The sequence below is a fragment of the Lepidochelys kempii genome, chromosome 12 (genome assembly GCF_965140285.1).
Source record: "Lepidochelys kempii isolate rLepKem1 chromosome 12, rLepKem1.hap1, whole genome shotgun sequence".
In the NCBI taxonomy this organism is placed as follows: Eukaryota; Metazoa; Chordata; order Testudines; family Cheloniidae; genus Lepidochelys; species Lepidochelys kempii.
In genome coordinates, this window is record NC_136391.1 from 30573359 (window position 1) to 30717537 (window position 144179).

The 144179-nt window shown below is 40.5% G+C and overlaps 1 protein-coding gene across 1 annotated transcript; it reads right to left on the reverse strand.

Moving 5' to 3' along the window:
• Window positions 1–9619: 9619 nt before the first annotated feature.
• Window positions 9620–105683, reverse strand: ADAMTS18 (ADAM metallopeptidase with thrombospondin type 1 motif 18). The gene is made up of 23 exons (XM_073308471.2): window positions 105478–105683; window positions 105246–105339; window positions 103122–103438; window positions 72768–73050; window positions 67110–67309; window positions 66008–66091; window positions 64973–65132; window positions 63853–63958; window positions 58948–59085; window positions 57474–57627; window positions 56289–56384; window positions 55207–55355; window positions 48371–48543; window positions 45133–45263; window positions 44878–45001; window positions 42893–43137; window positions 29279–29420; window positions 27736–27862; window positions 23214–23418; window positions 20126–20317; window positions 19303–19515; window positions 17206–17353; window positions 9620–10554 (listed from the first exon to the last, which is right to left on the reverse strand). Exons 1-23 carry the CDS (start codon window positions 105598–105600, stop codon window positions 10439–10441), a joined length of 3720 nt encoding a protein of 1239 aa, XP_073164572.2. The 5' UTR covers window positions 105601–105683; the 3' UTR covers window positions 9620–10438.
• Between the last annotated feature and the right edge of the window lie 38496 nt (window positions 105684–144179).

A 144179-nucleotide genomic window follows, 5' to 3' on the forward strand; every position in this document is an offset into this window, starting at 1 on the left:
CAAAATTACTTTCAGGAACTAGTATAGATGTGTCTGTTTATCTTAGTTTTTTCTAATAAACCCTCAGTTAGGCTAAAAGTCTAGAAACGTTTTGCCTGTTAGTAATAAACTGCTGAAAAACAATCTGAGTTAGTCATAAAGAAATTCAAAATCCTGTCTCTAAACGTTAAAGAATTCAAGATAATTTGTGCTGTGTTTGTCCAGAAAATCACTGAAAATCATCGCTAGGTATATTGTTTTGTTTATAGAGCAGTTCCAGCTTTCTAACAAAAAAACATGCTATTTATTAGGTTTCAGAGTAACAGCCGTGTTAGTCTGTATTCGCAAAAAGAAAAGGAGGACTTGTGGCACCTTAGAGACTAACCAATTTATTTGAGCATCAGCTTTCGTGAGCTACAAAAGTGAGCTGTAGCTCACAAAAACTTATGCTCAAATAAATTGGTTAGTCTCTAAGGTGCCACAAGTCCTCCTTTTCTTTATTCTATTTATTAAATGTCCACACCAGGGTCATTTCTAAACATGTCCACTGGGTGGCCGTCGAGGAACACACATACTTTTCTGCTGGCAAAATATATTAGGGTTTAACTTTGTGTCCTATTCTGATCATACACTAGAGTGCAGTCTCCCAGCAAAAGCATCATATAGAGCAGGGGTCTGCAACCTTTCAGAAGTGGTGGGCCAAGTCTTCAATTATTCACTCTAATTTAAGGTTTCGCGTGCCAGTAATACATTTTAACATTTTTAGAAGGTCTCTCTCTATAAGTCTATAATATATAACTAAACTATTGTTGTATGTAAAGTAAATAAGGTTCTAAAAATGTTTAGGAAGGTTCATTTAAAATTTAAATTAAAATGCAGAGCCCCTGGACCGGTGGCCAGGACCCAGGCAGTGTGAGTGCCACTGAAAATCAGCTCCCGTGCCGCCTTTGGCATGCGTGCCATAGGTTGCCTACCCCTGATATAGAGGTACAGATATTGCCAGTCTCAAGGAGAGAGAGCAGGAGCCACAATCACTCATTGGTGCACAGTCTTGACTATTGTCCTATCTCCTCCTACCACTGGGAATGTAAGGAGGGAGAAGTCCCTGTGAGTCCCTAGGATCAGAGACTGTAATTGCCCATGGTTCTTTCACAGATCAGGAAATGGGGATTGGGAGAATCATCTCCCATCTCTTGAACCATCTTCCTCCCTCCATTCTTCCCAGCTGAAGGGACAGTCACTACAGGGATCGATATGTGTAAACAGAAGTGCCAAAGTACTGCAAGAAAGCTGTTCTGGTGGTTATTCCAGAATCAAGGAAGTCGCAAATACCCTGGAGGAAATCTAACTTGACAGTGTCCAGGACTTGATTCTGACATTAAACACATCGGTTTGACATGGGTATACTTCATTGGCTGCAGTGATGTCATCCTTGATTTACAGAGATGTAACTGTGAGGAGAATCAGACCCCAGAGGCTCAAGAGAGTTCAGATAAACTTTGGATAAACATCCATGCTTTTGAGAGCTTTTCTGAATGGAGGCCTTAGCTCATCAAGGAACTTCTCTGTAGGAACCTAAGTGAAAGACCATGAAGTGTCGCAATGACTTCAATCCAGTGACATGGGAGCATAAAGGGGAAACATGGTCACATGCAAATGCAACCCTGTGCAGCCTCCCTGCATCTTTTTTTCAGGCACAGGACAATTACAAGAGCTTCATGTCCTGCACTATCTCCACATGCGCTTGGGCCAGGGGTGTGCACTGTCTTGCCTCTTCCCCATGAAGTGCTGGCTGGCACAGCTGAATCAGCCTGGGGTTGGTAGTTGATAGGCAGTGGGAATCTGCTACTGGTGTGGAGCAAAAGAGAAGAAAGGAAAGGTTCATTCTAGAGCTGGTCACGAATTTTCTGCCAAAGTGTTTGAGGTTTTTTAAAGGAAAATGCAGCTTCTGCAGAATTGAATTTTCCCAGTGGAAATTACGAGTTAGCTGAAACGTTTTCCATATTCCCTCTAATATGCGACCCAGATCAAAGCCTTTCAGTTTGTCAAGCTGAATCTAAAGGTTTCATTTTGTGTCATTTTAACCTTCACCTGAACTGCGATGATGCCTCAGGAGTTGTAATTTCGGTGTCTCATGCATTTACTCTCCCCTGTGGACTGGGCTCCCTACCTGGACAGCCTCTTCCGTGAAGAACCATGGTCTCTGCTCTGTTTGAACCAATGCGATGTATCTGACTGTGGTGCAGCATGAAAGAAGTAGTTTAGGAAATTCTGATTTTCAACCAGCTCTGTTCATTTCCTGGCATGATGCAGCCACCTGTACCCCGCTCTTACACATACACATAAATGCATGATGTAGGCCTTTGGTTGCCATGAGTACTAATTTGCCTATTGCAAGTGTAAGTGGAGCAGTAGCAAGTTACAGGGTTTTGGGTTTTTTTTCGTCTTTCCACCATACATATATGAAAAGCCAGCATTCTTGGCTCAAAACCTGCAGGATTACTATGAAAAGTTAAAACATGATGCTGGAGCCAATCAGCCCTTACAAGCTACACCTGAGGGGAATTTTTTCTTAGGGAAGTCATTAAAATGTTCTTCTTTTCTCTTGATTAGATGTGACTGTTATGATTTAAACGGGGAGCAGCATCTTGTTCATGGATTCCAATATAAATGGCAGTGGGGGCCTTACTGTTCCAAAGCCATGACTTTAAATCAGCATAGTTCCTCTGTCAAAGTGGATTATTGCAAAACACTGCACTACAGAACCCACCCCCTCCAACAGTTTCAAGGGGGTCAGGGAGGGAGGGAATGCACAGAGAAAGGGATGGAACTAAGAGAGAGATATACAGAGTTCTGCGCCAAACAGTCACAAAGATTTAAGGATTGGACGTCACATGGATTATTAACAAATCTGTTTGCAGCCAAATACATTTAAACCACTAGATGCAAAAAGGAACTGCCTCCAATTTGTGTCTCTTCCATCTATTTAGAGCCTTACAATGACACAAAGAACAAAGATGTCCTGAAAACGGAAGTGCAGACTCGCCTTTCAGAGAAGCCTTTTGGTGTTTGAAGGGAGCTGGCTGGGCTCCAACAGGCAATGGGTGCAGAAAATTAATGAGAAAATTAGGAAAGGGGGTGTACAAAAGTCAGCCCCAAGAATAACAATCTTCCCTAACTGCTCTGATTTTAATCCTAGCAAAGTGCAGATGTGTCATCTAGAAAGCTGTTGATGCTACTTCACTTAATATACTTCTGCATATTTAATATTATTGGCCAGATCTTCAGCTAACGTCGGTATAGCATTTATACCAGCTGAGGATCTGTCAGTATCCCTACCAGTAATACATTAGACAGTATTTGAACATTTGACAATTAATTTTAAAAAGTATCTAAGCATATGCTCTTCTGCTTACAGGTGATGTCAGCTGCTCGAAAAGTTGCAACTGCTGATGCTGAGACAGTCCTATTAATTGGACATTGGTGCATCTATTCTCCCTGTGTGGCATATAATAGTTTTGTTTCCTGAAGGATGTAATACTTTGGTCTAATTCTGGTTGTTGGGTTTGGTGTGGAGTAGGCTGGCGGGTCTTAGTGGCCTGTGATATACGGGAGGTCAGACTACATGTTCTGCAGGTCCCATCCCCAGAGAATTATACTGTTAAAATTGTTGCTTTGAAAGTTCAGACTCTTTAATGAGTTCAGTTATTTGAGGAGGTGAGAATAATCTATGGTAAATGTCTTGTTGTGATTCCATTGTTTTAGAAAAAGAACAATAGGTCATTAACACTGTGACTAACCCAGGCAGGCTTGTTCCCTTGCATATAGCAGGATGAAATATATTGGTTTTTCAAATGAAAATTGGTCTATTTTTAATCAAAATTCATTTCTTTGGACATTTTTTATGGCTTTTCTGACAGAAATAAAGTGAACATTTTTCACTTGTGGAAAGCCAAAAACAACCAAAACAATTTTTTGTTTTTGAAAATTAAAAAAAAAGAAGAGAAAAGAAAAGATTTCAATCTGCCCTAGTAGATGTCCCATATGGATAAGCAAATTGTAGTTCTTAATGGGTGATGCTGCTGTAGTTTTTCTTAATGGACTGGGTCATGTCAGTAGATCTGCATCCAGAGAGGAAAGTATTTGAGTCGATTTCTCTCCCCCTTCCACCTAGGAGAACTTTGTGCTTCCATATCATTATCCCCCATCTCTGTGGCCCCTGCAGAGAACTCCTGACATGTCTCCTACAATGGCAGAGAGCAGGGAGTGGGCAAACCACTGCTGGAGACTGGCTGAATCACATTGTTGTCTATGAAAATTAGTCAAAAAATCCTGGGGCCCTTCTGCAATCCTGGGCTCCTATGTGACTTGCACAAGTCCCTGATAGCATGATAGCAACAGAGCTCCTGTGGTCCACAGCTAATATGGAGGCATCCCTGTGCATCCCTGATTTGGGGTGGGCCCCGAGGCCTTTCCTGTTAGACAGGATGTCATGGGGAGATCTCAGGGAGGGAATCTACACAGAATCTTCCTGCTACCACCCTCACTCCTGCTTGCTTTTCCATGGAAAGCAATGATCTGAGCTAGTATTTCTTTTATAAAAATCCCCATAAACCTTTTCCAAAAAGCTATTGTGTCAGCTCTCATATATCATTATGAGAGGATTAATGAACACCAAAACAAAATGAAATTCATCCTCAGCCACCTGAAGTCATTTAAATGATGCTAAGAGACTATTTTAAACTCTGACGAGCACAGAAATCCCATGTTAAGGCTGAAATATTGGGTGACAGTGGCTTGACTTAATTCTGGAGGATGAGTTCAAATGTTGAGGCTTATCCAAATGTCTTTGCCTCTGTGGGCAAAATTGAGGCATTAAAACCAAGTCGCTTTGTGGTTGAATACTTTATATATGTTCAGCTATAACAGGGGTTCTCAAACTGGGGGTTGGAAACCCTCCAGGGGTCATGAGGTTATTACATGGGGGGTCACAAGCTGTCAGCCTCCACCCCAAACCCCGCTTGCATCCAGCATTTATAATGGTGTTAAATATATTTTAAAAAGTGTTTTTAATTTATAAGAGGGGGTCACACTCATAGGCTTGCTATTTGAAAGGGGTCACCAGTACAAAAGTTTGAGAACCAGTGAGCTATAAAAATATGTAATGTATCATTTCATTGCATGAAATATTACATAGCTACTATAGGAAAGATAGGTCTTACTTTTCATGGCATATAATGGGAAGGATGGTCTTGACGTTAACGCTTTGGACAGGGGGTCAGGAGATCTGGGATTCAAACCCAGCCCTGCCATGTACTTCCTGTGTGACTTTGGGCAAGTCACTCATGCTCTCTGTGCCTCAGTTCCCTATCTGTAAAATGGAAATGTGATTACTTCCTTTGCATGTCTTGTCTATTTAGAATGTAAGCTGTTTGAGACAGACACTGTGTCTGACACAGTGGGAAAGTAGCCTTGGTGGGAGATTCCAGGAGCCACTGCAATATAAATTTAATAATGACAAGTATCAATACCAACTGAATTTTGTGTCATTCACAATCTGAAATATTCTTCCATGAAGGTCCAGGAGCCTGTTTCTTGTACAATTATTTCTTTATCTGTCTTTTGCAACCCATACAGTCTTTTTCATCTCTTTCCAATAGGGAGCAGATAGAGGTCCTGAGTGACACTTTTACAGATGTGTTCTTTTTCCCAAATGCATCATTTGCCCAAACCACTAGCCTCATTTGTGGTTGTTCAAATCACTTCAATGAGGTTGTCTAGTTCTTTTATGGGAGGTGGTTTTCTGAACCATGTCTCACCATTTTCCTTACATTACTTGGCATGAACCATTAGAAACTATTAAAGTATTTTTCCCTGGTGCTTGAATTTGAGACCCGTAGCTGACATCTGGTATAGAACCCTTCCTTCTGAAGGAAATACCTTTACTTTTCCAGATAATGCAAAGCCTTCTCATCCTGTCCACCATTTTTGCATGTAATGGCCACAAAACATTTTAGTTCCCTGTTCCTGCTCTCAGCATATACCAACAATGTATCACACCTTACAGATTACAATATCTCTACACAAAAGGAAAACTTAACAACTGAATTGCTATCTGAATTCTGAATGTTCTTGACACTGTTGTTTTAATTCAGATGCTAATTTAAATTACATGGAGTCTTGGTTTTTTGGTTTTTTTTAAAGAGATTTAAAATGAAAGTACACTATGGTCCAGAGGGACAAAAAAAGTATTTTCACTAGTTAGAGTTCACTGCATAACAATAAGTGGTGGAAGAAAGCAGCTGCGAGGGGTTCCGGATGGCCGTTACTAACGAGTGAAATTGTCTAAAACTGTTTAGTCTACCATCTCATGTTGCCACTTTTATTTATACCATGTTAGTCTTTCAGTTGCATTATTTAAATCAAATTTTTAGCTATTTAGTTAATTAATTTAGCCTTCTGCTTTAGTTTCACTTTTATGGGCTGATGAGCTAAAGTGGCTTGAGGTTAAACAAAAGCAAGTCCAAACATTAAAAGGGTCTGCTGGATCCGACTCTGCAGAAATTCAGCAGACAGATGAAGCAAGACAAAAGTACAGATCTGCCCTATATTCTGCCAGTCAATGGCTATGCTGATGGGAGTCAAGTAATGTTTGTGTCCCCAAGTTGTAAAATTTCTGAAAGAAGTGAAGGTACAGGCATGACATCTCAGCATTGACTAATATTCTTCAGCAGTTTTGAAGAACAGATTGAAAACCTCTGTGAAAAGTGGCATACATTGTTCAGAAAATGGAAAGGAAATCCAGACTGATTTGGCTCTTGTTCACATGAGATTGGCTAGTGAAGCATTCAGGGCATTCTTTCTGGAAGTTATAACTTCTTATTTTCAAATGTCTTTTGACGGAACTGAGGCATCCTGTCATGCCAAGAGCTCTTTGCAGTCCGTTTACTGACAGGATAACTCCCTGAATGCTCTAAGTTTATTAATTTCCACTACTGATAGTCATTATTATCTCTATTTATGACTCAGCACCTAACTTGCACTCATCTCTAACTCCTTTTTTGTTTTGACTCATTCCCTTGCTTATCCCACTTTGTTTCTCCATCTCTCCTCAGTTATCCTCTCAGACCTTGGCAGTGATGTGCATTGCTTTCTAAAGTTAAAGACAAAGCTATGTTACTCAATGGGTCATGCACTGTGCTCTTCAAATCCCCACTTAAAATTCACCTGTGTGGTGAGGCCCACAAAATGCTCAACGATGGCCAGGCAGCTGGTGTACTATGACCAAGGCTTTATTACACAATCATAATTATCTCACTTAGTTTGTGCTCCTCCTGTCTGCTTGCTGCATCCACTCCTTATTTCTCATCATGTAACTGACTGTAACGCTTTGGGTCAGGGACTGTGTTTTCATTGTATGTGTGTGCAGTGTACAGTGGGGCCCCAGTCACTGATTGTGCGGCACCTATGGGCTATTACAATAGAAATAATGAAGACGGTAATTTATTGTGTTGATACTTCTGAACGGGATTCACTTTAAAAAGGAAACCAGCAATTTGGCTCACGTTGCTATAAAACCACATACAGCAAAATGCTCATCTGCCTCCAGCAACAGTTCATGACTTCCAGGCACCTCAGGTAGTTGCGTTTGATTAAAACAATCAAACCATTGATTAACTATCTGTTCAGTTTCAGCAGTGTAATGAAATCTGAGTATGGGAAATGCAGGTGTTCTTTTTACAAAAGCCGCCATTCTGCTTTGTAAAGTGAGCCTTGGAGCAACTAACTCATTGAAAATTGCCAAACTTTGCAAACCAAATATCAGTATGAGGATTCAGCAGTTCTGTAATAGATATATATATAAATTTGGGGTTTATCCAGCAGCATAACCATACACATTTATGCAATGTTGTCTTTTTTCCAGTGTTTGGCTCCATATTTTATTTCTGTGCATGTAAACTGAGTGCACACAGGTGATACTTCTGTCCCAACAACTGGAAGATCCTACTGAAAAATGTTAAGATGCTCTACAGGCAAGTCAAGTGAGGTAATGGGAGATTTTTCTTGATAGCAAATGCAGTTTCTCACCCAGTGCAACTGCTAACTGGATAGGTCAAGGAGAACAAGTGAACCAAACATGACCTCCTGAACACAGGAGGTTTTTTTTGTGATTGTCCTGCCATCATGCTAATAAAACCATAAGCTATATCAGTTCAGGCTCTTTTAGTGTTTGAAATCTAAACTCCATTCACTGCACAGTAGTAATTCAAGTAGTCCTTGCTTCTACCACAGCAGGCTTTGGTAAATCCACAGCATGAGGAAGGTCAACAGCACAGGGGTGGGATTATGGTGTTAGGGAGGGGCCATGGGGCTTGTCAGACTAGTATACTGTATTTGTCTTAATCTAGAACAGTCTGGGATTATTTGCATTAATATAGATAAACACATACACCATTTACATGTCTCAGCATCTATTTATAGCTTCCATATTTTATTCAAGAATTTTACAATTCCAAATATAGTGAACCAGTTAGAGTACTTTATTATAAAACTTATAAAATAATTAAATATTACACTTATATTTTTGCCTTTTTTACACCATAATCCATACTTTCTGACACTATCATTTTCTCTTCTGAACTGTTGTCACTTACTTAAGGAAGTAAGTGATGAAATATAAAGGAAAAGCTATGCATTAATAAATTAATTATTTTACATCAAATAATAAAAGGACACAATTATAAAAACAAAACAAACAAAAAAAAACCCTTGCAGTTTTCCAAGAAAAAAAGTTATAATTATACAAAGTCGAATATCAAGACAGAGCCTAGTTGATTGAGATATGTTTCCAATCAACATTTCTTAAAGTATCAGAGAATACATGTTTTTCATTTAAATTGTTGCAAAAGGAACTGCTAATTTTAACTGACCACTGTCTGGCATTAGTGCTGAGATGGCTAATCCTAGTTTGAAATGATACTTTAAAAAGCAGGAAAATTGAGCTACATTCATCAAAAGAAGTTGTGGGATTGGGTGGAATTAGATAAATATGTCCCTTATAGCCACTCCCCAGAAAATTACAGTAGGACACAGCCCTGTTTCAGTTACAATGGTTTTGGCAAACAGATTGTGTGTTTTTTCCAATGCAGAAACATTTTAAATGGTACCTTTTGATATATGATATCTATTGACTGCTGGATACTGAATGACTACAAATATCATTGCAAGTGCTATAAAATGTTTAAGGAGCCTGATCTAAAAAAGTGTATTTTGAGGATTATGAAAATGTCTAAAAATATAATTGAATTTGATTTTTCTGATTATCTTATTTTTCCAGCTGATTATATTTCATGTATCAATAGTTAACCATTCTGAGAAGTGTATGTGAATTAACAGACTATCCTATTCCTGCTATTTCTCTTTTGCTGACTGATGAACCAAAATTTGCAGAGAAAGTTGAGATAAAAATAAGTTACTCTTCAGCAGATTGGCATTTAAACAATTTATCTTCTGAAAAACATATTTTGAAGTTTTATTATTTAAAAAAACCAAGTTTAAACCTTAAAATGATTTACCTAACGTGCTTAGAATGTTGAAAACGATATAACCATTGAGCTCAATAAATCTTTGAGTTCCTTGAGTTAGTCAAAATGTGAAATTCTATTTTACCTGTATTACACAGCAATACTAAAAGTCCCACATATTCTACTGGCTGAATATTTCTAGGAGTACATTTCAAGTTGCTAGTTAACCACCTCTGAGTTTCTACATTAAGCAGAAAGTGTAATTTTTCAAAACAATAAAAACATTAGCATGATGCCAAACTTGCTTTTCCAGCAGCAAGTCTAATACAGAAGCACCATTTATCTTCGTAGTGCACTATTTACTTAGTGTGGTCACAACACCTGTGATGTGTGACACTGCATGCTCCCAGCAACAGCCATATCGTCCTCTCTCTCATGAGAATGGTAGTAAACCTCCTCCTTACTGTGAATGGACATTATCATAACAAATATTGAAAAGAAGCAATGGGGATAGACTGAGATATAGTACACTGCCACACTGTAACCTCCAGCATGGAATTCTCAATCTCTTTTGCTCACATTCTGATAAATTATCCAGATGAGCATTGCTTACCTTATTTTCTTCCTTATCACGTATGACAGTGCACAATGACAGATTTAAAGAGTGACGGGAAGAAGTGCCCTTGCTTGGGAGTGTTCAAGTGATCCGTAGTACTCTGTACTTTAGGGAGGTCAGCAAAAAAACCCAGTCCTGGATCACCATTTATCTAATAATTACTGTACCTCATATAGTCCCCTAGAAAGGTACTCCACCATACGTTTCTCTTCCATCAGTGGCTTATGTGGCACCAGGTCCTGCCTTAAAGTCAATTGAATTTCAATGTAAACCAGAAGGGAGAATCCTGACATTGCAGGCTTGCAATAAAATATTGCAATCAGTTCTTCCTTGTGCATGATTTACAGCACTGCTTGCCATAAAATTTGTGGTTGCAGACACCATGCTGGGGGACCAGATGACACCAAGGGAAGAAATCCAGACAAGAGGGATCATCTGAAAGAGGGAAATCCAATCACTATGTTTAGCGTGTATTTCAGCAATTCTGCAAATGAGGCAGGACTTCTGCTTATTGATTTCTACACACTTGCCAATGATGCAAACATGAGGGATGACTCCAGTTAAAGAAGGAGGAAGCCTTGTACACTCTTTTTTTTCCAATATCACTTTCTTTTTAATTTATTAGCTCTACTTCTGATGTCATACACTGTGGCATTAGGAGAGGTAAATGAAACAGTTTATAACACAACATTTTAAAAATAACCTAGGGTGAAATCCTTGGCCCACTGAAGTCAATGAGAGTTTCAACTATTGGCTTTACTGAAGCCAAGATTTCATCCCTTATCACTATATTATTTTACAGATTATAACCACTGCAATAAAACCAACTATTTACACAAATGGGTCCACCACTGAGCCCTATGCTAATGAATCATAGATTCATAGACTCATAGAATATCAGGGTTGGAAGGGACCTCAGGAGGTCATCTAGTCCAACCCCCTGCTCAAAGCAGGACCAATCCCCAATTAAATCATCCCAGCCAGGGCTTTGTCAAGCCTGACCTTAAAAACTTCTAAGGAAGGAGATTCTAACACCTCCCTAGGTAACGCATTCCAGTGTTTCACCACCTTCCTAGTGAAAAAGCTTTTCCTAATATCCAACCTAAACCTCCCCCACTGCAACTTGAGACCATTACTCCTTGTCCTGTCCTCTTCTACCACTGAGAATAGTCTAGAACCATCCTCTCTGGAACCACCTCTCAGGTAGTTGAAAGCAGCTATCAAATCCCCCCTCATTCTTCTCTTCTGCAGACTAAACAATCCCAGTTCCCTCAGCCTCTCCTCATAAGTCATGTGTTCCAGACCCCTAATCATTTTTGTTGCCCTTCGCTGGACTCTCTCCAATTTATCCACATCCTTCTTGTAGTGTGGGGCCCAAAACTGGACACAGTATTCCAGATGAGGCCTCACCAATGTCGAATAGAGGGGAACGATCACGTCCCTCGATCTGCTCGCTATGCCCCTACTTATACATCCCAAAATGCCATTGGCCTTCTTGGCAACAAGGGCACACTGCTGACTCATATCCAGCTTCTCGTCCACTGTCACCCCTAGGTCCTTTTCCGCAGAACTGCTGCCTAGCCATTCGGTCCCTAGTCTGTAGCTGTGCATTGGGTTATTCCGTCCTAAGTGCAGGACCCTGCACTTATCCTTATTGAACCTCATCAGATTTCTTTTGGCCCAATCCTCCAATTTGTCTAGGGCCCTCTGTATCCTATCCCTGCCCTCCAGCGTATCTACCACTCCTCCCAGTTTAGTATCATCTGCAGATTTGCTGAGAGTGCAATCCATACCATCCTCCAGATCATTTATGAAAATATTGAACAAAACCAGCCCCAGGACCGACCCCTGGGGCACTCCACTTGACACCGGCTGCCAACTAGACATGGAGCCATTGATCACTACCCGTTGAGCCCGACAATCTAGCCTAGACTAGACAATCTAGTAATGAATATTACTCTACCCTTTCTTTGATCTGCAGAGAAAATAGCTCAGGCTCTGAGAGTGTGTGTGTGTGTGTTTGTATACACACTCTACAGAAATAAATCTATATGTTCAGACCACAAGCTCTGTATGTGTGTGCACAAAATTGCTTGTGTACATGCATGTACCCACATTTTACGGGTGTGGGGAGGAGGGTTCATTTTCAATGATCTAAGCCTAAGTGCACAGAAGGGTTAAAATTCGCACCCACAAAGCAAAATCTATTGTAAGGTCCCTACTTTTGAGACCCAAGTTTGCACCCTCAAATGGGGAGACATCTAAATTCTGCCATTTATATGAATGTTTCATTCATTAAAATCTGAACGGGGCCCCAATGTAATAATCAAGGTTTTTATCAGATTATATGACACAGTAATTTAGGGTGGAATTTTTCAAAAATGCTTAACATCGGCCTTGCTCTGCTCCCACTTCAAGTGGTGACATTCTCATTGACTTTAACGGGAGCAGAGTTAGGCCAACTCTGTGTGTTTGAAAATCCCACCTTTAATTTAAAAAAAAAAATCAGACACTAAAATGCAGATGAATTTTTGGCTTCATGTAGTTCTGTATATGATTCACACACACACAGCTCAGTTGGTTAAAAAATATTTCATGGCCATCCCATTCTACATGTTTGCAGTGGCTGCTTTATGCTTCTTTTAAAGTGCATAGTGATGATTCATATGGATGATTTATAAACAAATTGAAAAAGCATAAGAAGCATAAAGTGAGGTTTAGAAAAATTTATAGCTAAACTGAACTCTTAAATGAGCATGGGAAAACATTCCATTCTGCCTTCACAACTACTGTACACATGGTCACTAAAGGGAATTTACAAGGATTCTTATTAAAAAAAATCTAGCTACCGGTGGCTGTGTTCTCAGTTCAGCTACTAAAGGGGTGGCACAGAAAAAATGCTCTTACTCTCAGACCATACAGACTCCCTCATATCTGTAACACCAGAGTTATGCAGCAACACACCCCTCTTTTTTTATTCGCTGCCACTTCACTGTATTGGCTTCTTTTTAAAGAAGGATTAAGTGTTTTGTTTTGAAACCCCCTCAAAAGATGATGTGCATGAGGTACATCATCTGACATGAGACATCATTGTCTAATAACATGCTTTCCCCCACAATAACACATTGCAAGCAACATCACATAATAACAGACTGGCGCTGGACAAACTGCACTCTGGGAAGTAGGTGGCACATCCCATGCTGTAGCATTTCCGCCCTAGAGTCCGGTTTTAAATTCCAATTTGAATGTCCAGTAGGAAGGAGATGGTCCCAGCTTTGCACCGTTTGGCCCATTATCCACCATACCAAGACAAAACCACCACACAATTAACCAAGTCTGACAGTGAATGCTCAAGACAGGACTTGTGACTTCAGGGGGAAGGGCATTGCAAGTGATGACTGAGAGGTATATGCAGAATTATGAGGGGAAAGTTCTCACAACACATTTTCTAACCCAGTCAGGCTCCTTAGTCACTTAGGGTAAATTTTAAAAAGTGATTGAGTCTCATTTTCAAAAGTGACCTAGGCACTTGGGAGCGTTCACAGTCAATGGAACATAACAAAACCCATAGCACATAAGTCCCTTCTGAGGATGGGATTTAGGCACTTGAAAAGAATTACTTTTAGGACCTAACCCAGAGACCACTGAAGTCAATGGAACAACTCCCATTGATTCCAGTTAGTATGGTCCCTCATTTTCATAAATGTCAATGTCTTAAAAAAATGCAGTTTTCCTTTTAAGATGCTCCAAGTAGCTTGGATTTACTGGCTATACGTTACAGTACCTGTTGCTGTCTCTGGTGGAGTGATGAAAATGAGAAAAAATTGCTAGAGGGGAGACCCACATTGTCTAGGAGAGCATGACAACTATCCCTGAAACATTCATTTCTTCTTCACGATTTCTCCCTAATGGCTCTCAGAGCTGGAGCTGTGCGGCTGTTAATTGAGAGTGATTTGCTTCCATGTGATTGCAGCACAGCTGGCCCCTTCTCTATGCGCTGATTTGGATGTAGAGTTAAAGAGCAGTGGAGAGAGAATTGATCTCCAGAGTCTGAAGAACCAGTTACAAAACAAAGCTTCTACAGCTGTGGGGAGGGAGAGAAACTGGCCAAGACCAAAATGAATAACAGATACCAGCCCAGACATGAAATATGGTTGGGGGAAGACATGTTGGGGGCTGATGGGTTTGCTATACATGAGAGAAAGTGATTTAATAAATTCACAAAACAAATTCTGAAGCACAGCAGAACTTCCCAGAAGATTTGGAACTAACTCCTGAGTCTTTAGAACTGTTTAGTCACTTTTCAAACTTGTTCAGTTATTTACTTATCCCGTTTAGACCTGATTCATCCATTCCTCCTACCCAGGCTGGTTGCAGCTGATTGATGAATCCTGAGGATGGACTTTGCGCAGATAAAGCAGTATTGATATTATTTCTGTACCTGTCTTGCCTCTTGGGCTCATGCAATATTATGTTTCCCAAAGGCCTGGTGGCTGATGTATCAATGCATTTTATAGGTTTTCCACACACAGTGACGCTTCAGGAATCAATATGGATGAGAGAGAATACTGTCTGATGGTTAGAGCAGGAGACAGGGAGTACGGATGCCTGTGTTCTTGTCCAAGTGCTGCTATGACCTTGCTCTAGGACCTGAAGAAAGTCAACTATGACCTGGCACTGGCTTTTGTTTTTTCAACCAGGGCACCACCTCTATTTTCAGCTCCTATGTGTAAAATGGGTATACTAACGCTAAAATCCCTCACCAGGGGTCTTTTGAGAATTAATGTTTGTAAAGTACTTTGGGATGCGGGGATGAATAGCATGATACAGGCCAAATGCTGACTGCAGTGAGAATTTTATCCAGTTAAAGACTTGAAATTTTGCCTGGTCCTTACAATAATGCACAATGGGGGTGGGGAAGGAGAGGAGGGAGGAAGATGTAAGAAACCTCCCCCTCTTTGCATGCCACATGTATGGGCCAGGGAGAATTTCAGCCCCTGCACCCAGAGGAGCACAGAGACTGCTTCCGCCCCACTCCGCTAGAGCTTCAAAACACCCCAAAGATAGCATGGAGAGACCAGAGCATAGTTCCATGTCTAGGTCCCCACACACCATGTACCTGCCAGCAGAGCTAGCCAACAGCGTAGGGGAGAGCTAGCTGTGCCTTATAGAAGGCATGCAGCATGTGAATGCCTGAGAGCTCAAGGTGGCAGTCTCCCTGGGACAGGACATTCTGACTGGAGAGTAGGGTGACCATGTGTCTGATTTTTGACCGGAACACCCATCGAAAAGGGACCCTGGAGGCTCTAGTCAGCACCGTTAATGGGGCCATTAAGTCTGATCAGCGGTGCTGCAGGGCTAAGACAGGCTAGTCCCTACCTGTCCTGGCTCCGTGCTGTGCCCCGGAAGCGGCCAGCAGGTCCAGCTCCTAGGAGGGGGACCATAAGGCTCTGCATGCTGCCCCCATCCCGAGCACCAGCTTCGCACTTCCATTCACCGGTTCCAGGCCAGTGGGACCTAGGGGGTGGTGCCTGCGAGCAAGAGCAGCATGCAGAGCCTCATGGCTCTCCCTGCCTAGGAGCCGGACCTGCTGGCTGCTTCCGGGGCATAGCGCGGTTCCAGGACAGACACGAAGCCTACCTTAGCCCCCACACTGCACCACTGACTGGGAGCTGCTGGAGATAAGCCTGTGCCCCAACTCTGAGCTCCAACCCCCTGCCACAGCTGTGAGCCACCCCCAAACCTGGAGCCCCCCCTGCACCTCAAACCCCACATCCCTGACCCCATCCTAGGGCCTGCACCCCCAGAGGATCCCTCACCTCCCCTGCACCCCAATTCCCTGCCCCAGCCCCAAGCTCCCTCCCACACTCTGAATACCTCTGCTCTACCCCCCATCCTGTGGCTGCCTCCTGCACCCCAAACCCCTCATCCCTGTCCCCACCCAGAGCCTGCATCCCTAGACAGAGGCCTCACCCCCTCCTGCCCCCAAACCCCGTCCCAGCCCAGAGGCCCTTCCCACACTCTTAACCCCTCTGCCCCACCCCAGACAACCTGCAGCCCCCTCCCGCACCCTGAACCCCTCATTTCTAGCCCCACCCTGGAGCCTACATCCCCAGTTAGAGCCCTCACCCCCTGCCCCCCTTGCTCACTACATTCCCCTGCCCTCGGTGGCTCACTCTCCCCCACCCTCACTCACTTTCACTGGGTTGGCACAGGGGGTGGGGGTTGGGGTGGGGGAGAGTGAGCCACCGAGGGCAGGGGAATGTAGTGAGCAAGGGGGGCAAGGCCTCAGGGAAGGAGCGAAGCAGGGGTGTGTGGCCTCGGGGACGGGGCAAGGCTAAAGTGTTCGGTTTGGTGGGATTAGAAAATTGGCAACCCTACTGGAGAGGTGTGACTCCACACTGCCTGTTCACTGTAAGCTGGGCCTACAGGGCATAACTGGGCCATAAGTGACAGCTACAGGAAAAATTGCAGGGTGGTACATATTAAGACTTACTTCTGTTATTATTCATCATGACTTGGAAGCCAAAGAGAGACAAATGAAAGAAAACTGAAGCTATGAGGGGCCTCCGCTCTGCAGCAGCAAGAACAGTTTGCCCTTGCTCTATAAAAAAAGTCACTATTTTAACTTTATGCCAATGTCTCTATGGGATGTTCCCATCAATAGAAGGCACTGTAAGAGGGTGGAGGTTAAGGTAATGCACAGTGCAGCCCAATCTTTACTTAACCGGAGCTGGAGAAACAACTCAAACCCGAACTGCAAAAAAAAAAAGAAAGAAAAAAAAAAAAAAGACATATCCTTTATGATTCAACATGTTCCTGCATTTAAAAACATCTGTCCCCTCTTGAACATATCAGACCTAGCAGCTAGCCCCTTATGTCTGCTTGTGAAGAGAGGTGATGCACTTCCAAATTTAATATATTGCAGAGCGCAAAGGTGATACTGAATTTACACAGGAAGATACAACCCCCGCACACCTATTCTGAGAACATACCTAGCAAAGGTGATGTTTGTCAGGCTATACAATTCCAAGGAACTAAACCCACCATTGAATGTAATTCACAACGCAGAGTTTGATGTTTTACCTTTTTTCTCTGGAGCTGGGCAGAAGTTAGTATTGCAGGCTCTCGACACAGCTGGTTTCTGATGTGGCAGACACCCAGCTGCCGGTTGCCCCTGCCGGAGGCACTGCACGCTACGGATTTGCACTCCCCCACCACACGTTACTGTACACTGCAGAAAAGGAAAGATGAGAAGCCACATTCTAGAACACAGATGGTCTTCCAAGGCCCTTGAAGTGTCCAGGGCTTTGGATGAGGCCTACAAATTGTAAAGAGCCTAAGGGCCAAATTTTCAAAAGAGCACAGAGCCAGTTGTCCCGGTGCTCAGCACCCACAGTCAGAGCCAGATTTTCAAGTGAGCTCAGCTCCCATTGAGCCACTAAAGCAAGTGCCAGATTTTCAAAAGAGCCCCGTATCCAACTTGCACTGAACACCTCTGAAAATCTGGTTACTTATTTAGGTACCTAAATGGGAGATGAGATTTTTAGAAAATCTAGCCCCAATTTTGTGTGCTGATCTGTTTTGAAACTTGATTCTCTGGGCCCAGTTGTGCTGTCCCAATGCAGGTAAAATTCCCAGTGAAGCCATACTTGTGGAAATATCTTGAAAAAAAACAAGTATTTTCAAGAAGATCTCTGAAGTATTATGAAGTGAGTGAGTTTTTACTTGCATGTGCTTCATGACAAGTATGTCCTTAAGACCGATGTGATTGGTATAATCTGATTAAAATTGTCAGGCATACATTGTTGCAAGTCTACAATGTTAAACGAATACATGTCTCATAGATATGTGACTCATAAAGTAGATCAGTTCCAGAAATACAGAAGCTTGTTTGCAAGAATGTAGAAACAAATACAGGCTGATCCAGTAATTAATCATAGTATTTAAGGAATTTTAGACAATCTGTGCAGATGCTCTAATACATTGTAAATACAGATATGTAATGGTTCATCTACAGTGCACTTCCAAGAAGAATGGAAAGATGGAGTTTGGAAATGGCATAGAATGTAGTGCAACTGCAGCACATATAAGAACATAAGAACGGTCACACTGGGTCAGACCAAAGGACCATCTAGCTCAGTATCCTGTCTTCCAACAGTGACCAACGCCAGATGCTTTACAGGGAATGAACAGCACCGGTAATCATCAAGTGATCCATCCCCTGCTGCCCATTCCCAGCTTCTGGCAAACAGCGGCTAGGGACACCACGAGTAAGAGCTGAGATTCTTCAATTTTAGCATAAAGGAACTAGCTACACCAAAATGCAGGAATATGGAGCCAGCTACATTATACCAAACTATCTGCATGGTCCAAGATCTATGGAATATTGCCAGAAGCTGAGACTGGACAACAGGATGGATCACTTGATAATTGCCCTGTTCTTTTCATTCCCTCTGAAGCATCTGACGGCCGGCCACTGTCGGAAGAAAGGATGCTGGGCTAGATGGACCATTAGTCTGACCCAACATGGCTATTCTTATGTTCTTATGACTATATGCAGAAGACTCCTGTGGGCTATCAACATTAAAATACAACAGTCCCATTATGGCTGATTATACTCTATTCTAGCCCTCTCTTTGGAATGGCTGCACAACTATGCATGGTCTGCTTGTGCAGTTTCCCTGGGCATTACCCATGATTCAGAAGGTGTTTCACCAAACACCAATGCTGCCTGCGCACTGACTTCACCATGCCCCAGTCGACTTTTTGGACTGACTGCCCTACATACCAGCCATTCCCACTCACTGGTTACATCATGTCCTATTACCACATGTTAGGCCAGTGGGGCTGCCTGGATGTAATGGAGAACACAATTTGGCCTGATATTTCGAACTCTGACAGCTGACTACAATGTGTGGTTGTGTTCAAAGAGGACTGAACTGGGAGGGTTATTGTTCTGGTCATCAAGGTGACCCACGTGGTGAATGTGAGGTTCTCCATTCCACAGTGACCAATTGTGGGAGAACAGGGTTAGATCTACCACCCGGAGGGGACTGTACACTCCCTACTGACTCCATAAACGCCAAAAGACAAAGTGCCATTAGGAATGGAGAGCTCTGAGTCGGGAGAGAAAGGAGTAACCTACTTCAAATCCTCCAGGCTGACTTTTTTTTGTCATACCTGCTGCCAGGGTGAGGAATACCATCCAGACACCATGCGGTATAACCTCTGCAGTGGACAAGCCCCTTTGTTACATGCTTCTTCTAGTTCTATGTTTGGTTTCTTTATGTTCCGACATCTTCGCTGAGGGAAAGTGATCCATTTTCCATGGATGCTTTTCTCGCTGCACTTCATTTCCCGCTTTTTAATACCTGAGCCACAGGAGGCTGAGCACTAAAAAAACGAAGCACATGCTTTTAAAATAATACATTGCCATAAATTAATATCGGTTCCACTAAAGACTGGATAAACTTTTGTCGAAATATGAATGCCTCATGGAAAATAAAAACATAAAGATCATGGGAAGATATTTCCATACTAGTATGAATTCTGCCATCTTGGAAACCACTGTGAAGCCAGGGGGGATCTGGCATAAAAACTGACAGCAGGATACAGCCAAGTGTTTTGAGACAAGAAGATGTAAATTTTCAAAATTGACTTTGAGTACCTCAATCTTTTAGACGCCCAAATTGAAACATCTTAAAGGGAGGGAAGGTGCCCTAACACGTTCTGAAAATCAGGCCTCTCCAGGTATTTTAAGTAGGGCACCTAAAAAGTAAGGTGCCACAAATTACTAGTTATTTTTTAAAATTTGGACTATATTAGTTACAGGCAAAACCCTGATAAATGACTGATCCAGAGTTTGTATTTTCATCAGATCATGACCCTTACTGAATCCATAGCACTTTTCCCCCTCTCATATGCTCCATGCATGCTTGTGTTTCAGCACTCTTTTATGAGCTCTGCAGAGAGCAAGACCGTCATTCAGATTGTGGTACTGTACCTCACTCCAAGAAGAAACCACCCACTGGAGCCGATCGTTTTTGGGACATCGTCCCAGTACACAGGTCTGTTGGGATTCTGGCTTGTGATCTGTGCTGCACATACTTTCTGGTACGATCTTCAGCTTGGAAGGGCTGGTGCTTTTGCAATGGACTTCCCGTTTCTTCATGCCTCTCCCACAGGTCTTGGAACACTTTGGCAGAAAGAAATATTCATTTGAGTTTGGGACACTTAAAACTGAGATTGAGCAGAACACAGAAGCCGTAATGAATCTTATCTGTAGCCACTGCTGTTAACTTAAACCTGTAATTCTGTTATGGAAAATGTAATGTAATAAACATACTTCTGTGGTACTTTTTATTTTTCAAACCTGGAGTTAAACATTTTATTGTGTAGCCTTAACTAACCCTCACAGCCCTCCACTACGGAAGATAAGCATTCTCTGTTCTATCTGTGGGGAACTGAAGCAGAAAGAGAGATTCTCTCAGCCCTTGGCAACACAAAGGGGCTGAAATCTGGCCCTAACTGCCCAGCTGAGAATCTCCCTAGTGCAGGACGCTCTCAGCTAGTGTAAAGCTACACTAGCGGGTTCCTATGTTACCCAAACCCACCCTGGCATAGAGGATGGGAGGAGGTAGATGGCAGCTGTACTCTTCCAAATCTCAATTAGTGTTTGGTCCCTTGAAGGCCACAGCCAGCTGCTGTAAGTTACAGCGGCTCCAAGGCTGCTCCAATTTCTGCTAGGGCCAGGGCTAGAGCAGGTGAAGCTTGCAAATCAGGGAGACGTAACAAACTCACTGATAGCCCCCGCTTGCTCCTTCAGAGAATGGATCTCAGTTCAAAAGAAAACCTGGGACAGAGAATGCCATATGCTTGCCTTAGCCAAAGCCACAAAGCAAGTTATTTGGCAAAGCCATGACTAGAAGTCGGGATATTTTGGCTGTGGTTAGAAAACATTATAAATATTGAGTTATTCTTATTTTTTGTTTGTTATTATGTTGATTTAAAATCTAAAATATGCTTTTTGTGGCTGAAACAAAATGCACCAACTGAATATATTCTAGAGCAGAAATTGCAGAATTATGAAAGCCCTGAGATAACTCTGCACATTTCCTACCATCCTGTACTTGCTTTCCATTTGTTACTTTTTTACCAGAGTTCATTGGGTTAATCATACGCATGTAAAAGCCTGTGTACTGTGCTACCAAAGTGCATATTAGACTATGGACATTTTAAAAACATTCTATCCAAATTCAGTGCACAGTAACCTGTGCTCGCTGAAAAGCTTGGATTTGTTGTCTTCCCATAAACTGAGCTGAATTCTCCCTATCTGTCTCTGAAGAGATTTGACATTGTGAGGGGTACACTTTTATTTATGTATTTAGAGTCTGCAACATGATAGATGGAGACTGAGCTTTTCAGAGAGACCTAAAGAAGTTATGTGCCCAACTGCCATTATATTTTGATAGGAGTTTAGCCTAATTTTCTTAAGTCCCTTTGGAAATCCCAAACTGAAACAGCAAATTCACAGATGTATAGCAAAGGGGGAAAGATTGGGTTTCTCTTTTTGCTTCTGTATGATGTAAAAGAAAATCTGAAAGGTTCTCAAGCCCTGCCCACCCCTCCCTCTTGCCCCGAAGCAAAGCTATTTTTAAATTTGTTTTTAACATTAGAAATTCTGGTCCTGAAACACCTTAATGACTGCATGACTAGTGAAATGACAACACCAAAGTCAAAAGTAAAAGATGAATAACTGAGAAGGGAAAGGTATCTTTGGTCCCACAGTTAAACACTCTTCCATTTTTTATCTTTGTTGATAACTGTTTAGCTTCAATAGAAACCTCTATCATGTATCTTGCCAACTGGGGAATTTTATTTCCTTTATTTTTGTTTTTGTAACTGCAAACTTTGTCGGTGTTGAAAACATTGTCCATATCCTTTAAAAAATTAGCCATAATATCTGATTTCACAACCTTCTGCAACAGTGAATTCCAGAGATTTGCTTATACACTGAAAAACAAATAGTAATTCTTTTTGACCATTCTAAGACTGCAGCCCATTGAGCAGCTTTGTTCTTCTTGTGCAATGTGATAGGATAATGAGAAGTTCTGTTCTCCTCAAAAGGCATTATGTCCTCTGTGACTGTGACCACCTAGATCCAGTCCTCTCTAAACTCTCACAAAGAGTACTACAATTAAAAAACGTTCGTTTTTACAACAGATTTGTATCAATCTTGTAGCTCATTAAATGAAGACCGAAAAACTTAAAATGGACTTTGCTTCTTTTGACATAGGCCCACAGTGTCAGTTCTCACAGCAGTTCATTTACCCTTAAATTAACATTCACTATGTGCCAGCACAAGCATCATTGCAAAAATAGCAGAAATGAGTTTTTAACTTCAGAGTATTCATACTTTTCATACATTTCTGAAAAAGGGTGTGTATACACAGAAATCTGCCTGGGGGCCCGTTGCTACTGACTTATGCCACTAATAATAATTTACTGCACTACTAAATTACTTACTTGGAATGGGCTACACTAACCAAAGTAAATATGTGATTATTACACGTATCATTGAGTAAAACATAACTTCATCTGTCCGCATTTCAAAAATGCATGTGTGCACTGATGTGCCATTCTAACCCCATTCTTTTTCCATTAGTGGTACCTCTGCCGATATTCTTCTCTGAGAAATGTTAATATTGCTGTATGAACAAATGTCAGAAAGGGGTGGGGGGCGGGCTATGGCTTTAAGGAAACCACAGAGACTTGTCCTTCAGAAAACCAGAGAATCCTGTGGCTCTGTTTGTGTGTACTAGGAAGCTCCTCCTTTTCCCTCTGCTGACTGAGGGACAAATTCCAAATTAGGGTAGACAGATGCAAGTCCATGCATCCACTTATACCAGCCATGCTTTCTGATTAGTTTAGTACAATTGCTATCTAAAAACAAAGCAGATTATTTTTATTATTTTCCTACACAGACCTTCCAAGGTAGGCAGGATACAACTATGTCAGGAAAACTATTCTATACACATTCATTCCAGCTACCTCTGTCAAAAGAAAACATTCTGACTATTTCTCTAGATTACCTGAGTCCACGGTCCAGGGCTCCATTCAGGTGGGCAGTCTTGGGTATTACATTTCTGTACTTGGGCTGGAGTGCTGACTGGACAAAGAGAATGTGCTACCACCTCTTCCTTTTGAAAAGTCTTTTTCTGGGCGCATTGAATTGGGCGACTTTGTTGCCCTCCACCACAAGACTTGCTGCATACACTCCATTCACCTGTCGACCAGCTGATAGGAGAGAATGAATTATTTCTTACAAACACATGACTATAATGCACCATATACAATCAGTATAGTGAAGATTAAGTTCAAATGCACAATCCAATCTATTCAATCCATTTGACCGGTGTTGCCGTTAAATAATTTGCGCAAGACTCATGCAGTCCATCTGCAAGAACATTTTGAAATGCAAGAAGAATAAATCTTGCAGCCCTTGCTCAGGAACAACTCCCAGTAATTATTATTTTTATTTGCATTGTGGCAGTGCCCTAAGGTTCAATCAGGATTAGGGATCCTATTGTGGTAGATGCTGTACAACCACAAGGAGAAACACATTCCCTGCCCCAGAGAGTGTTTAATATGAAACAAGACACAACATGTGAGTGCAACAAACAGTAGGAGAGAGGGGAGGAACAAAGGGCACACTAAAATCTCATGCAGTCACACAGGTTGATGTTGGACAACTTGATGGGTTCAACTCATCAGAAAGATGGGTTTTTTAAAATAAATAAAACCAACTCTCCCTGAACGCTACATAACTGGGCCATCATTTGTTGATTGATTTTGTGCGGGCCTCACAGAGAACTCGATGGGGGTGTTAGCTGAGCTGGAATTAAGACTACGGGATTTGGCCGAATATTTAAATTCTACTGGTGCTTGTTCTGCTAGGGCACATGCATGTCAACACACCTATGGGCCTGCGCATAAAGAATGGAATTTTGAATTCTACAGAGAATCTATCACATTCTCTCTTTGGGCAGATAAAGAATATGATTCCCAGAAAATCAACTAACCTAGCTAACAAGTCCTCCCTACCGCAGTCATCTTTCTTTTTGAAGTCCGGTCTTCTTTTTTAATTTAAACCTGTTTGGCTAAAAACAGGCTTGGCTTTGGAGAAAAGATAAGGAGTTTGATTTTGGCCATGTTCAGTTTTAGTTGATGGTGAGATTTCCAGCAGGAGCAGCCAGAGGGAGGGACAGGTTATGGTAGAGAAAAAACAGGTCAGATGTGGCCAGATAGAAATATTGGTTGAAGGCTTGTGAGAAAATGAGAGACTGGAAAGAGAGGAGGAGGCCAAGGACAAAACCTTGTGAAACCCTAAAGGAGTGTTGGAAAAGAAAGAGAGGACCTATCAAAACAGACTCTGAAGGAGATGCCAGTATGGCAGAAGGAGAACACTAAGGACCAAATTTTTCAAAAGCACCATTTTCTAGATGCTCAGCCTCCATGCATGCAACCCACAATGTATAAGCATATGGATGCTAATGCAGATGGACCTACGTGTATTATTGGTGCTGCACAATTCTAGTCTTCCTCTCTTTGCTTTGGATAATAAATCTGTTTACAAAGTTCTCTTGCTCTTTAAAATAAAGCAACAAAGAAATGGTTTGCTAAATTCAGTAACCCTGTCGTTAGAGTTAAGAGGATTTAGATGATGTCCCAAGACAAATACTTTTGGCAGTTTAACCAGCCAGATTATATGAAATCTAAATAAAACATTATCAAATTAACCAGCTGACTACTACTACTCCAGTCACCCAACAAGGTTCCCTGATGCATATCATCACTAAAAATCACACAGGGTCCTCAGGTGTATTGTTGAACTGCACAGGCGGGGTTCACTTTTGAAAATGAGCAATATTATTTGTAGTACAGTGCAGAGCCCCATTGTGCTAGGCATACAACAGATAACAAAGAGACAGTCCCTGTCCCAAAGAGCTCACAATCTACGTGAAAGACTATAGATAGCAGGTGGATGCAATGAACAGATGGAGGGAGCACAAGGAAACATATAAACAAATCCTGCGTCTATGGGAGAACCTTGAACTGATCCAATCAAATTAATGAGTCTCCAAAACCTTCTCCCAATATCAAGCTCTGAATTTAAACTGAATCTTTTAAAATAGGAATTCTCACTCTTTTTTATTATATGGACCCATCAAGATTGTCCCTTTTAATTCACAACTGCATGGGCCACCAACTCTCCCACCCACGATCACAGCATAAGCCCTATGGCAACCAGAGCAGCTGCTTATATCAAACAGAAAGTATTTGAACTCTTGTAACTATGTGGAAGATGAGCACCCATTTCACCAGACTGTATTTCAGATCTGCGTGAAATAAAAATTAATTTGCATGTTTAAAAATGCATGATGGCTCCCTTGGGAGATTTCCTCTGGGAAAAGAAGAACTCCTGAATCACAATCCAGATCTCCAGGTACCAAAAGCTGTGGGAAGTTTTCAAAGCTACCAATTCTAAGGACAAAGGAATTTTAACACACACATCATGCACCAAATGCATTCCATACAATTTCAGGACTGCGGTGGTCTGCTGCTGTTGGACTAAATATGGAAACGGATATGGAAAGCTTGGAAGACTTTTCTAAGGAAACAATAAAGAAGCATGGAAGTTGCCTTTTAACACTCTAGTGGGAATCTGAAAAACCTAGACTTTCATCCTGATTAACAACCTGCTTTCACTCAGCCTGGATTTCTCTCTGCTTTTTGACAATAGCACTGTGAGGAAATAAATGTTTTTTCAAATTGGGAAAATAATATAACACTTATTTCAAGTAAATCTGGTCAATACTAGGATTCAAGAACTGTCTTCTCCTGTGTAGCCTACCTTGAAACATATGCTTCTGGAAAAGTCTTGGTTCTAATCAATTCTATAGGTTTTAATTAGTTATACTAATGGTACTGATCAGTTTGATAGGTAAACCAGCCAAAAAAAAATTGTTAGTTTTAAGAGCCTACATACAGTAGTTGCCTAGAAAATCTACCTTTTCATACGGAAGAGTTCAATAAACCTGCTTTATGCCTCTTGTAAACTGCCATTTTCCAAGAGTATCTTGGCTATGTTTCAAGAGTATCGTCCATTAGTTCAAATAAGCTCAATAATTATGACTAGATTTGGCAGCCCTTTCTCCAATCATAATAGTATGCAGTTCCGATGCCTTTGTGTATTCTTGCTGCATGAAGTGAGTAGTAATTTTATTCCTTCTCATATTGAGTCTTTGTTCTCATTGTGCAGTAAGGATTTTTCCCTTGAACCTTAAAGCTTTGTCTTCTTTTTTTATGATGTCATGTCAATATCATATTAACTTAAATGATAAGTAAGACACATTTGTCTTTATCTCTTGCCTATTATGCCTACCAAATTTATACATGTTTTATATTCTGCTTACCACTTGTTATTCTTTGATTTCTCAATATCATGTATTACCGTAAATATCTGGGCACTTACAGCATGAATTGAGTGGAAGCTATTGCACACTGTAACATAATGGTCTACATCCTCAAATGATACAATCTTCATTGAGTTCACAGGAGTTATTTTCACCAGCTGAAGATATGGTCCTATACATAGCTCAAATATGCATTTAGTGAATGCCAAATATTCTGAACTTTGTGTTCTGTGTTATGCTACAAAACAATCTGTTTTTCTGTTAAAATACATCAACTGCCCATCTTACACTACTGAATCTGAGAATATCTATTTAATGCAGCATGGACGAATGATGTTGTATGTCAAAAATGTTTTTATTCACTATTAATTCTTATTAGCAGTATGTCTGACATACTAGCTTCAAAGGGCATGGAAAGCTCCCATTAATAGTAAGGCAGTTGCATACGTGGCCTGTTGCATGATTAAAATAAATGTTATATTTTAGAAACATTATACGAAGACAATGCCAAGTCGATATGAAGGCATTTATAAATAACTAAAAAAGACTGCTGGAAACATCAGAGATTGTTTTTTCTGTCTACAAGAAATTGAGTCCATTGGATAAAAATACATTTGGCAGAAGATAAGTCACATACAAACAGATTTTGTTTGGTTAGGAAGATTACTTAAAATTAGTATTCAGACAATAGTGTGGCTAAAGTCAAACCAAGGAAACTGCTGAAGCAGGCATATGGGGCTCTCACGTGATATGCTACCACTATTTAAACCTTATCTCTATTTTTTGTGCCTCTACTGTATAATTTGCCATTTGAATTTAATGTCCTGTGTTATAATTTTAAAATTTTGCAAGAAATTTCAAACTATTACTGAACCACTTTTAAGGGTGTTAAATGTATTACAAACTATAGACTTTAACTAAACCAAGGCCATTCCACAGTGCAAATCTTTTTGACTTATCCCACCAACATATTCCTGGATGGGGAAACAAATCCCATTAAATTTCACTAAATGTGCTGAGTTGATATAATAATCAGGTCTATGGTGGGTTCAGCCAATTAGCGAGATATACAGTTCTATGTGCCTATCAGAAAGTACAGCAAACACAAGGTAACGCTACAGAAATAAATAACACTTACTATGCTGGGCAGGGATTAGCATTGCACAGTTTTGTTTCAGTTAAAGGCTTTGTCCTTGGGCCACAAAAGGAGGAATTAACTCGTGTACGATGATCTTGTAAACAAACAGCTTTTGCTGTAATGTGCCCTAAGGAGATATTAAAAAGAAATACAATAAAATAAATTGTTACATTTGCTCCTTATATTTAGGGTATTGGTGTAGAAGGTTAAGTAACATAGACCAGACTCATCCCTAGTACAATTCCATGGATGTCAATGGAGTAACATGGGTGGGGGCAAATTGGCCACTTGTATTAATGTTAATTCACTTTTCTGCAATATAGGTGCGACGGCTGCCACTGAACTCAGGTATTTCATTTTTATGACAAACAATCTATTGGCAGAAATTAAAACCACAGGTAGATCGTAAGATGTAAATGTAAGACTCAAACACCAAGCCACTCTTTGAGTTCTGTCTACCTGCAGAAACGAGCAGAGAAAATTTCTTAGAGCTTTTCTCGGGTGTTTAGAAACTGTCCATCAAACCCTTTTGTCAACTTTTTATTCTACCTTTATAGCTATCTTTACGATCTTTGAGGCTCCTGTTCCTGGTGCATATCTACTCTGAACCATATTTGCTGGGAAAAGTCAATTGGGAACTTTGCCTATGAGTTCAACATATTAAGATTTAATCATAGGAAAACTGTACTGATCTGAACCCAAACCATTTGGAACTTCCGGGCCTTCTGAATTGATGAAGCAATTCTGACTCAAACTCTGGTAAATGTGCAAAACAGCTGTATGCTCTTGATTGCAAGTGAACTTATTCTGAGCCAAACTCTTCTCACCCTACTTCACACAAATAATCCCATTGAAACTTTCTGTGGAACATATACGAGGCTCATTCCATAAAGAGATAGTCCATTGATTTCATTTGGGGCTGCGAATGATTTAAGAGCATTCCATAGATTTACTTTTCTACTTTGTAACTTACTTCACATACAGTCTGTGGGTACAACAAAGAGAAATCTGGGAAATACAAAGGCATTTCGGGCTACTGCTATCTATTTTTTAAATAGAGATTTTACCTGTATGCTACTCCCAGGGGGGCAGATTCTGATATCTTTACTCATGCTGAATAGCACCTTACTCCATGAGTAATTCCACTGATTTGCTGGTAAATATGTCAATGAAACTTACAAAATATTTTCATGAGCCTCGCTTAGATTTTCTATCTACATGTTCTCACATGCCTGTTGCCTGTCTCCACTCTTTGTCCCAGAATTAGGTTTAATGACAGAATTTCTAGGATTTAGAAAAAGTAAATAAATGTATAATAAAATCTTTCCTTGAAAAAGAAAGGAAAGGTTTATCATTCAGCTACATGGACTTTCAGAGATAGACTTTGATGAACTCAGCTATTTGGGATTAAATTTACACATGCTCTCTATTGCCTCCTGAACATGATGTTTTAGACCTTTACAAAGCTACAGGGATTTGGAGTGGAGTGTGTTTTAAAAAGGAATGAAAGAAAGAAAGGATGGGATGTAAGAGAACTACCTACCCCCGCCACAGGAAGCTGAGCAGTCTGACTGCACTGTCACCCAGGAGTAGCTATGTCTTTTGGCAGATGTCTTGTTCTCATTGATGATCTTGGGGAATGTGTATTCCCAAGCAATACCTGGATTTTTGCCTTGTAACAGGATCTAAATAGTATAGGGGGGGAAAAGAGGGGAATTAAAAAATACGCAAATTCTGGAATTCTTAAGGTAGCTGAGAATGTTTAAAGATGTCTATATGGAGTATTTTTATACATGTTACATTTCTGAAAGAGTATTCAGAACTAACTCCTGCAGCTACAATGCACCTTTGTAACACTGAATTGTCCTGGTTCCAATAGTGGTGTGATATGGCCAAACCTTGGCGGGGATGGCACTTCATGCAACAGGGAACACAGTGGAATATTGCGTGCAATGTGGGGCATGATTCAACACCCTTGGAAGTCAATGGAAAGAGCCCACTGAGTTCAGTGGGAGTTATATCAGGTTCAGGAAGTGGAAATAGCATCTGCTAGTATGAGGTGACACCAAAGGCACCATGATAAATATTTTTCTCAGTATGGTCTTGCCCCACATGTTCCTTGGCTACTCAGAATAAATGCCTCTTTAAAATGTGGATCCCTGAATCCACTGGGGTTCTGTACAGGTACTGGACTTTTCTTGTGGTGTTTCAGCTGCTTGCTTGAAGCCACAGTCTCTGATGCTGGGTGAAACTCAGTGTCCCATGCTATTCAGAATGTTAAGCTAACTGATCCTTTCCAGCACTGAACTCCAGTTCAGCAAGGCGTTTAAGTCCCATTGCTTCAGTGCTAAATACCTTGCTAACATAGAGTCTGAGTGAGTGAAGTAGGAATGTGGGTGAAGGTTGGCGCAGATGTGGTTGAAGATCTCTCTCTTGCTTTTGGATCCACGGGACACAAAATAGCTGTTTTGCCTCTAAACAGGTACTCCTGCATGCTTATAGTCACACAGTAAATCCACAGCAAATGCAGTTGCTGGTGAGAAGTTTGTGGGGCGGAGGGTGGCTGAAGTCAATGGAGCTATGACAATTACATCACCCAAGATCTGCCCAAGCATGTCTAATATGGAGAAGTCTGTATCGCTCCCTTGTGCATTGGCATATCGCCCATCCTATTTTTGGTCTGGGAAGACCTGGCCCACAGTAGAAATTTTATAGAAAACAGGTCTTTTGATTATAATAATGCTGTGACCACTTCATTCGGGTGGTCTGGCTGCTGGTGGTGCTCCTCAGTGTGTGTCTTCACTATATTTAATATATTACTGGTGAATTACATTGCACCTTTCATGGGAACAACTTCCTAAAATTTACTGCAGTCATTCCAACAAAAAAATAAAATAAATACAAGCTTCATAAAAGCCTGACACATATTTGAACTCAAATTTGAACTGAAGCAGAAATTTCCATTTTATAATATTTCTTTTAGTTAGGGGAGTTTTAGCAGCTAAAATACACTAGTATCCATGTTCAGTAGAAACTGTGCCTTGCATAGAATACTTCTAAAATTACAATGTTCTGTTAAGTTTTATTCCTTGAACAATATAGCCACTCCAAAGATAGAGAGCAGGTGCAGTTAACTTCACTTCCTAACCACAGGGTTTGATACACATTAGAGTTTAAAATAGGATTCCGGTCTATGTTAATAACTCACTTCAGGGACATTAATCAAATATGGTGGGCAGTCAGTATCACCAAATGTCTGCACGAGTAGATCTATGTAGGTAGCAGTCATTGCTAAACAGAGGGGTTTCAAAAACCAGCAGCAAACTTTCATTGTATCTTTTTATGATCAAGAGCAACATAATAAATATTTTAAAGGCAGTCAAGGGATTTAAACTATTCTGAAAATGTATATATTGGAAAAAAGAAATGACCCATGACAGTGAAAAATTTAGAAGAAATGTACATGAACTCCAGTGCAATAACGTTGAACATATGAAGGATCTGGACAGAGTGCTATTTACATCTGCAGGAAAAAAATGGATGATATATTTTCCATTGCTACTAGCCAGATATTTTATTTCAGTTTGTGAATCTTGATATTGATCCAAACTGGGAATATAGGAGTTCAGGTCTGTAACAGGCAAAATATATTAATCCAGCAGAATAATAGCATACTCTGGTTTATTGCAAGATTCAGATACAAAACACCTAATACTCAGATGAGTTTAAGTTTGGGTATTTTATGTGAAACCAGTGGTGGAAACAACATATGGCTACGAGCACAGAGTTTGATTCATGGCAATACTAGGATATGTTTTGTATGCATGTGTGTAATAGTATTTAAAGTAATTATCCATTCTCACATTTTAAAAAATAGTCAATATTAATGTTTATAGTACACATATGACGATAGAATCAAGTGTCACCTTCTAGTAATAATACTCAGAAAAACTACATGATTCAGGCTGCAAAGTCAAACACTCAAAAGTTAGGAAATACTGGAATTAAGGTTGTCTGTGTAACCTTAATTTGGCCTTTCTGTGCATATATATTATGATACAGTCTTTAACTACATGATCACATACTATTTGTCCACAGGAACCCTGTCTTTCTTGGTGCACACAATGGGTGATGTTTGCTTTATGAGCTGCTATTTTATATTTAGTTTTATCCTCACTGTTTAATGTGTGGCTCCATGCCCTATTTACTGCACAATGATCAAACCATGCTTAGAAGGTAGAACTATTAATTTTGTCATCGACTTTTCCATAGCTATAGCATGTGGGTTCTTCACAAACATTAATAATTTTCTCAACACCCCAGTAAAATAACAGTGGGGTATCATCCCCATTTTACTGATAGGAAGCTGAAGTACAGAGAGATTTAGGTCAAAAATGTCCATTACTTTTTGGTGCCCAATCTGAGACACCTAGGACCTGATTTTTTATTGTAGGTATCATAGAGCACTTTATATGTTCAAAGCACAATTCCAATTGACTTCAGTTGCAGTGGAGAGAGATCAGCCCCATGGTCTCAAGCTGGACTTTCATAAAATGAGAAACACACCATTAGTGGCCACCTGTGAAATGTTTGGCATAAGTGACTTGCCCAGCATCACACAGTAACTCTGTGGCAGAGGCAGGGATAGAATCCAATTTTGCAGGGCAGCATTCTACTGCCTTTAACATGAGACCACCCTTTTTCTTCCTACAATACCCTGCTTCATTCACTACACACCTTCCAGCTTCTGTAACAAATAAAGCAGGAGTCCTACAGACAACAGGTTCCTTCACTGTACAGCCCTATTCTGTCCCCAGAGCAGGTCCATTCTGTGCACTGAATGAGGCAGGGGTCCTGTCAGAAGATAGCATGTGATCATGTAATTAAAGACTGTATCATAATGCACATGCACGAGGTGGGGCGCAGGAGGGAAAAATTAGTGTTGCCCAGGCAACCTTATTTCTGGCATTTCCTAATTTTCAACTGCGTGACTTTGCAACCTTAATAATGCTCTTTTAATGTGTCTAGGTGTATAATTTGCGAGGTTTTTAAAAAAGCAAACTGAATAAACAGAAATTCTATCATGTACCATCATATTGACACCTGCACGAGCCACCAGCAGGGTTGGAACCTTTAGATCCACCAAAAAGATCCCTGTCACCTCAGCTAACAGAGTAACTGATAGCAATAGTAAGTTGCAAATTGTTATGTAGACCAGCTTTACAGAGGGATGAGAGACACAGCTGTTCCAGTGGTTTTCTTGCTGACGGCAGAAGAATTGAGATGCAGGGATCTTGGGTTCCATTCCAGCCTCTGCGAGGAGGCGTGCTCTAGTGGGCCCATTTAATCCAAGCTTGACCCCTTCAGCCATCTCCTCCAACCTGTCACTGTCCCAGTCCTGTATCTTTCCCACCCCTGGCTCCTCATCCCAGTCCCATTCTCCTCACTTGCCAGAGCCAGTCTCCACTCCTCAGGCTTCTCATTCCAGTCCCAGTTCCCCCTGCCCCACTGGCTTCTTGTCCCCAGTCTTTATGCTCAACCACTCCCAGTTCCCTCCTCCAGGCTCCTTATTCAATCTGTCTCTTTTGCCCCCAAGCCTCCAGTTGCCCTCACCCATGTTCTCCATCCCCACTGGCTCTCAGTCCCAGTCACCTTGCCCTGGAAGCCAACTCTCCACATCAACTCCTATGTCCAATTTCACACTCTTGTCAACCTCCAGTAGCAGTCTCCGTTCCCCTCACCCAGACTCCCTAACTCAATCTCCCCCCACCACTCCCAGGTCTGGCTCTTGTCCCCTGTGCATTTGAATCAGGCAATTTCCTCCTCCTCGCTGCCTGGTAGGCTGGCCAATTTTTAAACCAGACAGTCCTACTTTTGTAATGTTTGTCCTCCATCTGGTTCTGAGACAAAACCAGATGTGGTTTTGTCTGTTATCAGATGGGGGACACCATAATGTACGATGTGCCGCTCCCGCATCCCTGCCACCATGACCTCTCATGCACAGCATGTGTGCATGGCCATGCCAGTGGTACGCTCGGTCTTTAAAATGGCATCCCCTGGGCAGTGTGACCTCTCATGTACTGTGTGTGTTAGGTCACACCAATGGGGGTAGGGTCATGCCAGCAGGGGCAGACCAATGCCATATCCACTAGCACCCAATGTCTGGTGTTCTGGGAATATGCAACTGACCACGCTGCTGCCTGGGCATCAGCAGGGGGCACCGAGAATCCTGATCTCAGTTCTGGTGCTCATCTCCCGCACACAGCATCCTAGAGTTACAACTGCAGGGAAAGTCCTACTCAGGCCTGGGCTGAAGCATGCTCAGTTCAGACAGAATCTCTGGGGAATTTAGCTATGGTGCTCTGACAAGTCTCTTCTGAGCATCGCAAACTATGATTTTTTTCCAAAGGTTTATAACGTGGCCAAATTCGGGCAGATTTTCACAGGGAAAATCCCTGACCTGAAGGCCACCTCCCTGCCAAATTTCAAATCCCTGCCCCAAAGCCTGGGAGTGCTACAGCTTTCCAATTAAAGGTCACCAAAAAAATTTTAACATGGTCAAAACATCAATTTTCTCCCCCTCTGTCCTCGCTCTCAGAAAGGGCTGAGCTCTTTTGGCTGAAATTTTCCAAAAAAGAAAACAAACCTCCCCTCCCCCGAATCCTGAGGCAGAAACCTCAGCCCAAATTATTAAAGTTTGGCAACGATATAAGCAACTAAATTAGGGTCTCACAATGGGCCATGTCAGGCCATATGTCAGTGCTACCAGATTGGCCTATAAAAGAAACTGAAAGGCTACTGTGAAGGATTTGTTAGCATGCAAAAGAAATTCAATAATAATAATTTATTAACTCTATTGCAGTAGCACATGGGCGTTCTAATCATGAACTAGGACTCCTCTGTGCTACATGTTTTACAAATAAAGAAGACAGTCCCTGCCCCAAAGACCTTACACAAAGGGATGTTTTATATTTACTGCAGTCTCCAAAGATAGCTCTCATTAGCCCTGCTCAGGTGACCAAATGCTGCCATATGACATGCAAATTGATTCATAAAGGCTTTATGCCCCTTTTGTAACAATATCATACCTTGTCGGACCTTCCCGTAAGAGGACAGGTGCCAGTGACACAGTGATAATCTGATATATATATAGTCCGAGACCAGGTCCACCGGTGTAATTACATTGTGCCCAGCACAATAGGACTCTGATGCTAAGTGACACTACCAATACTAATTAGCTATTATTTATTTCTACAAATGTTTGCTTTTGCAAATGAGTCTATTTATTTTTTTTTACATGCAGCCTTGGACTGCTGATGGTTTTAAAAATAGGTGTTAGAAGCTGTTGGGGAAGGTGAATAAAGGAGAATAAATTACTGCAGACAGTGGAAGAGTAGATGTTAATTCCCTATTTATACCTGTTCAGCTACTCTGGCCAGTAAGCAGCCTAAGTTAGAACCCCTCCTTAACCACTCAATCCCAGGAGGAGATACTGGGAGAGCTGGGACTGCATTCTGCAGCAGATTTGGATGTAAGAGCTGGGTATGCTGAGCAAGGGGAGGGAGGGACCTAATGCCTCCTTACACCCCTGCTCAGCCTAGTAACGGGAGAATAATCTAGCTGTATTAAAATATTGCAGACCAGGTATTGTACAACTTAAAATTGCATAAATATAATTTATATTCCATGGCATTCATGTTAAACATATTGTGTAATGCTCATCTAAGTTATCATCAATGAAAGTTTCAATTTGCCAAAGAAACAAGCATATACATAGCTCTTCTATCATATTTTCAAACATTCTCTATAAAGCCCTTCCTTAATAACCCAATATTTAAAGTCTGCATATATAGCCAAGTTGTTAGACCTACAAATTTGGAAAGACCTCCAGTTTCAGTCTACTTAACTGGATTCATTCCAGAGACTTTTCAGCCAACTGGCATTTGCTCCCAAATTTACAGCTGGCAAACAACCTTCTTAAACATTTCCAGGTCCTCTGTAGAACTGTTTAATGTCTACCTTTAACACACCAACCACCTGACTTCAGACACAACACTCAGCAGCTCGGACCACAGTGCGCAGAGTTATAAAATTTACAGCTTCTTGAGTCTGAAAACCACAGGCTCTCTGGCTGGAATCTGCCAAATCTATTCTGAAGAAAGAAGACTGCAGCTTTTGCTTAGGGCATAAAATGTTAAAACAATGGATAAATTGAATTCTCTTGAGTAAATAAACCTTTTCTTTTGCTGCTAATTTTGATTTCAAAGCTAAAACAATAAATTTTCTAAACCAGCTGTGCATCTGCTTCTCTGTTTAAGGCCCTTTTTTCATTGCTATCCCAGGTTTCCCATGTAAGACCTAACTTTGTGAGTCAAACCTTTTAAATGTCTATCAATACATCCTTTCCATGACTGGCTTTTTTAGTTTTAAACTGGGTTTTCATATAAGAAGCATAAATTAAGCCACTGGTAATATATTTATTAATTTCACTGACTTAAGATAAAAGCCTGACAGCGCATGATGTACAAGACAACTTACAAATGGTGCTTGTAGCTAGTCGAGAAAATGAATTAATATTTCTGGGAAGGGCAGGTAGACAAAAGTTATCATTAGAAATAAATATATTTTAAAACAAGAACCACAAAAAGCTGTCATGATACTTATTGCCTACCTGCCCTTTACAGAAATAATCATTCATTTTGTCAACTCTTTAGAACCACCAACCATCACTAAATATTTTTTATATTTTCTCATACTGCATCTGTGTAATGTTCATAGATGGGCTTGAATCAAAACTCTGAATCCTACTACCACACCCAAGTTTTGAGAAGTTTTAGATATGGATCCAGATTTTGTGATCACTTCCATCTCTGGCACTGATTGGTCATTTCTATAGGTGAGGTATCACCAATGATGGCAGACCAGTGAGTCTGCAGGCTTCTGTGTGGGGGAGGTTAGTATCTTGTTGAACTGGTGGTGTTCTTGGAAAGATCACTGCACTTTTCACCTATTGTGAACCAATCTGACATTTAATGGACTGGCATTCCTAGTAGGTTACAAATCAAATACATTTCTTTGGCAGCTTAGTTACATAAAAAAAACTTTACTTCCTGTTCATTTTCAACATACTGAGCCAGATTCTTATTTCATTTACATCTTCATAAATCTTGAGTTATTCCACTGATTTCAACAGAATTTACTCTGTTTTCATTGGTGTAAATGAGACCAGAATCTCATGTACTGTATGCTGTGGGAGGCTGCCAAAAAAGCCTATTAGGAATACAGGAATGCCATATTAGAGTGGTCCATCTAGTTTCCTGTCTCTGAGAGTGGCTAATACCAGATGCTTCAGAGGAAAGCACAAAAACCCTGGAGTGGACAACTACAGAAGAGGAAGGGTCTTTCTTCCACCTGTCATTTGGTGGTTGGCTTAAGCTGTGAAACTCAAGGGTTTATTTATATCCTTTTAAAAATTTCTAGAAGGCATCATAATATCTTACAATTAGCTTCTGAGAAATCAGGACTCTTCAGCCAATTCCTCTAAGGTCATTTAAAAATAAACAAGAGGTATCCTTGGAAAGTCCTGTATGATTTCATTCCTACTTGCAGCTGTTTCAGATTTATCCTCTTTTGTTATTGTCTCCTTCTTTTTACTGTTCACATGCTAAATGCACTATTTTAAGGGATACTGTCCAGCTAATCTCTTTTCACTAAAGCAGGATCCTTTTATCCCTTCTGTAGGATCTACATCTGTATCTTATAAGCACATCTCTGCTCTCTTCAACTCACTTTCTCTTTAGGAGAAATCAATACATCTGGTAGCTAACAACAAATGTAACGCTTTATAACTGCAACCTGCCTGTCTCCTAGTGGCAGTTAGATAATCAGTAAAGTCGTTCCACCTGGCTTCCTTTCCCTTTTCCCCATTCAACAAAGAGGAAGTGATTTATTGATTTTAATTAGACATCTTTTCCTGCTTTGAAGCTACATTCACCTTCTCTTCCTGTGAATGTTCGCCTCTTTGTAAAACATCCCATCCATCTGTTAGTTATTGCTGTTGAGATAAACCCATCTTCTTTCACAGAGTTTTCATTTTTCCTTGATTCAATATTTCAGGTATGTTTGCTGAAGACTTTAATGTTCCCAATTATTTTATGTCATGTCATCCTGAGAAAGTCACTGTGCTTTCACATATGGATATAAAGCAGGTGATATGGTAGCACATTTCACTGATAAATAGGCAAATGTGTTATTACATTATCTTGAATTCCAATCAATTTATCAATCCATGATCAAACTACTTTATTCTCTCTCACATCTATGATAAATTTAAACTAAATAGTGGCATTTAGTTTAAACCCTTACCCACAATTCTAGCCAATGGTGTGGAGTGACTGAGTATTCTGAGCCCCTGGAAGTCAGTGACCATTGCAAGCTCCTTTGGAAATCTGCAAAATTTTTGATGACTAAGTTCTCCTTGCTATTCTGCTTACTGATGCTAACCTAATATGGAGAACATATTTTCACTGCTTACTTCCCACCATTGTCAGGCCTGATTTGTAAGGCTAGGCAAATGGAGTGTTGAACCCACAATAAATTCTTTCTTGAGCTAAATCTCTTGCTAAATTCTTTGAAAAATGCTGACAACTTCTTTAAATTGAAACCAGGTGACCTTAAATTACCTATGTCTGAATCTCAGACAATTGTAATAGCGTCAAGCACTGAACTTCATTTAAAAAAATTCTAGTATGTCTCTACTTAAGATGACACAATTGCCTTACCAAAACCATATGTTAAAAGCCTAGTATTCATTCCTGATCCCAGATTATCATTTAACTATCACATTTCTACCACCACAAAGCTTTGTCTATTTTTTCATCCAGCCAAAATCTGGCCATTTGTGGAGCTAGTTTGTGAATCCACAGTGAATCTCGGCTTTTGTTGTTTCAGTTTTCATTGGCTTCTCTAAACCCAAATCAGCAAACTATAAATATTACTAACTGTAAGCTGTAACTTCAGGACTTTCCACTGATTCCAAGAAGCACTGGCATACAGAGTAACTGCTGCACTTTATCACCTGAGATTCCACTCACTGCCCTATCTGGAAAAGCTCTGGTGGATTTTGAAATCTCATTGAGCTTTTGCACTTTTAACAAAGCGTGTAATGAAACACCACTGCCCTCACACATTTCATTCCTTGTTCTCATCACAATTTTATTCTCTTCCACCAAAAAATAGTTGGCCATGGAAGTTCATATTTTTCCCCCCGCAACCCAGCTAAATTATAGATTCACTCCTGTTTGCCTTCCTTGGTATAACTGGTTCCCGTAATTATATATATATTTGTAATATTCCAATGTAAATATGAAAAGTGCTGCATCATGCTTTTCCTGCCTTTCACCAATTTTTGAATAGTATTTTCATGAATACTGTCAAGTTTTAGATTAAATGAGGTGCTCAGCTGAACTCTGATGGGGTGGAAAACCAAAATCCCCTAGGTGAATTTTTCATGAAATATTTAGTGGAATCTTAGGGCAAGATTGTCACTTTTTAGCGTATCCAGGAAGGGAAGTAAGGAAGCATAAGGTCCCACTTGCTTCCTTGCACGTCATAAGGAAAGGGGAGAGCAGCATCCACATTTCTTCTACTCCTTAGAAGATAGATTGCCTGGGAGTGAGGAGGCAGGGGCAACGAGTGGATGGAACCTTTATCTGGCCCCACAGGGCTGCAGCCAGCACAGCCAAGCAGGCACTGGTTAAGGTAATGGGATAAAGGGCTGATCCCAGATACTTCCCGTTTGGAGGAAGAGGGAGAACTATGGGCCAAATGGTGCAAGTGTGTGATGCCCCTTACTGAGGGAATGTGGTAATTCATTAATGTGGCCTTCAGTGATTTTTAATACTTTATCTCCTGAAAGTAAAGGGGAAATAAGGTATGTATGTGACAGAGAAACAATCCAGGGACCTTAAAAATTGTCAGCAAACAAAAATGTAAAATGAATTCATCTTGCTTAAATCACCTTCCCACCTCTTAAAACATGCGTCATACTGTACAAACTGGATATCATAGAGACATTTTGGAGAGTGCTGGAATGCACAGATAAGTAAACTCAAGCAATGTGAATCTACCATGCAAAGGATCATACTGGATGATGCAACCGGTGCACTCACAAAACCTTGCATTGGCAGATGTAGGAACCTCACTCCTTTATATGTGCATGCATTTACTCAATTTACACATGCAAATGCCAGTAATGCATGCACTGTGGGTTTTTACAAGGACACCCATTGTATCCTCCTGTAGAAATCTTCTCCAGAAACTAGTAATTGAATTGCTCTTGGGTCTTGGAAGAATACTGACAATAATAAAGCATCATAGAGACAAGGTGGGGGAGGTAATACCTTTTATTGGACCAACTTCTGTTGGTGAGAGAGACCAGCTTTTGAGCTACACAGAACTCTTCTTCGGGTCTGGGAAAGGTCTGAGTACCTGTCCCAGATCTGAGGAAGAACTTTGTGTCTCTTGAAAGCTGGTCTCTCTCACCAACAGAAGTTGGTCCAATAAAAGAAATTACCTTACCCACCTTGTCTTGCTAATATTCTGGGGCCGACGTGGCTACAACAACACTGTATATAATCTGTATACATCTCATATACATTTTAAAAAGCAGACCCAATTTTTTAGACAAAAAGTTGTCACTATATAGGGGCCTGATCCTACAAATGCTTATTTCATGGAAATAAAAACTACCTTTGTGAGAAAAATGTTGGCAGGATTGGGCCCCCAAGCTGGCTGTGCATGCTTCTCTGAACAGGGGCATGTTCAAATACCCCTTGTGATATGCTGTCTGCCTATCTTAGGTCTGTATCGTTGAAGCAGGATCTGCTTCATCGTTTGTACTGAAATAGTAAATTGTCATGTTACGTTTTAGGTGCATGCCTGGTTTCTAAGAATGGATTTGTGTTTGTTTATATTTTGGATTGGCTTTTTCATAGCTTAGAGTAATTGATGGAGCCAAAATAGTGTACCTCTTCGAAAGCAACATGCTTCGCATTGCTTAAGAATAAAGTCCATTGAATGTCACTTAAATTATAGACGGTAAATATATATATATATTAACAACAGTCCATAGATTATATAGTTTTGGAATGCATAGTCCTACAAGCACTGTAACTTTCTTAGTCATTAAAATCCCTGGTTGCCAATGCTAGTAGTGTGGGTATTTCAATAAAAATACATGGGAAGTTTAAATAACCTCTCATCGGAGCAATAGCCTGAAGTTAAATGTGAAACCTAAGCAAAGCTCTTCAGCATAATTTGCTAGGATGAAAATAGACGAGTTATCTGGCATTACAACCAGATTTTTAAAAAATATTTTTGCAGAGTATTTGCATAATCTGCAACAAAACAAGTCACTTTCTATGTCAATTTACTATTCATACTTCAGTTGCAAGATTATAACAATATAGCTCAAATTACACTGCATTATGATAAATTAGATTCCCCAGATTTCAGTGTAATATTTCTTAGTATTTGTACGTATACTTGGAGCTTTGGTATAAAGCTATTTTGGACATGACTGCACAGACTGGGCTTCGCGTCTGAAATGTTTCACTCCTAAAGGCTAAAATGTTCATGTCAATAGACAAATATACAGAGAATGAAAGAAATTAGTAGCTTTTAAAAAGCACAAAATATCAAGATATACTGTAATACAAGAAAATTCTTTTGGCCCCTTTCAGCAATCCCTCCCAAAGCAAAGCACTCAAGCACGGGCTTAAATCCCATTGGTTTCGATGGGATTTAAGAACAAAATTAAGTACAGACTTAAATATTTCCCTGAATTAGAGCCTTAAAGACTAAGTAAGACTTAACTCAACTATTAAATATTCCAGATAAAAACTATACTAAATAAATGTAAAGGTCTGGCTAATACTGAAAGAAGCCAAGAAAGCAGAAATTTCACACTGTGGTGTAAAGAGACCTTATTGTGGCTTTGTTTTCCTGCACAAAGAAATGAAGGAGAGGTGGGATGTGAAGCTCTGGGCTTGTTAATCATCGCGGCTAAGTTTCAGCAGGATACCACTTTTTTCATATTACAAGTATTTTGAATGTAATGGGGTGTAGGACCAGACACGGCTGCCTCAGAGAAAGATGTACAACACTGAATGTCATCCTCCACATGTGCACTGAAGGCAAAATAATGTATTTGGTAGTGATCTAATCTGGGCACTAGTGCACGGGGTGGGAAAGAGTTGAATTCCCTAAGGGAAGAGCTGCTTCCCCACTCTGACAGTGAAGGATGAGTCAAAACATGCCAAATGGACAAGCTAGAGGTTCCAGAGACTTATCAGAGATTTCCAGGGAAAGAAGTAAAATAATGTAGCTAGGGCCTCTGTAATTATCATCAACTAGCAGTTGACCATCAATTGTTCTGGGACACATTAAAGGAAAGTCTGGTAAAGCAACTGGGTAGGGAAAGGATTTTCCTTACCCAGAGCAAAAGTGCTGCAATTCTAAAACAAAACCAAATCAAAAATGATCTGAGCACTAAGTTCACTTTCTGCTGTACTGATCTCTGACTCAGAACACGTGGCAGACAGACCAGGCGGTAGTGCCTTGATTGTGAAAAATCTTTCCCCCCCCTCCTCTCTCCCACTTGGCGTTAGCTACAAAACTGCACGAATGGAAATTGCCTAGGCATCCACGAATAGTGTTTAGACAATCAATGACCTAATCCTCATGCACAAAAGCCTGTATGTGCATATAGCTTCAGAGGAAATATTTGAAAATGTGGCTCTTACGCTTTACCATGCTGTTTGGTATTTAGTTTGCACGTCACTGAATTGTATTGTATAACATTTATTGAATGAGACTATAATCTCCATTACAATTGTGTGGCAACTGAGAAATAACGCGGTGTAGTTTGTTTTACACATTTTCCTTTTCACTAGCCTTGTGACAGTTTACTAAATCCCAGACCTCAACAAACTGGTGAAAGGCCTTTCAGTCTAGCATGACTATACAATTAAGTCTGAATAGTACCATGACTCAATGCTATTCTTTAATCTGTGTGAGAGCTACAGCACTGAGCTAAAGCTGTCGTTGCTAATTCTGTAATAGACATCAATGATAGAATAAACAGAAGAAAGCTTACTTCAAAGACCAGTGTCTCATTAGTTGGCCCTGCTGCATATAGACTCTCTGGATGATTAAAAGAGCGTTGATAATCAAAAATTGTCCCAGCAAAGGAGAACTTTCCTGGCCAGTCAATTGTCCAGTCCCCTGTTAGATAATACTTCTTATTCAGGTTGCGCGCTGCAAGATAGCTGGTGGAGATGTGCAATTCCTGGATTTCAATACTACGTGCTCCTGCTGGAATGGTGACCACTGGATAATAGTCTACAATGAAAGAATTAAGCAATATTTTTCCCAATTGTAATAAAATAAATAACTATTTTGAGTAAACCAGGGATTATATAGACAGCAGTCCTGATCCATCAAATTGTTACTTTAGATTTATGATAGTGTAACAACATTGATTTTAAAGGTTCTACACCAGCTTATAATTAGAGCAATTTAGTGGGTGAATCAGTCCCTGGAATTCTATTATTTTTTTCTTCCTGAAGACAAGAAAATCAAATTCTTTTTTAATACATATCAGAAACAATCAATCTGTTTCAGTTGTTTTACCACATTTTCTCTGTAATACCTATAATCTAACAGGACCAATACACTTTTGGGGTGAAATGCAACAAAATGCAGAGTGTGTGTGCAAGGTCCTAGACAGATCTAGATCTTCCAGTTATTGGGGATCTGCCTTATATACAGGCCATTTCCATTGGAATGAAATTGTGTTTTACCTATTCATACAGTAAGGATTTATGCTGGCCCTCACCCAAAATTTCACCCATTCTGCACCCTGGTCACACACTACAAATCACTTGGACTATAACTCCCAGTGGTGTATTGCTTCTGTAATTGCACAGGCCACTTGATTTTCCAATATAACATTGTAATGCTATATCTCGATATCTGGTCCCATTACCACAGAATCTGACCACCTCACAATTTTAATGTATTTAGCCTCAGAACATGCCTGTGAGCTAGGGAAGTGCTATTATCCCCATTTCACACATGGCAAAACTAAAGGAGACTAAGTGACTTGCCCAAAGTCACATAAGAAGTCTGTGGGGGAGCAAAGAATTCAACCTGGGTTTCCCAATCCCTCCACTAGGATCTTAACCACTGGTCCATCCTTCCTCTCTCAACTGAAGATGACTTTCCTGAGTCCCAGACTTGCACGCTAAATACTGGCCCATCCACAGAACCCAGTTGAAAGGTTCCAATCAAGGTACATCACAAAATATACATAAATTGTTTTTGGTTCTAAATAGAACAAGAAGCACCTGCATGTTTGTCATTAGTCTGTGAACAACTTTTTATATCTTCCACAATCTCATTCAAGACAAAATAGTTCAGATATTTTTCACTCACCTGCGACCTTGAACCCTCCACCCTTTAAACCAGTGGTGGGCAACCTGTGGCCCATGGGCCACACGTGGCCCGTCAGTGTAAACCACTGGTGTGCCACAAGACAGTTTGTTAACATTGATTGTCTGCAGACACGGCCACCCGCAGCTCCCAGTGGCCTCAGGTCCCCATTCCCTACCAATGGGAGCTGCGGGAAGCGGCGCGGGCCGCAGGGACATGCTGGCTGCTGCTTCCCGCAGCTTCCATTGGCCAGGAACAGTGAACCGTGGCCACTGGGAGCTGCGGGTGGCCATGCCTGCGGATAGTCAATGTAAACACTGTCTCGCGGCCCGCCAGCAGATTACTCTGACAGGCCGCAGGTTGCTCACCACTGCTTTAAACTCTTTTTTGTCATTAAAGAAAAACAAACAGGTGAGCGTGGAAAGTGGCTTAAGTAACAATAAAATAATTGCAGTTTAACTAAGGAAGACTTATGGTTTTCTTGTAGTCTAGGAACAATGGAGATATGAACTCTTACTCACTCTCCCCGTGAATTTCAGTTTACATCTGGACCTTGAGCCATTGCCCTAATGAGCAAAGAGCCATATATACTACATGGAGATCCAGCAGAGCAATGAGCTGATGATCATGTGGAACAGCTTTCCTTACCATTAGCTTTGTGCTGGATCAAGTACTGGCCTTTAAAGAACTTGCACGTTGAATTATCTCCTTTACAAACTCCACAGGCATCCAAAGCAGCTTTTGAACCAAGTCCACGGTCACACCCTACTTGCTGAAAGCAAAAGGCAGAAGTGAAGGACTCAGACACAAGGGAATTTCAGTAACAGCTGCATTTTCTATTATGGAGTAAATTGTTCACTTAAAAATGACATTGTTACTGTAAGAAACTTCAGTTTATCTTACTTCACAAATTCCATCAATGCAAACATCATGTTTGTTCTGGGAGCATAAGGTTCCATCTTTCACTTTGCTGGACATTGCAAAGAAAAAGTCAAAGTCTTCAGCTGTGCAGTACAATTTACATCTATCTTCCTCTGAAAACATGAAGAGACAAGTAGATTAGGAAAGGGATAGATAGTCATTAGGAAAGGGATAGATAATAAGACATTAAATATCATAATGTCACTATATAAAACCATGGTACACCCTGACTTTGAATACTGCATGCAGTTCTGGTCGCCCCATCTCAAAAAAGATTATATTAGAATTGGAAAAGGTGCAGAGAAGAGGAACAAAAATGATTAAGAGTATGGAACAGCTTCTCCATATAAGGAGAGATTAAAAAGACTGGGACTTTTCAGCTTGGAAAAGAGGTGACTAAGGGGGGATATGGCAGAATCATGAATGGTGCAGAGAAAGAGAATAAGGAAGTGTTATGTACTCCGTCACATAACACAAGAACCAGGGGTCACCCAATGAAATTAACAGGCAGAAGGTTTAAAACAAACAAAAGAAAGTAGTTCTTCACACAATGCACAGTCAACCTGTGGAACTCATTGCAAACTTATAACAGGGTTCAAAAAAGAACTAGATACGTTCCTGGAGGATAGGGCCATGGAGGGCTATTAGCCAAGATGGTCAGAGATGCAATCCCATGCTCTGGGTATGCCTAGCCTCTGTCTGCCAAAAGCTGGGAGTGGATGCCCAGGGATGGATCACTCAATGATTGCTTTTTCTTCTGTTCATTCCCTCTGAAGCACCTGGCATTGGCCACTGTTGGAAGACAGAATCCTGGGCTAGATGGACCATTGGTCTGACCCAGTGTGGCCGTTCTTATGTTCTTAGATACACAATGGGGTACAAAGTACTACTGTGACAGAGGTGGAGCTGCTCTGTAATAATCTAAGAATACTGCTATGTACTAATTTTATCAACTCTGCATGTGACGTGGTCAGTCAGGAAAAGTTATTGTATAACTGTGGTGGGTTATTAGAATTTCCTGTGTGACTGTATTGATCTAACTCATATTAGGGTTAATGGAATGTAATGCTTGAATTCCAGGAGAATGGTCACCACTAAGAAGACAATGGATGATGAGGATACCCCAGCACACCCTTGGAAAACAATGGGTAAAGCTATCATCTTCCAGGCTCTGACAGGGATAAATCATGCATGAAAGTTGTGCATCAAAGTTGTGAAATGGGCTACAAATGCAATAAAAAATAAGGTATTCCAAAATTTAATAAATGGGGGGGAGGGGCACCAAAGACACTCCTCACTTGGGGTGCCATTTGATCTCGGGTCATCCCTACGCACAGTTAGCTGCCAATCAAGTCCTTCTTATACACAGATCACGCATTATGCCTACAAGGGAATTGATTGGTTAAATATTGGAAAATTCAATAATTGTATTGTAATGATTGCTTTTCATAGACTGGACAATATTATTGAGTCACTCGCTATCAATATTAAGCACTATGGTCAAGATTTCAAAAAACAGGAGGCTAAACTTAGACAGCTAAATCTATATTTAGGCTTCTAACTAAGGGTATGTATACACTGCAAAAAAACACCCGCGTCAGTGAGTCTCAGATCCCTGGTCTCCAGACTCAAGCTCACAGGGCTCATGCTACGGTGTTAAAAATAGAGTGTTAGATATCCCTGCTTGGGCTAGAGCTTGGGCTCTGAAACCCAGAGGTGTGTGGTGGGGCTGTGTCTCAGAGCTCAAACTCCAGCCCGGGCAGGAACACCTGCACTGCTATTTTTAGCGCTGTAATGTGACCCCGAATCTGTAGACCCAGGCTCTGAGACTTACTGAGGTCGGTGGTTTTTTGCAGTGCAGATATACCCCAGGTATTCTAATTTTCAGGACCCAGAAGTTTCCATATAAAGTAAAAGCTGTTCAGCAGTTTTGAAAATCAGCCCACCTCCTTAAGTCTAAATACAGACTTCAGGGGAGATTTTGAAAAGCACAAATAGGGCTTTAGGTGTGTAAGTCCTATTTACTTTCAACAGTACTTGTGCTCCTAAATCCCTCTGGTGCTTTTGAATTTTTTTCTGTTAATGCCTAAAAGTAGGCTCCTATTTTTGAAAATCTTGTCCCATCTGTTTAAAATAAATGTGTCACAATGATCGTAAATATTAAACAAGATACATCATATGAAGGATTTAATGCAATAGACATTGCCACCTAGTTCTGAAACCCACTCCAACTAGATCACTCCTCTTTAGTTTTACACATTCCTCCCAGCCACAATGGTTATATCAGAATGCAGGCTTCTAAACAGTAATCAAACTACTTATAATATGTCTATATAAATAAAGATGGCTTAAATCACTGTATTCCCAGCTAATGTTGACTATCCTCAAAGAATATTTAAGCAGACCACAAATAAAAGCATATTTAAAAATATATATGTATATAAAAGTATGCCCTCTCAAGGTATTTGAAGGCAACTTCTGTGAATTGTAGACAAAGCAGCCACAATATGACCTATACCCACCACTTTCATTTAAGAAATAGCAATCACAAATATTCACTGTGCTTTGAAACTACAGGGAAGTATTTGTAGCTATTAACTATCCAATAAAATCCTAATAATGATACTGGATGTTTACAAAATTGAGGCGTATGCAGGAAAAATAAACTTAAACTTGAGCAACAGACAAGGAATATTTACTGAGTCATGAGTCTTATAAAGCCCCAGCAACAATTCTCAGGAGAATATAACAGTAGGAAACTCGAAAGGGTTGATTTACTGTTACATTTAGAAATCTGAGAACATTCCAAATGAATTAAGATTCTGGCATGTTATTGTAGGAGTTGGTGGTTCCCATATAGAGAAATTCGTGGGAAAAGGTGGTTTGTTGTTTGGGTTTCCTTTTGTTTTTTTATTTTTGTTTTGTTTTAACAACAAAAAAAAGCAATATAAAACAAAAGTGAGGGAGAGCATGGTCAGGGAACAGAGGATAGAGATCTAAATTCACAATCAAAGCCAACTTTTCTGCAGGCTCTTACACATGACGTTACACCAAAGACCAAATTCATCCTTGCTAGAAAGCATGTGCAGCTCCACAGAAGTCTCTCTGGATTTCCACACATTTGAGGCGCTGCATTTGGCCCAGAGTATATCAATGAATTATAACGAGGTAGCCTGCCTCATGCAAATCATTTTGTCAATCAGAACCATGGCCAAATTACCTTCAACTTTAGTATAGGGCTTCCAACTGTAGTACCACCCACGGAAAGGCTTGCTGTTAAATTCCGCACACTGCTGGGCACGGAAATCCAGACTACTGGGTGGACATGGCTGAATATTGCAAAGCTGATAAATACGACCGGAGCCCTGACAGAACTTGCCACCGTACTGTGGCCTGCAAAGAAAGAAAAAAAAATATTTTGCAAAACCAAAAGTGGATATGATTGACACCTGTTAAATACATTCAATGACAGTTCATTAAGAAGCATCATTCTATTGACTTCTGTTGAGCTAAATATCATGACTTATTGACCCAAAAGGTTCTTATTTCTCTCAAGAGACAATGAATTTTAATCATCACCAAAACCAAGCAAAGTAGTCAACAAACGCTATCTGCTTGGATCATTATATATCCATTTAACCATGTGCCCATCTAGAAGTGAATAATGTTTTCATTGAATTAAAGTCTTGCCAGTCAGGATATTTTTATTTGCATGTATGATCTGATTGGTCAACACAATTACAGATCTCAGAATTATTGACCTGTGGAAGTAAATAGTATCAATGTACTGACTTGCTATATGCCAGTTTTCAGTCTACCGTGATCCAGGAATTCTCATGTATGCAACAATAATTATTTACCATAATAGTGCTTAATAAAGGAAAATGTAACAGATAACGTAAAACGAATCAAACATACATTGAATGAACAATTGCATTCTGATATTGTTAATACTAGGATATGTAGAAATGTGCCTTTAAATAGTTACCCAGCAGCTCAATTCTTACAGGAGAACAAGGGATTGTGCACAGTTGTTTTGATGTAGGAAAGCATTTATGCACATGTTTAACTTTACACACATGTTTAAGGCACACTGACTTCAATGGACTTTAATTGTGCACTTGAATACCCTTCTGAATAGTGATGCTTTCCTAAATTTGGACTAGTACGAAGTTAAAGATATCATTAGTTTGCTATTATTCATATATTAATTATATCATTAGATTTTTAACTGCTATTGGGTGTGTATAATATAAACAAATTAAAAATGTTAGCCTTGCTCTTTTTTCAGAATGCCTGCGAGAGCTGAGCAGTTGATTACTGTATTTAGTCACCTCTCTATTCCATGCAGATCTACATAGAAATCTACTGATGTTATGGTTTCAATGTACAATTTTGCAGAGTTCCAATATACCACTGTGCCCAAAACTATGTGATTCTATTGTTGTTGTTAGTATTATTTATTTGTATTTTCATAGTACCTAGGAGCCCCAGGCATGGACCAGAACCCCATTGTGCTAGGTGCTGTACAAACACAGGACAAAAAAACAGTCCCTACCCTAAAAAGAAAAGGAGTACTTGTGGCACCTTAGAGACTAACCAATTTATTTGAGCATAAGCTTTCGTGAGCTACAGCTCACTTCATCGGATGCATACTGTGAATGCATGCATCGGATGCATGAAGTGAGCTGTAGCTCACGAAAGCTCATGCTCAAATAAATTGGTTAGTCTCTAAGGTGCCACTAGTACTCCTTTTCTTTTTGCGAATACAGACTAACACGGCTGTTACTCTGAAACCTACCCTAAAAAGCCTACAGTCTAAATATAATACAAGAGAAAATAGATGGATATAGACAGATGGACAGGGGAATACAAGGAAACAATCTGACTGGATTGGTCAGCATGATAGGCTATGTTCTCAGCAAACCAGCAGCCTAACCATTGTCAAGTATTTTGTATTATTCTACTTAGCTTTGCTTCTAGTGAAAAAGATGTAAGTAGAACTATTGTTCCAATTCTGCACCTGCATACATTTGTCTAATGATGGTTTAAAATGTTAGGGAAAATATACACTTGGAATGTATGTTATGGTCTTTTAGTGAATGGCTTGGCTATGTTACACATACATCAAGGGAAACACTTTCAGAATAATGTACCTGGTGCAGTATTTGTACAGTTCCTAACTAGGATAATGGGAGTAGTTTGTTTAAATCCCTACACACTGTATTATAAATGTACCCCATGTCCAGTATATCTTGTAACTTATGTTAACACACTTTTCTGTTGAATCCATTGTGGAGTGATGCTGAGGGGACAACTAGGTAAAATATGGATAAGAGATTCCAGGTGCATTTTGCAATTATATTTTTATACTATTTGCTTATTCCTATATTCTAATCCTCATACATTTGTAAAACAAGCTGGAGTCTGTTTTCATGTCTTGAATCAGCATTACTGCTTTGAAGGCAATACAATAGCTGGCTTTTTCAGAAGTCTTTAGTGAATACTGGACAACAGAAGAGTCTCTCAAAGGAAGTGGTGGAAATCCATCTGTTAGCCCATTTAAAACTGGGCAGAGCACTAGGGAAATGTGCTGTAGGGAACAATCTTGCACTGACCTCACCCGAGGGCTGGACTAGAATTGTTACTAGCCATCTTAACACTGGGCCTATAGTGAATTAGGGCACGCTTCCCATCCTGATTGGCAGCCGTTCAGTTCAGCCAAAACTATTCTTCAGTTCAGAGAGAATATATGTTGACTCAGTTTTGCCTGAGTAAAGTAGGAAAAGTTGTTGGGCCCATACTAATTTCTGTTCAGACACCTTTCCTTTACAGCATGTATGATTTCTTTTAGTTCCTCTGGCCTAGGGAACAAGCCTCTCTATATGTAAGCAGGGGAAAGGAAGCAAGTCCCTGCCCAAGTACAAGCCACCAAACAAGCAAAATAACAGAGTCATTTAGGGTTAAATTGTGGCTTTTAGCCCCAGCCCTGCATTTGAGGATGGTAAAAAGTTCCACCAACCTAGAGGAGCACTGAGAGAAGCATTCTAGTTTTCCATTTGTGCTACAGAACTTTAAATGGTGCAGTATACTCCACTCTCTGCCAAACTGCTAGTCAGTGAGTAAGCGGAAGGCAGGGTATGGGTTGGGTTCTGCTTTCTCCTCACCTGTCTCTGCCCCTTATCAACGAGTCACTCCCAGAGGGGAAAAACTAATTAGAAGACCCCCTCACCTGTGGGAAGCCCTTACATGGGCTGTCCAAGAGGACTGGAGTGCTAAGTAAGGGCTAACCACAATCTAACCCTGCGCTGTTACTATGTGGAAGGGGTAATCTTTACAAAAAGAAGGCTGGCTGTGTTGTCCTATGGATGTTCGGGACGGGGAGAGGCTAAGCACAGAGATTTACATGTAAATCTCAATGTACTAATCAATTCATATTATTGTTGTTGTTTTTATTTATTTAGCAGAACCAAATAGTTTGCTACACACCTCACAATACAAATAGGAGTGCACAGTCTCTGTCCAAAGTGCTTACAATTGAAGGCCCTGATCCACACAAACACATTCATAACTTTACACATAGGAGTAAAGTTACTCGCGTGTCTAGGTGTTTTCTGGATTCAGACAATGGAAGAACAAAGGGGATACCAAAACACGCAAGCAGTTTTGAAGTTGGGGCTGCAGAGAATAGACTCCAAAGACTAATTTATAAACCATCTCAAAGAGTCCAAGCACAAAGACTCCAATAAATGTACTAATAAATAACACAATTAATAAAAGACCTAAGGTATTAAAATACTATTAGTGTGGCTTAAATGAATTTGCCCATCTGCAATACCCATAGCAAAGCCAATGCCTCCACTCCAAAACTATTTTAAGCAGCCCTAGCGGTGTATATATATGTGTTACCATATGCACATTCCATCATTATAGTAGTAGCTAAATGATTGATTATGAAGTCACATCTTCTGCAAAAAACAAAAACAAATAGACATGTAGTCAATACCTTGTTGGAGCAGATGTGACAATAATTAAAAGATCTGGGATGACTACTCACTTGAAGCTGAAAGATGGAATACAAACAATACACTGCAATGATGTGTACACTGCTCTTTACAGAGATGCTGTTCAATGCAGGACAATTAATAACGGTGACTAGACCATGAAGTGCTGGCTCCCAAGTCCTTCAAATTTTGGAATAGTTTACATCTAGATGTGCACACTTCAGCATTGGCCTAAATGCTATTAATAGTATTACAATGCTAAAGTATCATTTTTTCCTACATGAAGTCAATGGTCTACAAAATTCTTTCATGGTCCTTATAAAATTTGATTAGTTACTGTTTCAAACTGCATTATTACTTTAAATTTTCAGTGCTTGTGATCATTCTTAAAATAATTGAATACAAAAGAATAAAAAGTTGTTTTAGTTAATAAATAATTCTTATTTTAGTCTTTTTATTACGCACATGCCTAAAACTGTATTCTAATATTTTTAGCAACCAGTGCACAATTATGAAGCAGGTAGGAAAGGACACAATCCCACCAATATGATTTAGGTATTAACTTAAATCTCTTGGGCACTATTTAGGCTCTTTACCAGCTGAACTATTAAATTATGTAATCTATTTCTTGGGAAACTATCTTAATTGTAAAATGTTGTGATGTATGAAAACCAGATCCCTGAAATTATGCTGTGGCAATTTATACAAGCGTAATGAGTTTAGCAAATCTGCATAGCTCTCAGTATACTATAGCTGACCTCAGTAGGTGTTTGGTACTGTAAATTCATGCTTACCTCAGACAGTCATTCAGACTATGTTTCAGCAGACTGTAGAGCAGGACCACAGTGACTGTCTTACAAGCATCAACAAAAAGGAAATTGAATTGGTTGGGTATTATTTACAGGAAGAGACTCATACTCACACACAGACGTGTGCGCGCACACAGGACGAGATTTTCAAAACCAGGAATCTAAATGTATTTCATATTTAAGCTCCAAATAAGTGATCTGATCTTTAAACTCACTGAACATCCAGTAGTTCCTACTGAAGTCATTGGAGACTCCATGCTTTTGAAAATCAGGCCATGTATTTAGAAGACCTATTTTGAAGGCTGAAATGAAGCTTCAGTGGGGCATACTCATGATGCTGAAGACTGAATTTCACCAACAGAGTTAAGGCTAAATTCGCTGAATGCCTTGGTGTCATCCAAAACCTTTGAAAAATCAAAGTGGGAGAAACAAATTTAGTTTTCCACACGCAGTTTGGATTTGGGAAACAGAAATGGATTTCGGGAATTTTGAAGATTTACATCAAAATCATTAGGATTTCATGCCTGTGCACATGCACAGAATACAGTGAATGTGTCGTCATTGTTTTTAACTGTGTTTCCACAGTGTAACTAGCTAAAGACTCTTTCCAATGAATTCACCTTTATTTTAAAATCACTATTGGTCAGGGATGTGAAATACATCTATATGTATATTTGTTCATCCTGGAACAGGATGTTCTGTAGACAGTGTTTTTTATAGTGTTGGGGTTTCATAAGTCTAATTCTGATAGAGATTTTACAGTTAGTCCTCTTGGCTCTAAGTGAAGTATCACTAACCTAATGTAATTAGAGTAGGCAGAGACAAGATCAAGTACTGGCACTGAACATAACGTGTTCATACCAGAGTCCATAACACACATTTCTTAATTATGGTTTAAATACAATATACTGCAGTCACACATGGTTCCAGTTGGAATGGTTTACTTATAACACTGGCTAAAATGTAAGTCAAAGTACTCAAGCTAGTTGAAACATTTCAATTAGTAGAGGTCCCCCTTCTATATTCTATGCTGTGCCGAGATAGCCATACAAGAACTTGAGAAAAGAGCACTAAGTAGATAGATAGATGGTATATACATAGATCCCATGGAAACTTCAGCATAAAAACTAACATCTATCTACCTGCATTAAAATTGTGATACAAATGGACCAATGTAAAAAAAAATCAAATGTTTATGTGACTCTCCATTGAGAATCCATTTGTGCACGTCTAGAGACTGCTGTGAATTCATATATACCATGAATCCTGTGTCTATCCAATAACATGGAGACACAACAGAAAAAGTTAAGCAAGTGCCCTGCCACAGATTTTTTAAGGATTAGTTCCATTAATTGAAGGGCAACAGAGACTGTTATCACTAAGCCACTTGTTCCCATACTATAAAATGTGAAGTGTGAATATTGCTACTTTCATATTATATAGGAGGTGTGTATGCTACTTTACAGTTTCATATAAAATCTGTCATTCTTTGTCTTTTTATTGGCCATGGTTTAAATAATCATTTCATGGGCTGCGATGGAGAGTATGTGTGTCTATGCCTGTCTAGAGATGTGTCCAGAATAAACCAGTGAACCATTTTTTTTTCCTGCAAGCTAAACTGAATTGAATACTTGAAAAAGATGTTGGATTGATCACCCTTTGTCACTCATCTGAACTGGCAATTCTAAGCCATGAGAGGGTTTTTGCAATCTACAGGCCAATGTAATCTTTGCCTTTTGGACAGAAATGCCAATTAAGGTACAGATTAGTGAAAGCTGGGAAGGCAGTGTGGGAGCATGTACACTATATAACAGTAAAATGTATATATTAAAACAGACATTAGAGCTACTTTAAAACTATAGCTGGTCAAAAAATGGTTGTTGTTTTTTGCCAAAATTTTGTCCCTTTTTTATTCTAAACATTTTGATACGTTTCAACCAGTTCTATTGAAAACTCAGTCATGCCTGATCAAAAATCTATTGATGTCAATGGGTGTCTATTCACTTATGTCAGTGGGCTTTGGACAGGCCCTTAGTTCCTGATATCGGAATATCCTCCATCTTTCACAGCTCTCCATCCTACTGATTTGTAACTGACTGCTCACAGTGTACTGTGGAGCTCTCTGAGAGTCTCAGAAGGAGACCCCATGTGAATTTGCAACAAAATCTACTCTTTCCCCTTTTTTGTTATAATATCAGAAATAATTATTATAAAAATAATACCTTTCCACAGCAATGTCTTACTTTGGGTTATTGCAGTGTCTCTCTTGATAGGTGACTCCACCTCCACAGGTCCGAGAACACTTGGACCACTCAGACCATGCAGCCCATTGGCCGTTAACAGGCTTGGGTCCATGATCGCCATATCTGACACATTGACCTCTTCGACACCACTGTCAAAAGAATGTCAACAAATGTTCCGTCACAGCTGGTGCTACCTAGTAAGCTGCTGAGAAGAAAAGACCCAGGTGCCAATCCTGCCATCACTTAAGTATTCATTTAATTCTATATAAATTAGAAGTCCCATTGAATTCAAGTGTTAGCAGGATTGGGGCCCTGAGTAGTACCAAGATAAATAAGATGACATACAAAGAAAAACTCTAGCACTTGTCTAGCTTTGAGACTCTGCCTACGTTGAGGACCACATTTTCAAAAGTGGTCTTTAATTTGGCGTGCTTCAATTTTGGATGGCCAACTCCAGACACCCTATGTCTGATTTTCAGAAGTGATGAGTACCAAAAATTCCAGCTGATGTTAACAGCTGCTGTGGGTGCATAGCACCCTAAATCAGCCCCAGACATTCAGAGTTGGGCATATAAAAATTAGAAGCCATTTTCCCCTCTAGCTACTAATTTACTGTTATTGCAATACGAGAAAGGGGGAAATGAAGAAAGATACTCAAATATAGCAAGGAAACAAATCAGGCTCTTGAAAATTACAATATCTAATACAAATTACCAATTACAGTAAAATAAACTATCAGTAATTATTGAATCACATGCACTAATAGCAACGATTATTATCTCTCATACTTGCAATTACAGTATCATGGTAAAGCAAATGAACGTAGACTCAGACTCCTTCCAATAGGCTGATCAATAAAGATAATACATCTACAGACTATGGGCCAAATGCATTCCCGGCATAAGCAGCTACAGTAAAATATATGCTGCTTCTGGCATGCCTGAATTTGCAGCCTTCATCTAACTCCTATTAAAAGCATTGGATGTTTTTCAGCATCTTAAATGAAAGTTGCAGTTGGCCCTTGGTCCACTGTATTCTAATACAAGTTAGAATACTGTAGCTCCACTAATTAAGTTACTTACCATACTTATGCCACAAGCTGTCCCTTCCGCGGCTGGCATGAACTTTGTCTCACATCTATGACCTACTTTATGACACCAGAGTGATTTGCATATATCCTAGAAAAAAATCAGAGAATTCCCCCATTGTATGCTGATGTCGAGAAGTTTTCATGAGTGACACTTCATCAAAGCATTCCTTTGCTATCACAAAAGCCCTATGAATTAGACCCATTTCTGAACAAAGAACTAGTTCTACATTGTATAGCATAATGATTACTTGCTGGTCTACTGACTTCATATTTCTAGAACATTTTCAAGTTTGGTTCTCTGATTATTTTCTTGTCTTTTCAAGGTGAGACTATAAAAGAACCAAATAGCTATTAAAACTCCAAGGGCACAACATGAACAACTCTACAGGCCTTCTAAAACTGCGGAGGGAATCAATTTTCTTGAAACACACATTAAATGTTTGGAAAGACTGTGTAGAAAAAAATTGTTGTCACCTGGCAAAATGCTGGTTAACATAAAATAATCCCAAATGTTGCAGCAGAGCCATAATAATAATAATAAATAAATAATAATGACAACACATCTTCAGAATGGCCATATTGTGATTTTAACAGAACACCTTCCTTAAAGAAATCGAAGAGACTGGAACAGCCACCTGCGTAAATATTGGATTAATATGACTACATCCTACATCAAAAAGCTAAGGATGGAAAGCTGCATTTTTATTACTCCGAAATAATCTTCTCATGAGGAGCTAGATTGTGCCAGGCCTTTTTGCAAATGCATAAGGACTGAAGGAGCATATAAAATCTTCCTTTCCTTGCACCCTCTGTACAAGTGACACAATTGCAGCACTTAGTTTCCCCTGAGTTGTAGCCACACCACCCTGGTCCCTGGAGAAAAGAGCATGCTGTAGCATCCTAATGGATGGTGAAGCTTGTGCATTCAACCTGCACTTCTTGTAGATCCTGGAAAGATTTTGCATCTCAGAGGCACAGTCCCTTCTGAAGCTCCCTCTGGGGTTGTGCAACTCCCTAACAGGCTAGAACCTTCAGAGCATATGACAAGCATGCCAAGCAATTTCAGGTTCAAAAATAATCCAGACCTTGTTGCTCATTGTACTACTTGCACTCATTTATAGAATATTACAGTTTTCTAATGTCAGTTCTAACTTTGTTAAAAAATATTAAGAGGTACCTTCACAAAACTGAGGTTGCATAGTTTTGCTTTCATTCCAAATTGCCATTTGCACTGGGTATCAGCATCATAGATCTGCCCTGGCAGTTTATCAGGGTATTTATATTGTCCTGTTTGTTTAGGTTCATCAATCAGGCAAGCAGCTTGAGCTGTACTACAATGAGAATGTATATTTATTAATCATGATGTTGACCTTTTTTATGAAAAATACTTTTATTTGCTAGAGAACCGCAAAAACACATGCTATTGCATACAGTACCTTTCTCTAGCTTTGTAGGCATGCACTGAATGAGAATATTTGCTGCAGGAGCCAAGAGATGTTGACTTCTCCTTGGTAGCCTGACCTGCAAAGTTTTAGGAAGCAGGAATTTCCAGGCTCTAGGATTATGGTAATTTTAGGTATAAATGGTGTCAATTTCCTATTCTCCCTTCCTTATGTGAGTGTAACCAAGAGCAAGGAGATCTCCCTAGACTACGCTTTCCAGAAGTGGAACCCATATGTGCAGTGTCTCATTTCTGCGTATTCTTCATGTGAAAGGCCACACAAAAAGGCCACAGTGTTTTAATTGAGAGACCAATCAGCATTGTTTTGGTTTTTTTTGATGGTTGGGCACACGTTAACACCAAAATTACATATTATTATCCATCATTCTTCCTCCTTAGTGCTTGTGGTTCCGTGAGTATGGAAGTTCAATCTACCTACAGTTTGTCGTCCAACTATGCGTCTGTTGGACCATACTAAATGCTTGAATACCCCAAAGTGGATTAATAATTTTCCTATAGCAATATTACTTATTGTGGCTGAGAAAATCACCCCAAACTCTGTCATCTTTCCTTTCCCCTGATCTGGTAAACCAGTTTGGTATCTAAGTGTCCACTCCTATATTCAATGGCAATGTATGCATATTATGCCATTGTGGGGTTCATGTAATAAAAGCAAGAACTTATATTGCAGAGATTGCAATTCTGGTGATTCTAAATGCTAGAACTAAAGGCTGCTCCTTTATCAGCATACATGGTTTGTAACATAAGGGAAATAATGGGATACCATTTTTTTTCAGCAGCTCTGTAAAATACGCTTATTGAAAGCATGGCAATCAGCTATGACTAGGTCAGGAAAAAATCCACAAATATTCATTCATTTCCACAGTCAACACCCCTCTTATATTCACTTTTCACTAATATTCTAATAAACCTGTTTGACAATAATGTTTGGGGAAAGAATGAAATGCAAGTGAATATTGCAGCATATTCACAGAGAGCCAGCACAAAGGCCTATAGTACCACTTATGTCCCATACAAACCAAAGTTTGTGGGCTCATCTGGTACACTGGTTTTGTATTGGCCTTTTTCACAGAGATGAAATCCATACCAAAGTTAAATTTTAATTTCTAATCATGAGTATTTGCACCAGAAAGCCAATTGTAAGAGTTGCCACCCTCCTATAGAAGATCCTGACTTATATCTGACCTACCTGAGGAATTTATTGAGATACTGCCTGCTGCATACAGACCAGGAAAACACCCCATTGTTTCCTGTAAGCGTGGGAGACATAATGTTACCTTCGGCTTTTCTACAGGGATTTCCTTCTCCATCGTGAATCATGCCAAAGCTAGAAAGAGAACCACAAATGAGAGGGGCACCAGAAACAAAATGCCAGAAACAAGAGACAGCTTTTAAGGAGAAAGAGACGCTGTTATTTTATGCAATAATTCTATCAACAAAGTCCACAAAGAGATGAAAAAATGTACAAGCCAGAAATAAATGAACACAACAATGGTCACTAGTCAAGCCCAGGTTGATAGAGATTGAAATTTATTTTTGCAGTACAGTACATGGAACCGGACAAAGAAGGTTGAGTTTCAGGGGAAATCTAGTTTGGTGAGGCATCAGGGGTTCAGGAACATAAATCAAACCCCCAGGCTGCCAGTACACAAACACCAGAACATCAGCATGTAACACCAGCATCTCAGCCTGCTTAATAAAGTTCTCTTTCCTGCACATCAGTTTGCTAATGAAACAATTGTCAGCTGTTTGGTGGCCCATGCAAAATAAGGTGCTGGGCTCATTCCTCTGCTCAGGGGAGATTATTTTTTTCCTCACACCACAGTACCTACTGCAATTGCTAACACATCTACTGTGGACTGAGTTATGCTAGTGGTGAACTGAACTCTCATTCACAAGTGGACATGTTAAATCTGCAACACAAATCCCTGGGTGCAGTACTGGCCCCACTGAATTCAATAGCAAAACTCCCACTAACTGGGGCCAGAATTTCACCCCATATGTCTCTTTTCAGCTTACAAGACACTGAATCTTCACAGTCTATTTATAGAGAACCTTCATCCTGCCACACTAATTTGAGGGGGTAACCAAACATATTCAACTACCGTCAAATATGAACCAAAATGCAACAGAGGCAGTGTGACTAGTGGATAGAGCACTGGACTGGGGGTCAGAAAACCTGTTCTATTTAGGTACATCTACACTACATTGTAAACTTGGGTCTGGGAACTTGCTTGTACGTGCACACTGCATGGTAAACTTGGGCTTACAATTGCTGGATTCAGGTCTCACGGCTGTGCTAATTCATCCATGCTGCAAAACGACAGGGCTTGGACCGGAGTCACAGCAGAACTTGGGCTCTGACTCACGCCCCCAGCAGGGTCCTAGGACCCAGGCCCTGAGTGCTTGCTAACCTGAGTCAGACTTATCTGTGTGTGGATGGAAGGGAGACTTATGCTCAAACCTGAGTCAGAGCCCAAGCTTAGAGTGCCTCTGCCACTGACCCAATCTGGGACCTTGGGAGATTCACTTCTCCTTTCATTATCCTGCTTTCCCATTCCTCCAATAGTACATCTTGTCTGTTTAGACTGTACCTCTTTGGAGGAGGGAATGTCTCTTACTAGATGTTTTGCCAGATGTCTAGGCAATAGTACCCTGATTTGAATATGGTAGGTACTACCATAATATAAATAATAATAAGCAATAATAAAACGTCCATTAAAATGCTAAATGTGGAATTTATGGCTACACAAAAGTTAATAGTTTCACATCTTTCTAATTCTCTACTTTATATTTATTTTATATATGGTACATCTGAGAATTTCAGTGTGTTTTGAAAAGAAATTTCACGGTCTCCTACTTCAGTTCGTGCATTGGCAGTTTTGAGCATGTAATGGGTGTGTGCGGGGGAGGGAGGGAAGACTAGATGCTCAGCTGCTGTAAATCAGTGTAGGCCCATCAAAGTCACCAGACCGCTTCCACCAGCTGAGCATCTGGCCCTGCTGAGAAAATTGTTCACTTAGCAAAAAATCCCAGTTGAGCAAATATTTTATTAATAGTTAGTGGAATAAAAATTTAGTTCACTTGCTTTGCAGCCAAAGAATCCACAGATTTAATGCTCAATGACACAATAGATCATCGACTCCCCAAAGAGCTATTAAACGCTCAGGTAAAAACATAAACTATTTAAAGAAGACCATAAAAATGTTTAACAATAATAGCCATTCTCAAGGATCTCAGTGTGATCTACCGAGTATATAATACACATAGTAAGAAATCCTTAGTTTAGTATTTTCACAATAAACCTCAGCAACTTCAGAACAATCACACCAGTTTATCAGATACACACTGTGTGCTTTAATGAATCCTGTATTTATAGTCAGGATCATTAGGGATTAGAAAAGCAGAAGGTTTTGGACAGAGGTCTGAAATTTCCCCAAGTCTGGAGGTTCACTGTAGAGAGAGGAGCAAAAACAAAGTTCAGACTTATATCTGGATCAGTACTTTCCCCTAATGTCAATGGGACCAAGATCGGGGGAGGAGGGGTCAGATACTGTGTGACTTGAAAAGACACTGAATGCACAAGGGACTGTGCCGACTCCTATGAATGAGTACTGCTTTGTCATGTGAGCAATACTTTGAAATGACCTGAACTTACAGACGTTCCCATGGGGTATTGTTTTCTTTTTTGCTCTCAGTAGTCTTGAATAATGGAAATTTTCATATAAACGTTAAAATGTTAAATAATATGTTAAAATAAATGAAGATTCTTGCTTAAAACCATTCTAAACTGCGGATTACAGGGCCAGATCCTCAGCTATATTTGTGCTTTGCACTTCTCTAGCAGTACAAACCTGCCCTAAAGTTGATAAATCCCGCTACAGGAGTACTCTCCCTGTACAGGGTAGGGAAATTCCATTGCATTGGTCAATCATATGTAAAGGATCACATTCTGTTCTTACATAATCTCATTCAGCCCCATTTCACACAGTGATATAGGCCACTTGTTTCTATAATGCACAGCTTTGCAACTTTTAAGCAATGCATGCCCATGAGCCCCATTAGTAAAACTAAACCAGGTACACTTGTTCATTGATAGATTTTTTTCATACCTGTGAATCACCATTTCACAAATGCAAATCTTAAGCGTGTACCTGGAGCTGTTAATTAAACTGAGATTACATTAGTAGTAACTTTGATTTTCAGAAGGAAGTATTATTAATATTTAATTTAATATTGCTAATATTAAAGTCCATTGCATTTATATGATGAAATCTTGTATTTGTTTCAAATGCACTTTCCCACCTAGTATTGCTACTTGATTGTCAATAAGATCATCAGGCAATATTTCTAAGGATAGTCTGCTTCCAGGCACCATTGCTACCAAATTCTGCTTTTCCCATACAAAGCTCTTTCAGGAACACAAGCTTGGATGAATGACAGCAGGGAAATTTTCTACCTGTTATTGCAGAGTAAAGATGGCAATCTTTCCAGGATGCTATATTTATTTAGTTTGGAAAGACATCCTTCCTGTCAGGATGCAGAAATACAGAAGTAATCAAAGAGAAGCCAAAGAATATAAAGATTAGAAAAGCAGTAGAGATGACAAGCAAAACTTAACAGCTACAAATATATTATTTAAAAGAGAATGAAGAAAACAAACAAGAAGGAAAGAGAATTAAGATACGAGAAGAATAATTCTAGAACAGCATGCCATATAAGGAGTAACTCTACTGAAATCAGTAGAGTTATGCTGATGTAAGTGAGGAGAATCAGGCCCTATATATTTTACTTATTTGGTCCCATTGAAATCACTGGCAAAACTCCCACTGACTTCATTAAGAGATGGATTATTCCCTAATTCCTTATTTCCCTTCAGATGTACAGAAACCTGTGAAAGGGACGCTCATGTAGACATTAGGTCATAGTGTATGCTGAAAAGTATATTTATACAATGAAAACTGAATAGCCCCAGTTCAGTCATGCAGTATCAGAGGGATTCATGTAACAACTGAACAGCAGAATCCAGTACCTCTGTCATTGACAAAGGAAAAGTTCTGAATAGATACTCTATGTCAACATCTAAGAGAATAGAAGATCAATGGCAGGCACCTAATGTTAGTGGCAGAAGATCAGCAGATGTTAGAAAATATGGGACGAATTCCTACTATAGAAATAAAAGTCCAGTGGAAATACCTGCAAGAAGGTGACAAGTGGCCTGAGAACCTCTAGAAAGACTACCTTCCACCAAATCTTACCCTAAATGGGGAGGAGTAAGAGGCAAAGGAGGATGGTAGGGAAATGGCTACTAAACCCTATGAATCCCAGGATCTGCTGAGACAGAGATCATTCAATCACGCACAAAGGGGCTGTTCCTCCACACTGCTATCTGCTGTGTCCCTTCCTTCTACGGCAAGACCTAAGCAGTCAATCCTCCACCGGGACAAGATCTCCCTCCCTGGGGGAGTATACTTGTGCTGTACAGTTACTTCAGGCACTTCAGGCAAGATTCACTTTGGCACAGCTATCAACTAGAATAGCCACAACAAGAAGGAAGAACAGCATCACGGGCATCAGTTCCTCCACTTACCACTCCAGGATACTCCCCTCACATCCCAGGGAGCCCTAATTCTTACTCAGCAGAGGAGATTCCATAGAATCCCACAGAGGTAAGAACAGCGACATGCAAGTGGCATTGGTCCCCCTTTTTGTGTTCCGCAGGCAAGATATGCCACAGTAGGGTCTCCTCAACTCACGGCAGCTGAGTGGATGATCATGACTTAGACTTATGGTGATTACAAAATATGACACATTGGTTGTATTCTAACAAGATGCATATATAAAATGGGAACAGAATCCAGGAGCTCTAACGGTCCCCTGTTCTAACCACATGACCCCTCTCTGTAAATGATCTATAGAATTTTTCAGTGGGGTATCAGCTTTTTCATAATCGCAGCAGACATTCAGTTTCCGTTCATTGATATGTTTATCCATAATATAGATACAGGAGGGAAAGATTTATCTATAATATAAATAAACTTATATATCTATAATATATATATAGGGGGAAGGACTCACGAGAAAAATAGCTTACTTGTGTCCGGATTCATGAGCAATAGTAAAAGCCAAGCCAAGCCCTGTATCTTCATTGATGGTACAGCTACGGTATTTACTGCACATGCCACTAATAGGGGCAAAGCCTGGGGAAGGAGGAAAGGCAGAAGAGATGTTATTTCAAGTACTGTAAGATACATACATCTCATTGTGATGGATACTACATGTTTTCATGAGTACATGCTTATTTTGATGTGTGAGGAAAGTTCAGTTCATTTTGGAGCACCAGGAATTGTAGGCAGAGCTACGTTTAACAAAAAAGGGAGTGTTGTATAGAGAAGTGCACACATGTGCCTATACACACATCGATATATGCACACACTGGGCCCAATCCAGAAGGAATTCATTCTGTAGATGCTGGCCTACACAAGTTTTAACACAGGCTCATTTTTAGTGCAGGTGACTCAACCTCAGTCAAGTCAGCTGACAAAGCCATTTAAAAGGGGACAGCTCCTTTCTGAAGGTCACTCAGGGATAACAAAGAAGGTCCATGTGGCCCAGATGTATTTTTGAAATGCAAAATGAGATCAGTGGTGGAGAAAATTTCCTGACTGCAGTAGAGATCCTAAAATATGTCTTTTGAAGGTCTCTCTGGCAGTGGCCAAAATACTGGCAATATGGGTTTTTTTAAGTTTTTTAAAGTTTTTAAAAGAAAAAACTAACACTCTTGTATAGAGCTTTTCAGTAGATCTCAAAGCACCTCACAGTCTTTAATGGGTTTATTCTCATAGCACCTCCGTGACGTAGGGAAGTGCATTTAGCCTCTCTGTGCCCAAGTTTCCTACCTGTAAAATGGGAATTCTCCCCATTTCGGAAGTGGGGAACTTGGACCCAGTGAGGCGAAAAGACACACATAAGGTCACACAAGAAGTCTGTGGCAGGGCAGGGAACTGAACGTGATTCTCCCAAGTCCTAGGCTAGTTCTCTAATGGCTGGACCATCCTTCCTCTCATTAACATGTTACTTTCCACCTTGACTGTTCCTTTACCACATCTTCAAACATTCTCATTAGCCACAAAATTGGGATTTCTTTATTTTATTAATCGAGATGCTGTCAGTTGACATTCATCAGTTTTGCAGAGCATATTTTCTTACCATACCTAAAGTGTCACAGGGTTCATTTTTCCAAGAGCAGATATCAAATCCTGTAAGCAAGATGGCATGGTCGTGACGCTTTCCATTCTTTCCAACCAGAGCAGATTGCCACTGACAAAAGCTATTTAATGACTGGTCCGCGTGATGGTTGATCATTAATCCACCCTACAGATATTTCATAGACACAGAAATAAGATGCTTCTACCGGCAGCTGAGGAAGGTGATTGAAGGAAGAAGAACTGGGGTCGGGGTTGGAGGAAGGGGAATTACTTTAGTTATATGACTAGATGTGAAGAAATGTCACCTCTCCATTTCCTATGTCACTATATATTTGACACACCTGCCTGAAATAACTATTTCAAGTCAATCAATCAATCATAATTATAAAATGAACCTGAAGAAACTCAGACCCAGGGATATTTTCTAAGGCACGGATGGAGTTTAGGTGTCCAATTCCCACTGACTTTCAGTAGGAGTTGGACACGTAACTGTGCCTTTGAAAATTCCCCAACAGTATTTCAATAGCAAGAGGCGATTCATAAACTCTTTTAAACTTTAATTGCAATCTGAATGATTTTGGGGCTTGGCTTCCCCTTTTAGAAATCATTTCACTTGTGAATTTGTGCCCTTTTGGTTTTCACTGGGTAATATGCATGAGGTACAAGTGTCTTTGGGTCTCTTGATTTGGTTTTCTTGATAAAAATATGTCCTAGATGAATAACTACTGAAGGCAACAGCCCTTATAAAATATTTGAGGATTCTAGAGTAAGAGTCAGAAACACTGAAGGGTAAAGGGGGAGTTAATTAAACTCCTGGTTCTATTATTAAAAAAAAAACTAGGAGCAGTAAAATATGGAAAATGTAACATCAAAGGTTCTGGTGATGTCATAAAATCTCACACTTGAGTCTTGTGGTTTATAATGTCATGACAAGCCCTCAGTGGAATTTCCTTTGCATAGTGTGGGCTTGTCCATATATTCCTTGTGAACAGTGTCTTTCAGATACACTCTGCTACAAAAGAATAATGACACACCACTTACAGGCTCTTGTTCCAAAAGAAGAAGGCTCACAACAATGATGTTTATGTCGCTGCCGATTGTCCCATCTTTAAAAAGACTAGAAACCTGCATGAATATGTAGGAGAGGGTAATAAATAAATCAATCTGTAATAAAAATAGACTAAAGATAATTAATGAGTTATCATGACCCAACTTTCAATGACAGTCAAGAGGAACTCGGCACATTGCAGGATTAGCCCCACCTCCATCTAACAGAAATGTGCACAAAGGGACCGACAAATAGCCCATTGAAATTAATTGAAAAATTCCCACTGACTTCAATGGGCTTTGGATCAGGCCCCAGTTCTGCAGGATCAAAGTCACAGCAGGTAATCCTCTTGTGTCTGCCCACACAAATAACTCCTCTTTCCAGCAGCAGGGAAGAGGGGAAATAAAGCAAAGCTTTTGTGATGGGGCAAAAGGAGCTGGCTGACTCACTTTGCTCACTAGGGCAGCTGTTCAGGGAAGTAAGTAGGAGTAGAGTCCCCTTTACTGCCCTGCTTAGATTGTGACTCAAGACATCTGCCTATTTACTCCCCACTGCAGACAAGTGGGGGGGAGTAGAGGGAGCTCTGGCTTCACCCCACCTTCTCATCAGCCAGAGTAGGGATGAAGTTACTTACTCCCACTTCTCCTTCCAGCGGAAGTGGAGAGTCAGGGAGAAACTGTGATGCTTTGAGATAGAAGTCTCCAATCTGCCCCCGTCCGCTATGCACCACCCTATATTCAGAGCAAGTTGTAAAGCTACAGGCCAGCCATTAAAGACACTATGAGCAATATATAACCCCACTAATTCTAAAAGAAATTACATTAGCAAAATTGACACAAACATTCAGAATAATTATAAATCCCAACTCCACCCACACCACAAAACAAGGGTGGGATTTCTAGGCTGGCACACGTGGACTTGCAGAAATCAATTTAACAAGCGGAGTTTTCAGTATTGCCAACTTTTGTGATTTTATCATGAGTCTCACCAAGTTGGGTGTTTTTCTTAAAGCCCCAGCTCCTGGTTGTCTTGTAGATTTTCCACAGCTGTAGATGAGTACAAAACCAATGGCACGTCAGTTACACCAGCTCTTACCATGTTCATAACTGTTAAGATATATGTGGTTACATTGTCCTTGCCATGCTTCTCCAACATTTTTTTATCCGCCACAACAAGCGTTTCAACATTCAGACTTCCACTTTTTGGGGTTTTAACAGCTGATCTTTTGAACCTTGCTGAACTTCCATATTCATCTGATAGGATGTATGTATCCTCTGTGGGTGGCTTAGGTGTGTCTAAAGACAAACAGAACACGGTTTTGGAAAGGGTTCAAAACGGGTCATTTTTATGAGCAGTTTGGTTAGATAGTAAAGCGCCTGGGGAATAGAGCCCTAAATGAATTTACAATATTGTGCAAGAGCCAGGTAATGATTAATATGGCCTGTAAGATGGTGAGTTCTTCTAATACATTATTAATTAAGATCTGATTCATTCTTCTTTAAGAAAAAAACCTGAATACAATAAGCAATTCAGAGGAAAGAAATAATCTAGTAAAATGAGTTTCATGTACTGCAGGGAGAAATAGTTAATATTTCTCCCTGAATAGCTATATACTATTTGACCATTTTGGCACCTTCCTGCATCAACTGCAAACATAGCGTACGGGCCAGATTCTGCCTCCCTTAATAAATTCCTCCAAATACATACAGAAACTAGATATGCTGCAAAAGCAGAGTTCCTGTGTGCCTGTATTTTGACTGGCAACAGCCCCCCATGGAGACTCTCCACACGGATTACTCCTGGTTGGAGCACAAAATTCAGAGAGTGGAAAATAATGACCATTGCTGGATCAGAAGCCATGTGCATAAACATGCGGTCCATACTTCCTGAGAAATAAAGCAAGACTTGCCTTCTGCTTGTGTAGGGAAGGACTGCAGAGTCAACCCTCTCTCTGGGTTTTGAAGAAGCCAGAATTAGGGCAGAAAACCTTTGTTCCATACTCTTCCTGCTTATGGCTTTTCTTGCATAAGCCTATGTGCCCCTGGCAACCAGAATTCAGCCCACTAGTCACTATTTGAAAATGCTAGTTAGATAACAACAGGAGTTGTCCTTGCAAATCTTTATGGCAAAAGGAATGAAACATGATACGAGTGATGGAGCCCCGGGTAATTAAAAAATGTAACAACCACCTTTGTCTAGAAGCCCTACCTGTGACTGTGTCTGACAGTTACTCCAACAACAGAGCTATGTTGGCATCTACCTCCTCCTTGGTCACACGGGGACACCAGGAATCCAAGGGAAACAGGATGGTAAGTAGGGAAGCTTATTTGCATCAGTTGTCTACCCAAAGTTAGTTTCATTTAAGAGTCTTCTAAGGCAGGCCATCTCAAAGCTGAATAAGTTATGCTCAGATGGAGCTTTGATCTACGGCCTTGCAGAGCTTGTGGTGTTTAGAATGTTATACTTGTTTAGTTGCTACTTAGACTGTAAATTCTTGAGGGCAGGGCATGTCTTTGTGGTCTGTTTTTGTACAGCAAGTAGCACAATGGGGTCCAGGTCAATGACTGGAGCTCCTAGGCACTGTAGATATTACAAAGAGTAAATCATAGTAATGAATGCTGGACTGGTCCTTAATATTCTAAGTGAACATGCTGTAGGCATCAATATGCTGGTATTTAGCAGATACAAGTTGTAGCAATGCAATATCCCTAGTGATTTACTTCTGAGAATTCATTTAATCAGAACTATATTTCAGAACACGAATGAATGAATGAATGAAAGATATTTTAGTTATAATATCAATCAAGAATTATTATCCTGTTAAGAATGTAGAGAGGTCTCCTCTTCTGAAAGCATGTACAGACAAGCATCACCTATCAGCAAAACGCATAGTTTATTTCCCAAGTACAGCAATTCCTTGTTTAGGAGGCAGCACAAGTAAGTGGCTTGCACTTGATTCACAAAAAGTCTCTTTTATATTGGCCTGTACTGTGGGTGGCTCTCATCACCGCCGAGACTCACCTCTCTTTTGCACCTGCTTTACTACTACTAAAAGTTATTCAGAAGAAGCAGCTATTCTCAAATATGACTTACAGAGGGCGATCTGTTCAGATCTTGTGCTCCAAACTTTTTAGCCTGTGATGAGATAGCTGAAAGATGGCTTACCTGCTGTGCTCATGCTTACAAACTGCACGTTCAACATGGCTACTAAAGAAAGTTAGAAGGGTTAAGCTTTAAGTCTTCAAGCATATCCCTTTGCAAGCAGCACCGTACTAATAATCTCTTTTCCTGTACTGCAAAAATGGATAGATTCTGGATTAGGGATTAATTAACCCTGTTGTATAGGCCATCTCCAGTTAAGTCTCCCTGGTGCATCCCATTAGAGGACCTTGTTTTGGGGCTGAAATTATCCATGCCAGGTGTCTACGTGAGACTGAAATGTTTTGGAGATTTTCAACTAAAATGGTTCACCTGTTTCCAAGAATGTGGTTAAGGAAAAATACATTGTTTTGCCTATGATAAAAAAAATGTGTATAACCATTTCATTGAGAAACTCTAGAGCCACCACCGCCATTGGTTGGAGCAGGGACATGGCCCTTCTGCCCGTGACATGACTTTTGCCTGTGCTACCTTAATTCAGCCCCCTTGTGCAAATGTTTTATGATACGGGCTTTAATGGTACGATCACATTCCATTTTTTTTTTCACAGGACCCCTGCCTCATTCAGTGCCCTGGATGGACCTGTTCTGGGGTTGCATAATGAAGATGGCTATTGTATGTAGAACCCCTTGCTTCATTTGTTGTAGGAGTTGGAAGATCTCTAGTGAATGAGGCAGGGGATGGCAGGAGGAGAAAGGAAGGTCTCGTGTTTAAGGCTGTTGAATGCTGCCCTGGAGAACTGTATTCTGTCCCTGCTCTGCCACAGACTTCCTGTGTGATACTGGGCAAGCTACTTACATCAGACTTTTCACAGGTGGCCACTAATTGTGTGTTGCTCATTTTACATAATCCTATCTTGAGGCCATGGAGCTGAGCACCTACTGAAGTCAATGGAAGCTACGCTTTGAATATAAAAAGCTTGATACAGTGCCAAGTACTCTGAAAAATCAGGCCGTGGGTGCATCAGCTTAGGTAACCAAAATTAGTGGACATTTTTTAACCTCAGCTCCCCATCTGCAAAATGGGGACAGTCATACCACCTAGTTTCACAAGGATTAATTGTGAGGCTGTTGTGAGGATTAATATATATTTGTGAAGCACTCTGATACTATAGCAATGAACACCATAGAAAACCCATGAGAAAATTAGTAATTCTGTCTTCAGAGCAGGGTTTGAATAGTGTACAGTGAACAAGGCATGGGGCCCTGGATTGAACAATGAGGAGAAAACAAAATATCGAATAGCTTCTCATTAAATGGGCACTGTCCATCATGTGCACGAATGAGGTAGGGGTCTGGTGGAAAAAAACAGCAAGTGATCATATAATTACAGACTGCATCATAATGCATATATACAATGGGCTGGATTATAACTGTTTGAGCAACTATCATTCTAGCATTTCCTAACTTCTGAGTGCTTGACTTTGCAGCCTTAATGTTCTTTTAACATAGTTTTCAGGTGTTATTTATATAGAGGTCTTGTTCCTGATTCCTGTAACCCGCCTTATTCCTGCACACAGCATCATTAAAGTCATTGTGCTTGTAAAGTCTTAAATTTAATTCAATCACTAGTAAAAACGTCAACATAACTGAAAGTTTAATTTTGTGCACTTAACATAGGGGGTCTCAACCCAGAATCGCAAATAGATGTCAAGTAGCGATGGCCGTCCTACTCTTCCTATATTGCTAAACAGGAGGGAGTCGTAGCTATATCCAAGCTACATGAAAAAGTAGAGAAACCACTGCTTTAACAATTAGGAGAAAGGCCAGTGAACTGTATTCAGCAATATAAGCAACTATATACCTTCAAAGTGTAAACAACCCCCCTACAGCACCACCTGTCCTCTTTCAGCACCATGTTTGGATACAGATTCAGTAAAGTACCATTTTTACTTTCAAAATCCAGTTAACTTTAATTGCAAGAGCATTAGCCACAAGTCCAAATTACTCCTGCTGTGTTGTCCCCTTGAACGTACAGGGAGTTGTGTGTCCTTTCTATCCCTTACATGAAGGAATAAAGGCCCACTGATTAGGACTTTAGCATAGGGGCTGGGAGACTTGGGTTCAGTTCCCTACTCTGCTACAGATGCCTTCTGAGACTTTAGACAAATCACCTACCCTCTGTACCTCTGGTAAAATGAGGATAACAGCACTTTCCTACCTCAAATGGGTGCTGTGAGGATAAATGTATTGACTATTGTGAGGTGCTAGTGTACTACAGTAATAGGAACCATATAAGATAAACTGGCCAACATGGAAGAGCCTGGAACCCTCTCTATCAAAGCCATCAATATCATACGGGTTTTGTAATCAGTGAACAACCTTTTGAAAAAACGCCCTGGTGGTCATGGAAAATGAGAAGACCATGAGCTAATGCAATATTCCTCACTTCACTTTCTAAAGTAGACCCTGCTGTCTTCCATTCTCATTAGTCATTGTATAGCAGTAAAAGAAAAAAAAAGGACTGAAACAGGATGACCATCGGTTTGTACAAGAATTATGTACTGGGGCTTCTTAGACTAGGGGAGATTTAGCAGGAAAGGGGAAGAAAGTAGCAGAGAGACCTGCAATATTGAAGAAAAACATGAATTGATTGAAAATATAAAGACTTCTCAATCTTTTCAACCAGATCAATATTTTCCTGCAGAACGCTCAGAGACTTTCATTCCTTCCTCCTTCAATTTTCTCCTCCCATTTTCTCCTCTTCTCTTCCCTTCTGTTTGTTCCTCTCCTTCTGTTCCCCAACCCCTTTTTATTTTCCTTTTTGAAAAGAAACCCTCTTGTTGTCCCCAAACTCAATTAAAAATTGGACAGGACATATTTTGGCTGATGCAACTTTTTCAGTTACTGTATTCAATTCTTGGGGCTCTAGTCATGAATCTCAATAAAGGCCCACAAAAAGAATCAAGGGAACATAAGAAGTATAGCTATAGGATCCTTGAGGAGCTCCTAAATATTCTTCAAGTTGAGGGCCTAATGATGGCCTCACAATGGACGTTGGTAGGATAATGTAGTTTCAATACATTTTTAAGAAGTGACTCCAGAATTTTATTTAAACAATTTCCTTGGGAGGTTATGGTTGAATCATCTCAGTTGCTGACAACGTCATTATCAAATGGTGGATTGTGAAAGACCTATTCCCCCTCCTTTGCCAAATCAATGATTCCTAATGCCCTTCCTCCATCTTTCAAACTAATCGCATATCTCAGATTAAGAGAAAATAGAGCAGGGAGTTGGAACTGGTAATTGTACAGAAGAGGCAGTGTTAAAGCACCAGCAAAAAGAGGAATGGCCCATTAAAAGATAAATCAATCTCACGAAAACCAGAGCGATGGATCTTCTAAGTTGAGCACCACATTCCTAAGAAAGTCACTCACTGACTAGTGGTGGAGTTGTAATAATAGTGATGGACAGTGCCATAAACTTAAATGCATGATCCAGCTCCTTGTATCTGTCCTCCACTTCCTCTGTTAGCACTACTATTTAAAAAATTCAGCCCCCATCAGAGTAGTGGTTACAAACCACAATAAAAGAAGCACCTACAAGTCTCTAAGAACTACTATCTCAAACAAAGAGAGAAAGTTTCCTTACATACATTTCTTTCGACGTCCACAAAAATGCTGCTTTTGAAACCTTCCATGGTGGTAATCATTCGCCTGATCATGATACTTGTGGTGTGTGTGATTTCTGTGATGACCCGGGGAAAAGTGATTGGAATTGGAATCTACTTTGTACCGGTGCACTTTCTCCTCTGCTCTCCGTTTGTATAATACATGAGGTTGATGTCCAACAGGTGATGTGTAGTTGTGTTCCTGTGCTAGGTGCTGAGGTAATGGAGATATAAGGAATTCGTTCTCCTGCATCCTTATCAAACCTGACTAAAAAAAAAAAAGCAAATTAAACAAAAGAACATTATATTTTGCTGTTTGACAACCAATATATTTGTGTCCACTTCTCAGCACTAGGTTCCTTCTAAATAGCTGAACCTATTCTCTTAATTGCAGAGTCTCTTATACAAAACGAAGACTTTTAGCACATTGTCAAGCTTGCAGGCTGGTTTTCTGGATATATGGTCATCAGCAGCAGTAGAATAGGGTCAGGATGAATGAGATTGTGCTGCATAGACAAGAAGGGAACAAAGTTGAAGCACAACATTCTTTTTTTAAAAAAAAATAGCATGGCCGGGAAAATTGTCAAAGCAAATTTTTCTATTTGGATTCTTAAAAGAGGTCTATACAATTAACAGATTCCCATAGGAAACAACTGTCTGTGACATCAGATTCCGGTAAATTAAATCTCTGAATTCCCTATTCTAATTGACAGCAACAGATTTCCTTAGCAGCTAGGCTTCCATTCCACTTGCTGTACTGCATTCTGACTAATCATGGAACTCCATGCCCCAGCAATTTGCTTGTGTTCCAGAAGACTCTAGTCCAAGACAATCCTGCAGTTGCTCTCAGAGAATCTCAGAATCTTCATCTCTAATGGCAGAAGTGTATTCACTAGGGTGGATCAGAGAGCAGAATTTTGTCCTAAACTATGAAAAGTCTCTGCCACTAATTGGCACCTTTTTTTCAACCTCAGCACAGAAACCCAGGATTGAAGGACTGTGGCCAATGAATACCCTCTCCATCCTTCAAGATATGTCTATTCTATTAGTAAGGCAATGTTGTAAAGCTGTTACTGCGGCAACCTGAGCCCTACAGTTCTTGCTCTGTGGAATAACTACAAGACTTCAGGTTGCAGGGTTGTCAGTGCATCACCTTTTCACCAACACTAAACTACTATCATCACATTAAATATTAACTATGATCGCTACACAATGTACACTAAAAATGAATACATATGTATTTTTACCAACACATTTTGTGTTTAGCACATTTTTCCCCTTTCATTGTCACTAGAGGGCAGAGTTAAGGTTGGGGAGAAATACGTTGTATTTTTCATGCATTAACTATGAATAAACCTACACATATGCTTAAGTGTTTCCAGGATCAGAGACAGCATCAGAAATGTGGGTAGCAATGAGGAAGTATTTATTTTCAAGTCATAAACCAGTTGCGCTGTTCATTCCCTTGTTTTGTAAAAGCTGTTGAAATAAACACTCTTTTTCACCATGAGATGGATGCAGCAAATATTAGTGTGTAGCCAAGTGGGGCAAGAAAAATTTGATTAGATGAGTACATATGTAATATTACTTCCAAAGTTTATTTTGGGTCAGTGAGGCACTACCCCATGGAAAGTACCTTTTTCCAAAAGTGGCATCCCCCGAGAACCACACAGCTCTATGAACAGCTTCCCAGAAGTATGTGCAGATAAGCAAGTGCAACCATGCTATATGATATATTAGCTCTCTCAGCCCATGATACCACCTCTCCTTGCAAAGAATACTTTCTGATGTTAGATGGTGGAGCTATGCTCCTAGCATTGCACATTTTGGATATGCGCCATATCACCCATCTTGAAATTGATTTTTTTTCTTATATGAGCCCCTATGTGCAGACTGGCTAGGACTTGAGGATAAAGAGGAAGAGGGACTTCAACCAATACTTGATTTCACTAGAGTGTTTCTTTGGGATTTGTGGACCTTTCTGCACTTCCAGAGCTTCATTCCAGGAGGAGAATTTTTCAGAAAATAGGGAGTTGTAAATGAAATCCTCATTGCTTTAACTGTAGTGTTTGCTACTGAGTTAATGCTATCACTTATATCAGATATATCCACAAAAAAAAACAGATTTATCAGGAATTTTAGTGACATGGGTCCTTACTGCTCACCAGTCAGACATCAGCCCTCTGATTGACATTCATTACTGTATTTTTCCAAATAGAGGGAAAATATGTGCTTTCCCTTTTGTGGTCAATTACCAATTATTATAGATGGACAACTCAACCAGGATTTTAACAATAACTCTTTCCTATAACACTAATTGTGAGGATCTTCTGCTTCCCAAAAGTTGCTGTGAACATAAACAGAGATCATATTGTGATAGACATTTTCCTTAATTCAGAATACATTCAACAAACATTCATCCTATATTTGCTCAACATATTATAAGGAAGAGGTAATAACATGTCAGCTAATGAAAGATCAGGACTGAGGAACTTCACATATAGAATTTAGCTAGCTTGCTTGCCCAATTCAATGGATTGGCAATCTTCAATCGTCAGATCACAATAGGACAAGACAAAGCACTTCCGTGTAGGGAAGAGAACTGATATTTTAATCCTTATGATTTATGTCATCAGATATTTAGAACTGACACAATTCAAATGCAGTTCTGGGCAAGAAGAGACCTTCCACGCAATCATCTGTTATTCAGCACTGATAACTAGGCATCTGCTAACTGATTTTACAACCTTCTATTGGAAAACAGAAACATAATAAATCTGTTTTTTATTTCTCCATTTTAAAGGTTTCCACGTCTGAAATTACCCCTACAGGATTCATTTAATAAATGATTCAAACCATATGGAATAGAGGATTTTCTACATTTTCCTTGTAAGAAACTGTCCCTGATGTACATCAAGTTTTAGTCCCAAATGGAATTTCTATATTTAACATCACAAGGGTGGACTGAGAATTCCAGAAATGTGTGATGAATTGAATTCTGGCCCATGTGCTGAATTCATTTTGTTGCATGATTTTCATGTGCTGTAACTAGCTGGTGAGTGACCTAAAAACCTTATTCGGTCAGCCCTTGCAAATTTTTCTCCAGCAGAGACCAGGGCTGAATGCTCAAATGAGATGTACTCCCTTTGGGTTTTAAAGTAAATCAGAAAGGATTATTCCAATTGGAAAGTGTTATGAAGGATAATTAATGTCTACTTTTTCTTTTTTCTAACACAACATCTAGTTTCAAGCAGTCTTGCAGCACAGAGCAGTCTTTATAAGATAGGCCGCTGGTTCATTTCTATAATTTGTGAGCAAGTTTCCAGTATTCATATTTAACTAATCTCTAACAATTCACAAAATATTGGCCCAGATCGCTCCCGCTTGGAGATCCACAAACTGGACTGGATTTCAGGTGGTCAGTTAGGTATGTGGTTACAGCTCCTTGATTCTCAAGTGGCAACTACTCTAGCTTCAGACCTGATGTTAATTAGAGCAGCATGTGAGCTGCTCAATCTTGTGTTAGCAGGTTATGGTCCTCAAAGGGGATATGCCAGTTGAGAAATGAGGACAGATGCCTTCCCCTGATGTGCCCACTGTTGATATGATACCCTAAAAATGGTTAAGGTGGGGAGCCAGCTATGCTAGCTTTATGCCATCTGAGACTCTCCCATGCCAGAATAATTCCCAGAGGGCTAATTAAGAGCAGGTTCTGGCCACCTTGCACTGCCAGAGCAGTGCAATGGGGACAGAAACAAGGGGAGAGACTCTAGCCCAATCTCTCTATTAGTCTGGATTTTTTTCAAAAGAACTATGAAGTTTAAGTGAAGTCATGAATTAAATACAGTATGTTTCTCCTCATTAGCAACTTCAGCAGATGTGTGGGTATAATTAGTAAAAATTACTATGGATAAATGGAAGCTAGGTCTTTGTGTTGCCAGGACCAGCATTAATATAAGTGCATACCCAATCTTAGCTTAACCACAGCTCACTGAAGTCAATGGGAAGTCTTTCCATTGACTTAAGTGTGCTTTAGATCCAACCCTTTAAGACGAGAAGGGGCAGGGCATTCTTCATGGCTATGTCTACACTACAGTTTTTCTTCAAATTTCCCACTGTCATAGCCCCACCAGAGGAAGCCGTGTTACAAGTGCCAACATTTTCACCAAGTCCAAACAACACAGTGGTGAAAAGTCCCTGGACCCCAGCAGACGATCTACACCTTCACTGTTGCTGTCACGAGGGGAGTGGCACCGTTTGAGAAGTTTGAAGAAAAATGCTTACCTAGGCAAGGCCCAGGAAAAGTCTTTGAATGAAAATTGCTACCACCTTGGTCTGCCAGAACCTAAATTTGCTATCCTTCGAGAAACACTGTAAGGCCTATCTTCTCTCCCATACCTTTGGAAAGGTAGATTATAGGATTTAGGATGGAATATGTAAGGCAGGAAGGTTGGTCTAAGTGTTTAATTAGAACAGCTCAAATTTCAAGCATCCAGTATTAGCTTGTGAACAAGCTTAAAACCAAGAATCATTCATAGAAATTATTCAGCAAATTCTTAATCAATCGGAAATTTGCAGTCTATTTGTAGATAATTTACAACGAGACAAAAAAAGACAACATTCATTAAATAAATTATTTGTTCTTAATTGTTTGCTTAGTTCTTTGATCCATTAAAGAAATTTTCAGTTTGAGATGTTTCCTAATAAAATTTTATATCATTGGGGTATTAACACCAAGGCATTTGTCCAAGATTTTCCTGGTAAATCTCAAAAGGAAGGGGAACTTCATAAAGAAAGCTGGAGATGGTGATTATAGGAAGCAAATCTGCTTTAGGATTTCTTCACTGATATTGTATTATTATGTAGAGATTAAGAGTGGGCTTTTCAAAAACATTCAACATTGGTCTAACTCCACTACTATTAAAGTCATTGGTACAACTTTCACTGTTTTCAGTAGATGAGTTAGACGGAAGTTGAATGTGTTTGAACATCACATCCTAAAATGTTTTCTCTCCAAGAATGGGTGATTTGCATCTCATTGAAATAGCATGCAAGACATCTTGTACTCTCTGTGCTTAGAATCTGAATCAACTCCCACTGAAGCTGGCCTGCGCCCTTACTGTCTGATCTTGCAAGGTATGGAACACTTCCTGCGGGTTACAAACATCCTCCGCTTCCACTGTGACATCCCAGGGAGTGGAGGATGGTCACCGTCTCACAGGTGCCTTAGGACCATGGTATGAATGTGCTTCAGGAGCACAGCTAGGGCGCTGCAGCTGAGCTGTTGCAGAGTAGATACTCCCTGCATTGACAGAAGCGGGGGTTCCATCCATGTAGCTAACCCACCGTTTCAAGAGGTGGTAGCAAGGTTGACAGAAGAATTCTTCCACTGAATAAACTGAATCCACAGAGGAGGTTAGGTCCTCCTAACTATGTGACATAGGAGCAAAAGTTTTCACAGCTATGAACAATATGGCTAGGTCATCTAATATTTAGGTGTAGGCCAGGCCTTAGGGAGACGCACTGCAGTGGCAGCTGAAGGACTCATCGTCCTGGAGTGGACTTCTCAGAACTGTTGTTTTCTTGTCTATATTTAAAAACTGAGATTTTGAGATGGAGTCTGTTCCTTTTCCCACATGAGGAAAGCATTGTGGCTACGGATTTCATATTTCCATAAAGCCACCTTCATTATGTGTTAATTCAATTACAGGCAACAGCTCATCCATATGCATTAAGAGTTACATGAGATTCATCATCCAGACACAGATAATGTGGTAAAAAATGAAACAATGTGAAATTCAAAACTAAGGACACAGAGGACAATCAAACATCTCAGCTGCAATATCTGCTAAACAAATAAAACTACCTAGCACAGACTTATGCCAAGTACAATTACTCTTTGCATGATAACAGGAGCACCTTGACTGTACCAAAGTACTAAAATATATGTACAAATACCTTCTAAGCAACATTAATTATTTTATAACACTTCATTTGATGTTAGGTTATGCATACACATCTGAAGCTATTAAAAAGCCTATGACCACTCTCTTTTAACTGTGAGCAAATCCTGATATGTTAACAGCAACCACTGCACTTAGTGAATAAACAATTTAACATTGCATAGGGATGGTTGCAATCAGCGTGAAGAATCTTTTTTAAGGGAGTGTTAAGTGTGAGCTCTTTTGAACCCATTAAATGTCCTCCAATGTTACACACAATGTTTCAAAAAGCAGTTGACTTGGGGCTTGTTCCACAGGCAGCTGAAGTCAGTCTAAAGACTTCGATTGACTTCAATGGGCATAAGTCCAGTGCCTTTTGTTGGGCTATTTCCCACAACGTACAGTTCCTACAAAAAAATATTGAGTCAAACACAGATTAACCACAACAAGAGATACAGCACATAACAGAAACAGACTGCACTTAAAAGTACAACTTTCCGTTGTGCTTACAGCAAAAGGAAAAGATAAATGAAGAACCTCCCTGCAATATAAACCTCCTGAGAGGAAAGATGATCTAAAATATATAGTTTTTCTTATCCCAAATGAGCAGAAATCTAGCTAGGAAGATACATGCATTCCTGGAATTCCCATCATAATAATATCTGACACTGACACATCACAGAACACTCGCATGCTTTCTCACTCAGACTGGAGTGAAAGCTCAGGGAATGCTATTGGCTGCAATTCATCCTAGTGTCACTCAGGTTGTAGTTTTAAGGCCTGAATCTCTACTCAGTTTCTGGCCCTTTGGCACACTCAGAAGGCACAAAGGGCCTCAACTGCTTATCAGAGAATTCCCTTGTCAGAGGCAAACCCCCTGCTGGCTCAAATATGACAGATCTGGGTCCTGTGTCTGCCCTCTGGAAGAGGGAGGCAGGATTTCTCCACATACATCATTTTTCAGAATGTATTCAAACCAATTTATTCAAGAAATCTGGCCCAGGGTTTTGTAGGAGTGGACTCTCATGAGATTTCCAAGAGTACACTTGTCTTACTCAGGTCAGAGATTCTATGGGTGACACTCAATTTTCATTTTCATTTAGATACCTTGCCAAACCAGGTAATGCTAAGGCATGTGTGCACTGAAAAAACACAGAAACAAAGAGTGTAAGTTAACTAAACTTTGCCTGAGTTTTTATGTTATGCAAACAAATTCACCCATCCCTCAGACAAAGTGTTGAGATTTTTGCACTGTAGGTAGCATTTGTTGATGATGATACCAGAATTAGGAAATTAAAAAGGCCAGAAGACACTTTCTTAGGCCAGGTCCTCACCTGGTGAAAATAACCTCAGTGGAGCTATGCTCATTTCCAGTAGTTTGGGGGATCTGTCCCCCCACCTCCATTCTGAATATTTAGGTTAATTTAATGTCCAACATGCATTATTAAAATATTTTTAAATGAAAGAAAAATGAGAGCCACTGGCCACCGATTCTGGATTGTGAGTTGACTATTGTCAAGTTTTCTTTCAAATCCAGATAAATCATAAAAATACTGAACTCTCTCTTCAAGCATAACATAGCTGACTTACTGCCTATATTTTTAAACTTTAAAATGTTAAGATATTTTAACAACATAGCATTTTGCTATCCCAAATCAACGGTCCACAGGGAGTGGGACCTTAAAACAACCATTCTGAGTTCATCATGAAAGACTCTTCTGTTCAGTTAAACTGCACAAAATGAGTATTATTCTGAACGTTTGGCAATTGTTGAACCAAGGGTAACAAAATTGCTTTCCTTTAATTATTCCTATATGAACAAAGGCAAAGTTATTTCTGAATAGTGCCTTTGTATTTTTGCAGTTGACTGAACTTGTTTAAGACATCTTTGTGCCATGCTGCTTCTATCAACATGTAGCAAATACTGAAATAGTCTAATTTGCTTTTCTGGTTAAGGTAATTGAACTGCCTGAACAGTGTTTAAATATATTAAGCTGACATTTATTGCAGGGTAATGATGACATATTCTAGAAATAATACTAAGATTATTGCTCTACCACAAATGCAAATTAGGACTCCTGCTCATATCTATCTGCACCTCTTATGCCTTACAAGCAAACACTAAATATTAGAAATGACATTATATATATTACAAAAATTGTACTATAAATGTCAACAAGTCTGACAGGTTGCATCCTAGATTACATGGATCATTAGTGATTCTATCACTGTGGGCCCAACACAGCAGTTTGAACACAAGCAAACTTGCCCGCTGAAACCTATCTTTCTCTTGCTTGTTCTAATCTAATGGATCCAGAAGTCAATTAGATATGAGCAACAGATCCAAGTTAGGTTTGACAGTTATACAGGTGGTTGGGGATGGACTGTTTAAGTAAGGCCCCAGTGATGACAAGATAAAATCTAGATATTCTATTAGTTATGACAGTTCTGAAACCCATCACAAAGCAAACAGGAAGCAGAGGGATTATTATATGAATGTACTAATGCTTCACTTACTTTATCTGAAAGGAGACAGTGCAGTATTTGTCATGTGTTGTCTAACAGCTGATTAAACACTTGTGGTGCATCAAGAAAACTAGACATAAGGATACAGGTTAGCTAAAGCCCTGATCCAGCAGCCCATTTAAGGATGTACATTAGTAAATCATTAGGATTATTCATATGCTTAAAGCTATGGATATGCTTGAGTGGTTTGTTGAATCAGGACCTATAGGTGGTGCTGACAGGGTGATTAGAACAGCACCTTCCAAGGGACTAACTTTTATAGAAGATAAAATTCACCCCTGTTCCAGCACTGGGCTGGTGCACCATTTAAGTCCCACTAAAGCCTTCCAAACAGGACTTAAATGAGGCGTAGGTCTTGTGCTGGACCTCTGAACAGGGCTGAATTTCCCCCACAATAAAGCATTTTCTGTGAATTATTCAGTCCACCCCAATGAAAAGGTGCAACAAAAATGTATTATTAGGATTATATTTCTTTAGTGTGTATGGCTGACAATTCTTAAATGGATGGAATACATCTGTCCTAATGATTTTTGTGATGTGTGCTATTAACGTTGTATTTTCTTTGTGAATTTTATCCTGTTATAAGTGTTTTAGACATAGACATAAAAATAACAAAAACTATTTGAAAATAATAAAATAGAAAATGAACAAGTTAGGCTAGAGAATTGCTGGCAGATGTTAAAGACCTTAGTTGCAAATACTTTTACATAATACCTATTTAGCATTCATCAGATGCTTGCTTTAATGTTTCCAAGTAGGAATGTGTTTCTGCATCAGAAATGCAATCCCAGACATTGATAATCAGGAGTCAGACTCTGCAGAATGATGAGAGTGGCTTATAAATCATGAAATGTTTTAAAACTAAAAAAACAGCGGTTCTTCTTATTTCCCTTCTGGTTCCCAAGCCTTTAGGGGCTTTTTCAAGTTTTTCTCTACAACCATGGGGACTAGAAATGTACCTGTTTATTATTAATAATTATTATTATTGTTGTTTGGTTTCTTTTTTAATGACTGGTCAGATTCTCAAGTAACCACATGATTCCAGCCGCTGGAGGTCTAAGAAAGACAGCCAATGTCATGAGACTCATGATCAGATTGTGAGATTTGGCAAAGCTGGAAGTGACTTGGCTGCCTCTCTCCCCACAACACGCGACCAGGAGAGGTGTTCGGACTAGATCTCCCTGGATATACCGTAAAGGTGGCTTCTGGCAGTGCGAAGACAATGGGGCTCTCAGTCTCAAGGCTGCTTTAAATTGCACCAGCTACAAGGACACCAAGAGGCTGTTCCTGCAGCTGAGATTGCCAAAGCACAAGGGTTCTTTGGCCTCATGTTCTTTTCCTCAGCTACATCCTCTTTACTGAAGGCTGCAAGATGTGGGCAGTGTAGCACCAGAGTGGCACTCTGCTCGCTGTTGGCAGAGAATCTGGGCCAGTGTCTGCTCTGCAATGATTCCAGGCAATGAAACAAATCCAACTAAACTCACCTAATTTTATTTTTTTATGAATAGTTCAGCCAGCTCCGATAACAATGAGGCCAGACTATGGATTCAGGTGATATGTATGCGTCTGGGTGTATTACTTACTAAGAGGTTAAATCAGTGGTTCCCAACCTTTTAATTTTTGTTGTTGCTGAAACACTGCTTGCGATGAGTTCGTTACACCAGACAATGGCCACAAGCCACTCTGTGGAGAACAGATAGGCCTGGAGTATCACCCATAAAACAAGCATACCTGGTTTACCACCTCCTTGCCTCCCCGGAACAGAGGACACACTGAGGGGAAGCATGGTTCAATAGTTAGCCTGGGTCTTGAGAGAACCAAGGTCAATTCCATGCTCTACCACAGAAAGTCTATGTGACTTGGGCAAGTCATTTAGCCACTCTGTGCCTCAGTTCCCCCTCTGTAAAAAGGCACTTCCCTACCTCATAGGGGTATTGTGAGGAGCTCAGATACTACAATGAGGGGAACCATATATGTACCTAAGATAGGTTATTCCACTTCATACCCCCCGCCCACAAAGCTTACTGACTTGGCATCTGTGCAGGAGGCCTCACTTTCTCTCCCTCTGTTTTCGTGTAATCACCCATGTGAAATAGATACAACTCTAGATGCAGCTGAATCCCATTTTGATTTTGAATTCTGATAAAGTGGTAAAACTTTATTTCTTTTTGGATGCAATTCAAGTTGTGCTAAATCTGCACTGCACAGCACCATTATTTTGCTGAAGATCCACTAGTTTAAAATAAGATTTCATCCCTTTCTCATGGCTTTTCACTCTGAGAAACCTGTAAAATGACAGCTGTATCTTTTAGGTGTATGGTAAGCCACAGAAACATCTTATAACATCCAGATTTTAATACAAAACGTGAACTGGAATAAGGGAGTTATTGGTGAAATTAAACTGGACACGTTTCATCTTGATTCTATGTCACGAACAAGCCTAATTTTTGAGAGAACAATTTGCACTCCTAAAATATGCCTTCCTAATTTTATGTGATTTCTGGGCACAAAGAAGAGTTCTTGCACCTCACCCTTATTTTTACCTAGAATCGAGTAGCTTCCACTGGCAAGTAATTAGATGCGGTGGCACAATTCAAACACAGGTGCAAGATTACAGATGCTACTTCAGGTCTGCAAAAACTGACCCATAATAACTGAAATACAGGATGACATGGGCCAAATATCTCCTTGGTGCAACTTTGCTGTAATCAACTGAGCTACCCCCTGGGTAAATTTGGCCTATTCTGAGGACGTATTTAATATTAATATTAGTATACCAGAAAACTCTCTAAGAAATAATTTTCAAGAAAGTGCCAGTGCGACAACTTCTGTAGTAGGCAGACGTTTGATCACATGGTGACTGTCCAAGAATTTATAGCTGCTTACTACTTCATGGCAACTCTCTTTGTTATTGGAACAATATTTTTAGATTTAACATTGGCCCAGGTTCGCAGCTGGTGAAAATCAAGGTAGTCTCATTGGAATCAACTGAACCACACAGTCTATCCCTGCTGAGAATCTGGCCCAGAGTATCTAGAGACAGGCTGAAACCACATCATTCAGATCTAAAGCCATTTCTGGATTCCTAACACTCAAAGTTTACAGGTTTCAGACATATGGTTGTGATTCAGATCCATATAATAGCCTGTTTTTTTTTTAAAATGCCCCAAAGACTAAGATGGTAATGAAAGGGTACGTTCAGTGTAACATATCGTACTGAGTATAAGTCTGTGACATTCTGTGACTTTTACAACATGCTGTTTGGCTGGGACTGTTGTTATGAAAAGTGTGATAAACTGTGTGGGAGCATTTATGTATTCCCTTTCACTGAGTTGAAGAGATCAGCCACATTGAATCCTATAGAGATTTCAAGATGGTAGGAACAGAAGATGGAAAAGAAGCTGAGTGGAGAAGATAACAGTCCCCTTTTCTACAAAGGTCCATAAGCCAGTCCAAGAGGGGAAGTCTTTAGTTCCCATTGCATCTAGCAAAGATTTGTTAGATAGTTTGGTTCAAGCATGTAAACTGCATTTCTTGATGAAAGCATTTACACAGTAAAATGTTTCTAAATGTACTGTCTGGTATATTCCCAAAACATGGACCACCACCACTCTGTGGAACCTGCAATGGTGCAGGAGACTCCCAGTACAGAGAGAGAGAATGATATGGAAAAAGTTGGGAAGCAATATTTTTTTCCAAGGGAATCTCTCTCTCAAATAGATGGAGATGGGCAACATTTTTCTACCAACAGGAATGCAGATTTGGTGAAACTGAAAAGTTTCACAAATTTGTGTCAGTTTCACTAAATTGTTTGTTTGGTGGCAGGAAATCATGCTGACACTTCTGAAATGAAACATTTTGGTTTTTTATTCAAAACAACTTTTTATTTCAAAATTTCTTTTAATTTTTTTTTAATTTAAAATATTAAATTCACAAAATCAAAACAAAATGTTTCATTTACAGGTGGAGCAAAACAGATGTACTTTTTTTTTAGACTTTTTGGTTCACCAAACATTTTTTGTTTGGGTTCAATTCAAAAGTTGTTTGGGTTTTGGGGTTTTTTTATGATTTTTCGGAATTGTCAGCTGACATTCATTATTTGCCTAGCTCTAATAACAGTTTGGGCTAAAGAAAAAGAAGAGAGATCTGCTGGAAAGGTTTCTAACCTCAGTACAAATGTATGAAGGTCACACCATCTATACCTTGTGTGGAATTTGTGGACAGTTTAACATAGTGAGGACCAATGTAACAGAGAGATGGGTTCAAGGCAAAATAGTCACATCTGGAGAAGGATCCAGATTTCGAACTCCCTACAATATTCTACCAATTGTACAATTGTGATATAGGTTCAGATACTGAACATCCTTACTATTCAGTGGGTATTCAGAGGCTGGGGGTCTGGGCCCATCTCTCATGTCATTATTTGGAGTCCAATTCTGAAGCCCTCATTTTTTGTTTAATATCACAAATCCTAACACTGCATCTTGATTGCACTCTTTAATATGGAGGGGAACAAGGAAAATGTGAATTCATGTAATTTTACCTCTGTGCTCCCAGTCTATGAAGAGATTCCATCTTTTGCTTTACGCAATATCTTCCTTATCCCTGAAAATGTATTAAAATGTATCTTTTAAGAACACTTCAGAATTAAAAATCTTCAGCAGAAACACTTTGGACACCAAATTTCCAAAGTGTCTAACCTTCCACCTGCTGAACGGTCATAGGTCCGGAGAAGGGTAAGGTTCCAGGCAGCTGGGGAATGTGGGTCAAGGAGGCAGGGTTTCTGGAAGGCTTTGGAGCAGTGTGAGAGCTGAAGGCAGTTGGAGAAGTGCTGCAGGGCCTAGCTGCTGAAACATCTGCAATACCTGGCTGTGAATCATGGTGTATTTGGTGTACTAGTAAGGAAAAAAGTCAGGGTGCCAAAACACTCCAGTGACCTTACAAATGACAGAAAATGTCAATAATGTGAATGTACAACATTGCACGTCCAAGTTTAAAGGTGGAAAAGGCTCTACTCAGCTTTTTGCCTGCAAAGATCACTTGAACAACAACATATTTGCATCCACCCTTTGCCGGTTCCAACATCTGCATCAACTAAGGCTCTGTCCCTACATAGGCTTTGTGCAGTGATGTACTCACATCTGCATAACCAGCTGCTTCAGCGCAAACTCCCAGCGTGGGAATGCTACACTATTGTTAAAAAGGACTTGTACTGCTGTGGCTCATTCTGGTTTCAAACTCTGGTGCAAGAAACTCTATACAGACAGGGTCTAAGACTTTCACGTGTACTTTAAGTCCACTAATAACCCATGTGTATGCAAGCATTAGAATTTCTACTCATAGAACCCTTTGCCATGCATTTTGCAGGTGTCAGTCCACATTTCTATGTGTGCAAATGCTAGAATATTTAAAGTGTGCAAGAGTTTGGCTTTATAGTGGGTATACGCATCTGCAAAATGTGGGTGCCAGTATGTGTGTGCATAATTTCACAAATGTGGGGACCTCAGAGAGGCCTAGCTGAACATTTACCCCAGCATTTTTACCTGTGCATCCTTCTCTGGGTGTGTACTAAATACTACACTTCCGTAACATTTCTTGTTGAAGAAACTGAATTTTAACCTCAAATACATAGTCTAATTACAACAGATCATTATTTAACCTATTGTGTTCATAGTAATAGTCTGGGATTAGAGTGCTGAATTCCCTCCGGCACCCTTGAAACTACCAGCCTAGGTGCCTGCACAACATTGCTGAGGTAACAAAACAATTTCAAGCCTTCTATTGTAGTTCAATGGCCCTGGAATCATTGTGGCCAAATCCTGTTTGCCTCACTCACACAGGCAGTCCTGTTAATTCAGTGGCTCTGTGAGTCAAGATTCAAGGCCCCAGTTAAGCCCTGCAGTGGCACTATGTGGAATGGATGCGGAGAGTGGTGGTCTCTGCACTGGCTTAACCGGTATCAATGGAGGTGGGTTGGGAGCAAGGCGGGAGAGAGGCCACTGGATCCGTGTTTGCACAGATCCAGTGGCCCTCACACATACAAGGAAGCTACCACTGCTACTCCAAGCTGTAGGCTGGAGTAAAGACAGGATAGCTGCCCTGTAGCCCAGGTCCCAGGTTAGTGCTGGATGGATTTCACTTCCTCAGTCTAATACCCGACACGTCACCTACCCAAAGGCCGATTATTCAGTCTTAATCTGGCTAAAGTGAATTCCATTCTCATTTACTTCAGTAGGACTGCTGGCATGTGAGAGGCAAAGCAGTGTTTGCCCCTGTGTGTGTGTTCTGTGATCTTTAGTCGTGCTGCTAGAAGTTAAAGTGCAATTCTGTTCCATCATGCCACTTCACAGCATGAATTTACTCAACTTAATGTGTCATGACTAAAGATGTGACTGTTCAGGCAGTCCATCTGGAGCATCACTCATTTATTCCACCTTTTCTTCTTTCCAGGTGGTAACATAAACAGAGGAAAATCCAGAAGGACCACTTGTTGTGAAACATTTCCTCTCTTCACATCATACACTCCTCCCACAGTATAAAACCAGCAATGTGGAAGTTCTATGGAAGTAAATTAGTCACAAATAGCACCCAAGGGAACTGAAATGCTTTGAATTTACACCATATAATCAGGAAATGCCCACCCTCCTTATCTGTCAGGAACAAGGAAATTAAAAGCAGTGTAATTTTAAACTGCACTTCAGTTGCTATGAATCCATCAAAAATTTCCCCGCTGAGAACCATCATGCAGTAGGAGGAGAGTGAGATAAGACAAGGTTTAAACTACACTCCCCATCCTGTTGAAAGTTTCGCCCTGAGATACCGTATTTGCCTGTCTCCAGTGCTCCAATTTGTGTTTACACATTGGATTCACCAAATGGATTAAGGTGAGCCACACATCACATTCTTTTTAAAAATGTGTTCTATTATTACGCACTCATACGGATTGGCCATTCCTAAATAGATGTCTAATTCTTCAGAAACTCCATTAACTATGTTATCAAACTAATTCATGGACATTGTATGGTTCCTTCAATTATACATTTTTAGTATTCCTTGTAGTAATAGCAGTTGTAATATTTTTTTTGAAATTCTTAACCATGGGCTATGCATCTATTCAATTACTACAAGGAGCACTTTATGCCCAGAAAATCACTGTTTTAACTGAGATATAATTATGTGTGTAGAGAAAAAATATTTTTAAAAACAAATAAAATATTATTAATTTTATTCTGGTGAAATACCAATGATGTTGAATGGCAAAATGATAACAGCGCTGAGAAGCATTACAGGGGAGTTATCTACAGACCATGTTACAATCTTAAAGGGGTTGGATTCCAACACTGTGCTGTGGTTTGCAAAAGTAAAGGATTAGCATTGATCTGGTATATTAGGTGCCATTTAAATATGTATCTCCATTCATATTAATTAGCATACCAGGTGCATGGTGTATATATATATATATATATATGGGGTTAGCATTTAAACCTTTACTGAATGTGTAGGGTATCAAGAGGCACTAAAGTGGTCACATGGGTAACAAAGAGGATGTAGCATCTTGCAGGATTTCTAGATGCTTTTGTGTATTTAGATGATTATGAAAGCTAACACTACAGCCAAATGCCCTGTGCTTGTCTACATACAAATGTGCCCAAATTTAACCCAGTTTAGAAATATAGTATATTGATTTATATCAGGAATATATACTGGTTTATATAGCAGAGTACTTCTCTCTGAGGCACTCATACACTGAGTGCTAAGGCAGTAATAATATTCTCTTTTCTTCCGGTTTTCCACTCCACTTATTAAAGTGTCATGTTTACTTTTTCCCTTGGAAATCTTTACAGTTATTCAATGATACATCTGAAGAGCCACAACAACCAAGTTCAACTCCTCCAAAGTCACTGCCATCCTGTTTCCTTTCAAGTTATTATTTTGGACACCATAAAAGAAGAAAAGGCTGGGAAATTACACACAAAAAACCCCCCACGGTCAAGGTGACTCATCCCAAAGGCCACAAATATGTTGATATAAGGGTTGCAAAGTAGAGCTCATCACGTCCCGTGTGATTGATCCCCAGATTCAGCTCACCATTGTAGTCTCTCAGCCTCTCTCGCTGACTCAGTCCAGACTGTCCTTACAGTGGCATTTATTCTGTCACACGGGCTTATGGAGAGAGCAGCCCTTTGTCACTATCTGATTGGTGCAATATGATGTTCAATGACACTTGCACCGAATGTGTGCTACTCGGCCAAGAATGCTTCTGTACTCTTTGTGAATGGCACCACGCTGAAGGAAATAGTCCAGGGCACAGAAAGCGGCAGGAGCTATTGTGCCTCAGGGAGTAAAATAGCCACCCAGAGCTCCCTGGCATGGAATGCCAGAGCTGCAGCACTCCTTTAGAGGGTGCAATATCCCTCCCCTCTGCAGCTATCCAGCTCTCCTGGCCTGTGAAGAGGATGTTGAGGCTCTGTCCTGCCTCCTCCATTTTCTCAATAGGCTGGCTATGCATAATAGCCTTGTGCAGTCCTTGTACTCATGTGAGTGCAACTGTCCAGCGGCAAAACTCCTAAAAACCTTCCTTGCCCTGGCACACTTGTGGCTTGATCCAAAGGCCAAGGACATCAATAGGAGTGCTGACTCCAATGGGATTTGAACAGGAGCTGAACACAATCTGGCCCTGTAAACTATTATACTTACTCTTTGGCTTCCCTTCCTAGGGTTGCTGGCGGTTCTCAGTGCATTTCCTTTACCTTCCGCTCTCGCTATACTCTGGCTGCAGCATCAATACACTTGACAGTAACGCGCTGAAGTGTAGCTGGCAGGGCCAGGCACCAAATGCCAAGCATTTCAGTGTAGTCTACCAATAGCAGCAGCCTCAACCATTCTCAGGGTAGCTGGCTGACCTCCTGCCTGGTTTCACTTCTCCCTGTTGTTAGTCAGTAAGGAAGGTCCATGAGAACAGGACAGGGTCAGCCTGCAAGATGGGTTTCCCTGTCCTTCAGTAGACTATTTTCCTGAGTCTCACTTCTGATTCAATGAAATTTGAGAATAAGGGGCTACCTTAGATTATTTACGAGGTTCCTGTGTCAGGTCCTTCTACCAGTATTCCACACCTTCTCGATGAGTCAGCAATGCTTTCAGCTGTGCACAATGTCTCTCTGCTAAACCAAATAATAATGGTAATAATCTGTGCTACAGAAACTGTACATCTCTTGCTTCAAGGTGTAACATGATCACACCAGGGTCAGAAGGAAACTCTTCCCTATGTAGAACCTGATCCAAAGTCCAATGGCATCAACAAGAGTCTTGCTACTGACTTGAAGGGGCTATAGATCAGGTGACGTCAATGAGAGCTGTAGATATCCAGCAGCTCTAGAAATCAGACCACTTATTTAGGTACCTACCCTAATCTTTGAAAATTATGCACTTTTTGTTTGGTGGGTTTTTTTGTTTTTCATTTCCTTCCTCTCTTGTGATCAGTACTGGCTATTACTGCTGGAGGTAGGATATCAGACTTAATGGACAAATGGTCTGATAGTCAATGGAGCTATACTGATTTATGTCAGCTGAGGATCTGGCCCATGTGTGTTCCTGTGTGTGGAATTTAGCTGGGCTGCAGTTACCTTTTACTGAATATCCCCAATGCACTTTCCCTGCTAGTGTTGATTTCATACCATATAATCTAACATGGAAACGTATTTATTACTGATATTTTTACAACTGTGACTGGTATGTGAATTAGCCTGCTCAAGAAAGACAGAATTCTAAAAATTTAAGAAAAGATAGTCAGTGCGGTACGGTTCCCTAAAGTACAGTGCAGGAATAAGTTAAAAAAAAGTTTACCTCCAAATTATAGCTGCAGTATATTTATGACTGCAAATAGAATTATTAAACTACCTACATCCAATGAAGTGAGCTGTAGCTCACGAAAGCTTATGCTCAAATAAATTTGTTAGTTTCTAAGGTGCCACAAGTCCTCCTTTTCTTTTATCTCTGAAAATGTAATTCATGCTTGCTTGTTCTGCAGAGAAAATATAACTGCTTTGCTTAATTGTTTGTTGTGTCAATGTATTTTTACGCTTAAATTCATACTAGTGGAGGTTTGCATCTAAGGAACTGTCCCAATAAGAATGCCCTATTTTTGGTAAAACTGACAGTACAGGTTGAATCCAAGATCTCATGGCAAACTTCAAAAAAATTACCATTGATGACAGACTCCTTTATAAAGTGCTTTGAGAGCTACACATGAAAAGCAGTCTAAGTTTTAAAGTGGTAGTCATGTTCATCTGTATCAGCAAAAACAATGAAGTGTCCTTGTGACACCTTGGAGACTAACATATTTATTTGGGCTTATTACATAAGCCACAAGGACACCTCATTGTTTTTGCTAAGTATTAAACATCACTATCTCCACTTTACAAATGAGAATCTGAGCCGGATTAGGGTCTGAGTTTGGAGCATACCTGCAGCTCTCCCACTGACTTCAACAGGAGTTGTGGGTGTTCAGAATCTCTGAACATCAGGCTTATAAAGATTAAAGCATGTTGCCTAACGTTACTCATCAAGATTGTGCTTGTGCAAGGAATACAACCCCCATCTTCTGACCCATATCCTGACCTGTCTTCTGGACCAAGATGCATTATGGCACAGCTTTCAAGCAGGAATTCAATTATAATTACTGATACATTTAGTGCCCTGATTCTGGGGTCTTCTGCAACCCAGGATGAGCTCTGTGGGCATACAGGAACTATAAAGGCAGCAATTATCTACACTGGGCAATATCCCTGATGACACAGGGACAGCAGAACATCCCTTTGTTGCCCTCCTAACAATGAGAAGCCAGATGGCAGAAGAGAGTGCTCTGGTTAGCCTGGGCTGTAGGAGGACTACATAGGGAGCTATTGCAGACAGTACAGTCTGGGAAGTGCAAAGGTATGCAGTCCCCTCTGTCTCTCTACCACCCCCACTAGGCTACAGAAAGCTTGGCTCCACCACATTCCAGAACTGGGGCTCTAATCTCCATACAGATGTTCATGGGAACCCGTGAAGGCCACCTGACTCCTAGATGTCAAAAGTGAATATAACAAGTGTTGTGAACCCAAATTTGCTCCTTTAAATAAGAAACTTTCCCACCATTCTACTGTCTTGAAGTTTTGCGTCATTCACAGATTTCCTTCACTCTGACCATTTTCACTTTTACCTACAGTATTACATTTCTGACTACAATATTAACTTTAAATGTTTCCTGAGATTTTGACTAGATTAATTTAAAACTTATGGTTCTGATAATGACTTCCTAGAAAAAAAAACAAAAAAACCCCACAGCAATAATGAAGATGTGGTACATAAAAACAGGTCTGATTTTTTCCCCTCTAAATATATAATTATGTGAGTGAAAAATATAAGTTCTAGACATTTAAAATAACTATGTCTGGAACAGGCTTGTTTTAATTTTATGTCTTTGGAAATCTAATTTTATTTCAATTTTATAAAATAATTCTCTCTCGTGGCAGAAAGACAACAGGTCTGAGGAGTGATCCATATTTCGTTTGTGTATCTGCTATCCACAGAATGTATTATTACTCTCTTAAATGAATTGGATGCCATACTGTGCAGTGGTTTGCAAAAACAAAAGGAAAACATTAGTGTAGGTCTAGTGTGTTTTGTGTAAGTCCATTGAAAAGTCTTATAAATACATTTCTATTAACAATAATAATCAGCTGCAATGCAGAAGGGCTTCACTGAACATATCTAGGGCAACCAGATGCACTAAAGTGGTCCCATGGTGAACAGAGAGACCCCACACCTCAAAGGATAAAGCCTCATGTGCTAAAACTGTGTGCATGCAACAGAGAGAGAGAGAGAGAGAGAGATGGGGAATCAAGAAACATTAATGCCACAAAAGGATAAAAAAACAACATCCCACCATATGAGCGTGCCAGTCACATCACCTCGCTGCCTCAGTATGCCCGTCTCCTAAATGGGTATACTTAAGCAGTAAGAGCCTCATGTGCCAGCTCCTCATTACTCCAATAAGGGCCAGCTTAGATAGCTAAGAGCCCTGCAAGGGCAGCCAATGGCACGTTGCCAAACTACTTCTGATTTACATTGGTGTGATGTGGACTATTTCAGACACCTCACTTGACTTGCAGCATTCCATTTGTTTTAGAATAAGTACATACTGGCTTCTACAGATACTAATATTTCTTGACCTTGGATATACTCCTTGGTCAATATTTCCGTTTAGGGACAAGCAGTGATGAGCTGGAACCAGTTCACGCGAATCGGTTGTTAAATTTTGAAGCAGTTTTAGAACCGGTTGTTAATCCGCTTCCCTACAGGGGGTGTTGAGGCTTTGATGGGCTCCAGCTGGGAAGCGATGTAATTCCTCCTCCGGCCGCCGGCGCTGCAGGAGCCACGTGGGCTGCCGCCTGGCCCTGGGCAGGAGCCCTGTTGCTGCTGCTGCTCCCCTGGCCCTGGGGCTCCCGATGCTGCCTGGTGGGTCCCCGGCTGCTCTGCTGGGCCTGAGCTATGTCCTGCTGCTCTCTCCATGAGTACCCACCACCCTGCCCGCAGCCAGCCCCTGTCTCCAGCCACCCCCGCACCCCCTGCCCTGCTCGCACCAGCCCCTGCTGCACCCCCTGCCCTGCCCGCAGCCGCCCCTGTCTCCAGCCAGCCCTGCACCCAGCCCCTGCCCTGCCTGAAGCCAACCCTGCACCCTCCTGTCTCCAGCCAGCTCCGCACCCCCTGTCCTGCCCACAGCTAGCTCTGCACCCCCTGCCTCCAGCTAGCCCTGCCCCGCGCCCCTGTCTGCAGCTGGCCCCACGTCCACTGGTGCCCTGCAATTCCCAGGGCAGTAACCCTGCACACCTGTTTCAATGAGGGGGGCAGGGAGCAGCTGGAACCCACACATGTGCACCAGATAGCAAGTGTGAAAAATCAGGACAGGGGGTGGGGGGTAATAGGAGCCAATATAAGAAAAAGACCCAAAATCGGGACTGTCCCTATAAAATTGGGACATCTGGTCACCCTAGCACACCCCCAGGGAGTGGCGGGGACATGTGAAACGGAGCTCATTTCTAGTTCAGGCCCATCTTTTTAAAAAAGAACTTTAGGCAGGGTTAACACACATCCGTATCTTCCCAAACGGGTCAGGCTTTTTGGTTCTTAAATCACTGGCCGGGAGGAATTTTTAAAAATTTAAAAATTCCTCCTGGGAGAATACAGACGTACGGTAACCCTGTTGGTACAAAAAATACATACTGGGACACATCCCTTAAATCAGAACTTTTTATAGGGAACCGGTTGTTAAGATTTTGGCAGCTCATCACTGGGGACAAGTTATATATATATATATATATATAATATATATATATTCAGTGTTGTAATCATTCAAACAGGTAGACTAGAATCTCCATCTTACTGTATAAACTGCTAGAAAGATTTCCTTATAAATGAACATTATAAAAGATAAATTAACTTACAAGGTGAGGAAAAATAATTCTGAATCACAAGATAGGGCAATTGTTTTCAGCAGCAGCCATTCAAGATTGAATATATGATCTGATTGGCTTGCATTTCTCCAGCACTCAATATTAATGACTTCTGAGGAGGTAAATTAAAAGTTACTAACTTATTAGATATATGTTACAACTACTTATGCTAAACGATCCCTTCCATCTTCTATTTAGCTGTGACACTCTGTGTACGTTTCCTAGATCTGAAGAATGGCTCTGTGTAAGCTTGAATGCTTGTTTCTCTCACCAACAAGAGGTGGTCCAATAAAAGATATTACCTCATCCATCTTGTCTCTCTAATATCCTGGGACTGACACAGCTACAATACTGCGCAAGAGATGTTACATGACTTTTTCCAAACAACAATATGCCAGGATTACCTTCTTAGATAACACATCTAATTCATAAGCATGTATTGAGGCTTAATTAATTTGTTTGTAAATTGCTGTGAGAGTCCAATTTAACAAACTCTATTAATGCAAAGTATTATGATTTCAAGTTTCCGTAAATTTCTACATCTAAATTTTCAAAAAGGCTCTACTGTTTGAAACAAAAATAATTTTGCTTTCATCAGCCCATCACATCGCTGGTCAAATCACTGTCAGTGCAAATCAACGGGAAATGCCTTTAGCACATTGTAATTTATGCTAGACCTGCCACAACAGAATTTGGATTGAAATGGGATAAGAAAAGGCAAGAACGAACCAAAGCTCCTGCACCCAGTGACATAATCAGAAAGACAGAGGAAAACCTTGCTTGTAATGTATTTATCCAAAAAAGTTCAAGTCAGATGCAGGGTTTTATTTAAAGGGGTATTGTCAACTAGATGGAGCTCTCCCAATCCAAAATATAATGAGCCAGATCTTCATATGATGGCAATGGCCAGAGCTCTATCAGGCCTCACTGGAGCTCCACAGGGTGGTTTTACTAGCACCTGACGAGTCTGCCAACTTGAGGTTGAGCCTATGCCCTCTGATGGGCCAGCCAATGCAAGTGAAAAGTGCCTCTACACTCAAGGCTCTTTGTGTGGCTGGGACTCAAGTTGGGGCACCACTCAAGTTAATTCTGTAGCGAACACAAGCTCCACTTCAGCGGAGCGATATCAATTTGCACCAACTGAGGATGTGGCCCAACAATAAAAAAAAATATTTTCTTGCAATCATGAAAAACAAATTAATAGAAAACAGATTTCTTTTTATTTAAACAAATCCCCTAAGAAGTTGTGAATGGAAACACCAGCAACATTGAGTTTACCCATGAGAACCAGAAAGTGAAATTAAATATAAACAGTGTTGAAACGACTTACTATATTGTTTACTCTTGCTATTGAATGCAGTGGAAGCAGTAAACAATGAGCCTAAACCATGGCAAATAAATCAGGTGTTTCAAATTCTGCCAGCTTGACTAGTCAGATGTGCGATTAGCAGCACAGATAAGGAAATATACAGCACCTTTCGGACTATGCTGATTTACACCTGCTGGACATCCGTCCTAGGATTTATCCTGACAATGTCCAGACATTGCAGATTTCAAACAAACCTTATGAATAAATAATAATAAATAATAATAAATCATTTAACACTATTTCTGTAGATGCCCCAATCATGGATCAGAGCCCCACCGTGTTTAGTGCAGACCACACAACAAAAAGACAGTTCCTGTCCCAAAGAGCTTACCAACAATGTATAGCTTTGAATTATGTATCCAAAGATTTGATGGCAATGGTAAATATTCCTAAAACATAAACTATGACTAAGACCACAAGAAATAAGTCCCCAAAGGACTGGATGACTCAGGGAGTTGGTAATGAACTGTCAATCACAGCATAGACTGGCCATGCCCTCTTTTGGGTGGCTTATATGAAACCAAGTTATGTTCTCAGTTCAATTAAAGTGTCCAAATCACAAAAACCTAGCATCATAATTGATGAACTGGCTTAACAGAGAGGTTAAAAAATCAATACCTTTGGGGAAAGAACTGCCCTCTTATGCTTTGGGAAGGGCTACCCCCAAGGCCAGGCCGGAGACACCACTAAATCTGTTTAATTAAGTGGACTGAGTCAGAGCATGGAGCAGAACCAATGCGGTCATGACTCCAATACGCTGCTGCAGAAAATGCACCACAGTGTGTCATTTACACAGCCCTTGAGGTGGAAATGGGTGACAGGGGCAACTTAAACTACTGTTTCCCAGGCTGTCATTGTGTTTTGAGGAAATAGACAGCTTTATTCTCTGGTTCTATTAATCTGGCTCCTTTTACAAGCGCTAAATTCACTGTTTGAAAGTGGGAAAAATGAAATCCTGTATAGGTCAATTATTGGTGTGAGCTGCAGAAATTGCCACTTAAAAAAAAAAGCAACAGTGTTTAGTATTTTCTGAAAATCTAATATAATTAGAGCAGATAAAAATATCTCCCAAGTTTCAGGAGCAACGGATAAGTACTATAGTCCATGTCAAAAAAATTCAGCTTAAAATAAAAGTCCTTATTTACATCAAAGACATCCCGCCACTAGGAGGTCAAGTCTCTGTCCAGACAGATCATCCTTTCCTGACCTTTAATATGGTATTTTAGTGTAATCTCCCTGAAAATTAGCTAGGAAAACTGTGGGAACAAAGTTGCATCGGAAGTCTTTGATACAGCTAGCGAAAGACTGCTGTTTTGTGGCTAGACAGAGAAACTGATCCATATAAACCCCCTTCACGTATTCTGAAGTAATGATAAATGAAGACGGAGGGCCAGATTCTTGAAGGGAGAGAGGGTGGGTAAGAACAGTGCTGCTTCCTGATCCTGGGGCTATGGTAACAGTGTGTCCCTGGTGTAACTCAGAGCAGCCTAAGGGCTGCTCTAAATTACACTGGTTACCCCCAATGGATCAGGGATTGCTGGAAGCTCAGTGCACTCTAGCTGTGGCCTCTCCCTGTCCCAACACGCCTCCTACATTCAGGGAGCTGAAGGGGAATTGGCACAGAAGTTAGTTATGCCTGCTCTACACCCCTGTAGGAGAAGCTGCAGCTGATTTCCATTCTCTGGGCCATTTCTGCAGTGCAAAGGTAGTGGAGAAAGGATATGGTCCAGAGAACTAAATTGTTCCTTTACGCATGAGTCCTCTGACTTGCGCTATATCCAAGAACCACTCTACCCATGTAGAACCCTATGTAGAGTCTGCACCTACTCAACGGGAACTTCATGGAGCATTGTGCCATATTCCTGTATGACAACACCAGTAACCCAGCCATTGTGCCCCCAACCTTGAAGGCACAGTGTGCATTTTTCCCTCCTGCCCACTGAGGGCAGATCACTACCACAACCCTAAGTCTCAATTACTTTTGTTATAAGCACCGTGAAAGCAGTAGAAGAATCAGAGTGCCTTATCCTGGACTGTTGAAATCAATGGGAGCAGGGTCGAGCACACAGAGATGGAAAAGGCCAGTTTCATCCCCCTCAGCCCTGCAGTCCACTGTCTAATGATCTGCCCAGTGCAATTTTAAATGTCTCCAGGGATGCGGCCTCTATTCAATGTCAGGAAGATTTCCCTGAAAAATGAGACTCTCTTTCCTCCTCTTTCATGCTATTATAGCATGGGGTGAATTCAGAGGGGCGGTGAACATTTCAGGCACAGTTCAAATTGTTCACTTTGCTCTGGTATAACGGAGAAATAATTATAGTATCTACTACTGACTTGTGGATAGACTAATAATACTATTGGGAATTACTCAAATCCCCAGTTCCTTGCTCAGTTTCTAATCATCCAACCAGACCAAATTCTGCCCTTTTGCACCTGTATAAGCCAAAAGCAACTTCACACAATCAACAGTTACTTTCAGTGTATACCAGCATAAGTGAGAGCAGAATTTGGCCCATCGATTTCACTGGCAGTTTGACTGAGCAAGTACCATGGGATTTGTCTCAGTATATTTAACTGAACATAAAACGCAAGCTTTACTAGTAACAGGTGTTGTTAGAGTCATTTCAATAATGCTAAATATGGGGTGCAACTGAATGACTGAGAAGAACGAGGGTATGACTCTCCCTGCGTGCCTCTTTGGTGGCCAGACTGCACTGAGAAGCTTTAATTTTGTGGCTTCATTGATACTGTGAACTAAGTCCTGCCCTCAGACATGCACACACAACTCCCACTGAATTAATACATCTCCTGTTTATCTCTCACTGCTACAACCAACCCTTTTATTCACAGACTCCTCTGACAGCTCAGTGATTGTAACATGATTCATCCTTTCCTCCTTGTTCTCTTCCCTTGACTAGACACCAGCAAACACAACAGAACTTGAGACAAGAGAAAGAGGCCCCTCATAATGAAAGATTCAATCACATCTTACCAAAAACAAAGAAGGGCACTGGCTAATGCATGAAGCTGGCTCTTCTCTGCCCTAATTGAGGTACGTAAATAAAAGGGAGAGAAAAGCAGACATTCAGCTCTGGCATAAACAGGTGCAACTCCTCTGACCTCAGTGATGTCACACTTGCTTAGGGCTAAATTTGGTCCAAGGATAGGGTCCTGATCCAAAACCCACTGAAGTCAAAGGCAGCCTTTTCATTGATTTAAACTGGCTGTGGGATACAGCCAAAACGACCAATTGTGAGAGAACTCCTATTAGTCAGACACCAATATAAAATCATCTCTCTCTCCAGGTTTCTCTTCCAGAGGCATTTACATTGCATTTCTTGCGTAGTATCTCCCAACAGAGAAAGTAACATCTACATAAATGACAAGTGATTACAAATGAGTAATCCATTCACAACCTTCCCTACTTTCGGTGCCTGGTGTATTGAACAACAGCGCAAACTTTCTATGGTGGTTTGACTTTATAGGGAAAAAGGGGGCTGGCATAGCTGGGGAATGTGTCCTACTCTGTAAGCCCACACGTGACAAATATAGAGGATTACTAAGAATGACACTAGACGACATGACTGGCAAGTACAACACTTGGATTCTCTTCTACTCTGCACTGATTGTCTGTGTGACCTCAGATGAATCACTTAAACTCCCTGTTCTTCAGACAGTGCAGACACAGTCCCTGTCCCAACCAGCTTACAAACAAGTATACACAATCTGTATATACATAATGGGCAGCAAAGGGGGAGGATTAAAGACAGAGTGATGTCATCAAAGTGCTGGACGAAGCTGAAGAGTGTGTGTGTGTGTGTGTGAACCTTGGACTGTTAGGTTGAGTGACTCTAGTCGAACAGTAAAAAGGAACAAGGATCCGTTGCTTTGCTGTAGACCTGCTAAGAGAAGTTTACATTGAACTAGATATACCTCAACGAAACCTTGGCATATAGCTTAGCAAGATGAAAGTAATAAAATAGTAGACCCACATTTATTTTTTCATGTTGTTTGTAGAGTGTGACCAAATTTTGCCTGCAGAATTCAGGGGAATTACATCCATAATTCAGAAAAGTGATGGGCAGGACTGGAGACAGCCCGGTACTGGAAAGCACCGCATGCTCTGCCAAAACACACGCATAAGGTTGATGGGGGCAACGTTGGTATCGGGGAGGTCATAGAGGAAGAAGTTAGGAACGTAGGAGTTTCCATCTTTTCGAATAAAGGTCATGGGCCAAATTCTGCCCTGTCACATCCATGTTCCTGAGTTGACTTTAATTCTGCAGGCAAAATTTGGTCACACTCTACAAACAACATGAAAAAATAAATGTGGGTCTACTATTTTATTACTTGCCTCTTGCTAAGCTACATGCCAAGGTTTCGTTGAGGTATATATAGTTCAATGTAAACTTCTCTTAGCAGGTCTACAGCAAAGCAACGGATCCTTGTTCCTTTTTACTGTTCGACTAGGGTCACTCAACCTAATAGTCCATTGCCACTCCACAGGCAATGGCACATAACAGACAACTGAATGACTGAGTACTGTAGGTCATCCAAAAAATTAGATCAAAGAGTCCCTGTAGTCTATTGAAATGCAATTGCTTCCAAATCACATTGTGGTGTTCCAGGCTTGAAAGAATGGGTCACTGCAGTTTTATTGTAGGGAAGCTACTGCTAATGAAAGGAACAATGGAAAGATTAGTGCTACCAACCATATAGAAGAAACACCACTTTCAGTTTAATTGCAGTGAACAAAGCAAATAGGAAAGAAGGGCAACCAAGTGACAAAAGTAGTTGGTGCAAAAAGGATATAGAGGCTATTCACGAGGTACCCTTGATCACAGCACAGCGTCCAGACTTAACGTATGATTACTGAATTTGGATCGCAATCAAAGATTTTGGTATTTTCATGACGGACAGATGATATATTTCTAAGCAAAGCAGCCCAGTAAACGCAGGAACTGAGAAGTTTGTTGATGATGTTTACTATTCATTGGTTGTGTAGAAGTTATTATATGGTTGGAAAAAAAGCCTGGTTGCAATTTTTATAACATGTTAGGAGTGGGTAATGAGTGAAGTTGTCAGTTTAAAATATCTATTATTAGGGCAAATCTAGTGAACCTTGTAATTCAGAAAAGTGATGGGCAGGACTGGAGACAGCCTGGTACTGGAAAGCACCGCATGCTCTGCCAAAATAAATCAATTCAATCACAATATTCTCTCCCTTCTGGTCAAATTCTGGGTCTCTCCTAAGTAAAGACTGCAAGTCATGACACTTTGTATAGCAAGACAGTGGTATAAGACCAAAGGTCTATTTCAGACTAAGTTAAGATTGCTAAACTCAGTTTCCCTGTGACCTAAGGCAGACTTGAACCCTGGTTCTCCAGACAAGAATCAAACACATTGAAACATTATTCCACATTGTTCTAATAATGCATTTGTTAAATACAAAGCTTACCCAAACAACCATGATCATCCAAAATGTAATAATTGTTAGTAGATATGGGATCTAATCTCAGAGGAACCACAAACATGATGGGAAGTGAAAATGGTATACAAACAAATATGAAGAAAGTTGGTGATCATAGAAATGAAGCCACTCTAATAGAAAAAAACCCAACACCTTAGTCATTGTTGATATCATCAGCACTACAAACAAAACAACAAACAAAGAAAACTTCATTCCAACTCCCGGCACCTGCTGCAAAAGCCTCTGTCTCAACTGCTTGGATGACATAAATGATGCTAACTCCTTTTAGTAGCTGTTACTAACTAATAAAAAGCAACATCGCATTCAAAGTATAATCCAGCCCATTTCAAGCAGCACTCAACACCATCCTATAGCTCTTCCTTATGGACCAACCATTTCCAGGGAGCTGAATGTGATCCAATGTGAAAAAGTATTTATTTCAAATGAAACTGGATTTATTTTCAAAGTAAATGAATGTTTTCAATGCGCCTTTCTTCTGTCTTGTTATACAGTAGTGATGGCCATATATCCAAGTATCCTTGCAAAGAAGGAACTGGAGATTCACTCAACACCTCATCTGCACTTCAGATCTTAACTGACCTCATAAGCCATGTATCCCCTCATATACTCTAATGCCATGAATGTTATTGTTCAATCCAAATATTTACCATGGTACACACCAGCCATTTTTTCTAGGAGGATTGCATGGAAAGCAAGACCTTTATCCTAGGACATAACGAGAGCTATTTAACTCTGTGGATGTTCTTTTGCATTGTACTAATGAGTCAATGAAGACTTCCTTAGAGATAAAACAATGTAGAATGTAGTCTAAAAAAAAGTTTTAGTAAAATTTTTTTCATCTTTTTGGAAAACACAGTGGTAAACAGCAAATACTGCAAGCAAAATACTTACACTCAGGACAGGGTTCACCAATTAAGACTGTTTAATCAATGAAGGCTTGAAACTTCCAAAAGAAATATAAGGGAGCTAAGCACCTAACTCCTGTTGGATTTCAATGAGAGCTGGGTGCCAGATTTCTCCCTCAGGCACCTGACAATCCTAGACATAATGTTTATTTTTTCTCATAATTTTATGATCTTGCAAATTTTATTGCATAAGTAGTCCGAACACAGAAGCAAGAATACGGTCTACTCACAAATGCAAGAAGGGCATTTACCTTATCAGAGCAATCAGACACTGCATATAGCTATCACGAATTCTCTGAGAATGAATGAAAATTCTCATGAATTTATTACACACATCTGCCATCAAACTGTGTTTTTCTTAAAAATTACCCCCGAAAAAGTTACCCCCGAAAAAACACAGTAGTGTGACAAAGACAAAGTTTATCATCTAACATTAAAGAGCTCTTGTTAAACGTGATGATGCTAGGTCAGCTAATGATGTTAGGAAAATCTGCAAAATGGTCCATGGCATGAAAAATATCCTGTGTGTTTCAGGAATCTGATAACTTAATCAAAATAGGTATTTTCTGCATATGAAAATCTAATGCTATATTTGCTTTAATGAAACACTTACCAAGCCTACACATGTAGATATTGCTACTGAGGAGGTGTTATCGTTCCTTATAAATCCCTGATAGAAACACCGCTCAACTTCACGTTCCTGAGAATCTGTGACTCCATCTTTCCCAAGTACCTGGACAATAAAGTTGTTGCTAAATATGGTAGAAGGTTTAAGTTCTAAGTGCAGTTCCTGTCCAAATGCTGAAAATTTGTAGTGCAAGGAACTTTTTGAACTTTGAGTTGATCTCTTTTTCCTAATGCTGTGCAAAACATCGTGTGATATGTACGATCCACTGGAATCCACTTCGACAGGTGTCACAAATACGTAATCTGTAATGGCAAAATGTTGACCATCAGCCTTTGTACTCAATGAATAAAGTGTGTCATTTTTTAACATAGCACTCATTTATGCAGCAGATTTTCACTGTGGCATGAAGTTTCCTCATTTAGGGCATGGCACCAAAAATCCAAGGGCTACATGTATCTAACGCATGCATAAATTCATCTAAAGCAACTCCAAGCTGTTCCATGTAAATCACACGGACTCTAATACAGTGTTTGTTTCCTTTCTGCCCCACTGAGAGGGACAGACTATCATAGCTGTGAACTTTCCCACAGTCATTCTTGTGAAGACATTTGTTATCACTAACCAGTCTATAGATTTCCCCCCTCCCCCTGTATTAATTGCTGTCACATGGGAAGAGTGGGGTTTTGTCTGTAGTTGTTGTTTTTTTCCAAGAGAGTGTAGCAAATATTATAACCTTGGTACTGGTTTAACAGATGTTGTAGAATTGTTCCATTTATTCAACTGGATTAAAGGATTAATCTGTTAATTCCTTAACACAGTCAGACCTCATCTTTTTGTAATGTCTTGATTAGACTAGTTTTCAAATCATAACTGACCTTCAGCAGAAAGAGATTACATACTACCTCATAATCTTTATTCAGCCATTGCTAGCTGAATGTCAGTGTCTTTGTTTGTCAGTTGTTTTGGCTAAATTATGTGAAAGAAATTCTGTGCATATTTGGGAGAGGAAAAATACGATCAACTCAAAATATCTGGAGAAGAGAAGAATATAGGGCCTGATTCAGTTACGTGTTTAAGCATGTGCCTAACTTTAAACACGTGAGTAGTTCCATTAATCTACTCACAGGGTGATGACTACTTACATCCTTGAAGTTAGGTACATATTTAAGTTCTTTGCTGAATCAGGACCGCAGGTACTCCTGCAAATGACAGCGAGGCTTACATTAAAACCCATATATTAAGTAGCCTACTTCCTAACACTGCTTAACTTTTGATGTGTATCTTGGTCAGAATGCCAAAAGATATCCATATCTTTGATAATCAAATGGTTTTTTTTTCTTAAATTGAAATGCATCTTTATAAGGAATACAATTATGTTCTTATATAGTAGCCAATGTTGCATACGATTAATTTCCTTGCTTTGAACAGATTTTATTGGGTGCATATTACACTGAAAATTTAGCCAGAGATAGGTTTCTGTTTGCTGTAGACAGTGGAAGCAATACATCAAGGGCTTTCACTTTCCTTAAGTGGTGTTAATCAATGGCAGAAGCTCAGGACACTAAGCAGGCTGGTGGCCAAAAATGCAAGCAGCTGCTGGAAGAAGGGAATCCCCCAGCAAACAGACATACACTGCAGGAGTATTTTCCCTTCCTGAAACCTGTGTGTACTGCACTGTACTTATCACTCTCAGCAAGTGCAAATATATAGAAAGAGAGATTGCAAGCTTCCAAAAGGCAACAACATCAGAAAACCACCACCACCAAAATAATCCTGTTATAAAAGTTTTCTTCTTCTTCCTGGATTGTTACAGTCCCTTAGCCTGGGTTGCATGGCTTATTTCCCCCTGGTTTTCTATTATTATTTTTCCCATAAGTGAGTGGAAATTTAGTTTATTTTCCTGGCACTTAAAAAAACAGTCTCTTTTGTTATTGTTAATTTTTCAGCTGGTGCCCGCGCGCCAGAGACACGGCATCTGCAGGTAGGCGGCATGCCTGGGTTGCGTTGAAAAGTCGTTGAAAAGAAGGACCAACATTTGGGGCTCGGGTTGGATGTTCCGTGTCACAACGACGCGTGCATGCACTTTAAAACAGAGAGACGGATACAAACCATGATCCAGTCCACTGATGCCGCCGCCGCCGCCGCCGTCGCTGGTTAAAGCGGCTGCGAAAGACACGCAACAGAGACCGCACAACTGAAGGGTCTGCAAGAGAGAGAGAGAGAAAGAGACAAGCGGGTATTGGGCGAGAGTCCCTGGACAAGGGAAGGCCGAGAGAAACGGCGCCGCGACCTGGCATGTAGGTCCTCCCGGCGACTGCAAGAGAAAGTGCTCTCGACCTGCCTTTGCAACGCCGCCCAGCCACAGGGTGGCCGGGAACTGCACGGAGCGGCTGCTGAGCACCGCCGCAGGTACGGTCCACACGCAGAGCAGGAGCCAGTCCATGATCTTCCGGGCACCTCGCATGTTACCTGCGCCCACAGATGCCCAGCAGGAGCGGCCGGGTCTCCCGCATGGTCACCTGGGCGCGTCGGCTACCGCGGAGCCACTGCCTCGCCCGGGGCAGCGGCTCCCATGGAGGGGCTCGCAGGTAGCCACGGCCGGCGCGCAGGCTTTAAATTGCGGCCGACAAATGACAGCCCCGGCTCCCGCTCCCCGGCTCCGCTCGCAGCCCCCGGGACGGGTGGACGCGGGAGGGGGAGCGCGGGCGCGGACCAATCCGGAGGCTGCAGAGGCCGAGCGAGCTGCCCCCGCCCCGGCTGCGGGAGCCGCGTGTGCTCCGGGCTCAGGGCGCTGGGGGAGGGGGCGTGAGAGTTCCGCGCCGGGTGCCCCGGACACCTGGGTTCCGCTGGAGTCTGGCACTGACCTGCTGGGTGACCCTTTCGGCAAGTCCCTCAGGCACTGGACACATTTAGCTCTGGATAAGCAGGAACCGCCCCTTTCCCCCCGCCCCCATTAATTTTCAGTGGGGTGGGCTAGCCTGGATCCTCACCCGCGCCATGCCAGCTTACCCCGCTGTGCCCCCACCCTGAGAGCCTCGGGCAGAGGAGACTGCCCAGGTGCGAGGCCCCATGATCCTTACACCCAGTGCAAATCCCAGACTGTCCTTTGGTTCTGTGTTTGTACAGTCCCTAGCACAATGTGGGTCCCTGACTCAGGCTCCCAGGGGCTAGGGTAATACAAATCATAACTAACCATAAGGCAGAGAAGGTTGTAACTGGGCTATTCGTTATCAGCATTAGCACCCATATTTGTAATTATTTCCAAATGTGAAAAAAGGCCTGGGGGGGGGGATCATTGAGCTGGGATTGTGCACAAGCCTGCCCTTAACCTGACTGGTTAGGAGAAAGAGTTCAGTAATAACAATCCAGCTTTCTGCCTCTCATTCATTTGGAGAGCGAATACCCTTATTTCTCATTCATTTGTAAGGCAGGAGAATATGTTAATTGATTATATGGGGGAAGGGGTGAGAAATATAGCCATAAAAGCTTTTGTAGTGGTAAACACCCATTTTTTTCATGCTTTGTGTGTATAAAAAGATCTTCTATACTTTCCACAGTATGCATCCAATGAAGTGAGCTGTAGCTCACGAAAGCTCATGCTCAAATAAATTGGTTCATCTCTAAGGTGCCACAAGTACTCCTTTTCTTTTTGCGAATACAGACTAACACGATTGTTACTCTGAAACAGTAATATTGAAAGTGAGGACTGTAATGTTGAATGCTGATTTCCATAAAGACGCTGACTTGTGATACAAAACTCGTTTATGATGTGTTTGGCTGCACTTTGAGAAGCATCTCTCATCTCATGATCTTCCTTTTGTTCTGGACGTTTTCCCAGCATGTATCTCAGTGGGACGTCCAAAATCTCACTCAAGCCCTGTTCAAAGATCACTTTGTGAGAATAAACAGTTGGTAGTTTGTGCCAATCCTAGAGGAAGAGCTGCTCAGGCTGGCACGCAGGCTAGGGAGCACCATGGAGTCCGAGGTGAGTGTTGGCTGTACCACCAATACATAGTGAGGAGAAAACTCACATCTGAGAAGACATGCCTTTTATCTACCTCTTCACCAGAGCTTCCTTTGTAATTGGTTGGGAGGTTGGACACACAGACCAAGGGGATATCCCCAACTGTTTCCTGTCTGTGAACATTACATAACTCCCCAGCCAGGGAATGTAATTTCCCCTTCACCTCTCTATATTTCCCAGTGGTTTGCATTGTCACCTTGCTAAATATATTACCACACAGTCTTTTCTTCTGTCTGAACCTTCAAGATCTTTCTGTAATTCCCGCTGGGAACATTCAAAAGAATTCTCTGGATGCAAGTTTTCCTTGGCCCCAGTTCAGAAAATCCCTTAAAAAACATTCTTAAGTGCCTCACTTAAGAGGGCCTATGGAAGAAGATATGCATTTGACCAGTTATATACAACTATCCCTTTAACTACTGTGTCTTCTGGCTGTACAAGCGTGTTTGGTTGTTTTCAGTAGGTTGTGCTGCTGTGAATTTCATTCATTTTATTTAAAGAGTTAAAAAATACAATTTTTGCAGGAGGCAGGGGAATTGATAAAAACCTATAACTGCTAGCGCTAGGTGCAAGATCTTTGCCCCACTGAAGTTTTGCCATTTATGTAAATTGCGACAGGATTTCACCTGGGGGATTTAGCACATTCGGTTTATAATAGTAATAAAAGAAGAGAACTGATTCAATCCTTGTGTGACTGTATGTAAAATTTCCCCAAATATTAGTAGGAATTAGGGCAAACAGAGTTACCATATAATAAGGTAGAGAAGAAAAACTTCATGTTGTGACTCAAGGTAGCCAAATGATGCACTTTGCTAAACCTACCCCTGTCTGGGGTAATGAAATTAAGGACACATACCAGTTTCATTTTGTAAAGGGACTGCCCAATGCACAGGAATCACACACTACTACAGGTTGGGAACACGCTGCTTTACTGAACTACAAACATCCAACTAAACAAACAGGAAGTTCAAATAAGGGAAGGGTGGAGCATGTCTCCAACATGTAATACACTTAGTAACTCAGTTAACCCCTTGATATTCATTTCACTACACTTTTGCAGTGACTATTCAGTAATTTCCAACTCGTATTGTCAGCCCATATTCTCCCCATATCTGAACTGTATGCGGTGTATGATGATATAATCAGTTATTGAACTTGTTATTCTGTTTAAGCAGCTGGTGTGCTGTTACCACTACTTTTCATGCTGACCGGTTTTATCTCATTACTACCTGGGTTTCCCCCTGACTGTTGTCTTCACCTGTTGTCTCATCTCTCATTTAGATTGTAAGTGCTTTTGGGGCTGGAATTATCTTTTGTTGCCAGTGTGTACAGTGACCTCTAAGCACACACACACACACACATACACACACACACACACACACAATAATATAAAATATAGTAAACTTCACCATGAAAAGTCATTAAAAAAATAAAAAACTTTTAATTCTGAAAATGTCAAAATAGGTTATTTTGACATTCAAAAAGAACATTTTTTCTAAATGCAGTTTCATCAGAATCAGCGCAATTTAGTGAAAAATTTTGGTTTTGTCAAAATGGAATTTTCCCACAGAAAACTGTTGTGATCAAAATTTTCCAAGTAGCTCTTCTGTCTACTCTTGCACACCCACACCCAATACTTTGGGTAGCCAATGCAGAGATGTAAGGGGATTCTTACTCCTAAATATTTCCTTGTGTACAAAGACAGTTCAAGTCACAGTCTAGAGTCAATTGGATTGGTTGGTTGGTTCATTTTAAATTATTGGTTCTCTTTTCCTTATTTTTGACTATTCCTTTTTCTTGACTTTTTGCTTATTTAACGCTTCCCCTAAGAATCCATGAGTGCTAGCAGTCGGGTAATGATAAGGGGCTGTAAACACATTCAGAACTCACATTAACAGCAACAGGACTGACAAGCATGCAGAACAAATATGTCCTGACTATAAGTGCCATTGTGTTTGCTTTGGCTTCTTTGTTTGAGCAAATTCTTTATCATATAACACATTTGTTGCCACTGAGTGGAGCTGAGTGATAATTCATAGCACTCCATTATTTTACAGTCTTAGCCTCTTCCTCTTTCAGCAGTTTATCTGGGAGTTTGATTTTTTTTTCATATGTGTATTTGTTGTTCAGAATCTGTTTGGATTACTTGTACCATTAATTTTTGTTCTTCTCGTTTGTGATTAGTTTGATGTGATGAAATTTGAAAATGAGGCAATGATGGCTACTTATGATTGGACGCATAAGTCACATAGTATTGTTTCTGTTTCCTTAATGGAGGCGTGTAACTATTAGAATCAGAGCAAAGACTGGCATTTGCTAATTCAGCATTTGTTTTCTGCAAATTTTACTTACAATCAGCTGTTTTCATGATAATTTCCTACTAGGAAACACATCGGCTGAAATATTCCTGGTAGTCAAACACAACCAGGGCATGAGCAATGCTAAAGCAAGTGGGCTTTGTATTCAAAAGGGCAATATACCGGGAGAACTTTTTGAGGTATTCTCCCAGCTGTTTCTCTAAGAGCTCTTTGAGCTTGATTCTGCAGGGAGAGAGGTTCTTTCATGAAGTGCTGAGCACTCTTAGGCTCCAGCCACTTGCAGATTCAAGCCCTTTGCACAGAGCAGCGTGTTAGTCTAGACTCTCCTAGACATCCTGGAAAGTGAAGTCTTTGAAAATTATTCTCTTTATAATCAATTCATAGATTAATAGATTTTAAGGCCAGAAGGTGATTCTGATAATCTGGTCTGACCTCCTGCATAACACAGAACAGAGAATTTCAGAAGTGCAGGGAGGAGAACTGATCCTGGGAACTTTTATGCAGGGGAAAGTGTGTGATATAGAGTATAAAAACCCCACATTGGCCAGGGAAGGGTTAATGGGATGCCCTGGGCTCAATCAGCCCCATCCTGCTTTGTCTGCAAGAGTTGTCAGGCTTGGAGGGGGGCATTAAAAGAAGACAGCCTGCTCAGTTGAGAGGAGGCTGTGAGGGAGAGCAAATTTCTTGTGCTAGCTCACTGAAGGAAGGTCTGGCTGGGGCCAGGACCCAACCAAAGACTGCTAGATCAGTGGTTCTCAACCTTTTTCTTTTTTCCTGCATATCAAAGCTAGAGCCAGCATTAGGGGGTAGCAAGCAGAGCAATTGGTCTGGGCCCCATGCCACAGGGGCGCCGTGAAGCTAAGCTGCTCAGGTTTCGGCTTCAGCACCCGGGCTTGAGGCTCCGGACTACAGCCCCATGTGGTTGGGCTTTGGCTTTCTGCCGTGGGCCCCAGCAAGTCTAATGCCAGCCCTGCTCGGCGGACTCCATGAAACCTGGTCATGGCCCCCCCAGGGGGCTCCGGACCCCTGGTTGAGATTCACTGTGCTAGATGTCAGAGCCTCCCTGAGGGAAGGTGGGATTATTATGTTTACTTTGTTACCTAAGCCTATTGTGTTCCTTTTTTGACCTGGGGTATTTTTTCTACCTGGGACCTGCCGCTGATCTGAATGAGATTACTGCAGTCAGTGCTCTTCCTCCCAGCGCCCACCACCAGGGATGACCACCCTCAATAAACCTCTGCTGGGCTGCCTCCAGATTCCTTGTAGTGATGTGTCACAAGCACGGAAGAGACACAGTCACAGTCATACACACTACAGCTAATCACAATCCTTTGCCCTTCTGTCGCACCCGTCATCCAAGAATCTCAAGGCAATTTGTAAACTTTATGTAGTTTATTCACACAAAACTGCTGCAAGGCAGGTAAATATTATTCGACTCCAGCAACAAATGAGTAAGCTGAGGCGCACAGAGGTGAAAGGAAAGCTCTACAGTGATATAACGCTAGTGCCAGGAATACAGTCAGTGTTACCTAAGGCCATTTCATACCACACTTTAAAGGCAGGAGACCAGATGCTCAGTGGATATAAATCAATGTAGCTCCATTGTTGTGCTGATTTATACCCGCTGGGGATCTGGCCTAGGGCATCTTCTACTGGGGAATATCCCCAGAATAAGGAAGTTCCCCCACCAGTAGAGAGAGAGAAAGATACTGGCCTATCTCTCAGCCCCAGACGTAAAGGGCAGACACTAGATATGAAGGGGGGCGTGGCTGGAGCATGCTGCATTTTGGCTGCCATGGCCTTTAGTGGGTACGTCTACACTGCAATTAGACGCCCGCCGCTGGCCTGTGTCAGCTGGCTGGGGCTGTTTAATTGCGGTGCAGACGTTCTGGTTTGGGCTGCAGCCCAAGCCCTGGGACCCTCCCACCTCACAAGGTCCTAGAGCCTGGGCTCCAGCCCAAGCCCAGACGTCTACACTGCAATTAAACAGGCCCGCAGCCGGAGCCCTGCAAGCCTGAGTCAGCTGGCACAGGCAAGCCACAGGTTTTTAACTGCAGTGTAGACATGTCCTCAGAGACTTTGGACACCTCCAGCCAAGGTCATATTAACACTAAAGTTGCTCTGACTTCCACCAGGCAGGCTCAAATGGTCCCCAGATGATCCCAAAGTACAGGAGTTGCAGGAGACCCCCCTCCTCCACCCTCAGTTCTACTGCTCTTTGTCAAGAGCACATCCACTTCTAGTCTGTATTCCCACCCTGAATTTCAAAAGAGAGGTACTCATTAGAGAGAGTGATGCTTTTTTCAGTTTGTGTGTTTACTTTCATGGAGTCTGAATCTATCTATGAAAGTCTCGAGAAAGGAAAAAGATAGCCTAGTGTACTGACAAGAGCACAAAGAAAGCATATTTCAAGAGTCCTTGCCATTGTACCATTTATAACATAAGCCATTGTATTAATGTTGTTTTTGCATTATGGCTAATGGCATTCTTTAGTGACCTATGGCACGGGCTACACTATGCCACTGGCTATTCTGTTTACAGATAACTATATTTTTCAGCTGACATGGAAACCGGATAAGTAATAAAAACATCTACTGGTTGAATTAGTATGGTTCCTCTATTAATTCATGAGCCTGATGGGCCAGAAGATTCCTAGAATAAAATTCCACCATTTCCCCAATCTCTGTATTAAATTCTGCAGAAGCCCCAAAAAGTATGTGAGAAGTGAATCTATTTCCTTGAATGAGCTCTAAACCCCCAATTCTAGGTTTGCATCCTATGAATCCTGACAAACTCCAAGCAGCAAAGAGCAATCTCTGTGGAATAGGTTTTTACCACCATTTACAGTAGTAGTTTCTGTAAATAAACCCCTAAATTAATGTTGCATATTTTTTTAATCACGGAGACCGGAAAAGGGACTTGATTCCACGTTCCCACTGCACCCCAAACTCCCAGTGGAATCAAAGAGATTGTGTTTACATTTTTCCTTTGTCTAACTAGCATGTAGCACTCGGCTGTTACTGTCCAGAATAAAAGCTTTTGATTACAAATATTAAAAGCAATTTTCTGCTTCCATGAATATCACTGTACTGCACAGCATGTCCATCCTAATTTGATTAGTTCTACACATTTATTTGTGCTTACTAGACATCCTACTTTCTGGCATTGAGAGAAAAGTTCCAGTCATCCTGCTGATACATTAGGATTGTACTTGCTGTGGCCTGCTACGCAGGACAACTGAGCTCAGGACCAGAACTAAGATTGTACTTCCAGGTACTCGTGGCTGATAAACAGAATCTTCACAAAGCAATCGTCTGCAGTTTTTTTTCAATGATTGCTGAAGGCTAATGCTTAGATTTTAGAAGAGATTAACTGACTTGCATTTCCAGTGTCACCACTTTTTCTTTTTTTTTTTTTAAAGGGGAATTCCAAACCAAGGAAGCAAAAAAGACAACCTAGAAAGTGGGCAAATACCATTCATTTGGACTGGTGCCAAATATCACAAGTTGCTGCCTTAGCATGCTGACACATCCCATAGACAGCAAAGGCACAGGAGAGACGCTGTGCTTCAGTACACGCAGGCTCTGTCATACTCGCAGACAAAAATTAAATAAAAATGTCCATCACTAATAGGAGGAAAATAAAAGCTGTCATTGTGGGTGGTCCATGTTAAGGCTTTGCAAGTAGTACATTTTAGCAGAGTTTTCTTGGAAGCTTGCCAAGTGTAATTAAAGAACAGGTACCTCCAAACTCTCAGAACTCTAATAAAAACAATTATACGGTTTATAGTGTCGTGCGCACGCCAAACTCTGTATTTATACAATGGATCCAAATGGCACAGGAGAAACCATGCAGTCCAGCAGGCTCAAAGATCCACTTTGAAAACACTTTTCCTAAATACTGATTTGGACCATCTACTGAAGGCTCTTCAGCCTCAGGAGTCCCAAAGTACAGCTCAAACATTGCAATTTACTTATAAGATGCTGGTATCATTTCCAAAAATGCTTCAGCATAAGGTAGCTAGAAAGAAGGTACAGTGTCTCAGTTACATTCACCCAGTATCTACACTAGCATAAACCCTGGACAAAGACACCCCAGACAGAAAACCTCAGGGGAGTTTTCTGAATGTAGGAGGCCAGCCCATTCCCCAAAATGGGTAGTTCTAGGCAGGAAGGGGGCATGGCTATCCTCCCTGAGTAGCCCATACTCTTGCTTCCTACAAACAGAAGCCCAAAGTGAATGTTCTCCTATCCACTTCTGCCACTCTTTCTGTTGCTTCTTGCTCATGGTTGAGCTGTTATCTTGCTATTCAATTTCATTTCCGGATTGGCAAGTCCTGATCTGTCCTGAGTTTATACAATCCCGCTCCATTTATAATAGCCATGTGGTCTAGTGCCTAGTATCACTGAATACTGGAGTTCTAGAATCATCCTGGAATGCCTGATGTGCTCTCTTGCAGGGGACCTGCTTGTATCTATTGAGTAGTGGTGTGGGTGTCTGAATTCTGGGATGAAAAGTTCATTCCCCTCGGACAGCTTGATTTTCAGGAGCACCGAGAATCTGCAGCGCCATTTGAGTTTAGTCTCCAAACATTTTTACATGTGGTTTTTCTTCTATTTGGTACTAGTTTCACGAGCCAGGCAAAAAAGAAAATTAGCTTCTCTCTTACCTCTTAATTTCATCATTTGCAGATTTTTTTTAAAATACAAGATAATGCTTCTTTGGCTGGCTCCTGAGATTCTTCTATTAAAAAATTCCCTGTCTTTCACATCAATGAATCTTTGTTACTTCCTAACTTCTCGCTGGGAACATAGATTGCAAAGAAGTTCATGAGTCTGTTCAGTCCAACCCAGATACTTGTTAGTGGCTGTAATCACAAATAACCTGTAATATCCCTTTTCAGTTAAGTAGCAGTCTGTTTCCTATAGGAATGTGATTCTTCCTCTGCTGCTTTGATGTGTTCTCAGTGTGTCCTTTTTGGAAGATGATTTTGACTGCACTTTCCATTCTCATTCCTTACTCAGGAAACACTCCCAGTCCTTTCAGAAGAGTTCTGGCTAACTAAGGATTGTGAGTCAAATCCTGATCTCCTAGTAATTGTGCAGGGAAGTTCCACAAGGGGTAGGGGAATGAATCATGGCACAGAGCTGTTCCCCAACTGCTACTATATCCCATGAGTTACAACAGCTTACATGGATTCTTGGCCTCTACTATATGGAGAGGGAGTTTTTTCTGGTGCAGCTACATAGATGTTCTATTGGTCATGTACCAAAAGAGTCAAACCCTTTCACTACTATGATGGAAAGGAACATGAATTGGACATTGGAAAAGCAGAGTTGTTTTGAATTGAAGACTGATTGTCATTTTCACTAAGGCCCCTTTGCCCCACTATACACTCACTTTAGAGCCCAACTATAAATGAGAATCAGCCTCTAAATGTTTATTTTGGTTCTTTTCCACCAAAATAATAATAATGCTCTGTGACCTTCCATTAAATCAGGCTCATTTTTAGTTTCTGTGAGAGAGGAGAGTTTCTTGCCAAAGTTTGTTTTGCCATGGATGTTGTTAGTAGTGGTAGTATTAATTATTATTTATTATGCTATTATTAATATTTTATTTGCATTACTGTAGTATCTAGGAGTCCAAGTCAAGGACCAGAACCTGACTGAGCTAGTTACTTTAGAAACACCGAGCAAAAGATGGCCACTGCTCCCAAAGAGCTTCTAATTTACCACAGCATTTCTTTAAATTCCTAATTTACAAACAAAACTATCACTTGACTGTGCAGTGCTGATTTCCAAAGTGAAATTTTTTGGCATGTTGATGACTGGAGCAGTTATTTTATCAACTCAGTGTTGCAATGGCAGTATTAATAATTTCTTGGTGCATGGGCATTCGGTGGTGAATGTTTATTTCAACAAGCTGGAGATCTTAATATTCATAAGAAGCAGAGGGTAGAAGAAAAAGAAATAAAATCAGTTTCCACTGTTAAGAACCCAGTCCTACAGCACTAAAATTAACAGCAGCTCTCCAAATGAGTTCAATGGGAGCAGAATGGGTCTTATAGTGATAGTTCAGGACCTTACATGTTAAGATAAATGTTCCATTCAGCACTTATCTTTTAAAAGTGCTTAAGAGAGTTAGGCACAAATGGGTTCCTTTAGAAAACCCCAGCCTCACAGCATGAGACCCTAATTGTGCAAATATTTATGTACATGGTTAAATTTAAGCAAGTGTATAAATGTTTGCTGGGTTGGGACCTAATAGCCTAATCTTGCCCCTCACTCTCCTTTGCAAAACATACCAAGCCCAAAAAGCAGTGGAACCACTCCTGTCCTGCTCCCTTGCTGAATTGTGTACAAGCCTAATATTAATAGAAGTGATTTCATTGTCTTTTCAATCATTTTATTTTTAAGAAAGACAGGATTAAAACTAAGCTACAAACCTTTCTCTGTAGCATTAACAATGCATTACAGCACTGTGGAAAGTCCTGAAAACCAAAAGTTGAAACTGACTAGATACAAACATGAAACTGACTAGCCTAATTTCATTGTCCAAAGGGGACTGAAATGCAACAATAGGTAAACAAAGAACACAAATGTAAAATGTGAATTAGATTGTAAAAATGTTTTTCCTTTTAATAATCTACGGCAGTAACAAAATTAGAGATACCTGTTTCTAAAAGATCTGTTACTTCTTTAACATCAATGTCCCTTTAGTTATATTTTTTCCCCTGGAACTGCATTTCTCTTGCAATTCCTCAATGATATGTGTATCAGGCATAATGAGTAACAAATACTGTAATCATGTGTAAACAATATCACTCCCAGGCTCCAGCTACACTACAAGCTGTAGAAAGAAAGCATCATGTTCATTATTTCTTTTCCAGATACATTCTTTCTCAATCCTGCCTCATCACAGTATATAGATGATGCGATTTGAAAGCATATTATTTTGGATGGGAGCCAGCCATCTGGGAATCCTTTACAAGTACCTGAAAGAGAACTAAAGTAGGGCATACTGAGGTGAGCAGCTTTCCGATTCTACCTGAAAGCTCGCTAGGTGGCCTAAGGCCACTTGAATCAAATCCAAAATAGGCACCTGGCTCTGGGATGGAAGCCTGCCAGTTTTATAGCATATTCCATCCCTGAATTATGGTGTCTGGACTCATTTCATGGCTTATTGTTGCATGTCTTTTTAAACTAATTCCTTACTGAAAGATGTTTGAAATTCAAAGCTTTCTTCAGTTTCCCACTTTATTTTGGAGCTGCAGACACTTGCCCTGTTAGGTTGAGGAAAAACCTGCTAGAACAATTCACTACGTAGAGTTTAACTCTTTATTAGTATGTGAGTTTTGTTGTTCTTCAGAGGTTTTTTGTGATAGTTTTTTGTTGCTGACAAAACACACCAGGATACATTTTCTGTGGATTCAAAGATTTCATAAAGTGTCGGTAACATTAAACTTTTAAGGCAACTATCTTTATAGATGTAAAGGGAGCAACCCAGTATTAATGACTAAAACTTGCTTTTTTATTAAGTAAAAAATGTGGATTGTATATGCTAGCCCCTGAATTATCCTTATGCTTGTTAAAGCTCAGGCTTTCATATTTGAGTCATATTATTCTAATCTATTGCTTATGGGCTGCCCAGAAACTAAACTACTAGAGGACCTCATGACTGCTGGCCTTTTCAGACTACCATGCCAGACGTACTTATACACCAAACCTTCAAATGAAAAAAAGAAAAAACATCCTAAGATCCAAATGTGAACAGCTTTGTTGGTCACAAACATCTTTTTTAAAGGGAAATTTTAGCTATGTGTGATACTTGTAAATGTGAGAACTTTCCCCTGTGAGGCAAATTGCTTTTCAAGTAAAAGTATTTAAATGGAAAACATTGCTAAATTTTTTTAGTGCTACAAGGGCAGTTTAATTGGTATTGTATTCGTCCTCTTTTCTTCACAGCAGATCAATTGGAGAGGTTTGTATCTCCATGGTTTTGTCTAACTAGCATCAAAAAGGGCAGTATTTTACCAATACTAATGCCTACCAGATGCCTTGATTTTATATTGCAACATTGAATGTACTTAATTACATTAATAAGTGATTATCATAATGAGAATAAAAACTGCAGAGGTAAACTTTAAAAGAAATGGATGATGATCATGAAATGCAGCACATTTGTAATACTTTCCTTGAGTCCTGTAGCCTCATTGTGACTGCGAACATTGTATAATTAAAATAGACCAGAAAAGAATGAACTGACTGATATTTATTACAACATACAACAAAAGAAAAATCCCTTTGGATCCATTCTCTCACATGTGGTGATCTGAAACTGCTGAACAAGTGTTAGATTCATTTTAATACGGTACGTTTAAAATGTTCAAGTAACATATACCAAGGTAAATTTCCTACAAAAGGTGAAAGAGTATTAGAGTGGGAAATCTGTGCCCAGTTTTGAGAAAGTTGCTTTTAACAGGTAGTCAGATGCCAGGACCCTACACTGAAATGAGCAGACATTTTTGTCGACTCATCCTCAGCCAGAACAAGTGGACGCAGTTAGCTCCCACCCACAATATAAGAAGGCTTGGAGTGACTCAGAAGGGACTAGGGACAGTGGGGTCCTGTAGGGAAAGCCCTACTAACGCAAAACTCAGGAGGAAACTTAGGTTGAGACTTAGGAGTCCCCCATCCTATTCCCAAAGCAATACATACAAACTACATTAATGTCTTATTCATTCAACCCCTCGGACTTTCCTTTATTCTTATTTTAACAACAATACCTAAAACGGATTAGTGCAAAGTATTAATTCTGATTAGCATGATCACAATCCGACCATTCCCATGAAAAATCTGATCATAGAATCATAGAATATCAGGGTTGGAAGGGACCTAAGGAGGTCATCTAGTCCAACCCCCTGCTCAAAGCAGGACCAATCCCCAACTAAATTATCCCAGCCAGGGCTTTGTCAAGCCTGACCTTAAAAATATCTAAGGAAGGAGATTCTACCACCTCCCTAGGTAACGCATTCCAGTGTTTCACCACCCTCCTAGTGAAAAAGTTTTTCCTAATATTCAACCTAAACCTCCCCCACTGCAACTTGAGACCATTACTCCTTGTTCTGTCATCTGCTACCACTGAGAACAGCCTAGATCCATCCTCTTTGGAACCCCCTTTCAGGTAGTTGAAAGCAGCTATCAAATCCCGCCTCATTCTTCTCTTCCGCAGACTAAACAATCCCAGTTCCCTCAACCTCTCCTCATAAGTCATGTGTTCCAGTCCCCTAATCATTTTTGTTGCCCTCCGCTGGACTCTTTCCAATTTTTCCACATCCTTCTTGTAGTGTGGGACACAAAACTGGACACAGTACTTCAGATGAGGCCTCACCAATGTCGAATAGAGGGGAATGATCACATCCCTCGATCTGCTGGCAATGCCCCTACATATACATCCCAAAATGCCATTGGCCTTCTTGGCAACAAGGGCACACTGTTGACTCATATCCAGCTTCTTGTCCACTGTAACTGCTGCCGAGCCATTCGGTCCCTAGTCTGTAGCGGTGCATGGGATTCTTCCGTCCTAAGTGCACTTGTCCTTGTTGAACCTCATCATATTTCTTTTGGCCCAATCCTTTAATTTGTCTAGATTCATCTGTATCCTATCCCTACCCTCCAGCATATCTACCTCTCCTCCCAGTTTAGTGTCATCTGCAAACTTGCTGAGGGTGCAATCCACACCATCCTCCAGATCATTTATGAAGATATTGAACAAAACCAATGATGACAGTCTCACCATATTAGAACAAAGGGGCTTGAATCCACAATGTCTCCAATGGAGAAGTCCCTTTTACATCAGTGGGATTCTGTGCAGAGGGATTACAAGTATGCACCACTTTCCTTCATGTTTAAGAGCTGGGCAAAAACATGTGTTGTGGCAGTTTCATGAAAAAAATCAAAAACTAAGGGCCTTATTATTTCTAAACAGGGAAATAGATGTTCTTCACATCCAGTAACTTTAAAAATCTTGGGCTTAAACATGGACCCCAAGACTTAAATTTTCAAGGAAGATAGGAATGCCCCCCAACTAATTCATAGTTAGAATCAGCCCAAAGCCAGCTGAAATATGCCACAGGTGAGAGTTAGTCTCCCATGGTCCCATATGCTGAAATCTTTGGCAGACTGACACATCTCTATCGTACAACCACTATTCACAAAATGTGAATTGTAAAACAGGAGGTAAACTCAAATGATACAGTAACTCTGTGCTCACGAGTGTGCCATTGCTATAACGCCAGAGTTAGGTTGAAGGAAAGAATTGTATTTGAAATGGTTGATGTACCCTACATACTCCATGTGTGGCTGTAGGATACCATCTCAAATAGGCATCAATAGTTAGTATAAATACTTATTTGTTATACTTCAGTTATAATGGTCATTAGCCATAGTGTGCAGACAAGGGGATGCTTCCTAAAAATCTCTCTCATACACACACACACCAAAGCATGGAGCAGCACAGAAGCCACAACTGCGTGACTTAACGTGACCGATCAAAACCAACCAACCAGCCCAGCTCATCACCTCATCTGCACCCTATGGCTGTACAGACTTTATGGTTGTCAGCGTGGAAAGAACTCACAACCATCCACCCAGATATCACATGCCTACACTTCACTTAAAGGATACTTTCCAGTACATGCCATAGTACTGGGATTTCTAGCCTGTTTAGGATTCAGCCATTAGAGGGCGACACACTCACACACTTGAGCAGGTCTGAAATTCCATCTGGTAACCCTTACACACCAGTTTTTATGTTACATGTTGTTGTTCTTTTTAAGGCACTCAATTTAGTTTATAAAAGAGGCAAGAGACAAAAAAATGTGATGGACATATAATAAAAAAATCAAAAGTGAACTGGCTCTACTGAAAGATTAATAAATATTCAGCTGCAAGGGTGATTATATAGAAGACCTTTTGTCCTTTTCATTGGCTGTCTTCCAACTTTAAACTCTCAAGCCTCAGGATGCTATTTGAAACCACTGTCTCAGCTTGTAGCATTTACTTTGTATGTCTTGTTTTCTTAGTTCTGCTGATAGTTTCAGTACTGGTTCAGCTTTGTAGGTTTTCACACTGTACTAAGACTGCTCTGAATCATGGAAGTTCTATAATACCATGTATGACTTCACTGCATTTAAGTGTGGCATTAGAGTCTCACTGAACACAAAGCAATTGAGGACTCAATCCTGCAGATATTCCAACTCTGGAACTCATATTGAAGTCAGCATGAAATTTGGCAAGTGCAGTATTGCCAATCCTAAGCATTCAAAATTAATGACTGAGGCCCCCAAAATCAGGAGATTTGTTTAAAAATACTGAGATTTACAAACAAACAACTCACCCCTTCCCCCCCCCGACACACACATTTGGGGTTCTTTTTATTTGCCTCTTGATTTTTGAGCTTTAGAAATTCAAGTTGGTCACATTTTCAAGCTTTTGTCCACAAGCATAAGTGCCAGGAACTTGCTTTTATATAAATAAATGAAAGCTGAGATTTTCATGAAATAACATGACTCCAGAAGCTGGGGCTTTAAGAAGAACACCACATATGAGATTTGCAAACAAGAGTTGGCAATAATGCATGTAAGAGAACTTCAAGAGTAGCCCCAAGAAATGCTAATCTCCCCTTGCTGCAGTCACATAACATCTGCTAATATGGATGGGGATTGTATACATGTATGAAGAGGATGCCAGTATTTGTTACATAGTTTCCTTATGCAGGAGAATTATCCTGATTTATGTTTTGTAGATCCACATTGCTGATCTGATATTCATAGCAGGGCTGAGTATCACATTACTGAAACCCTAGGGTAGGGAGTCCTACCCATAGAAATTGTAACCCTAGCTCCAAATGAGCCCTCATTCCTTGCAGCCTTTTTGCTGAGAACACAGGGCCAAATTCTCTGCTGGTGTGAATTGGTACAGCTCCACTGAAGTCACATTTCACTACTACTACATGGAATTTCAGGCTTGCTCAAGTGTGTGATGAAACAATGGAGCTGGAGCAATGTAAATCAGCAGATAATTTTAGCAAGGGATTGCAAAGAACTTTAAGGGGGTATTCAAATCCATCCCAGATATCTTGTATTGGCTGCACCAATGAACAACTTGTAACATCCTGTAAGCACCATGACCAGCTGCTCCAGAGAGCAAAAAGCTCTCTACTCCCTCTAATGGTGAAAGGGGGAAAGTGCTGCAATAGAGAGTTTCATTTGCAAAGGCTGCCTATCCACACTTCTGCTAGTGACACATGGGAGGTCACCGTAACTATGCATGTACTTGAATTTTGAGGCGTGGAGAAGGACAAGAATTCATACCTTGTGGCAGTATTTACTAATGCATCCATTTCATGCTGTGAAATACTGTAACAAATAAATAACAAAAACTTTAAACTACACCTGTAAAAATAAATGAACCAATGGAGCTGGGGGATGCAGGACCTTTGATTTTTTGTAGTGGTTTGTTCACTCATGTGCCAGTCCTCCACTACGGATATCAATGGAAGTTTTACCATTGATTTCAGTGGTGAAGAGTTTAGGATTGTATTTATAAAAGCATCTAAAGCAAAGACCCTTTGGAAAATCCCACCCAAAGGGCTAGCTTTTGTAATCAGTTTTTGGCACCTTTGCACCATTCAGAAAACACAAGACCGAGACATGCTGCAATTTGTAAGGACAGAATTATTTTGTCAGAGGGAAACTCCAGGCTGGAGCAGATGCACTGGGATCCAAGCCCAGTAACTTCTACCCCCCTGCCTCCATTTCTTCCTAGTGTAGTGGGCATGTAGAGGAGAGAAAAGCGAGCAAGACAGGTACAGGATGTTGCATAGCTCTGCTCTAGCAAATCAATCCTGCACAAGTTTAGGACTCAGTTAATGAACTCAAAGACAACTTAAAGCTGCCTGTCAACAGCCTTAAATGACATCAGATTCAGAATTGGCTCCAAGGATCAAGGAGTTTGAGCTGGCTACATGAGCCCCACCTCCAGCCAAGCTGAGTTTTGCTCAGTGTGGGAGAGAGAATCTCTCTTTAACTTTCAAAACCTAGTAATCTGCAGCCATGAATTAATGAGGTTCTGTATGCAGCTTCTTTTCATTCTGAGGTTCCAAGAAGCCAGTAGCATTACTGGTCAAGTTCTTTGATGTGTTGTGTAGGCAAAATTAATGATCTTAGATTGGGTGAACTCCTTAAGAAAGAACATTGAATCCTTTTCCCCTAAGTAAATAATTGTCAGTGAACTTCTCCAAATCCTTTGAAACCTCTATTTGAGTCTCTTTATTATTGCCATACATTTATATTTCTTACTACATTTGTATAGTGCCCTTAATGTCAAAGTTTATTTCTTTAGAGTCTTCTCCTTTGGCATTGTAATCTGTAATTAGATTACAACTCTTTATGTTAAATTTATAATTTTAATTCAAGAGAACCTAAAACTGTCTGGACAAATTAGATACATACTTTGAATACTGGCCTTTGACCAAGACAAACAGTGTCTGTTATTATCAACAGTGCCAATATTACCCAAATAATGAGGAAGCTTTACAAACCAACATGATATATTTTAAAAAAGAAAAACAAAAATCTCCAAAGGAAAGGGGGTTTTAGCACTCATTAAAATTAAATCTTCATGGTTGGGTTTATTTCCATAAACATCCACTTCTTGTAATTAGCTACTGGGACCACTGGGCTTTATGATTTTAATAAATATTTTGCACACTGTTAAGAGATGTAAGTGGCTGCTGTGATGATTTGAGGTTTTCTTCAGTCTAATGAAATATAGATGACGAGTAGAAATTAATAATTGAAAGTAAATGGAGATAACTGATGGACATATTTTCTCTCTAAGAACCCCACCTAGCTCTCTTGAAACAGTTCTAATACTTAGGATCCAGTCCAAATCCCAATCAGTCTTTCTACTCTAAGGGCTTAACCTTGAAACTTTGAGCCAGCTCCAGCACCAGCCTAAAGAATGGAAGGGCAAAACAGCTAAGGACACACAGTAGAGAAATCTGCAGCACCTTGACCAATTCAAAAGACACTAAGGCAATTCTCGTCCGTGGGTAGAGGGCTGGAGGTATGTTGGAGGCCTGGCCAGTTGTCCCCAAACCAATTACAATGTCACAATCAGCTTCATGACATCCTGTTGGGGACTAAACATCAGGAGATAGATGAACTCTTAAGAACAAAGCTCTGGTTTTCTTTCAAATCCCCTTGGGAAAGCAAATATTGAGAACTCATGTACACTATATCAGCAGAATTGTTACGGGCCAAGGCTAAGTAACATTTTATTCAGTTGCAGTCCATGTACTGAAATAGCCATACTCTTTCTAGTTCCCTTATTTAGGAATAAATGTTTCTGAGGTACCTTAGGAAACTTCATCTACTGGTTGTTACAGAGCTATTTGGGGCTACCGTTTTGGCCTAGGTGCAAGCCTTACTGTTTGGAGGGAATGAAGCATTTCCATGTAGGGTACATTTTGGTGCTAGGAATTTTTGATATTATTACAAACTACAGATCCATACTCTCCCCCCTGAGTGAAATTCACTGCTGTGCAGAGAGGTCTATGCCACATTTATCTTATAGTATTATCCACTTACGCCAAACATTCAAAAATCAGTAATTCAGCCCTGAAAGTCACAGGATTTTTTAATAATAGATTTTTCTGCTTTTTCAAACTTTAGGGTTCACATTTTCAAGCTTTTCTCCACAACTACAAGGATTAGAAACTTCTCTTTTAATTTCATTATTAAAGGAAAAAATGAGATTCTCATGTAATCACTTGACTTCAATGGAGTCAGGATTTTCCCTCCATTATCTGAGTATCTAGGCATCATCACTGTGGTATATGAATGAGCACCTAAAGTTTGGATGGAAGGATTGACACTGGAACTGACTGACTCCCATTAGATCAGCAAAAAAGTGTTTTTTTCTCATCCAGAGCACAAAATCAGTCTTCAGACAAAACAAATAAAATCCCTAACAATTGTTAGAGATGCCAGCTATAACTTTTAAGATGTAAAGGTTTAAAGTCTCTGAAGAGCATTTTATTTTGATGGGTTCATTATTTTCTTCTTCTAACATTGTTGAATGTATTCCCATCAACGGAGCATTCAGAAGCTGCGAGTTCATGTACAAAGTAGTTCAGTTATTACTTCTAAAGAAAACTAGCCATGGTTCAATAATACATGTTAATAAAAAAGAAATCATAACTGCAAACAAGGCAAGCTAAGCAGAAACATGCTTGACATTTCACAAATAAATCTTCAAAAATCCAAGCATATGAAAGCATAGTCTCATGTGCTCTAGTGGAAGAATGTGATCTCAAACCAAATGTTTATTTTTCAAATAAAAGAAAAAGAAGCAACCAGTCAATTTTATTCCAGGGTCTTCATTGTGGTCTAATTAATCAAATCAAAATGAATAAAAAATGGTACCCATTTGCCAAACAGGAAAGAGATGTCTGATGCTGATAAATAAACATCTCCTCCAAACAGACAATCATTTCTAAAGAAAAAATACTTGGGTTTTTGTTTTGTTTTGTTTTTTCCAGATTTAGAGCTTTCTGAATTTTTTTCCCACAAGTTGATATTTTGAAAAGACTAAATATAAATTTACCATTTAGCAACTGCATTGTTACTTGTCAAGAATCAGGCCAGGGATCTCTGAAATTCTCTCTGCTTGAACCTGAAAGTCTATCAACAAATCAATTTTGCTATGTCCCCCCCGCACCCTCCCTCCAGCTAGGGCCCAATTGTGTGACTAATTTGTAGGACCAATAAAGTTGCTGTTGTGCACTGCAAATATCTTTGAGATCACATAGGTCTTAACAAATAGTATCTGTCATATCCTCCTGAAACAGTAATGCACGTGGTTTGCTTAGCCGTTAACACAATCCAGATGAAATTCACCCCTTCACAGAGACCCAGACCAAGGCCTGCATCCCATTTATGTCCCACTTAAGTCTTCATAATACGGGTGAGTTTCACTCTTTTAGAGTAAGCTGAATATTTCCCATATTTCCAGTATGGGGATTGCAGTGGCTGACAAACTATCACTAAATATTATTTAGTAATTAATAATGCATTATTTATTATTGAGACAAGTTGGGTGAGGTAATATCCTTCATTAGACTAACTTCTGTTGGTGAGAGATACAAGCTTTTGAGATTATACAGAGCTCTTCTTCAGGCTTCTTCAAGCCTGCCTCTCTGACCAATAGAAGTTGGTCCAGTTAAAAGTAATCCTCACCCATCTTGTCCCCCTAATCTCCTGGGACCAACATGGCTACAATAACACTATTATTATTGGCATTTTGGTAGCACCTAGAGTTCCTGATCAAGGATGAGGGTCACATGGTGCTAAGCCCGGTACGTGCATATAATGAAAAAACATTTAACTGCACAATCTTTCCCAAAAGTATTTGCTGCTTGATATTTGAGGGAGCTGTAATTAAGCAACAGGTGGATTAAACTAAACATTTTCTGCAATTTGCCTGCTTAAATAACTCCTTGCTTGTCTCAACATGCCTTCTTAGGATGTTAGGATTCTGTAAACATTTTATTAATTTTTGAGGTTAAAAAACATAAAAAACAAAACCTTCACTAGACTCCAAGATTTTTATCCAGACAAAAGTATTTTGCAGCTTCAGTGGTGTGCAAGGTCTTGAAAAATTGGCTTCACACCCAGCTGGCTGATTCAGCTTGAAATCCACCTGCCCACAGAGGCTTTTCAAAAAAAATGTTGGAGGCATGGAAAGGTGTTGAGTAGATCTATGGCTCGCAACACAGAACTTTACAGACTGTGTTAACTCCATCTTGTCCTGTGAATTTTTGTCAACAAGAGAGGGTTTTCTTTCAATGGGCATGGAACAAAAAACCTTCTGTTTTAAAAGGTTATTTACCACCTCCTTTCCCTCAATCCATAAAACAATCTAAAGCTCTTTGTTATTTTTATTCAATTTTCAGGACCATTGATCCCTTAGGACCTGAGCAAAGCTCATTGACATCAGTGAGATTCTTTCCTTTGACTTCAAAGGGCGTTGGATTAGGCCACTTCATGTTTCCCTTCTTCACTGTTATATATTTCCCTGAAAATATCCAGGGTGATCTGTATATCCCACTGTTGTGCCTCGACTGCTACTGTGAAATCAGAGAGGCAGACATGGATGTGTATCTTTCCATGGATGGTGCTATTTAAGACACAGCTATCAAATTATCTAGCAACACTCCATGCACAGTGTTAGGACACTGAGGAACACGCTGGGGGATTTCCCTAAATACACTGGTAATGGCTCAATTTTTTTCGTATTGGAGGTTTGGAGGGCTGCATTCTTAGCCACCAAGAAAGGGAAAATGGTTTACTGCTTGTCACAGTTACAACTGCAGAGCAAAGGAGGGTTGTGGGACTTTGTTGATGAGAAGCTGTGAAGCTAATTTTAATTTGTCTAGACTAGAGTCTTCAGATCTGATTAATTTTTTTTTATTTTTGTGCAGCAAATGTCCCCCTTAATCACAGTGGCTCTGTTTTCTGCCCCTCCTTGCAACCTCTCTGAAGTCAGTTGTAACTAGGAGCAGAATTTGGCCCGCTGACTCCAATATTCAAACAAAATTCTGTACTACACACCTGAACATCTAATATTCAGCTAATAATGAAACTAAAATCCAAGTGTGATTGTTCCCTGTGTGTCTGCAAGTGGAGAGGAGATCTAAATCCATTGGATGTGGCCGGGAGGAGAGGGATGCAGTAATGGGAAAGTGTTGGCTCTGCTGCAGTGTAACCATCTGCCTGGTAACCGTTACAAATCCATCTGTATGAGCTCTACAAGACTGGACTCAAAGTATTTAAGGGGATAGGTCCAAAGGGACATCTGGGCATGCTCTCCTGCAGAGGTAGCTTATATCCACCCCTAGGTTAATATGTCTAACAGCAGCCATGACTTAGCCTCTTTAGCTAACAGGCACTTGTTTTCTACCTAAAGGAGACATTGGCATGAAACAGGGTAACCTACAAAACAGAAGTTCAGTTTTCCAGTTCACAAGCTGATTTCTCCTTTTTCTCAAGAGATAAAGGGCCAGATTCTGATCCCCTTTCACATGATGGGTAGCACCTTACTTGATAAACAGTTCTCGACTCCATTGAGACTATGTGTGTATTCCATGTTGGCTCGATTCAGAAGGAATTCCTGCTGAGGATGTTTCCCCTCGAAAGACTAAAAGAATTGAGAAGCATATTTCATGAAATAATTTATTTGAAGAACAGCTGCGTGAGTTTTCAGATTGTTGCTATAGGATACAGTTACATTAAACTGTAAGGCAAAAATGTCTGTTTTTACGTATGTCTATTGTGTCAAATGTATAGTATTGCTTATGCAGGCTCAAAGTTTTCCTTATAAATCATTAAGGTATATTTAGACCCCTCTCCCTGTTTGTGGTCTTTGTTTGTTTAAGAATGACCACAAAACATGTGAATTAAATTATCTACCATACTTGACCATGTGTACTACAAAAGTTGTACATTTTCGAGATATGTGGATGTAATTTCTAAATCATTTATGTAATACTTTGAATGCATATGAATCATTACATTCCTTTTTTGCTGTACTACAGCAAATGAAAATCATGTCTAATTTGTATATTTAAAAAAAATAATGTGACTACATACATTTGCAAAATCATCAATAATTTGATCACAGCAAATTCCTCTGCTTGATCATTCTTAGTGGTTCCCAACCTTTCAACTTTGGAATAGATTGTTAACTTGGTGACCCCTAACTCTCTTCTCTGGCCCCCTTCTTCCAAGTGTAGGTACCGTAGATTTCATCTCAAGAGAATGAAGTTTACAACTGCAGATAACGGATAGAAGGTGCCACAGTAAGGAATAGCCTTTAAGGGAGATGGGCTTAGCCTCCACCTGTAACTGATCAGTTGGTGAGATAGAAGGCCAACAAGCAGCTCACTTAGTGGTGAGAGTTTCAGGGAGTGGGAAGGGTCCTGCATGAGACCCCTAGTCAAGGAAAGGACCTTAAAGGGAGCTTGCCTTACCAGGTAGGGGAAAGACCTGGCTGGGGATACCTGCACTATATGCAGGGGCAGAGGTTTTAGGAGAAAGTGACTGAAGTAGGACCTGTCTTTACTGGTACTGAGTTGTATTTGAACAGTCAGTGCATCCCTTGGAGAAGAAAATGAAATACTGGTAGTGGTGAGAACGTCAATGGCACAATGGCCAGTGAATTGACTCACCACCTTACATGAGTTCTGAAACTGAGGCAGAGGCAGTTTGGAGGAGACTGTTACAGAAAAGCAATAGGAATGAGGGAATTCTCACATATTTCAATGGATGCCATGTGTGTCCACTGCAAAGCAGAATGTGGCGCTATTGTGGAATTATCTGAGGGTTCTGCTGTGTCAGTCAGACGTATAGCTGGGGGAGAGGAAAATGTATATATTGCGGGGGGAAGTCTTGCAATGTTGGAATTTTTTCTCTTGGTGTATCTTCATTTTTTCATCAAAATTTGAAATATTGATATTTTAATCAAATTTTTGAATTTGAAAAACATCAGCTACAAGCATGAGGGCTGTTAAAAGGAATACAGTGATCAATTGTTCTCTATGTCTGCTGAAGGTAGGACAAGAAGCTGAATCTGCAGCAAGGGGAATGTAGGTTAGATATTAGGAAAACCTTTCTAACTATAAGGATAGTTAAGTACTGGACTAGCTTCCATGTGACGTTGTGTAATCTCCATCCCTAGAGGTTTTTAAGAATAGGTTAGACAAACACCAGTCTGGGCTAGTCTAGGTATACTTGGTCCTGTGTTAGCACGGAGACTGGACTTTGATGACCTCTCAAGGTTCATTTCAGCCTTACATTTCTATGATTCTGTAACTGGTGACAAAAAACAGAAAAATATTTCAAGACAATTATGTCAACACTATTTTTCCTTTTTTTCCATCAAAGTTAAAAAAATTGATGAAAAATGTTGTTGGAAAATTGAAATTTGAACAGACTCCAGCCAAAGATGTTTCCTACACAAATGGGCGTTCAATTAGGGTTTGTTTGTTTTTAGTCACAGTAAAGAAAAAAATAAAAGATAGTTATGCATTTACAATAAAGGAACACAACAGAAGCAGTAGCTATGCTTGGCAATATACTATCTCTTAATTTAATTTCCTAGTATTATAACGAGCCATCATTTCTGAGACTTGCTTTTGCTGCAGAGGAAAACTCTTCTCTCTGAAACAAATATCACGATTTAAAATTCTGTTAAAACACTGGAGGAAAAGAGTGGCCCGCAAAATACATATGCTGTTATCAAGTGTTTCCTTAGCTTTCTTCAATACTGATAGAGGGGTAGAAACCACTGATTAATTTAAATAATTAATGAACCAAAGTTTTGACACAATATATTACATTGGAATTTCCTACAATAAGCTCCCAGAATTACTCAAGGTTAATAAATAATTACCACAACAATCCCACATATTGTCCCACCAGGCAGGAGAAGAATGCAATGCACATTCTGCTATTCAAACTGAGGTTTTACATGTTTAGATTTTTGGGTGGGCAACAGAAAAAGAGAAAAGGAAAAGAAACAGTCTTTCACCAAATAATCTGACATAACATAATAGCAGGGAAGAATCTTTTCCCACTCTGCTTTGCCCCTTAACCCACATTAGAAGACAAATAGGCTTTCATGCACTCCATTTCCATCCTGTCACTCTCCAAGCCACATTCAACTCTTCCTTGCTTTAGGCACCATGTGTGATCCACATATTCCTGCAGGACACTAAAGAAAATACTCATTGCTGGGAAAATAATAGCAGAAAACCAGATTCACACAATACACAGCCCATTCTCACACAGCAGAAGCCTCAAACAGTCAGAAAATGCAGTACAATAAAAGCCTTTTATTTAAAATACCATCCCTAGGAAGAACAGTCTGTTCCTGCCTCCCTGGGGCATTGTTCTCTGCTTTTTGGCAAAGAGTGCACTGTCTCCTTGTGCCCTAGGTAATAGAACCACAAAAGGAGATCTAAAATGATGTCTCTTTTGCCATTAAAATCCCCCTGCAAATGACTGGAGATAAATTCAAAGGATTTTTTAAAAGCTACATAAAATGCATAGTTAGAAAAAGAATTAAAACAGTGTAATATTCTTATTGTGGAATAATGGGAAACCTTACGAGTCTTAGTACAGAGTCCACAACTTGGTTCATTTCAGTGTAACTCACATATAAATAAAATCATTCTATGAATTTGTCTTCACTAATCTTGTAGTGATGTCAAACAGACATATAGTACAATGGTTAGCTCACCACCTCTTCAGCGTTTGAAGAGGCCTTTGTGAAACTCAGTAGATCACTTTCCCGTATACATCTTCCCAGTCGCCCTTTCTTGCAGGTCAATCACAGGGTTTTAGGAGATAATGGGATATCTCTTGGGAGGAAGAAAGGGTAAGCAGCATGGAACTGTTCCTTAACACATCACCATTATGCGGGGTGGGTTCCAGAGGTGAATTGCTTAGCAAGGGGGTTGGACTAGATGACCTCCTGAGGTCGCTTCCAACCCTGATATTCTATGATTCTATGATTAAATGTATCACTCACTACATGTATGGTCTAGATGTTTGGTATGGCCAAGAACCACTTAGCAATGCACGTCCCATTCTGTGAGCTACACAGTGCCTCCATTTGGCAGTGTAGACTGGTGCAATCCATTCAATTTTGTCTCTAATTATTATTTAATATTTATATTAGGTGATTAGTGTGATCCTGCACATGAAGCCTGCTGTGCATGTACTGTTGTCCGATCAGGACACAAACACCAACAACTCCTAGGGGGAAATTATTACAAGTAGGTCTGTAGGAACTTTTCTGCAGAGTTCCTCCATGTTGTAGAGTCCCCTTAAAAGTGGAGTTCTGGGGGGAGCTGTAGCCTGGGGAGTATGGCTTCAATTCAGCAGTGCTAACAGGTAGGAGGAGAGGTCTGGGAGCCAGTGCAGAAGTGCAGGGATATTTCTGACCTCTAGAAGATTTGTGAGGACTGTGGTCTAGGGTCTGAACATCCAATCCCCTGTGGAGGTCCTTCCCTCAGGGTTCCTTTCCATGAGTTTTCCCACAGAAGTGTCCTATGTTCCTTAATTGCTACTCAAGGATACCTCTAACATCAGCTAGTTCCATACAGACAACTCACAGAACAGTGCAGTATAACTTGATCCCAGCTAGGCAGGAACCATTGCCACAGGAGGGAACGTATAGTTTATGGATGTGTATTTTTTTAAACACCCTGCATATGTGTGATTTTGCTTTTCTGTTTCTATTGTGGTGCATTTTAAATCACTGTTAAGCATAGAGGCCTCTCGCAGCTTTGAAGCAAAGCAGGTCTAAGCGAATTGCGGCATGTGCGAGAAGGCAGCCTGCAGTTCTCTGGTAATGCCTGTCACCCCTTGGTGTCAAGGTTCAGACCAAGCTGACTGCTGAAAGAAGCAGGGCCAAGAAAAGAGAGAGATCATGTTTTACTTTATCATGTATGTGGTCTGGCTAAAGCAACAGCCCCACAGAAGGAACCCAATCCATTTTCTGAAGACATGGCTCACTGTTTACGTGTCCTATATGAACTTTAGATGGGTTGCTTGGTCATATTATTACACCATTCACAATTCTGGGGCCCACCAACATTGGAATTCTTCTTTTTTAACTTGCCCCAGGTTTTCCTGCAGATCTTTGACATGTGGGGACTTTTACTTTGTTGTTTTGCTTAGTTAGCAAAAGCATGACAGAATTTCATAGGGAAACTTAAGAAGGTCTCAAGAATCTTTGGTTTCAAAGTTGTTAGTGGGGCAGTTCCCTCAACTTTTTGGGTGGCTCCAGCCTCAGAGCCCTCCTGTAGTGGACACCCTATGGTATGTGGCTGGCTGCTTCAGTGGACTGGTACAAGGTGATTTGTTTTTCTAATCTGAGACAAATAAAGATTTTATTAAAGAAAATAGCAGTTTGGGAACTGGGTTCTGTTCTTCACAACTGTGATGATTAGAGAAAAGGAGCTTTTCATTTAACCTGTTCTGTTCCAAAAGAAAACTGGTGCTGAATAATGTATGTACATCACAGGAAAACTCTTATTGTCCTGGTGAGATGTGCCCTACTTTTGTAGTTGCAAATTCTCTTTCTTCATCTGTCACCATTAATGATCTTCTTAAATTTAGATAAAGGGCATGCATCCTATGTATAGGAAAGAAGGGACCACCATGCTAGTGTTTTGTGAAACATTTTCCTTTGTGCTCCCCACATCTTATTGTTGTATTAACCTGTCCTCCATAGTCTTATACTTAGACCGAAACTAGCATAATGTCACTATATAAAGCCATGGTGTGCCCACACCTTGAATATTGCATGCAGTTCTGCTCACTCCATCTCAGAAAAGATATATTAGAATTGGAGAAGCTATGGAGAAAGACAACAAAAATGATGAGGGATATGGAAGGGTTTGCATATGAAGAGAAATTTAAAAGACTGGGATTGTTCAGCTTGGAAATGAGATGAGTAAGGTGGAGATATGATCAAGGTCTATACAATCATGACCGGTGTGGAGAACGTGAAGAAAGAAGTGTTCTTTATCCCTTCACATAACACAAAAACCAGGGGGTCACCCAATGAAATAAATAGGCAGCAGGTTTAAAACAAACAAAAGGAAGTACTTCTTCACACAATGCACAGTCAACCTGTGGAACACATTGCCAGGGAACGTGGTGAAGGCCAGAAGTATAACTGGGTTCAAAAAAGAATTAGATAAGTTCCTGGACACAATCCCATGCTCTGGGTGTCCCTGAGCCTCTGACTGCCAGATACTGAGACTGGATGAATCACTCAATAATTGTCCTGTTCCGTTAATTGTCTCTGAAGCATCTGGCACTGGTCACTGTTGGAAGACAGGATAATGGGCTAGATGGACACAGTATGGCTGTTCTTATGTTCTCACTGTAAGCTCTTTGGGACAGGGACCATCCTTTGTTATGAGTTTGTACAGCATCTAGCATTGTCTAGCCCCCAACTTCTTGGATCTACCACAATATAACTTAATAACATTGCATCCAAAAAAAACCCTACATTAAATGAATGTTAAGGTTACAAAGTCAAGAATTTAAAAGTTAGGAAATGCCAGAACTAAGGATGCCTGTGCAACATTAATTTGATCCCTTTGTGCATAATGCATTATGATACAGCCATTTTTTTTCACAGGACCTCTGCCTCATTCAGTGCACATGATGAATGGTGCTCACTAAATGGGTAGTTAGCTAATCATCATTGTTATTATCCTCATCATTCATTGTGTGGCTTCCATGCATTATTTTACTGCACACCATCTAACACTGAACTGAGTATATAATTATTAATTTCCTTATGAGCTTTTCAAAAATCTTTTTAATTGGTAAAAGTGACTGGTTTGGGGTGCCCAATTTGAGAAGCTGCGGGCCTGATTTTTCAGAGTAATTAGCACTTTTATATGGACAAAAGAGAGCTCCCACTGACTTCAGTGGCAGTTGTGAATGCCCAGTATTTCTGCAAATCACATGGCAGGCGTCTCCAGCTGGGTACCCAAAAAATGGCACACATGCAATTAGGGTGTGCCTACACGGGGCTTTGGGAGCCCACGGGAGTGAGCTTCCCAGCCTGGGTCATCAGACTGGGGCTTGAAGGACTCACCCTGGCGCTCTGTGGGGCCAGCGCTTTGAAGGTGCAGCTCCAGCTGGAGCTCAAGTGCTGAACCTAGGGAGCAGCGGGAGCTTCAGAGCCTGAGCTGCAATGCCAAAGCACTGTCTATACAGTATTTTAGAGAGACCAGCAAGGAGAGCCCCACAAGCCCAAATCTGTCAACCCAAGCTGGGAGCTCACTGCTCCGGGCTCCAACACATTGTGTAGACACACCGTTAATGGCCACCTGTGAGAAGTCTGGTTTAAGTGACTTTGCCCAGCATCATACAGGAACTCTATATCAGAGGCAGGGGTAGAATTCAGTTCTCCAGGGCAACATTCAGCTACCTGAACCATGAGCCTGTCCTTTCCCTTCTTACAGTCCCTTACCTCCTTCACTACACGTGTTTCAAGTTCTGGAACAAATGAGGCAGAGGTCCTATAGCCAACAGCCTCATTTACTGCAGTGCCCAGATTCTTCCCCAGAGTACAGTCTGGCCTATGCACTGACTGAAGCAGACATCCTGTGGAAAAATGCCCCTCCCTTCGCCAGTGCCTTCACCATGCTCCCCCCCACCCCCCACACACATCCTATCCTCCTTCCTCCCTGGCTTTGTCCCTCCCAACCAGCCTCCACACACACACACACACATACACACACACACACAGTGTTCTGCCCTGTCTCCACCCCCAGACTCCTGTTCCATCTGTTTACCTGGACACAGAGCATAGGAGAGAGACACTCACTCTTCTCATTTTCTATGCTGTGTACCACAATATCCCTCTGCTACCAGAAGCAGCAATTTCAGAGACAATCCCTGCAGCCCAGGTCATGCTCAGCCACTCTGTGAGGATGATGCCTGCACAGTACAGTCAACATATAGGAGCTGTGAGATGGAGCATGCTCAGTGCAGGTGGGAATCTTTGGAAAATTTAGCTTCCAAGTCTCTACTGAGGATATGTGAACTGTGATTTTTCAGAGGCTTAAAACTTGGCTAAATTTGGGTGAATTTTCACAGTGAGAACAAAAGGCACATCTCTGACACCCCCCTACCAGATTTCAAGTTCCTGTTCCAAAGTATGGTAGACGTTCACAATAAGGAGGATGTTGTTATTTTTTTTATTTGGGCAAAACATATTTTTTTCTCTAACCTCGTTCTTGGAAATGGCTGAACCATTTTAGCTGAATCTTTCCAAGAACAGTCAGCCTGAGGCAGACACCTGGTATGGAGAATTTTGACCCAAATGGTTTAAGTTTGACAAAGTTACAAGCAACTGAATATAGGGTCTTATAATAGAAAGTCTCAAGCAACCTTAACTGTGTGTCTCTGCCTGTGCTGCCTGTAATAACAATAATATAGACTAGCTAGGTTCAGCTTGTTAGCATTGGGCCCTGATTCAAAGCCCATTGTAACCAATGGAAAGACTGGATCTTCTCTCTGTGTCACCGGAGATAGGGATTGGGGATGGTACAGGAAGTGAAACAGGCTTCCACTATATAAAATCACATATTTTGTTCCCTAATCATTCATTAGAACTACAGATTGTAAAGCTAGGCCAGCCCAGCTGGGTGAGCTCTGGGTGGCTCTCAAGATCATCAAGAGGATACAAAGGTGTAAAATAGCACCCTCACAGCTGGGCACATCAGCCAGCCTGGTATCATTTCCTAAGCTGTTTTGCAGCCTGCTGTAAAGCTAGGTCAAATACCACTGCTGAAAAAAGAACAGCCTGGAGCTTGGCATGGCAGGTCTTTAACTGGCAGGTTTATCCCATGAGATGTCACGCTGTGCTCTAACGGCATTGTTCTGCAGAAGCTATCAGAGAAGAGGCCCATGCGCTATAGTGGCATTTTAGTGATATGTAAATCCCAGGGCTTTCATACTGTCAACTGAAGCTTACTTAATACAGTGTGTGTGTGTGAGTGTGTGTGTGTCATGAAAAACAATGGAGGAGAGCATTTGCCTTCCCAATACATTAGGGCCAAGTCTTTGCAGCAAGGACTGGAAAAGCGAAATAATGGCCCTGTCAATTTTTAATTCCTTCTTTCAATAAAAATACAAAGCATGTGATCTCCAGGTGTATGTGTCTGGCTGTGTGATGAAAGTAGCAAGTGGGAGAACTGGCATGGCGACCATAATGCTCTATGAGCTTTCCCTGCTGGCATGGCTATAGGCAGATACAGTGATCTCAGAGGTGGCTGAATGCGCTGCCTTTCTGACTGGAATGTTAATGACAATAAGGCGATCGCAGCTGAGATGAAGCATCCAAAATGCCTTGTTAGTGTTATGTTTGTGGCACACACACACACACTGAAGGAGAAGAAAAACATAAATTCTCTTTCGGAAAGGTAGCAATGGACCACTCGTTTTTTCTTAGAATCCAGAACCCTAACGCACAACAACCAGTTTTCAATACCCCCCCAACCAGCTTTGATGCTTATTGTACAAAGGTGGGAGCTGCCAGAGAAAGCAAAATACATATGAGCGGCATTTTTCAGCTGCAGTGTGTGTGTGGCTGTGTGGGTCTGCAGTGGTGGGGTGGGTGTTCATCCATTGATTCTCTTTCAGTATGCCAGAGTAGGGGCAGGAGAGAGCAAGGCCAGAAAAAAGAATTATGGTAGCTGCTTACTTTTTATTTGTGATCTTCTCTTCAGTATGCTTTGGCCTTTTAGTTATTTGTTTATAATTCTGCTACATTTATCGCTGTAGGTCCTTGCCCACAACCCTACACAATCCATGAATTTTGAATGAGGCCCATGTATTTTACATTCTCCCTTTAGCATCCTTTGCTTCTCTTCTATATGGCATGAGCTATCTACCTAGTCTGAATAGCTTCAGTATGGTGGTGCTGTTAAACACTACAGGCTCTATTATGGCTTTAAGACACTGATTTGTAGTAGAGCAAGCGGGGAGTCAAACAGTCAAGAGGGTGCAGTATGCACTCCTAGCCTACATGCCCCACTGGCTAGGTTGGGGGCAGGCAGGGCTCATGGCCAAGCTTCCTCCACACCCCTCATTGCCCCCTTTGAGGAAGTATTAAGTGCAGGGAGGTGAACACAAGCACTTCAGTGGGGCTTGGCCCCAGACAAGGGATGTAATGGGAGGGGATACATTGTGCCACTTTTGGACTGCACAGTGCCCAGACACACTCTGGCCTTACATATAGCTCCATTATTTTAAAATAATACTTATGCAGTGACAGCCCCCGATATGTCCTATTAAATGTAGGAGCGGGAGAGACAGGGTGCTGGTCCTGAGCACTATGTGCACATCCTCGCACTGTTCCAAGGGTCACAATATTGCCAACCCCAAGTGTTAAAAACTCATGAGTCAGGCACTCAGAAATCACGAGATCGGTTTAAAAATCATGAGATTTCAAAAATGTTTGGGGGGAGAGGGGGGTCTTATTATTTGCCTGCTGGTGTTTGAACTTTTATGGTGCACCTGGTCCCATTTTCTAGCTTTTTTCCACAACTGTGGAAACTAGAAGCATGCTTTTCTTTTTTAATGAAAGCTCAGATTCTCCTGGATTGACTCAACTCTGGTAGTTGTGGCTCTACGAAAAACACCAGATCACAAGTTTTGGCAACACTGGACTTGGCCCTTTAAGACTGGGGACTGAATTCAGGGAGGTCATGTGACTGCAGATGGCAAGTCACACCTGCTATAAATAGAGAGAGCCCACACTTAGTGGTGAGAGACCAAACATCAGAGTAAGATCTTGGAGGAGCTGCTCATATTAAAAAGAGCTGCCTATCAGGCTAAGGATGTGCCCTCTCCCTTTCATAGCTGGCAGAAAGTATCTGCTCTAAAGTGTTTTGTATTATTTTGATGCTTAGTATCTTCTGTTGATCAGTAAACTTGCCCTCAGGAAATTGAGCATGTGGGCTTTATTTAGAATGTCCCGCCTGTTGAAACTGCCCTCCACACACAGAGTTAATCAACTTTTTGTAGGCTAATCATCTCTTTAGCATTCCTTCTCATCAATTCATATTTTTTATTAAACAGCCATATTTCTCATGGCTCTAGAACACTGTAACAATTCAGTGTAGTTGGGTCTTTATATAGACTAATTTAACCACCTAAACCACATGCCCTAGAGAGAATCTCTTGAACAGGATGTGACTGAGTTAGTTTTACAGTTAAGTATTCAAAAGGAAGGATTCAGTATTGATGCATTATTTAGGGTTGGCATGGCAGAATAAAAGAAGTGATTCAATTAAATGTGCTATTTATGAAAATGTAGCTGAGCAATTTAAGTTCAAAATGTTCCATCACTATAGAATATGCTCCCAAATAACGTACTTTTCACAGACTTTATACATATTAAATCATGTTTCCTCTATGTTCATCATGTTTCATCTATGTTCATTTTTGTTGCCGTAGCAAGTGTGCAGACCAAAAGAGTATAGATCCTGTCCTAAAACAGGTGTTTAGCTAAAGTAATTTACAGTGGTCATTCCAAAATATTTAGCTAGTTTGAAAGCGGGCAGAGGCAAAAAAAAATCATTCTACATTTCAGAGTTTTTTGCAAGAAAGTCCGTTATGGCTGCCTGAAGATTTTTCATAAAGTATGATGAGATTGCACTTCAAAAACTTTTCTGCTGCAGATGTTGCTGTCCCAAGGGAGTGAGAATATGTCAAGAATTCTATTAACCTCCCATGTGATTATGTGACATGCTTTCAAAATGCATCTTTCACGGTCAATCTACAACTGCAGAGAAGCATGAGATAAGGAAGATTAATTTAGTCAGGAGCAGATCTAACTTACGCATCTGCCTCCTACATTGCAATACTTTGCTCAGCTCTACCCATGGCTCAAAATTGTTCCTGCCTAAAAAGCACTGCATTGCCCAATATTTTCTATGTGCATTAGATTTGTATAGTCAACCAGAGTTCCTTCCATTACACTGATTCAGTAAAGAAACCCATTTAAATCAGAAATTATGGGTACAGGTCTAAGGGTAAGAAAAGCTTGTTTGTTAATTGTGACCTTGACTCTGCAACCTGTACCGATATTGAGTGTTGGATGCGAAAGCATAACTCAGGAGAGTAAGGATTGCAGAATCTGTCCCTATGTGATTCTGTTATTTAATTTCAAGAATTGGTACCTAATCTGTGCCTGCACAATGGGTGCAGGTTAAAACAGATGACAACAGAAGCACATTGAGTATACTACCTCCCTCATGGGAGGTTAGGCTATGTTGGAAGTAGGATAAAAGAGGTCCTGAAGAATAGAGGGGAATTTTGCACTTATAGACTAAACTTGACAAAAAAGCAAATTATATGACTATTTAAGCTCCGGGATCCCTGACTGTAGTCTGTGTGATGTAAGACCAAGAAAAAGGACATAAAAGGTTGTTACAAGGAAGGAGAAGAATTGTTCTTCTTAACCCCTGAGTATAGGACAAGAAGCGATGGGCTTAAATTGCAGCAAGGGCGGTTTAGGTTGGATATTAGGAAAAACTTCCTAACTGTCAGAGTGGTTAAGCACTGGAATAAATAGCCTAGGGACATTGTGGAATCTCATCATTGGGGATTTTTAAGAGCAGGTTGGACAAACACCTGTAAGGGATGGTCTAGATAATACTTAGTCCTACCTTGAGTGCAGGGGACTGGACTAGATGACCTCTCGAGGTCCCTTCTAGTTTTATGATTCTATGATTTTATGATATTTGTGAATGGCAGGCCAATAAGGATAGATACACACCTCTGGATTTTTGGCCTAGTGGTCACAAGTTTATTTAATAAGCAAACTTACACAGGATAACTCCTGAAAGCGACCTGTCCTCGAGGCAAGAAGCAGGCATGCAACACCTGCCCTGGGCTGTCATCAGCCCTTTCTCCTGGAAATTCACATCCTAAACCTCCTAAAATCCCCTGAGTTTAACCTGCCTATTTTAGCCAAGGCCCATTGGATCCTGCCTTACTCTGAAGTATCTGAGTGTGCTACTCCCTATGAAATATCACCAAGTCTCCTACAGAACGTCAGGCGTCTCTGCCAGTCCAGCCCCCTTCTTCAGTAGATTGATGCCTAAAACCCAGTGGACAGGGTTAGGAGGCTCTTACCAAAGAGCCAATCAGCAGAGTTGGAGTGGTATATGTCTTGATGAAGGCCAGAGCAGGAAGAGACCTGCTGCTGCCTAGTTCCGTTCATAATATGCCATGCCAGTGGACCAATCACTGGATTTTGTTACAAGTGCCTGGAATTGTTCAGTAGGAGGGAGAGTTCTCCTCCTGACCACCAGATGTCAGAGTGCTACTAGGGGGCATCTTCCTTACCCCCAGATCCCCACACTTCAGCTGTACACCAGTTATAAGGACTAGTGCATCTTAATTGAATCATGGATAACTTTAGGGACCTGGGAAATGAACTGAAGCTAGAATCCATGCAGACATTTCTTCAGAGATCCTTCTGATGCCAAGTGCAAGCGAAGAACGAGAAGCCTTGCAATATGGATCTCAAAATGCGTTCTTTGAGAGAATTGGACTATATGGTCTCCTCTTAAGTAGATGAGCAACTACCAGCTTCCTGCATTATAAATTGGCAGGCCTTATTAGGCGGAGTTTAAACTAAGTAAAATAAGAGCTAATGGGCTGTGGTCAAGAAATTTATGCCAAATATCAGGGGGAAAGTTTTAACAGCAAAATCTATTGGACAATAAAATACTGTTCAAAGGAATTGATAGAAGCCACTTCACTTGAATCATTTAAAATTGGATTAACCAAAGCATGGCAAATATAATTATAGCAAACCAACCTGTATTGACATGGATACATAATAAATGACTCAATAAGTCTTTTCCATCTCTAACTGAGTTAATTCCATAACACTGTATTACTTGATTTAGTATATATGTTGCATTATCCCATAAATCCTTCTCAGAAGGGAAAAAGTTTTGTAATAATGAACTGAGCTAAAAGCATACCTTAGATTGCCATCTGTGATGCTGTATGGTTAAAGATGACCATTTATATCATTACTACTACCATAGTTATGCTATTACCATAAATCTAGTACAAAGTGTATCATGTAAGGTGTCAATGGAAAAGTTACAATCTATAAAGTATTATTATGCTGTTTATATGCATGTATCATATTTGTATCTGAAATTATGAATATTAACTATGTACTTGTTTATTTCACATGTGTTGTATTCCTGGGTGACACCCTGCAGATAGAATTTACATCAAGACTAGCTAGCTGTGTGTTGATGGACCATGAAGGACACTCAGCTCTCACAATGGGCCATTGAAGAAACTCATCCCATCCAAACAGCTCTTCCTGAGGATGCCTCAGACAGTGAGGGGCCAATGATTACCCCTGTGAGTCAGCAAACCATGTAAGGACATGTGATATGCTCATGTGACCCTGGACTCCATCTTGAACCAATAGTTTTCCACAAACAGGTGCTGTGGGCTTTGTTTGAGACAGTAAACTTCCATGCACAGGGGAGAGGATATAAAAAGGCACCTGAGACATCTCCATTTTGTCTTCATTCCCTGCTTCATTTCTCTGGACTGGATTATGAACAAGGAAGCCCCAAACAAGGACTGATGATCCTCAATCTGTTTGGGTTATTCCAGAGAGACTTCTGCAAGATAGCAATTTATTCCATCACTGCTACAAACCTGATATACGGACTTTGCAATCACTTGTATGTATATGATTCCTTTTAACCATTCAATAACTCTCTTCTTTCTTTTTATATATTATTAAACCTTTAGCTTTTAGTTACTAAAGGATTGGCACCAGCATGATTATTGAGCGAGATCTGAGTTTTATATTGACCTGGCTAAGTGGTTCATCCCTGGGGATTGGAAGGACCTTATATCTGATTAAATTGGTTTTCAGTTACCACTCATCATAAAGTCCAATGGCTGGGTGGTGAGCCAAGAGCTGGAATTCCTAAGGAGACTGCATTTTTGACTTCTTGTTAACGAGTGTGGTGATACCAAAGTTCACTTTTGTTACTGGCTTGGCATAACCTAATGACAGAGTAAACTACCAGTTTGGGGGAATTGCCTGCCCTATTTCTTGCAGTCTGCCCTGAGTGTGGCATTCTTAGCTGTGACCCACTGGGGCATGGAGACACCATCGAAAATCACTTCACTGATCAAACATTGTGAATGAGTGGATGCAAAAATGTGTTAGCACTGAGACACTTATAACTAAGCTATGCTAGGGCATTGAGAGACTAATTTTATAGACGACTCTAAAAGTGCTGTTCTTTCCGGGATTTTCACCCTGAATTGAAAACTCTAAACATGAATGGCTTATATCTGATTTGTTTAACTCAAACTTCACTTTTTAATAGAACATAATCAATTCTTCTTCGTGTTGAGATATAAAACCCCAATCTGCAACATTAGAATGGTTGTGTGTTATCTATTTTCCTTCAACACATTCATATACTTCCACTCATCTAAAAGTATTTTTTCACCCTGGGATTTTGCTCTCCTACACTGTTCAGTCTGAGTTCTATTACATGGCTGATTACAAAGTAGGAGTTGTGTGTGGTTATAAGCACTGGGTCATGTCATAAATCAACCATGGTGATGGAAAATGCTGACAAGTGTGATTTATAAGTTTTCAACCTTGAGTCCCATTTAGATGTGCTCTGATTGTTTCACAATTATCCCTGAGAGAAAATATGGAGAACATTTATAATCAGGGCATTAGTGGGTTCCTGGCAAAGAACAATGCTAATCATAATTGGAGTACAGGAGTGTTCTTATTACTAAGTAAGCACTGGCATGCAAATGGTTTTTTTTTTTCATGCAGCCATCTGTTAATCACATATTTAATACTTAACTTTGATATGGAAATATACCAACAAGTCTGATTAAGCCCTAGACAATTCTTAGAGGAAGAACAATGATAGAATATATTAGAATTATGTCAGTGTTTCCATTATGAGGCCTTTCCCCAGTGGATTCTAATGCCATAAAACAGAACTCTGGGCTAAAGTTTGGCCTACTGAATTTGAATTTTTAAATACAATGTGTATCTACACAATTAAGCATTTTACTCTGTATCAGTTAATTAATATACACTCCTGAGCCCTGATTCTAGAAAGGTTTATTCACCTGTTTAACTCTATGCAAGGAGTTAGTTAGTCCCATTGGCTGTGATGGGATTACTCATGGTGAAAAAAATTAAGACCATACACAGGGTTTATTCAAAAAACAGGGCCCTAGTTTTCTGACTAAACAAATTTATGCATGACCCAAATGTTTTACAAGAAAGTGTACTGAATTTTTTTTTCATGCCTTTGTTCACATAGCATTTTAAAGTTGCATTGTAATATTTTATTTATTGCATTTTAAATATAGATATATTCTTCTACAGGGTGCACTGATACTTGTACACAGTGCAAATACTATTTATATACATACATGTCATATAACTGTATGTTATATATACACTCAAATATACAAAACAAGAAAAACAATAGGAAACAGCAAAAACAAAATGGAAAAATACACAAAGCTACAGGACCCCTTGGAATCCATATTTTTCAAATCATAATATATGAAATTAACAAAACTGAATCTCAGAAGGGACAGAGAGGAAAAATCAGAGTAGCATGAAGGAGGTGAGATAAAGAGTATACATTTGAAATCTACAGCACTCCGCATGTGATTATGTGATAGCCTTTCTCCCCCCCCCCCCCCCCCATGAAATGTTTGCTCTGTTAACTCCAGAAATTCCTCTCAAAATGTTAAAGTATCATTCAGTCAGCGTTCCAACTCCCCAGAAGAAGCTGTTTCTCCCATGCATGGATTTGAATTCCACCTTATGTTCAACACTCGTCTCTTCGTGGTATCACCAATACAGTCTGCTTCTTGTTTGACTGTGGTAGATTTTTTTTATTTCAGTGACATGTTAGAGCATTAAAGTGCCAGAGTGAGGTATTGTCCTCCCCAGTACTATTTCTGCTATCAAACTACTTATTCTGATCTGT

What these genes read in the sequence shown, in the direction of transcription:
- ADAMTS18 (XM_073308471.2), bottom strand. Translation starts at nt 105,600, where the DNA reads ATGCGAGGTGCCCGGAAGATCATGGACTGGCTCCTGCTCTGCGTGTGG. An exon ending in CAGCTTGTGGCATAAGTATG is followed by an intron (nt 55,356 to 56,288) that starts GTAAGTAACTTA and finishes TTCTTTTGACAG; the next exon opens with TGGTGTCGAAGAGGTCAATG. An exon ending in GCATTGATGGAATTTGTGAA is followed by an intron (nt 45,002 to 45,132) that starts GTAAGATAAACT and finishes TTTTGCTTTCAG; the next exon opens with CAAGTAGGGTGTGACCGTGG.